Source organism: Cnephaeus nilssonii, assembly GCF_951640355.1.
Source record: "Cnephaeus nilssonii genome assembly, chromosome: 21".
Lineage (NCBI taxonomy): Eukaryota > Metazoa > Chordata > Mammalia > Chiroptera > Vespertilionidae > Cnephaeus > Cnephaeus nilssonii.
The window spans coordinates 33,812,745-33,948,971 of NC_137092.1; the positions used below are offsets into that span (position 1 = coordinate 33,812,745).

The 136,227-nt window shown below is 43.0% G+C and overlaps 6 protein-coding genes and 1 pseudogene across 17 annotated transcripts; 2 read left to right on the plus strand and 5 right to left on the minus strand.

Moving 5' to 3' along the window:
• Window positions 1-1,302: 1,302 nt before the first annotated feature.
• On the minus strand, window positions 1,303-13,050 carry LOC307093293 (C4b-binding protein alpha chain-like). The gene is made up of 5 exons (XM_079761272.1): window positions 12,920-13,050; window positions 9,708-9,902; window positions 3,279-3,446; window positions 2,109-2,284; window positions 1,303-1,597 (listed from the first exon to the last, which is right to left on the minus strand). Exons 1-5 carry the CDS (start codon window positions 13,002-13,004, stop codon window positions 1,424-1,426), a joined length of 798 nt encoding a protein of 265 aa, XP_079617398.1. The 5' UTR covers window positions 13,005-13,050; the 3' UTR covers window positions 1,303-1,423.
• A 5,183-nt stretch (window positions 13,051-18,233) lies between these two features.
• Window positions 18,234-44,551, minus strand: C4BPA (complement component 4 binding protein alpha). 2 transcript variants are annotated; one of them, XM_079761271.1, is made up of 12 exons: window positions 44,357-44,551; window positions 37,204-37,370; window positions 35,740-35,922; window positions 34,538-34,637; window positions 30,780-30,865; window positions 30,410-30,604; window positions 28,673-28,855; window positions 25,267-25,467; window positions 24,257-24,451; window positions 20,357-20,530; window positions 19,190-19,365; window positions 18,234-18,675 (listed from the first exon to the last, which is right to left on the minus strand). In XM_079761271.1, the coding sequence occupies exons 2-12, from the start codon at window positions 37,364-37,366 to the stop codon at window positions 18,502-18,504; spliced, it is 1,830 nt and encodes a 609-aa protein (XP_079617397.1). In that variant the 5' UTR covers window positions 37,367-37,370; window positions 44,357-44,551; the 3' UTR covers window positions 18,234-18,501. The 2 variants fall into 2 exon arrangements, with proteins under 2 accessions (XP_079617397.1, XP_079617396.1); XM_079761270.1 differs by having other exon boundaries at window positions 37,204-37,373.
• Window positions 44,552-49,403: 4,852 nt separating this feature from the next.
• On the minus strand, window positions 49,404-56,861 carry C4BPB (complement component 4 binding protein beta; the record flags this gene model as incomplete). Its single annotated transcript, XM_079762069.1, has 7 exons — window positions 56,618-56,861; window positions 55,977-56,163; window positions 55,256-55,429; window positions 53,894-54,070; window positions 51,305-51,398; window positions 50,226-50,352; window positions 49,404-49,547 (listed from the first exon to the last, which is right to left on the minus strand). The coding sequence occupies exons 2-7, from the start codon at window positions 56,032-56,034 to the stop codon at window positions 49,404-49,406; spliced, it is 774 nt and encodes a 257-aa protein (XP_079618195.1). The 5' UTR covers window positions 56,035-56,163; window positions 56,618-56,861.
• Window positions 56,862-64,784: 7,923 nt separating this feature from the next.
• Window positions 64,785-88,597, minus strand: PFKFB2 (6-phosphofructo-2-kinase/fructose-2,6-biphosphatase 2; the record flags this gene model as incomplete). 5 transcript variants are annotated; one of them, XR_013812913.1, is made up of 16 exons in its annotated part: window positions 70,619-71,272; window positions 71,494-72,410; window positions 73,040-73,104; window positions 73,348-73,410; window positions 74,138-74,267; window positions 75,247-75,351; window positions 76,114-76,260; window positions 76,672-76,879; window positions 78,975-79,099; window positions 79,942-79,998; window positions 80,363-80,437; window positions 80,584-80,650; window positions 81,076-81,172; window positions 81,682-81,807; window positions 87,121-87,228; window positions 88,285-88,413. XR_013812913.1 is itself a non-coding variant. In XM_079760564.1 (15 exons), 14 exons carry the CDS (start codon window positions 87,209-87,211, stop codon window positions 65,009-65,011), a joined length of 1,419 nt encoding a protein of 472 aa, XP_079616690.1. In that variant the 3' UTR covers window positions 64,785-65,008. The 5 variants fall into 5 exon arrangements, 4 of the variants coding, with proteins under 4 accessions (XP_079616690.1, XP_079616691.1, XP_079616689.1 ...); XM_079760564.1 differs by lacking the exons at window positions 70,619-71,272; window positions 71,494-72,410 and adding an exon at window positions 64,785-65,071; XM_079760565.1 differs by lacking the exon at window positions 88,285-88,413 and adding an exon at window positions 88,426-88,597 and having other exon boundaries at window positions 70,619-72,410; window positions 87,121-87,216.
• An 86-nt stretch (window positions 88,598-88,683) lies between these two features.
• On the plus strand, window positions 88,684-97,174 carry YOD1 (YOD1 deubiquitinase). Of its 2 annotated transcripts, XM_079760570.1 has the most exons (4): window positions 88,684-89,055; window positions 89,877-90,019; window positions 90,383-90,542; window positions 91,541-97,174. In XM_079760570.1, exons 2-4 carry the CDS (start codon window positions 89,933-89,935, stop codon window positions 92,242-92,244), a joined length of 951 nt encoding a protein of 316 aa, XP_079616696.1. In that variant the 5' UTR covers window positions 88,684-89,055; window positions 89,877-89,932; the 3' UTR covers window positions 92,245-97,174. The 2 variants fall into 2 exon arrangements, with proteins under 2 accessions (XP_079616696.1, XP_079616695.1); XM_079760569.1 differs by having other exon boundaries at window positions 88,685-90,542.
• An 11,197-nt stretch (window positions 97,175-108,371) lies between these two features.
• Window positions 108,372-121,063, plus strand: LOC307092961 (specifically androgen-regulated gene protein). 5 transcript variants are annotated; one of them, XM_079760561.1, is made up of 5 exons: window positions 108,472-108,573; window positions 109,531-109,604; window positions 113,837-114,022; window positions 116,605-116,779; window positions 117,984-121,063. In XM_079760561.1, exons 3-5 carry the CDS (start codon window positions 113,918-113,920, stop codon window positions 119,798-119,800), a joined length of 2,097 nt encoding a protein of 698 aa, XP_079616687.1. In that variant the 5' UTR covers window positions 108,472-108,573; window positions 109,531-109,604; window positions 113,837-113,917; the 3' UTR covers window positions 119,801-121,063. The 5 variants fall into 5 exon arrangements, with proteins under 5 accessions (XP_079616686.1, XP_079616683.1, XP_079616684.1 ...); XM_079760559.1 differs by lacking the exon at window positions 109,531-109,604 and adding an exon at window positions 111,262-111,369 and having other exon boundaries at window positions 108,476-108,573; XM_079760557.1 differs by lacking the exons at window positions 108,472-108,573; window positions 109,531-109,604 and adding an exon at window positions 108,382-108,448.
• Window positions 121,064-129,860: 8,797 nt separating this feature from the next.
• LOC307093787 (large ribosomal subunit protein uL22-like) lies at window positions 129,861-130,410 on the minus strand (annotated as a pseudogene). Its single transcript has one exon. The product of its transcript is annotated as a large ribosomal subunit protein uL22-like (transcript).
• Window positions 130,411-136,227: the final 5,817 nt, after the last annotated feature.

The window sequence follows — 136,227 nt, forward strand, 5'->3', positions numbered from 1 at the left end:
GTGGCCATCTTGTGTCCACATGGGGGCAGGATCTTTGACCACATGAGGGCAGCTATATTGTGTGTTGCAGTGATGATCAATCTGCATAGTACTCTTTTATTAGATAGGATAGAGGCCTGGTACAGGGGTGGGGGCCAGCTGGTTTGCCCTGAAGGGTGTCCCTGATCAGGGTGGGGTTCCCTTGGGGCATGGGGCGGCCTGAGCGAGGGGCCTGTGGTGGTTTGCAGGCTGGCCATGCCCCCTGGCAATGCAAGTGGAGGCCCTGGTATCTGGAATTTATTTTCCTTCTACAACTGAAACTTTGTAGCCTGGAGCAGAGCCAAGCCTGGGGCTCCCTCCGAGGCCCGAAGCCATTTGTGTTGGGGTTATAATTGAAACTTTGTTGCCTTAAGCGGGTGGGCCCGGCCAGGGTGTGCGGAAAGCTTTGCTTCCCCTGTTGCCGCCGGCAACCCTGGCCTGCTCTCTCAAGCTCCATTCTGCCGCCATTTGTTTGAATTTGTTTACCTTCTATAATTGAAACTTTGTAGCTTGAATGGAGGCTTAGGCCTGCAACGGCTGGCAGAAAGCTTGGCTTCCTCTGTTACCTAGGAAACCTTGCTCTCTGTGGCTGTAGCCATCTTGGTTTGGGCTAATTTGCATACTCGCTCTGATTGGATGGTGGGCATGGCTTGTGGGCGTGGCTTGTGGGTGTGTCGGAGGTATGGTCAATTTGCATGTTTGTCTATTATTAGATAGGATTAAAGAAAATGAGAACCAGATCAGATGAAGGACTTGCGAATGCACAGGGGGCTGCCATGTGGGCTTCACATTCATTGAGCTTTCAGAGTTTGTTCTTTGAGAAAGAAATAAGTGGGTCAGACACAACATACATGCCCTTCGTATAAGATGAAAGTTGAGAGGCAGCCGTAGCAAGTCAGAGACCAAGCACTTGGGGGTTGAGAAAGGGTGTAACTCTCTTCAAATAGGAGAGAATGGACAAGACTTTTGAGGCATGTTGACATTTAATGTAAATACTGAGGATCTGGTGATTTGCAGGTGGGAACATGGAGTAGAGGTAATCCAGGGAAATATAACTGCCATGAACCCAAGTCCACAAGCAAGACCCACAAAATACAATTAATGTAGTAACTTTATGTAAATACATTTTGATGTTTGTATATGGACCTCAATGACCACAAAGACAAAATTGTGCTCTATAAGTAAATTTTTAATGGAAAAATGTGCACTTTATGTTCAAAAAAGCAAAAATGTAAGCCATAAGATTATCAACAATTCTATCATCTCAAAGCACTAGCCAAAAAAAAGCAAATTATCATTTAGGGTATTTAATACAATGCAAAAGAATGGCAGAGTTGCTAAACTAAAGTCACCCCTATTCAATGGAAGGCAGCAGGGCACCTTTCCCTGCCTCTTCTGGGAAAAATCAGAGTGGTGACTCCAGAATGGATTTCTTCGCCTTGTCTCTCTGCACTTCCAAGAGTGCAATTTCCAAAGACAATTTATATAGCTCCAGGGCCATCTTCACATCCTCCGCACTAGGAAGACACTGCATGAGTTTTCTGCCTGCTAGCACTTCCTCACAGCCTGCAGGGACCACCTAAAAGAGACACAGGTGCTGAGTGGTTGGGAGGCTTCTCTGAGATCATGACAATGCAGGACAGAGGGTCAGGTCCAAGACCACCCCCAGGATTGATGGGAGAGCAGGAAGACCAGGAGACCACGGGCCCCACTGTAGTCTTCCCAGAGGGATATAGATCTTCCTGAGACACTTCCCACAAGGCCTCTGTTGGGACAGAGGCTATTTTGGCTACCCATCCAGACACAGAACACAGTGTATTATAGTCTAGAAAAGGAAATGTAGGAGTACTCCCAGGTCTCTGAGAGCCTCCACTCCTTAAGGGGCTCAGCTTTTCCTGTTCTAAGTGAGAGTAGGAAAACTTGACATCCTAAATGTGTGCTCCAAGGGAAAACAAGAGAGTTCTTTTGAATGACTGAGAAATGAGTCCTGGCAAGTCAGATCTCACCTTCGCTGGCTGGGACAGTGCTTTAGGGAGGCACCATTTTTAGGGTTTGAAAGCACAGGAAGTTCCTTGAATTGTGCCACTTACCCACTCACACTTGGGCACCTCAGGGTACCAGGTTCTGTCCTCTAAGCAGGTGATGTTTTGAGGACCGACCACAGCATAGCCAGAGTCACACTGCATGGTGACAATTTCAGTTTCAACAAACTGATCCTTATCCACAAGCAGATTCCCATGTTCTATCTCTGGTGTTGGACACACAGCTATAAGGAAAGCACAGTTAAGACATCTGTAAATCTAAGAAAAGAAGACTTATCACAGGCTGGGATGATTAAAATGAACTACATGTAGGTGCTGCTCATTGTCTTATCTTTTTTCTTTTGAGAGTAATAATATTAGTTCCCATGTTGATTGAGCATTGGCTCATATCATTCTTCAGGAATCACCATTTTATGTGATTATCTCATTGAAGTCTCACTCCTCTCTATAAAGTGAGCACTGTTATTATTCCCATTTAAATAAGAAAAAATGAGATAGAGAGAGGTTAAGAAACTTGTTGAAGACATAGCATCTTTAAATTACATGACAGGGTATAAAAAAGGCACAGGACCCCAGACTCAGCAACAATCAAAGCAACAATCCCTCATATTGTGATCCCTACAAAACACTGGGGATAAAATGTTCTCTCTTGTCCATTGTCCTCTTGTGAGCAAAAGAACCAATGGTGACAAATAATTCCTGGAGTTGTTGATGGCAAAGTGACACTAAACCTGTATGCATGCAAAAAGCAAACCTGATCTTCACACCGCCCATCCCCACATCAGTTTGCAAACTGGGAATGCCACACCACAGGCCTCCAGCATTTGCAGGTGGTGCCCTACACTGCACGAGGCTCATTCCTAGTGTTTGGAATCAGCCCCTGAGAGCCTACATTCATGCCAGAGCAAGTTTCCATGGAAATTTTGCTCCAGGCCACAAGAAAATGTACCACCTGTAGACTATTTCCAGAGATATGCAAGAAAGTGGGAACAGGGGCTGCCTCAAGGAGGCTGAATTTTGTAACTGGGAGAAAGAAATAGGGGAGATTAATGATTCTGCATACCCCTTGTACTTTTGTTTGCTTTGGGTACCATTTGGATATAGTAATTATTTAAAATAAATAAATCATATGTTTTTGTTCTGCCTCTGGCTGGAAAGAAACATTATTCTCAATCCCTGCATGACAGTTCCTCCCACTTAGCTGTGGGCTGGAGTTACCTGTGCATTGAGGAGGTGGACCAGACCAGCGAGAATAACTGCAGGAGAGTGTGGGATTTCCAACAAGAATGTATCCTTTGTCACATTCGTAGTTAGCCACATTTGGTCCAAATGTGTGTGTAGTTAGTTTAGGACGTCCATGATCAATGACAGGAGGATAATAGCAACCTTGATGGGAAGACATAAAGTGAGAGAGCTTGAGCTCAGAGGACATAAAAACAGCACATCCCAGAATCTGTGTGGTTTCTGTAGGCTCTGTCCTGTCCTGCCATCTTCTCTGCCCAAGGGGTCACTTAGCCCAACCCAAGTTCCTGGGCTGCCCTCCCCTAAGCCTCGTGCTGAAGAACCATGATGGCACCCTAATAGACCACATGGTGGTCATTTCTATAGTCTTCAAAAGTATAATCTGATAAACAAAATTGGGAGTTCTCCATCCTCCATATTGGGTCATTGACCTGTGTGGTAACAGCAATCACATGCAAGAAGGCCAAGTAGACCCCTCCTTCTTAAAGCAAGGAAAGCCAATTTAAAATATGTATCATATTAACCAATGTCACTCCACAAATTTACTTTAAAATACATAAGTATATGTGTAGAGGGGAAGGGAGAAATTAGTGCCACTCTTAAAGAACTAAAGATGCAGAAGTGGTCATTCTCATCATATCGCCATTTATTTCCCCAGTCTGTCTACTACAAAAATTAGAATTCTGGACAATTACAGTAGACTGCTGAACACTCAACATTTTAGCCCCTACTACGGACACTGTACCAGATATGGTAACTTGGTTTTAATATGTCTTCGGGGAAATGAGGCCACTGTTTTAGCAAAGTCCTTCTTTCCCACCCTATCAGAAAAGAAGATCAGAAACAATCTGCACACACAGGGTCAATATCATACATTTGAATTGTTAGCCTTGTCCAATGAAAACTCACCTGCCCCTCTCGGAATAGTCGGAAGGTATCATGAGCATCTGAACATACAAACAATATCATATTAATCCAGTATATCAGTGGCATCATATTAATTCTATTGAATGAGCAAGAAGACCCTAGCATGATATATATATATATATATATATATATATATATATATATATATATATATATATATATAACATCTTCTGTTATATATATATATATATATATATATATATATATATATATATATATATAATTTTTTTTCTGGGAACAGAGATCCTGAAACCCTTGCAATTCCTTTATGATAAGAGCACTAGGAGCATCTTTTATTCTAATGAGGTGACTCTGGGTGAGTTCCTGGCAGGGGCTAGTCACCAGAAGGACCAAACCATAATTAGAAGTTTGGAATCTTCCCCTCTTCCGGAGAGAGCCTGGAAACCTAATTAATACTTGATCATGCCTACATGAGGAAGCCTCCATCAAATTCCAAGAGTAGGGAGTTCATAGAGCTTCCAGATGCATGAACACATCCACCTACCAGGAGGGTGAAGAACCACAACTCCATGGGCACAGAAGCTCCATTTTTGGGACCCTCCCAGACTTTGCCCTATGTATTTCTTTATCTGGCTGTTCATTCATCTCCTTTATCATATCTGTTAATAAACTGGTAAATGTAAGTATTTCCCTGTGTTCTGTGAGCCACTTTAACAAATTAATCAAACCCAAGGAGGGGATCCAAAGAACCTCTGATTTGTAGCCTCTTTGGGGGTAATCCAGGAACCTACTCGTTGTGTCTGGCATTCAACATGGGGTGGAATCTGTTTTGTGGGAGTGAGCCCTTAACCTATGGGGTCTATAACTACCTCCAGGTATACAGTGTTATGAATGAATTAAATTGTGGGAACCCAGTTGGTGTCATGAGAATTGTGTGATGTGGGAAAACCACCTACAGAGTTGGTGACCAGAAGTGTTGTCAGTGTTCCATGTGAGTAGTAAAGAAGACATAGTGGGGAAACAAGATGAGAAACACTGGCTTTTTACAATTCATATGATGAACTTCCAGAGTATAGAGGTAACAATTCAGGTATTTGCCACATCGGTTAATTGTTAAGATTTCCAGGGTTCAGGGAATGCTAGGCTATCCCATCTAAACTAAAGTCGATATTGAGATCCCTCCCACTTTATTCTTCTTTCTCAGGATTGCTGTGGCTATTCGGGGTCTTTTTTTATTCCAGATGAATTTTTGGAGAGTTCTTTCAAGGTCTGTGAAATATGCCGTTGGTATTTTAATGGGGACTGCATTGAATCTATAGATTGCTTTGGGTAGTATGGACATTTTAATGATGTTGATTCTACCAATCCATGAACATGGTATGTTCTTCCATCTGTTTATGTCTTCCTCTATCTCTTTTTTCAGTGTCCTGTAGTTTTCCGTGTATAGGTCTTTTACCTCCTTAGTTAAGTTTATTCCTAGGTATCTTAATTTTTTTGGTGCGATGGTAAATGGGATTGCCTTTTACAAAGCCACTATTCTCAAAACAGCCTGGTACTGGCACAAGAACAGACATATTGATCAATGGAACAGAATAGAGAATCCAGATATTGACCCAAACCACTATGCTCAAATAACATTTGACAAAGGAGGCATGAACATACAATGGAATAAAGACAGTCTCTTCAATAAATGGTGTTGGGAAAATTGGACAGATACATGCAAAAAAATGAAGCTAGATCACAAACTTACGCCATACACAAAAATAAACTCAAAATGGATACAGGACTTAAACATAAGACGGGAAACCATAAAAATACTAGAGGAATCCACAGGCAGCAAAATCTCAGACATATGCCAAAAGAACTTCTTCACCGATACTGCCCCTAGGACAATGGAAGCTAAAGAGAAAATAAACAAATGGGACTACATCAAAATAAAAAGCTTTTTTACAGCAAAAGAAACTATCAACAAAACAAGAAAGCCCACTGCATGAGAGAACGTATTTGCAAATAGCATCACTGATAAAGGTTTAATCTCCAACATCTACAGGCAGCTTATACAACTTAATAAAAGGAAGATAAATGATCCAATAAAAAAATGGGCAACGGACCTAAATAGAATCTTTTCCAAAGAAGACAGAAGGAAGGCCAAGAGACACATGAAAACATGCTCAACGTCACTAATTATCCGAGAGATGCAAATCAAAACAACAATGCGGTACCATCTCACACCTGTCAGAATGGCTATCATCAACAAATCAACAAACGACAAGTGTTGGTGAGGATGCGGAGAAAAAGGAACCCTCGTGCACTGCTGGTGGGAATGCAGACTGGTGCAGCCACTGTGGAGAACAGTATGGAGTTTCCTCAAAAAAACTGAAAATGGAATTCCCATTTGACCCAGTAATCCCACTCCTAGGAATATATCCTAAGAAACTGGGAACACCAATAAGAAAGGATATATGCACCCCTATGTTCATAGCAGCACAATTTACAATAGCTAAGATCTGGAAACAGCCTAAGTGCCCATCAAGCAGATGACTGGATCAGAAAACTGTGGTACATCTACACAATGGAATATTATGCTGCCATAAAAAAGAAGAAATTCTTACCATTTGCAGCAACCTGGATGGAATTGGAGAACATTATGTTAAGTGAAATAAGCCAGTCAATGAAAGAAAAATACCACATGATCTCACTCATTTATGGATAATAAAGAACATTATAAACTTGAACAAAAAGATAGATACAGAGGCAGTAAAGCATCAAACAGTCTGTCAAATTACAGCAGGAAGGTTAGGGAGAGGTGGGGAAGATAAGAGATTAATCAAAGGACTTTTATGCATGCATATAAGCATAACCAATGGACGCAAAACTCTGGGGGGTGAGGGCATATATGGGAGTGGGGTGCAGGGGGCAATGGTAAGATATGTACACATATAATACCTTAATAAAAAAAATTGGAAAAAAAATAAACTAAAGTCAAATAATTTTAAATGGTACTTTGTGCCACAAGGAAGGAATCACAATGCCTAGCATGACTTTTAGATTCTAAAGGCAGCATATTCCATACTTGGGAATGCTAGTCCAACCCATATGCTAGGTGACAGAAAAGATTGTCAGGTTTGAATAGGTCCCAAGTTAGGAGAGGGCTCTGTGGCAAGTCCAGTCAGCAGTGAAATCCTCTCTGTTGCTTGGCCCTAAGACCCTGCAGAGCCTAGTGTACTGAGGTGGCTACAGTAGAAAAAGATGCAAATGTCAATGGGACAATCACATCATAGACCCTTGAAATACTAAAGCAGGGCCATGCACTGCAGTAGAGAATTGTGTACTTTTTGAAATAGAATTCCTGGCATGTTACTTAGTCTTGATAGTGACAGCTCTTGACCTTGGTCATCATGTGACCATGCAGCCCAAATCACTCATTATGAGCTGGGTCTTTCAGACCCATCAAGTTGTAAGGTCAGGCAGGCAAGCATCCATTATAAGATGAATGTGGTGCATCTGGGATTGAGCATGAGCAAGACCAGATGGCACAAGCAAGTTGAACAAACAAGGAGCCCACATCCCGCTTATACCTATTCACTGTGGCACTAGTGCCTCTCTTTTAGCTCGCACTTATAGCTATATGGGGTATCCATCACAAGCAAGCTTACCCAGCAGAGGAAAGCTTGACCCTGGTTCACAGCATAATATTTTTAATATGTGTGTACAAGCTAAATTGGATGGAAGATGTATTAGAGCCCAATCAGGGTGGCCTCAAAGGTCAGTAGTAAGGGGAAATATTTCTGATAAGCAAAGATTTAGGTGATATATCTGCTCATTCTATTTTTTTTAGAAAAGAAGTGGCATATGGGTAGACTAAATTGGGGTTTGTGGCCTGGAATGAATGGTTTGTCTGTCATAGCCGTTAAGTACAAAGATTGGAAGATAGGGCACAAGGAGATCTGGGGTAGAAGCAGGTGACTGGACATATGGGAGTGACCAGGAAATGTCAAGTTTTTATTTGCATGTTAACACCAGCCAAGCACCCCCAATTTAAGAGGCAGTAAACGAATAATTAAACAAAAATGCCTCAGCCAGCTGAAGTCAGCCATCCTCTATCATTGGCCTCAGCAGAGATGTCACAAGAAGAAAAGGATAAAGTGGTCAAGGCGACATGGATGAAGGTCAAGCATCAGCCCAACAGCATGAACTGCTACTTCCCAAGGTTGACTAGCAATTCCTGTCACTGAATATCCAACCTGCCAGCAACAATGCTAAGTCCCTGATGTGAGTCATCCCTTGAGACAACCAAAAAGTCACTTGGTTGATGACTACATTGGATCCCCTTCCACTTGGAAGGGACAGCTATTTATTCTGACAGAAAGAGACAACTATTCCAGGTATGGGCTTTCCTCTTCTGCCTACAGGATTTCAGTCAGCACTGTTATCTGAAGGATGACAGAGTGTTTAAACAATTGGCAGAGGATCCCACTACATGCCACCACAGCAAAAGAGGTATGGTATTGAGATGCGACTATGAAATGCACTCCTTATATTACAAACTGTGTCACCTAGAACCTACAGCCTGTTAAGACATTGGAATGGCCTGTTAAAGGCTTAGCTGAAGTGCCGGTTGAGAGGCAGTACTTGACAAAAATGGGACTTTACAATATTACTTACAGTAACTTTAAGAACACAGTATTCACTTTAAATCAAAGACGAACTTTCTATTAAAAAAAAAAAAAGTTCATGAGCCTAGAAACCAAGAGATGGAAGCATGAGTAATCCCATTTATATTCACTCTAAGTGAACTTTTGGGGGAAATATGCTTCTAATCTCTGAACTCTGTGACCTGCAGATAGAAAAGCGCTGGTAGGCAAAGTGAAACACTTCAACTAGGGGAGATAAGATTCTCATTGGCTTCTCAACTGTGACTTGATACCGGGTCACTTTGGAGCTCCTTTGGGCTTCTTTCAGAAGGCAAGGCAAAGAATCACTATTCAGGTAACAATGCTTATTCCTGGTCATCAACGGATAGGGTTATGGAAAAACAGTGGGAGACAAGAGGATTGTGGTTAGTACTTAAGTGCTCTTGGTGAGGGAGAGGTAGGCATTTCACACTGACAGGCTGAAGAAAGGCTGAGAGGCAGCAGAAGAAAGGAAGCAAGTCCAAATAGATTTGGGAGTCTTGTTCTGCAGGTTAAGGAATATGGACCAGAAACAATGGAAGAGAAGAGAATAAATACCAAAAATCAGAACACAATAATTCAGGAGTCTCGCTGCTCTATGAGATGTGACCTAACTTCACTGATTCAGGAAAGGAAACCAGGAAGGTCAAGAAAATGGGAGCAACCATTGGGTGGGAGGGAAGAAATTTGGACTGGAGACAGTGCTATTAAACAAATGTATCCATTCTAAGAATCATGCAGAGTATAGAAATTCTTTTTACCTAAATTGAACCCTTCCCTTAATAATCCCCAATACTTTGATATGAAGAAACTTTTAAGATAACATAATTCCATAAGCTCTTACTCTCTCCACATGTTGGTGTTTCAGGACTCCAGGTGCCATCTTCTTGGCATGAAGCTTCAGAGTTATGGCTCCCATCACATGAATATGAAATCGAGTCTCCATGGAAATATTCACACTTATTGGCCAAAGCTTTTCTCTGTTGTCTTTGCAGAATGATTTTGCCATACTTCAGCTCTGGTACTGGACAACAAACCTCTAAAAAATAAAAAGTGAGGCTAATAAAAAGTGAGGTTAGTAAAGTCACCATGAGGAGGCTCATCATGTTATTTCTATATTTAAAAGAGTTTGCCACACAAGAGAGATTGGGGAAACAGACAAGGGTACCTGAGACACCTTGAGTCCTCACTTCCTGTCCCTGATTTGCTAAAGTAGTTCAACCCAGTCATTTCCTTCCAATTAAATAATTGCATTAGGGTCCTCCAAAATGAGAAGTTAGATTAAACCTGGATGAAAATGTAATTTTCAATTTTATTCAAGAGCAATGACAAATAACATTTATCTCCTTATGACTTCACTAGGGTTACATCATTATTAAGCTCTCTAATAACTTATACTTCCAAAAATGCAGAAGAAAGAATGTTTTCAAAAGCTTATATTGGCTTCCAGTCAAGATGGTGGCATAAGTAAATGTAGTACTTGCCTCCTCACACAACCACATCAAAATTGCAACTAAACAGAACAACCATCATTCAAAACAACCAAAATCTGGCTGAATGGAAGTTTTACGCCTAGGAAATTAAAGAAGAAGCCACATTGATACTGGTAGGAGGGCAGAGATGTAAAATGGGCTGGTCCCACACCCACATGCGGCAAACAAAAATTGGGAGAGTCCCCTCAAATTCCAAGCCCTTTATGGTCTCTTCTGGCAATAACAGTCATCCTGTTGAATTAATATAATTATAAATTTAACTTGAGGAACACAATTATACTTGAGCAACAAGATGCTAACATGATGTGAGATAATAGAAAAAAATATATATATATAACTTTATATACTTTAAAATATATAACTTTAACAAATTAATCAAACCCAAGAAGGAGGTCCAAAGACCCTCTGATTTGCAGCCTAATTGGACAGAAGTTGGGGGTAATCTGGGAACCTACTCCTTGTGACTGGCATTCGAAGTGGGGTGGGACCAGTCTTGTGGGAGTGAGCCTTTAAGCTGTGGGACCTGACACTCCTCCAGGTAGACAGTGTTATGAATGCATTAAAATTGTAGGACATCCAGTTAGTGTCATGAGAATTGTGTGATAAAATTCTGTTTAATTCACCTGTGTATAACTCAACAGGTTCCATATAACCTCAGATTAAGTACCTTCTTAGAAATATAAAAAATAGCCTCTGCCCTGGCTGATGTGGTTCAGTGGGTTGGAGCATCATCCAAGACACTAAAATGTCACAGATTCGATTGCTGATCAGGGAACACACCCAGATTGTGAGTTTGATCCCTGGTTGGGGTGCATGCAGGAAGCAACAGGTCAATTTTTCCCTCTTTCTCTCCCTTCCTCTCTCTCTTAAATCAATTAAATCCAATCCTTAGGTGAGGTTTAAAAAATAGCTCTTAATTTCATGAATAACATATGTATGGAGTTCTGTACTAGGCTCTTCAGGTAATATTAAGAGCCATACTTGCAATATACTTAGATAAGATATAGCCATTTAAATCAGTGGTTCTCAACCTTTCTAATGTCGCAACCTTTTAATACAGTTCCTCATGTTTTGGTGACCCCCAACCATACAATTATTTTCGTTGCTACTTCAGAACTGCAATTTTGCTACTGTTATGAATCGTAATGTGAATACCTGTGTTTTTGATGGTCTTAGGCGACCCTGCTAGCGGTTCTCAACCTGTGGGTGGCAACCAACAGGTTAAGAACCGCTGCTATAGAGCCTAAGACCATCGGAAAACACAGATATTTACATTAAAATTCATTAACAGTAGCAAAATTATAGTTATGAAGTAGCAACGAAAATAATTGTATGGTTGGGGGTCACCACAACATGAGGAACTGTAGTAAAGGGTCCTGGCATTAGAAAGGTTGAGAACCACTGATTTAAATAGTTACACTACAACACCAGTCACAGAAGTGCTATAAGAATAGGACAACAAATGCGTTCTAAGGAAAATGTTGACAGAACTGAGGACTGGAGTATCGGGGGAAGATGTCCAGGAATGAGTTGGAGATACATCTTGACGGGTTGGGTAGAAGCGAGTAGCTGATAAGATAGTAGAGGCAGATCAATACTGAGGCAATGAGCAAAGTCTCTGACCTCAGAAGGTTGTTACTATAAAGAAAAGGGCAGGCAGAATCAGAAAGGGAGATTTCAGGTCAAAGTTGACAAACATTAAATGCCATTTCAAAGGGTTGAGGCCATAGATAATGGGAGATTTGAGGAAAGAGAAGAAACAGAGACAGGGAAACAGACACATGAAGAAATGATTGAAAGATGTTGACAAGTTTAATAAGGTTTTCTTCGGCTACCTCAGACTCTAAGAGAGGAGAACTCAGAGACAACTTGGAGGCCTGAACTTCCCCTGGGCAGAATGTTCTTCAGGCTGTGCTGACTCTCTGACCTAAAGGTAGTGCTCCTGCTCGGTGATGTCCAGGTGTTTGAGGAAAAAATCACCTCCCAGTTATGAATTCTTCCTTACAAACCCATGCTTTCCCCCTCACCTCTCTCAGTGATGAAGAAGGCATGGCTTCCACACTTTCAAATCAAGCTGCTAGCTCACATGAGATCATTCAACTATTATTTTAGATTCAGGATTTTCCCTCCCAGCTATCCCAAGTTCTACATTTTATATGCCATGATAGCCATTTTCAGGGAATATGCATAGAAATATCTTTATAATGAAGACGAATTCTCTCAAGTAAAAAAATGAATCCAGCACAAGAGAAAAATATTTTGCTTAAAGGACATTTCCATTTAGATAATATAACAACAAATTAATTTCAATAACAACAAATCCAGCCTCACAAGAATTTTTACATATAAACACAATTATTCTAGTCATAATAACAGCCTCTATCTAGAACAATGTCTTTTATATTTTAAAACTCTTCATTTTATTAATAACATAGTTCATTATACTCTTTCAAAAAGGTTATAAACTACCACCAATTGACTACATTTGATGAATTGTTGTTTGGTATTTTTCTTTATATCTTAGAGAAACTACCTCCTTTACCCCAATAACCACTGTACTCACCACACAGGCCTGAAGGGCACAGCAGTAGGGTCAAGACCCCAAGGAGGTACAGGGCTGGGAGAATGCTCTGCAACGTGGGGGGCATGGTGCAGAGTCTCAGAGGTGCCACACTGGGCTCAGCGTTCTTAGACACCTCGCCTCAAAATGAAGAAATGTTCTGTAAGTAACAGTCAAAATGGTGCCCAAACTAAGGAACTCAGCCTTGGCAAAGTCCCAGCACTGTGTCACTAAAGGGGAGGAGCAGGGGGAGTGACTAGGAGACCAGGTGCTGAGCTCAGATCTGTCAGGGAGAGCTGAAAAGTTTTGGGAAGAAGATTTTGGAACTTGATGCAAATGCCCTGTGGGGTGCTGTACGTATTTACTATGTAACCCCAAGACTTCATTGCTGTTCAGATTGTAAAGGTAATGAGTTTCTTTCTGGATATATGATTCCTCTCTAAGTAAATGAAGGCATGCAGGTCCTAATGCACAGGGTATGTGGTGGGCTCTCCAGGAATTACAAGGCATAGTATAAAAGAAAGGAAAATATCTGAGAAACAGTACTTGTCCAGCAAAGTGGTTTCTTCAATTTGGGGTTTGAACTTATCATAGAATAAAGTTATTTAATGTAGAAATTTAAATGTTCTAGCTAGCCTATGGTCTACCAAGAACACACTAATATGAGTCTGTGGGAAAATACTCAAGAATCCATTCTAAACAATAATTTATATATATAAAGCCCAGCAACCACTATGGCAGAACAGCCAGATGACCAGAAAGATCGGTCACTATGACACACACACTGACAACCAGGGGGCAGACCCTCAACGCAGGAGGTGCCCCTGGTGGTCAGTGAGTTCCCACAGTGGGAGTGCCTCTCAGTCAAAAGCCAGGCTCACAGCTGGTGAGTGTAGCCTAAGGAGCAGCACTAAGGAGCTATGAGTCAAGCTGAAAAGAGCTAGCATGGGGATAGGAAGGAGTGAGCAGGCAGGTGGTTAGGAGCAAGCAGGCGCGCAGTTAGGAATGAGGGGTCCTGGATTAGGAGAGGGCACAGGCTGGTCTGAGGGACACCCCCCACCCCAAACATAAATTTTGTGCATCAGGCCTCTAGTTACTCTCATAATACTTCAATGGGAGCCTCTTTACTTCCTGGGTGTGCTGATATAAAAGAAACCCCAGATGACTCACTCTGTGAAACTGTTCTGGTGTAGGAACTATCCTAGTCTGTATCGGCACCGGAGAAGCATGCACTGAAAGTGAAATGGATGGAGATGATCAACTAAAGAGAAAGGAAGGTTTAGTATGACTTTCAGCTATGTGGATGATGCTGGATGCGGAGGAAGCCCAACACTTTGTCTCTGAGCAGTAAGAGACAAGTGAATGGAAGGCGCATTTGTTATGCTTCGTGAATTGGTAACCCCAAGACTAAGGTTTCTCTTAACCATCCAAGACTGCCTGACTGTTCATCCAGATTATTTCCTAAATTGTCTCCTTAAGTGGGACAGGTGAAACTACCAACCTGGATTCTATATCTTGCCCACCAACTGTGGATATCTGTGTTTAGCTAGTTGCCTAAAACAAAAGAGTAAGCTCTGGAAATTGTCCTAAAGGAATCTTCACTACTCAGCTGAACTACATCCCCATAGTAACCAAAATGCTTACCTCTCAAAAATAAATGTGAAGAATAACCAAATACAACCCAGTGAAACTCTTTGGAATACTGAGGAAAGCGCAATTAAATGTGAACTTCCTAGAGATGAAGGAAAACAAAACCACCAAATGGTTACTTCCTTTAGAAAGAGGAATCACAAAAAAGAGAAGGGATTTAAATGATTAACCATTAACCTGCTTTTAATCTTTCACCATGTAGTGTACCAGAACTTTATATAAATTATCATAATTAACCTTCAAAAAAACTATGATATAGTTTTTACCTTCCTCATTGCATAAATGAGGAAACCAGTTTAGATAGAAAATATAACCTGCCCTCAAACCGCTTAGATAGTTAGTAGCTAAGTCAAATTCTGAGCCCAAGACTGATTTAAAATACAAGCTTTTTCTTCATACCAAAATAATTTCCACTTTTTGGCCAATTTTGGCTTCCTGTAAGGACAATGAATCAGCCATTTAAGAATAAATCAACACTGTTGTGCTTTCTTCAATGGTATGTCCACCACCAGATGCTATTGGTGGTGTAGTTAATGGCATAGATTTGTGACCTTCTCCAGAGAATGTGCTGAAATGACAGGAGCCTCCTCATCCTAATACTTTAGAAGTTATACCGCAGCCACAGAACCAACCAATGCCCAACTAATATTGGGATACAAAAGCCCAGATTCCTTGCCTTCAGTGTGGACAATTCTGTGTGCCAAGCCAGCATGACCATGGGTGAACCTGAGAGGGGGCGGTGAAGGATTAAGAAAAGACAGACAATAGAAAACAGCTGGGCACGAGATGGGATGGTGCTTCTCTGATGGAGAGACAGTGCCAGGGCCTGCAAGCCGAGTCTTTATTTTATAGCCAGATCCCATGAGGCAAAGGAAGGGCGTGGTCAAGATGTTTACAATGTTCTCCTGGGTTTCAAACCTACTCAATTACATGCGCCTGATCAAGCTTTGTTTACTTGCTGCACCTCCCACAGCCAATATCACTTAGCCAAGTGGGACCACAGGTTCAGACCATAAGGTCAAGCTTACAACCATAGCCTTTGGCTATAATTGTGCTGGGACTTGCACATGGCTTTGCCACTAGAGGATCCTGCCCTCTCAGTACTCCCAGGCTTGAACCTGTCTAAGTGCTGTAGCTGTTCTCTGCATCCTGTGAGGCAATTTATACTCTAGAGCTCACCATGGGTCAAGTGAAGGCTACGCTAGCTGAGAACACATCCTTGCTCAGCTCCTTTGCTCCCCTACCATGCTACTTCATTGCCATACAGTTTTGGTGTGTGTGTGTGTGTGTGTGTTTGAGAGAGAGAGAGAGAAAAAGAGAGAGAGAGGGAGAGAGAGAGAGAGAGAGAGAGAGAGAGAGAGAGAGAGAGAGAGAAAGTTTCCTGATGAGCACACCATCAAACATTTGGATACATCTAAATCCATTCTGGAGAAACTGACTGAACACAGTTTGTACCATAGGTGGACCTCAAAGGCAAACTCTAAGAATGGGATTCTAGAGTTGCATCACCCACCAGCCAACTGGCAATCACTGGTGATGGCTGAAGTATTGATAGTCCTGGCTTGCTGTAGGATTGCAACTATGAACATTTTCACCTGCTAAGTACCATGGGATGAAGATGGAAGGAGATGCATTGGCTTGTGCAATACCTCTGACATTTGAGAGGGACAGTAGAAATGGAATTAATGGTTGTGAAACTGGGTGACTGAGTACCATTAATACAGACTCAGTGTCCCTTAGCTGAAAAATGAAAGAACAAGGCAATCAATCACAATTCAAACCCAAGTGTGAAATCCAGAAGGCCTCCTTGTCAGTATTTAAAGAAACTTTTGTCTCAGGTAGCTGGGAGGCTAAACTAAAGGCCAAATTCTGGATATAATCATAAAAAAAATAATAGGACTTCAATAAAATACGATTTATTATATCTGGCAAGTTTTGTACTAAAAGGAAGGGCCCTTATGGAAGGAATGGTACCTCTAGACCCGGCATGAGAATATATAGATGGACCACAAAATCTTCAACCCCAGAATCACCTATACTCAAAGAGCCTGTATAACAGGCTCACTTTCCTTTGTTATAAGATAGTGCCCCCATTATTTGAAGACCATGCAAAGACATCAAATGTGTCATATATCTTATAAGCCCATAATTCCTCACCTCCAGATCTGTTCACACCTCACCTCCAGGCATCAGACCAATAGCTAGAGTCAAACCTCAGCATGAACTGACTAAGAATGTGCTGGACCTGCTAAGGGAGGAGAGGACTCATATGCAGATTCTGTGCTACCTTCCTAGCCTGTGTGAGGAGTTGGGAGAGTGTGCCTAGGAAGGGATCTTTAAGCCAGGTAACGGAGAGTTTTTCAGGTGGGGCACCCTCTCTCATAACACAGAATTTAACAGCCTAGCAAGTGACCTGGAAATCAGTTTGGATATTTCTCTGTGATGCTTTCAGAAATTTAAGGAAGACGATGGTTCATGTTACATGGTCTAGAGACTCCAGAACTGCAATGGAAGAAAATGGAAGTGATCCAAGTTTCAGTGAAGTAGGCAGAGTGATCCATTTTATAAACCAGAAGACCCACCTGCTTTTTTTCTTCAGGAGAACCCCGAGGATGGATGTACCATTTACCAAGGCAATAAGGAATGTACCAGTGACAGGGACCAATATTACAGCAAAATTAAATTGTGACTGGCTCTCTACATCTTGTGATAGGGGAGATGCCATTATCAAAGGTGTCTGCCCAGAAGTAGTGGGGCTCATAGAATCCCAGGAGAGCAGAGCTAAGTGACAGCACTTAACCTTCAGAATTATTGGAGACCCGGGATGAGGGTGACGCAAGTGATATGCCTAGGATGCATATTTACTGAAAGCCTGCTCCACACCAATCCCTCTTCAGAGTATGTTTGGGAAAATTAATCAAAAGAGGCCAATGTTAAGCATAAGGTACTGTGTACTAGGGAAAGACCGGAGAGTCAGTGGAGGTGAAATATGAGGGAGAACCCAAATCCACATGCAAGACCCACACGATACAATGAATCTAGTAACTTTATGTAAAAACATTGTTGGGTTTGTATAGGGACCTCATTGCAGAGGTTGCAAAGTTGGAGGAAGTGGTGAGTGGACGTGAATAGAGCCTCCAACATACCTCGAGCTATAAAAGTGATTGGTATGGGGTTTCTCCTTGTGTGTGGGATAGTTGCTCACAGCTTTTTATTTTTTTTTATTAAAGAAAAGGAGAACCAGATCAGATGGAGGACATGCGAATGCACAGGGCTCTGTGCATTCATCGAGCTTCACATTCATCGAGCTTTCGGAGTTTGTTCTCTGAGGATGAAATAAGTGGGTCAGACACCACATAAATGCCCGTCATAGAAGACGAAAGTCGAGAGGCAGCCTTAGCAAGTCAGAGACCAAGCACTTGGGGGTTTAGAAAGGATGCAACTCTCTTCAAATAGGAGAGAATCGACAAGACTTTTGGGGTTGTTGACATTTAATGTAAATACCGAGGACCTGGTGATTTGCAGGTGGAAACATGGAGTAGAGGTAACCCAGGGAAAAATAATTGACCTGAATCCAAGTCCACAAGCAGACCCATACAATGAAATTAATGTAGTAACTTCATGTAAATACATTTTGGGGTTTGTATATGGACCTCATTTCATTGAGTCTCAATGACCACAAAGACAAAATTATGCTCTATAACTAAATTTTTAATGGAAAAACTGTGCACTTTGTGTCCAAAAGGCAAAAATGTGAGTCACAAGATTATCAACAATTCTATAATCTCAAAGCACTAGCAAAGAAAAAAAAAAGCAAATTATCATATTTTAGGGTATTTATTACAATGCAAAAGAATGGCAGAGTTGCTAAACTAAAGTGACCCATATTCAATGGAAGGCAGCAGGGCACCTTTCCCTGCCTCTTCTGGGAAAAATCAGAGTGATGACTCCAGAATGGATTTCTTTGCCTTGTCTCTCTGCATTTCCAGGAGTTCAATTTCCAAAGACAATTTATATAGCTCCAGGGCCATCTTCACATCCTCCACGCTATGGAGACACTGCATGAGTGTTCTGCCTGCTAGCACTTGCTCACAGCCTGCAGGGACCACCTAAAAGAGACACAGGTGCTGAGTGGTTGGGAGGCTTCTCTGAGATCATGACAATGCAGGACAGAGGGTCAGGTCCAAAACCACCCCCAGGATTGATGGGAGAGCAGGAAGACCAGGAGACCACGGGCCCCACTGTAGTCTTCCCCAGAGGGATATAGATCTTCCTGAGACACTTCCCACAAGGCCTCTGTCGGGACGGAGGCTATTTCGGCTCCCCATCCAGACATGGAACACAGTGTATTATGCAATCTAGAAAAGGAAATGTAGGAGTACTCCCAGGTCTCTGAGAGCCTCCTCTCTTTAAGGGGCTCGGCTTTTCCTGTTCTAAGTGAGAGTAGGAAAACTTGACATCCTAAATGTGTGCTCCAAGGGAAAACAAGAGAGTTCTTTTGAATGAATCAGAAATGTGTCCTGGCAAGTCAGATCTCACCTTCGCTGGCTGGGACAGTGCTTTGGGGAGGCACCATTTTTAGAGTTTGAAAGCACAGGAAGTTCCTTGAATTGTGCCACTTACCCACTCACACTTGGGCACCTCTGGGTACCAGGTTCTGTCCTCTAAGCAGGTGATATTTTGAGGACCGACCACAGCATAGCCAGAGTCACACTGGATGGTGACATTTTCAGTTTCAACAAACTGATCCTTATCCACAAGCAGATTCCCATGTTCTATCTCTGGTGTCGGACACAGAGCTACAAGAAAAGCACAGGTAAGACATCTGTATATCTAAGAAAAGAAGACTTATCACAGGCTGGAATGATTAAAATGAACTACATGTAGGTGCTGCTCATTGTCTTATCTTTTTTCTTTTGAGAGCAATAATATTAGTTCCCATGTTGATTGAGCATTGGCTCATATCATTCTTCAGGGCTAACCTTTTTATGTGATTATCTCATTGAAGTCTCACTCCCCTCTATAAAGTGAGCACTGTTATTATTCCCATTTAAATAAGAAAAAATGAGATAGAGAGAGGTTAAGAAACTTGTTGAAGACATAGCATCTTTAAATTACATGACAGGGTATAAAAAAGGCACAGGACCCCAGACTCAGCCATCAAAGCAACAATCCTCATATTGTGATCCCTACAAAACACGGGGGATAAAATGTTCTCTCTTGCCCATTGTCCTCTTGTAAGCCAAAGAATCAATGGTGACAAATAATTCCTGGAGTTTTTGATGGCAAAGTGACACTAAACCTGTATGCATGCAAAAAGCAAACCTGATCTTCACACCGCCCATCCCCACATCAGTTTGCAAACTGGGAATGCCACACCACAGGTCACCAGCATTGGCAAGTGGTGCCCTACACTGCATGAGGCTCACTTCCTGGTGTTTGGAATCAGCCCCTGAGAGCCTACATTCATGCCAGAGCAAGTTTCCATGGAAATTTTGCTCCAGGCCACAAGAAAATGTACCACCTGTAGACTATTTCCAGAGATATGCAAGAAAGTGGGAACAGGGGCTGCCTCAAGGAGGCTGAATTTTGTAACTGGGAGAAAGAAATAGGGGAGATTAATGATTCTGCATACCCCTTGTACTTTTGTTTGCTTTGGATACCATTTGGATATAGTAATTATTTAAAATAAATAAATCATATCTTTTTGTTCTGCCTCTGGCTGGAAAGAAACATTATTCTCAATCCCTGCATGACAGTTCCTCCCACTTAGCCGTGGGCTGGAGTTACCTTTGCATTGAGGAGGTGGACCAGACCAGCGTGAAGAACTGCAGGAGAGTGTGGGATTTCCAACCAGAATGTATCCTTTGTCACATTCATATTTAACCTCATTTGGTGAGAATGAGAAAGTGTGTGTAGTTAGTTTATGACGTCCATGGTCAATGACAGGAGGATAATAGCAACCTTGTTGGGAAGACATAAAGTGAGAGAGCTTGAGTTGAGAGGACATAAAAAATAACACATCCCAGAATCTGTGTGGTTTCTGTAGGCTCTGCCCTGTCCTGCCATCTTCTCTGCCCAAGGATCACTTAGCCCAAACCAAGTTCCTGTGCTGCCCTCCCCTAAGCCTCGTGCTGAAGAACCATGATGGCACCCTAATAGACCACATGGTGGTCATTTCTATAGTCTTCAAAAGTATAATCTGATAAACAAAATTGGGAGTTCTCCATCCTCCATATTGGGTCATTGACCTGTGTGGTAACAGCAATCCCATGCAAGAAGGCCAAGTAGACCCCTCCCTCTTAAAACAAGGAAAGTCAATTTAAAATATGTATCATATTAACCAATGTCACTCCATAAATTTACTTTAAAATACATAAGTATATGTGTAGAGGGGAAGGGAGAAATTAGTGCCACTCTTAAAGAACTAAAGATGCAGAAGTGGTCATTCTCATCATATCGCCATTTATTTCCCCAGTCTGTCTCCTACAAAAATTAGAATTCTGGACAATTACAGTACACTGTTGAACACTCAACATTTTAGCCCCTACTACAGACACTGTACCAGATATGGTAACTTGGCTTTAATATGTCTTCAGGGAAATGAGGCCACTGTTTTAGCAAAGGCCTTCTTTCCCACCCTATCAGAAAAGAAGATCAGAAACAATCTGCACACACATAAAAGGGTCAAGATCATACATTTGCAATTTTAGCCTTGTCCAATGAAAACTCACCTGCCCCTCTCGTAATAGTCTGAAGGTATCATGAGCATCTGAACATACAAACAATATCATATTAATCCAGTATATCAGTGGCATCATATTAATTCTATTGAATGAGCAAGAAAATGCTAGTATGATGTGAGATAATAGAAAAAATATATATATATATATCTGCCCTCAGTTTCTGGGAACAGAGATCCTGAAACCCTCACAATTTCCTTTATGATAAGAGCACTAGGAGCATCTTTTATTCTAATGAGGTGACTCTCAGTGAGCTCCTGGCAGGGGCTAGTCACCAGAAGGACCAAACCATGATTAGAGGTTTGGAATCTTCCCCTCTTCCGGTGAGAGCCTGGAAACCTAATTAATACTTGATCATGCCCACATGAGGAAGCCTCCATCAAATTCCAAGAGTAGGGAGGTCAAAGAGCTTCCAGATGCATGAACACATCCACCTACTAGGAGGGTGAAGAACCACAACTCCATGGGCACAGAAGCTCCATGTTTGAGACCCTTCCAGACTTTGCCCTATGTATTTCTTCATCTGGCTGTTCATTCGTCTCCTTTATCATATCTGTTAATAAACTGGCAAATGTAAGTATTTCCCTGAGTTCTGTGAGCCACTTTAACAAATTAATCAAACCCAAGGAGGGGATCCAAAGAACCTCTGATTTGTAGCCTAGTTGGACAGAAGTTGGAGGTAATCCAGGGACCTACTCCTTGTGTCTGGCATTCAACATGGGGTGGAACCTGTCCTGTGGGAGTGAGCCCTTAACCTTTGGGATCTGACACTACCTGCAGGTAGACAGTGTAATGAATGAATTAAATTGTGCGAACCCAGTTGGTGTCAGGAGAATTGTGTGATGTGGGAAAACCACCTACAGAGTTGGTGACCAGAAGTGTTGTCAGTGTTCCATGTGAGTAGTAAAGAAAACATGGGGGAAACACAGATGAGAAACACTGGCTTTTTACAATTCATATGATGATCTTCCAGAGTATAGAGGTAACAATTCAGGTATTTGCCACATCGGTAAATTGTTAGATTTCCATGGTTCAGGGAATGCTAGGCTATCCCATCTAAACTAAAGTCGAATAATTTTAAATGGTACTTTGTGCCACAAGGAAGGAATCACAATGCCTAGCATGACTTTTAGATTCTAAAGGCAGCATATTCCATACATGGGAATGCTATTCCAACCCATATGCTAGGTGACAGAAAAGATTGTCAGGTTTGAAGAGGGCCCAAGTTAGGAGAGGGCTCTGTGGCAAGTCCAGTCAGCAGTGAAATCCTCTCTGCTGCTTGGCCCTAAGACCCTGCATAGCCTAGTGTACTGAGGTGGCTACAGTAGAAAAAGATGCAAATGTCAATGGCACAATCACACCATAGACCCTTGAAATACTGAAGCAAGGCCATGCACTGCAGCAGAGAATTTCACTGTCACTGACAATCCAACCTGCAAGCAAAAATGCTAAGCCCCTGATGTGATATCATCCTTTGACACAACCAAAAGCCACGTGGTTGATGACTATGTTGGATCCCCTTCCACTTGGAAAAAACAGTTATTTATTCTGACAGAAAGAGACAACTATTCCAGGTATGGGTTTTCCTTTCCTGCCTACAGGATTTCAGTCAGCACTGTTATCTGAAGGATTATAAAGTGTTTAAACAATTGGTAGAGGATCCCACTACATGCCACCACAGCAAAAGAGGTATGGTATTGGGATGCGACCATGAAATGCACTCCTTATATTACAAACTGTGTCGCCCAAAACGTGCAGACCTGTTAGGACAGTGGTCGGCAAACTCATTAGTCAACAGAGCCAAATAAATACAGTATAACGATTGAAATTTCTTTTGAGAGCCAAACTTTTTAAACTTAAACTTCTTCTAATGCCACTTCTTTAAAATAGACTCGCCCAGGCCGTGGTATTTTGTGGAAGAGCCACACTCTAGGGGCCAAAGAGCCGCATGTGGCTCGCGAGCTGCAGTTTGTCGACCACGGTGTTAGGACATTGGAATGGCCTGTTAAATGCTTAGCTGAAGTGCTGGTTGAGAGACAGTACCTTACAATAATGGGACTTTACAATATTACTTACAGTAACTTTAAGAACACAGTATTCACTTTAAATCAAAAATTGACCTTTATATGGTACTGGGTTCCCAATTAAAAAAATAAAGTCCATGAGCCTAGAAACCAAGAGAGATGGAAGCATGAGTAACCCCATTTATATTCACTCTAAGTGAACTTTTGGGGAAAATGTGCTTCTAATTTCTGGACTCTGTGATCTGTAGATAGAAAAGTGCTAGTAGGCAAAGTGAAACCACTTCAACTAGGGAGATAAGATTCCCATTGACTTCTCAACTGTAACTGATATCTGGTCACTTTGAAGCTCCTTTGGGCTCCTTCTTTCAGAAGGCAAGGCAAAGAATCACTATTGAGGTAGCAGTGATTATTCCTGGTCATCAACAGATAGGGTTATGGAAAAACAGTGGGAGACAAGAGGATTGTGGTTAGTACTTAAGTGCTCTTGGTGAGGGAGAGGTAGGCATTTCACACTGACAGGCTGAAGAAGGGCTGAGAGGCAGCAGAAGAAAGGAAGCAAGTCCAAATAGATTGGGAGTCTTGTTCTGCAGGTTAAGGAATATGGACCAGAAACACTGAAAGAGAAGAGAATAAATACCAAGAAACAGAATACAATAATTCAGGAGTCTCGCTGCTCTATGAGATGTGACCTAACTTCACTGATTCAGGAAAGGAAACCAGGAAGGTCAAGAAAATGGGAGCAACCATTGGGTGGGAGGGAAGAAATTTGGACTGGAGACAGTGCTATTAAACAAATGTATCCATCCTAAGAATCATGCAGAGTATAGAAATTCTTTTTACCTAAATTGAACCCTTCCCTTAATAATCCCCAATACTTTGATATGAAGAAACTTTTAAGATAACATAATTCCATAAGCTCTTACTCTCTCCACATGTTGGTGTTTCAGGACTCCAGGTGCCATCTCCTTGGCATGAAGCTTCAGAGTTGCGTCTCTCACCACATGAGTATGAAATCGAGTCTCCATAGAAAAATTCACACTTATTGGCCAAAGCTTTTCTCTGTTGTCCTCGCGAAGTGATTTTGCCATGCTTTAGGTCTGGTACTGGACAACAAACCTCTAAAAAATAAAAAGTGAGGCTAATAAAGAGTGAGGTTAGTAAAATCACCCTGAGGAGGCTCCTATGGCTAATCATCTCATTTCCACCTTTGGAAGAGTTCGCCACAGAAGAGAGATTGGGGAAACAGACAAGGGTACCCGAGACACCTTGAGTCCTCGCTCCCTGTCCCTGGTTTGCTAAAGTAGTTCAACCTCGTCATTTCTTTCCAATTAAATAATTGCATTAGGGACCTCCAAAATGAGAAGTTGGATTAAACCTGGATGAAAATGTAAATTTTCAAATTTATTCAAGAGCAATGACAAATAACATTTATCTCCTTATGGCCTCACTAGTGTTATATCGTTATTAAGCTTTCTAATAAATTATCCTTCCCACAATGCAGAAGGAAGAATGTTCTTAAGAGTTTATATTGGCTGCCAGTCAAGATGGTGGCATAAGTAAACATAGTACTTGCCTCCTCACACAACCACATCAAAATTGTAACTAAACAGAGCAACCATCATTCAAAACAACCAAAATCTGGCTGAATGGAAGTTCTACGACTAGGACATTAAAGAAGAAGCCACATTGATACTGGTAGGAGGGCAGAGATGTGAAATGGGCTGGTCCCACACCCACACGTGACAAATAAAAATTGGGAGAGTCCCTCAAACTCCAAGCCCTTTATGGTCTCTTCTGGCAATAACAGTCATCCTGTTGAATTAATATAATCATAAATTTAACTTGAGGAACACAATTATATTCATTTAAGGTAAAAATCCTAGAATATGCTGTACTTTTAACATACTAAAGTCTTTTAAAAATGGAAACTCACCCTCACATTCTGCATGGGGGGTCCACTCCAAATTTCTCTGACAAGTCACAGTCCTAGGCTTATTTCCAGCGATTTTATAGCCAGGATGACAGCGGTACCTCAACACAGTCCCAACGTCATACCGTTCTTCTTTTGTTGAGAGGCGTGGGTTATATGTGTCCCAGGAAGCGTGTGGGATATCTGGTAAGTTAGTACAACTATCTGTTCATAAAAGAGTAAGGGAAAAGAGCTCTGTTAGTAGGGATGCAGCATGATCAATGAGCCTGTTCTATCAAAGGGTGCCATGTGTTCATTCAGCCATTAACCAGCCTGCCATGACTGGTGAGTCTGCCACACCAAAATACACACATAGACATGTGCCCAAATAGACATGTGCACAACACCAGAGACGTTCTTACTAAACATATTACCAAATGGTTCCTGCGTGTCCATGCCAACCATCCAAATGTTAATTCTCCTTTCTCCTCATTGTGCTTCAGAAAGTTTAGTCTCTGAATTAAAGCATGAGGCTTGCTAGGTAGATATGGCTGGAAAACTGTCCCAGATTAATCTAAGTTTCTTATATCCTGACTTATTGGAAAAAAATAAACAATTCATTTCCCTCATCCAGTTGACGCCAGAAACTGATTCATTAAAGGGCTGATCAAGAGCAAAAATACTCCAAGCATCTTTTGAGCCGGGACTTGGTCTTGTCCTATTTTCTCTTTCCTGATTCTACTGGTTTATATCATACTAGAGGCCTGGTGCATGAAATTTGAGCACTCGGGGGAGCAGGGGAGTCCCACAGCCCGGCCTGTACCCTCTCACAGTTGGACATCCTTAGCACTGATGCAGAGGTAGGAGAGGCTCCCACCACCACCGCTGCGCTCACCAGCCATGATCCTGGTTTCTGGCTGAGTGGTGCACCCCCTGTGGGAGTGCACTGACCACCAGGGGGCAGCTTCTGCATTGAGCATCTGCTACTTGGTGGTCAGTGCGTGTCATAGCAACTGGTCGTTCTACTGTCAGGCCAAAACTGGCTCTCTGACATCCCCTGAGGGGTCCCAGATTGCGAGAGGGTGCAGGTCAGGCTGAGGGACCCCACTGCTGCACGATTGTGCCGGGAAGGGACGTGGGAGATTGGCCAGCCCGAGAGGGACCATGGGAGGGCTCCAGGGTGTGACCAGCCTGTCTCGCTCAATCCTGATTGGCTGGACACCAGCAGCAAGCTAACCTACCAGTCAGAGCATCTGCCCCCTGGTGGTCAGTGCATGTTATAGTGAGCAGTTGAGCAGCCTTAGTATATCACTAGCATATTATGCTTTGATTGGTTGAATGGCCAACTGGATGACCAGCCACTTAGCATATTAGGCTTTTATTATATAGGATGAAAATATAATACAAACATCTGCCAAGTTGGGTGTTTATTACATTTTATCTTCAGACATTTTAACTTATATGTAGGTTAAGGTTCTTTTCTAACATTTTTACTGAGATGTAAGTCATATGACATAAAATTCACCCATTTAAAATACACAATCCTGCCCTAGCTGGTTTGGCTCAGTGGATAGAGTGTCGGCCTGTGGACTGAAGGGTCCCTGGTTTGATTCCAGTCAAGGGCACATGCCTGGGTTGTGGGCTCAAACCCCAGTAGGGGGTGTGCAGGAGGCAGCCAATCAATGATTCTCTCTCATTACTGATGTTTCTATCTCTCTCTCCCTCTTCCTTCCTCTCTAAAATCAATAAAAATATATAAAAAAATAAAATGAAATACACAATCCAATGATTTCAGTATATTCACAGAGCTGTGCAACCATCATCACTATCCAACTTTAGGATATTCTGATTAACCCCAAAAGCAACTCTCTACTCATTAATAGTCTCTTCCTATTCCTACCTTCTGCCCCACCCACCAACCCTCGGTTTTGGTAGTCATTATTATACTTTCTTTATCCATGTATTTTCCTATTCTGGACTTTTCAAATAAATGGAATTATGTAATATGTAGGGTTTTTTGTAACTGGTTTCTTTCACTTAGCATAATATTTTTATGTTTCCTCTATGTTATGGTATATATCAGTACTTCATTTATTTCCATTGCCAAATGACATTCCACTACATAAATATAGCACTTTTTGATTATCCATTTTTCAGTTGACAGGCATTGGGGTGCTTAGCAATGATAAACAATGTTGATGTGAACATTTACATAAAATGTTTGTGTGGGCATCTGTTTCATTCCCCTTAGGTTAGATAAAAGGGCAATTGTTGGGTAACTGAAACTTTTGAGGGAACTGCAAAAACTCTGTTCCAAGACAGCTGCACCATTTTACATGCCCACCAGCAGTACATGAGGCTTCTAATGTTTTCACATCCTCACCAACATTTGTGACCGTTTATCTTTTTTATTATAGCAATACTGACAGGGGTAAAGTGTTATCTCACTGTTGCTAGATGACCACCTTACAAGACATATTAAAGGAACTTCTTCAGGCTGAAAGCAAGTGACATCAGTTAGTAATTTGAATCTTTGAACATATTTATAGTAACTGCTTTGAACTTCTTTTCTGCTAAGCCCAACATTTGGGCCCCCTTAAAGGCAATTTTCATCATCATCTTTCCTATCTCTTTGCATTTCTGATAACTTTTGTTGAAAACGGAATCCTCCTTATAATCCTATATAATAAAAGGCTAATATGCAAATCAACCGAATGACTGGTCACTATGACGCACACTGACCACCAGAGGGCAGACGCTCAATGCAGGAGCTGCCCCTGGTGGTCAGTGCACCAGAAGCCGGGCTCATGGCTGGCAAGCGCGCGGCAGTGGCAGGAGCCTCTCCTGCCTCTGTGGCAATGCTAAGGATGTCCGACTGCAGGCCATCAGTCGAACATCCCCCGAGGGCTCCCGGACTGTGAGAGGGTGCAGGACAGGCTGAGGGACCTCCTCCCCAACCCCGAGTGCACAAATTCTGTGCACCAGGCCTCTAGTTCTATATAATAAAAGGCTAATATGCAAATAGACTGAACGGCAGAACGACCGGTTGCTATGATGCTATAGGTGTGACCACCAGGGAGAAGACATTCAACACAAGAGCTGCCCCCTGGTGGTCAGTGTGCTCCCACAGGGGGAGTGCCACTCAGCCAGAAGCCTGATCCATAGCACAATGTCTGCAGTGTTAATGTCTCCCCTTAGGAGAGACATAACTGCATGTGGCAGTTTTTTGTGATGTTAAGTGATCTTGCACAGTGTACTGTCATACACCTTTTTTTTCCCATGAGAAAAAAAATAAAAAGAAAATCATTTATCTAAATTTTAAATTTTTACTGTGATTCAAGTGGGTTTGCGCATATGAATATGTCCTCACCAACATTTCTGGGTAACTTTAGATGCCAAACATTAAAGTTCTTTTTTGGTTCATACTCACAGATCTCACAGATGGGAGGAGGAGGATTCCAGTTGTTATCAGCCCCACAACGAATTGACTCGCTGCCGTTGAGGACAAAACCTTTATTGCACTCAAAAGTAACAGAGTCTTTGTAAGTATAGGTGTGTCCAAATCCAGAGACGATCCTTCCATGTTGAACATATGGCTGAGGACAGGTGACTCCTTAAAAAATATATCATAAGAAAGACAGTGGATTATAAAAAAGAAATGGCAATAAGAATATTACTGCTATTGCTAATCCAATTCCAAGTATAACACGAAAGCCTGATACAGTGCATATCAAGCAGCTACAAGGAAAACATTCTTAAAAGCATATACATGTATATCTTTTTTCAACTTTTAAAAACCTCTGGAAAATGAGGTCTCTGGATAACTTCACTTCCTTATCTATCTCAAGAAAAACTAGTCATATCTGACTCAGAGAAACACATTCTCAAAGTCCCCAAATCTTCCCCTTACAGTGACCTACCTTCCTGGATGATTTTGGGGGTGGGTCAGTGGCCAACGGTGATTATATGACGTGCATGATGGTGAGGCAGCCAAGGAAGGTATCAGACATCTGCACCCTCACAAGCAAAGAACAAACTGTCCCCCCACCACTTACCCTCCAGCTGTCAGTCAAGTCCTGCCACCTTATTTCCTCTACAATCCCTTAACTTCTTTCCAGACCCACTGCCATGGCTACAGTTGAAGCTATTTTCACTTCTTGGCTGGATGGTGCCTATGGGTTAGATTGTGTCCTACTACAAATTGTTGGCCATTCTGTAGCCAGTTACCTTCCTAATATGCAATACATTAAAATCCCCTGGTTAAAGCCTTTCAACGTTTCTCCATCACCTTTGTCCTGAACTCCTGAGAGAACCACCTCGTGTTCCACTCATAGCCTGGCCCTGCTAACTTTCCAGCCTCAGTATCTGTCATTATCGCCCCTGCAGTCTAGAGCCCAGGCATATTTGCAGTACTGTGCCCTCACATACCCTGGTTTGATTGTGTCCTGTGGGGAGTCAGAATAGTAAATGATATTGTATAGGCATTGAGTAGCAAAGGAAGATTAGCAGATGAGTAATACCCCAAGGTATCTTTCAGCTCAATTCCTGCTTACTTTGCCCTATTGACTTGCTGGGGGTTAGTAGGTTCAGCTTGCCCTGTAGGCATAGGTGTGGGTGGTTGACATTCAAAGTGCTAACCAAAATTTCCAGCTCGGATTCCTGAACAGACAAAAGATGACATTCTCAACTTCCCTCAGGTAGAGTCTACACAGTACTAGTTTTGGACAAAAGGCTGCAATGTCAAGGGATACGTGGTTACTTCCAGGCCAAAGCTCATAAAAGCCAGGTCCCAATTTGCTTTTCTCTCTTCCTCTACCGAAGACACTGTGAAAGAGCCTTTAGATATGGAGGTGCCACAAGATCCACCTGGAATGCGGAGCTGGTTGCTACCCTAGACACCTTGAGTGTCTCCTCAACATGCAGTAGACTCGGTATGCATGGGAAGCATCCTACTTTGCAAAGCCAATGAGCTATTGGTGCTGCTTGTTACTATGCAATGGTACAGCATGCATCAGGATCAGTTGACCAAATACCTGGCTTTCATCATGGCAAGAAGTAGTTTGTCTTTGAATCATTTCATTTCCCTCCAAACCATTTTTCTTCCTTGCTCTTTGAAACAAAAGAGAAAAGTTCAAAGGATAAGCCAAGCAATTCAACTGCGACTTACTTTTACAAGTGGGAGGGCTGGGGCTCCAGACACCTTTTGTTTTATTCTCCACCGTGCAGGAAATGGAAGCATCACCTACCATGGAGAAGCTGGGGTTACAACTGTAGGTGACAGAAGAGCCATATGGGTAGGCATCTTCATATCCAGCATTGTGCTTCCCATTGCTGATGGATGGAGGGGCCTTACAATGGGCAACTGGGATGAGTAAGAGAAGAAGAAGAAGAAATAATCAGGGGAGGTATCTTTCCAAATCACACATTCATGACGCAAATTCTCACGGGTAGTACAAAAAAGCAGCAAGCATGCACAGGAGTTTTATTACCTAACACAGTATCAATGTATAGTCAAATCAGAAAAAGTCTTTACTTACTTACACATTTTGGGAAATCATGACTCCAGCCAACTGTTCTATCTCGGATCTCACAATAACTAGTGGTTGGGCCTATTAAGACATATCTGAATAAAACAGGATAAAAGATTTTAATAGAATTGTCTCTACCCTAAATTAAATGGCATAAAAGCGTCCAAATGAATAGAATGGTTACTCCATATTAACAATGAAGAAACAAGGTTTTCTCAGAGAACCCTGTCCCACTGAGCACTCCATTCAGTAAAATTTCACCACTGTGGGGAGATGTGTGTTTCTCTTATTCTAAAATGTATTATTGAACATCAACTAGATGTCAGTCATGGAGTTCACCCAGAGTTCAAGCAGGACTATATCAGGCAAAAAAAAACCCCAACTCATTTGAGTGTGTTATGCAGCTTGGATGAGAGTACCAGCTAGATTACTGCTCCAAACTCTCCCCGTTTAGAGTTTCCTTTTGACTTCCAGATGCTTGCCCTCTCCCAAGTACCAAACACTTCATGTTCACATGCCCCATTTTTATGCTCTTGATAATTTCTAAGCTTCCTGCCCTCCATGCATTATAGTAACAGAAAAAAACAAAGGATTGTTAGTATGATTTCAAATTGTACTATTATGAAGGAATAGCCTACAATATGATTGAACACTACCATAGATGATATCTTCAACAATTTAAGAGCCCCTATAGTTTATTTAATAAGAACTTTAAAAAAATAAATAGTTCTTAAGAAAATGAATCTTTTAATAAGATTAAATATAGTGAGAATTAAGGATGTCTTTATTTTTTAATTTCTTTCAAATGCAATTTTTCCAACCTGATCAGGAACATAAATGAAAAGTACTGTTTCTGGTTATTTCAATAGGAACATATCAATGTTCCAACAGCACCATATTGTTGAATTTTTCCTTTTCCTTCTTTTTTTTTTAAATTATATTTTTACTGATTTCAGAGAGAAAAGGAAAGGGAGAGAGAAATAGAAACATCAATGATGAGAGAGAATCATTGATCGGCTGCCTCCTGCATGCCCCCTACTGGGGATCAAGCCTGCAACCTGGGCCTGTGCCCTACCAGAACTTGAACTGTGACCTCCTGGTTCATAGGTCGACACTCAACCACTGAGCCACACCAACTGGACTCCCTTTCTTTCTTAGCAGCTTTTTACAATACAGGAAATAGGATAAACATGAGAAAATCTAAGAAAATGAAACAATAATACAAAAAAAAAAAGATTAGAGAAAAAACTGTGAGATATAGATGACCAGCAAAGGAGAATCAACATATACTTAATTGGAGAACCTGAAGAAGAAGCAACCCCCCCCCAAAAAAAAAAACCCCACAAAATAGCTATTTTAAATGTGTTTCAAGTAAACATTACAAAAGTAGAATAATACTTTAATCCACATTTTAAAATTGTATATCACATGGCAACAAAAATTAAACACAATGGTTTGGATGAAAATAACTAAGAGTAGGATTATTAGATTTCAAAGATAAAAAGTAATATCTCTGGATGGCCAAACAAAGACCAAGTTACATTTAAGAATAAGAAATCCAGCTAGGGCCCTCGCTGGTTTGGCTCAGTGGATAGTGTCCGCCTGCAGACTGAAGGGTCCTGGGTTCGATTCCGATCAAAGGCACATGCTCAAGTTGCAGGCTCAGTCCCCAGTAGAGGGCATGCAGGATGCAACCAATCACTGATTCTCTCTCATCATTGGTATTTCTCTCTCTCTCTCCCTCTCCCTTCTTCTCTGAAATCAATAAAAATATATATTTGAAAAAGAAATATAGGTAGGCAGCAGAGTTCTCTTCATCAACATCCACTAAATATATATGGCAATATCTATAGAATAGTCAAGAATAGAAATTATCAGCCAAGGACTTTAAATTTTTTAAAAAAATATTTTATTGATTTCAGAGAGGAAGTGAGAATCATTGATTGGCTGACTCCTGCACATCCCTACTGGGGATCTAGCCTGCAAACCAGACATATGCCCTGGGAATCAAACTTTGATCTCTTGGGTTATAGGTCAACATTCAACCAGTGAGCCACAACAGTCAGTCTCAGCCAAGGACTTTATATCTGGCCATGTTATCTTTTAAGTACCAAGGCCTCAGACAGTATTGAACCTACAAGAACTTAATAATTTTCACGTGGAGCTTTTCTTTTAGGAAATCACCAGAAGACAAACTATAGCCAGCCACACTCTGACACAGGAAATTTCAGCTAAAGCAAAACTACAAAACAACTGGCAGTGAGCACTGAACATGCAGATCTAGAACAAAAACAAAAGTGGGGTGACTGAATGAAATATAAATGTTGTGTGCCCTGACAGTGCCGAAATAATGTAACAAATAACAGGAGATGGAAGAGAGAATGGAAAAGCTCACTTTCTTGTTTCCTCATCTGCAAGAGTTGGGAGTGAAATCAAGTTATAGACATATATGAGTATTTAACAGTAATGTTAACTATAAATGCTGAGATCACACAAATGACATAAATCTACTGGCAGAAAAGACATAGGGTGGGGGACAGGAGGAGAGAATACAGTGCCAAATAGTTTACGAATAAATACAACCATCTCTTAAGCATATAAAAATGTGCTCAACTTCACTCATAGTAAGAGAAATAGACATTGAAACTATAGTGAGATTTTACTTTTACCTCTTAAATTGGAAAAATTTCCAAAAATTGACAAGTTTTCAAAAGTTTGGCAACACACTTAGTTGGAAAGTTTAGGGAGAGACAGACATTAGCATACTCTGTAAAACCATGTAACCCCAAGAGAGAACAACTTGTAATACCTTTCAATTTTTCAAATATATGTATTCTTTGACCCAGAAATCCCACTCTGGAAATTTACCCTATAGATATGACTTCATATGTACAAGGTAAATGCAATGGAGTACTGCTCAGAATGGCAAAGGATTAAAAAGACCCCTGGATCCATCAAAGAGATTATTAATCCATCATATACCCCACAATAAAATTTTATGTAGTTGTAAAAAATTATTAACAAGGAACCTTTCTATGCACAAACATGGAAAAGCCTCCTGTATACACTGAGTGGCCAGATTATTATGATCTCTGAATGCATAATAATCTGGCCACTCAGTGTATATCCTATATAATAAAAGGCTAATATGCAAATTGTCCCCTCGACCAGGAGTTCGACCAGCAGGCAGGCCAGCCAACTGCCCATGTCCCCTCCCCCTGGCCAGGCTGGCCGGACCCCACCCATGCATGAATTCATGCACTGGGCCTTTAATATATATATACACACACATATATATATGTACACATATGTGTGTGTGTGTGTGTGTGTGTGTGTGTATAGATATAGATAGATAGATAGATAGATAGATAGATAGATAGATAGATAGATATAGATATATATATATACACACACTGAGTGGCCAGATTATTATGCATTCAGAGATCATAATAATCTGGCCACTCAGTGTGTATCGATAAAGAAAAATAATGCCGGATTTGAAAATTACATTCGTGATTGAAAAGGTACAAAATAAAAATATTTACTAATTTCTTAGCTTGTATTTGTAAAAGTAAACACTAGAAAGATGCATAGAAAACTCATCAAACTAGATGCCTGTTTAAGGACGGGAGGAACGGGTGGCTGGTGATAGAGTAAAAGCAAGAATTCTGTGTGTACCTTTTTACATCATTTTTACTTCTGAAATCTATAAGCACATCAGCTATTAATTGTTTTAAAGTGTTGTTTCTAGACGGCCTCACACTCACCCTTCTAAACAGTTGAATTCTATATGTGATCCAAAAGAGTAATCTGGCTTCAAGATCACTTCCCCATTACGTAATTCTCCTGGGTTGCTGCATTTTCTCCCTGAGAGAAAGAAGTTAAAATGAGGATTAGTGATGTCAAGTTCTCACAGATATGACATTAGAAAAGAAGGCTGATTGATTATCTTTGAACTCTGTTTCCAGAAAGACCAGAGATTCAGATTCACACTTATTTCAGATTCTGACTCACTGAATATTTACTTTGGAGGAAAAATAAAATTTAAAAAATTGATCTCATTCTTTTCTGGCATATTTTACCAATGGGGAAAATGGTCAGTTAAATCACTATGGTCATGGATTTAATACACTGACCAGAGAGCTATGTTGTGTTCCATGTCAGCGGCATATACTTTGCACTTAAGCCACTCAAAAATGCAAGTCCTTGATCACAAAAGGAGCCACAAAAAAGTAGAGATTGTACACCTTTATTCCTGGAAGAACATCACAGAATATATTCTCCACTAAGAGAGAATCACAGCATCTTTTTCCAAACACAGCAGCTATTTGGGATGAGGTTTCTTTGAAAACTGCATTACCACTGTCTAGCCATATAACTTTTTATAATTTTTGTAAAGAATGAATCTGGTTTTCTTTTTTGTTTTTTAAATATATCTTTATTGATTTCAGAGAGGAAGAGAGAGAGAGAGAGAGAGAGAGAGAGAGAGAGAGAGAGAACATCAATGATAAGAGAGAATCATTGATTGGCTGCCTTCTGCATGCCCCCTACTGGGGATGAAGCCCACAACCTGGGCATGTGCCCTGATCAGGAATCGAACCCGGACCTCCTGGTTCATAGGTTGATGCTCAACCACTGAACCCGGCTGGGCGAATCTGGTTTTCAATATATGAAAACTGAGTTTGTAGTTAACTTCTGAAAGAAGTGTTTACTGAATTATAGTGTAAAGAGCAGACTTATTTTTCAATGCAACTAGGTAGCTCCTAATTTTTCTGTTTTACTTATTTGTTTGTTGGCTTGTTTATGTTTTTCACAAAGTGGCAACGTGTATATTGAAATCAGCCACTGACAAACAGGATGGTTTCTCAGTGACCAAGCGTTCTTATTTGCATTCAGAAAGCTTAGTTCCTGAGACAACTTTGCAAAAAAAGGAAAAAGCACAAATAAGAAAATAAATGTTCATACTTACTGATACAGAAGTTATCGTACCGCCAACTGCCTCTTTCACAGCTAATATAATTATTTTTTGAACTGGTCTTAAAGAAGCCAGGGCGGCAGGTATATGGCAGACGAGTTTTTTCTTTGTAGCTTGTCTCATTCAACTCTTTCATTGAAAAGGCGAATTGTAAATTGGGTGGAGGACCACAATCACCTGGACACCAAAATGACAAAGAGCACCGAAAGTTATAGCTTGGGACACACAGCATCATGGCGTTTTCAGTAATATGATTTTTAGAGCAAGATCCATTCTTTTCTCTTCAAATCAAGAAAAATAATAAGTTTTGTTATCTCTGTTGCTCAATGAATCCAGTGCTGATCAGTAATACATGTATGTTGATGACCAATAATGATAAGAGGCAGAAATTTTTCATCCTTCCTCTATTACATATAAGAAAATTTATTTTTTTAAATGCAGATATGATTTCATCAGCCCATCAGATTTTTCATCTCTGCTGACTCAGATGCATCTGTGCAAAGTCAAAAAGTCCCTGCAATTTTCCTCAACAGAAACATAGTATTTCGTTAAAAGTAACTTTATATAACGTTGGTTGCCTCAGGGAAGAGAAACTGGGTGACTGGGAGATGAATAAGAATAGTATTTTTAATGTGTACTTTTTTTTTGTACCTTTTGGACTTTGAATGATACAAAGGCAGGGAAGAGAAACTGGGTGACTGGGAGATGAATAAGAATAGTATTTTTAATGTGTACTTTTTTTTGTACCTTTTGGACTTTGAATGATACAAAGGCAGAAACACGAAGCCCTTGAAATATAAAAATATTAATCTTGCTTTCCTAGCAAGAATCGAGTACAGACCTGATTTACCTTTTAGGACTCCTAGTAAGTCCTAGTGCAGTGGTCGGCAAACTCATTAGTCAACAGAGCCAAATTATCAACAGTACAACGATTGAAATTTCTTTTGAGAGCCAAATTTTTTAAACTTAAACTATATAGGTAGGTACATTGTTGTTAACTTAATTAGGGTACTCCTAAGCTGGCCTTCGCTAAAAACTCAAGGGTTCAAGAGCCACATGTGGCTCGCGAGCCGCAGTTTGCCGGCCACTGTCCTAGCAGTCCCCCTCTCCACTCTGGATAAACCCACTGGGAGTGAAAATTGTTCAGTCAAGCTGATACATCAGATAGATTTGTGTCAAGTCATGGGTGGGAGACAGATTTGGAAACTCCTGGAGGAGAAATCTAGCCAGAAGTGTCTAGAAAACTGCCTCTTTCATGGGTAAAGCAAATTCCCCTAAATTCCAAGTAATTCCAAATCCCCTTAAAATTCCAAATTTCAAATAAATCCAAAATCCTGGTCAACCCTTGGTTGTTGAAGATGGCTTTCTGGTGACGGTTTAGTCATCTCTTTGTTAGTCTTGTGAACAAGTGGATGATCTTAGATGCTTCTGGCCAATCCAAACTTGTCTATGACTCACCAAGAACAGTAGCCAAGAGAGCAGCCACCACGGTCATTTGGAACAGAGTTGAACCAGAGACTTTCCACAGCCTAGAGAAGGGCCAGGCTGTCATTTTCCCCTTTCTATCCAGGGTCTCATTCGGAGCTCTTGGAGGGTACGTGATCTCAGGCGTCTTCACCATTTTTCTGCTGAAAGAACTCAATTTAATAAAAAGTCATTGAACGCTTACTTGTTATAAAGCACTAGGGTAAATGCAGTGGGACCCATGTCTTCAAGAAAATTACAGCCTAGGCTGGAAGAGAAGACGTGTACAAATGTTACAAGACAGTGAGCATTAACTTCTGGGGTAGGGAGTGGTGGGGGGCTCTATTAAGAAGATAGATTAATTCCAAGGGGAGAGATAGGAGGTGGCTGTATCTGAGTTATGCTTTAACAATTACAGAATGGCCAAAACCGGTTTGGCTCAGTGGATAGAGTGTCAGCCTGCGGACTGAAGGGTACCGGGTTCGATTCCAGTCAAGGGCATGTACCTTGGTTGCAGGCACATCCCCAGTGGGGGGTGTGCAGGAGGCAGCTGATCGATGTTTCTCTCTCATTGATGTTTCTAGCTCTCTATCCCTCTCCCTTCCTCTCTGTAAAAAATCAATAAAATATATATATATTTTTAAAATTACAGAATGGATGCAGGGCAAATTGGGGACCAGCTGATAGTATTTCAATGTGGCTAAAAAATAGTGCCTGAGATGGGGAGATAGTCGTTAAGGAAGGGGGCGACTTAAAGGTGTGCCTGAAAGGGATAAAAAGGCCAAGTTAGGAGTTTATGGACGCTACTCTTTGAGGAATAAAGAGCCTTTTTGTTTGTTGGTTGGTTTGGGGTTTGTTTGCTTTAAAGCTAAGGAGTCACATCATTGTGCTTTAAGAAGATCGCTATGGCAGATGTGTACATAAGAGATTAAACAAAGAGAAGAAACAGGGAGGTTGATTGAGGGGGCAGCAGAGGTGAAAGAGGGTATATGGGTGATAAATGGTGATGGGGAAAAAATAATAAAATAAAATATTACATAATTTTAAAATGACATAAAAAAAGAAGGCTATTACAATTGACCAGGTGAGCCACAGAGATGATGTGACCGAGGAAATGACAGAGGATTTAGAGGAAAGGGAACAAATATAAAACAAAACAAAAAGGCTGGGAAATGACGAGATAGAGAAAAAGAGTTGGATGGCTATGTATAGTCTTGGAAATTCCTCATAACAGCTGTAACTGAAAAAATAGATCATCAAGCAATTTGCAGTTTTGAAAAAGTGGTTCTATATCTAGATATATCTATATCTAGATAGATAGATAGATAGATAGATAGATAGATAGATAGATGGATAGATATGGAGAGAGAGAGAGAGAGAGAGAGAGAGAGATCTATATATGTTGATACGTAGAGACATATGAAGACATGCGCTTTCATTATTTATTTAAAGACTTGTTTAAAGCAGAATCATGAAGGGTATTTTTGTCTCCACCACCATTTTCTTTCCCTTGGGAGAAAAAAAAAATATCTTAAATTTGCATTAAAAATAGTCTCTGTCCTTAAAGGAATATATAAAGTTCACTCCCAATGAAATATTAAATTTTTTGAACAGTCATTCTTTTTTAAATTGAATTCATTGAAGTGACCTTGGTTAATAAGCTTATATAGGTTTCAAGTGTACATTTCTATGACATATGATTGGTACATTGCACTGTGTATCCCGCACCCACAGTCAAATCATCTTCTGTCACCAGAAATGTTGAATTTTATCTTTTATTCTGACATTTCTGTTAGATCCAGATGAGTCTGCACTCCCATGTGTCCATAATTCATACTAAGTACATCTTCATTTTGATGAAGGGTATAACCTCAGTATTTCCCTTAAAGATGTTTCTGTCCCAGACTATGGGGGGTTGCTGGCGGGGGGAGTTTATAGTGGCCCTTCACACTTTGTGGAGGGGCCTAGCTTCATGGTAATGACCCACAGAATCTTGTCTTTTCAAAATTCAATTCTGATGAAACCATTCTTCCCCCAGTTCTCAGATGTGCGCAAATCTAGCCCATCTGTGCACATCCTATCCCATGAACTCTGTATATGGCTGGTAGGACAATTCTGCGCCAACTACCCCCCCCCCCTCAATTAAATTCAACCTAATGAACAATTTATCAAATGATTTTCTTACAAAAGGTGTGTTTATAGAATGTGTATTGAATGAATTGAGGTTTTCTTAAAAGGTTGGGAGGATCAGAACCCACATTTTGGGATTTCACACACCACCTTTCTATGGGTTTCCCTCCCCACCCCCCAGTTTTCCTAGTGCATCCCTTCCCATTTCAAGTCTCTCCTCTTTCTGTCCCAGCAACCCAATGAGACTGAGGTCAGTTGAGGTTCAGGCAAGTTCCACATAATAAAAACCAGTCCACTAAATTGTGAAATTTATAAAATATGGTAAATTTCTCCTGGGCAATAAAAAGTGTTATGAACTATAAAAATATATATATAGCAATAAGCTTCTTTAATTTTTGATAAGTCAATATATTTGGCATGTTTATGGACAACTGTGAAATTGAAAAGATTTAAAAATATCAATATGTTGACAAAATAGAATTTTACTATAAAAAATCAGGATAACAGAATAAAGTGAAAATTTCTCATATGAATTGTTATAGTTGTTATCATTGTATAGTCACAAGAAAAATATATACATTGAATATATTCATAAAAGCACACCCTAAGATTAAATACTTACCTTCAGAAAATTGAACAAAATTATATTTTAAATGCTGCTACAAAGAACATATGCATTAAATATTTTTAAAAGAGTATATGAATAGCCGAAACCGGTTTGGCTCAGTGGATAGAGCGTCGGCCTGCGGACTCAAGGGTCCCAGGTTCGATTCCGGTCAAGGGCATGTACCTTGGTTGCGGGCACATCCCCAGTAGGGGGTGTGCAAGAGGCAGCTGATCAATGTTCCTCTCTCATCGATGTTTCTAACTCTCTATCCCTCTCCCTTCCTCTCTGTAAAAAATCAATAAAATATATTAAAAAAAAGAGTATATGAATAATTATTGAATATATCCAAAATGAATGCTTTTAAAGACAATGTTAAGTAAATTGACCATTTGATAAGTTCAATATATTGACTTCAGTGAACTGATCCTTCAGGAATTGCCGTTCGGTTCATTGGCATCTGGTGACTAACTCCTCTGTAGTTTGGTGGGAGCCCCATGTTCCAACTGACGGGGACAACCTGGATCTAGCAGATGGCTGTGTCCCCAGGGGACTCTAAGCCCCAGCACAGAGGAAAGCCCGCTGGACTGGGCCAGAAGCCCTGGGTTGGGTTTTCACTGAGACCCAGTGCCGCTCTCAGAGCAGAAATGCCGGCTCTCACAGGGGCCTTCTTCCCTCACCCTTAACTGTTTTCCCTGGAGGGGCTCATCTACTCCCACGACTTTAAGCGTCATCCATGAATCACTCATAGTCCTCTGGGCCCAACTGTCTCCTGTAGGTACAAAACCTTGCATGCACCATAAACTCAATTGTTAATAAACATGTTATTCTACCCTATTACTTCCATGTCAATGTTGAGCCATTCAGGCCTGCCCCCCGCATTCTTGTTGCTAACTAGCGGAATTCCAGTGCTTAGCCTGAAAAAAGCAGTGAAGGGAATCTCAGCAAAATAAGGAGGAAGTCTTTTCTTTTCCCTGCAGCTGCAGAAAAGCAGATACCTGCCTCATAAAACTTATCTTGCAAACGGTTTTTTCTAACAAAGCGACTGTTACTGGACTTTAGAGATTGTAGCTTTGCCAATTGCACTTAACCTTTAACCCTGTAAACGTCTATAATGCTGACTGGTTATCTCAGCAAATTGTTTTTGGGATAATACTTAAAAATGAACATTTGTTTTTGAAAAGTGTAACCATTTGTCAGTTTTCTTTGCAAATCCAGAAATAAATCACTACACTTTTCCTCTTCACTTACAATTCTAAAAGCTAAATTTTTTGACTCTAGAATTTTTTAAATTTCAGCTTGATTGAGGTGTAAGGGACTAATTGTAAGTTATTTAAAGTGTACCTCATGATGAGTTGACATACAGATGCACTGCCAAGGGATCTCCCCCTCCCCACTACCTAGTTCATTAATACATGCATCACCTCTCATATTTATCTTTTACTTTTTTGGCAAGAGCATTTAAGTGCTACTCTCTTAGCAAATTTTAATTATACAGTACAATATTGTCCACTGTAGTCACCATGTTTTACATTAGAACCTCAAGCCATTTTCATCTTATAAGCCGAAAGTTAATACACTTTTACTAGCTTCTCCTTATTTCTCCCATTCCTATGCCCACACCCAGACCTAGCAACCACTTGTTAGATTTCATATTTAAGAAAAAAAAAAACTTTTAAAAATGTAAGTACTAATTTCCAAGGTTCAGATCAGTATCTCCAACTGCTTCATTTCTATCTCCCACGTACCTGGAATCCAACAGATCCCAAACTAAATGCACTTCCTTCCTGTGTTTTCTGTTTCACTAAAGTAATAAATACTCTCCACCTAGCCGCCCCCACCAGAAACCTGAGTCATCCTAGCCTCCTCTCTCGTGGCCCCTTTTCATGTTCAGTCACTCTCTTCTACACCCCACTTCCATAGTCCAGGGTGCGGTTCTCGTCATTTCCTTCACCCTACCCTACACCACTGCAAAAACCTCCAGACATGTGGAAGCCAGCTGCCTCGTTGGTGTGGTTAAAATCCTAAAAAGCAACTTACTTAAAAGCTCTCATGGTTCCCAATTCCTTAGGGCCCCATTCCTCTGCTTCGGCTCACTTCAAACACCATGTTCAAGTTCATGAAAGTGCTTACCTTTCCCAAAGCACACCCTGGGATTGATTCTTAAACAGCTTCAGTCATGTGTATAGAGTACTATCTCTTGTGCATGGATGCTCTTACCTCCAACCTTGAGATCATGTCACTTCCTTGATGGAGAAGTGCCCAACACCACCAGGAAATATCAGTCTCTTTTATGCTCCTCTAGTACATTCCTGATACCTTAATTGCAACACCACATTGTATTGTATCTATTCACTTCTGCCTCCTGAAATAGATTGCAAGTCTCTTCAAGACAAAGAAGTTATTTATTCAACTTTTCTTCTTGTTGTTGTTGTTAATCCTCACCCGAGGGTATTTTCCCATTGATTTTTAGAAAGAGTGGAAGGGAGGGGGAGAGATAAAGAGAGAGAAACATCAATGTGAGAAAGACACATTGACTGGTTGCCTCCCGCATGCGCCCCAACCAGGGCCAGGGAATCGAACCTGCAATCGAGGTGCATGCCCTTGACCAGAATCGAACCTGGGACCCTTCAGTCTGCATGCCAACGCTCTATCCACTGAGCCAAACAGGCTAGGGCTTCAGGTGTCTTTGTAAGGAGCCTAACCTACTATTGTATATGGCATATAATAGTGCGCCAATACATGTAAAATAAATAAAACTCAATTCAGTTTTATCTCCTTAAGAACGATTGACTGCCTTACGGAGGGTCAAATGAAATAATGAGTGAGAAGTGCTTTGTAGATTTTGAAGAGATCAGTGATCTGACTTCCCTGGCTAGTTCTCAGGATGTGTGGTAGCTCAGTTGGTCAGGTGCAGTATTTGTGGTTCACCATCCTGTTCTTTGTGGTGCCTCAGCAGAACCTGCACAGAACTCAGCAGTCCACAGAGTATGGAGGTAGAGGGTAGGGCTGAGCTTGAATCCCAGCAGTCCCATCATCTAATTTTGTGATCTTGTAGAGACTACAGCAGCTCCTTGAATCTGTTTCTCATCCCGAAAACAACGGCATTAAACTTAAAATCATTTGACATTAAATTTAAATCTATTGTCTACAAAGTGCAGACTTTTGTAAATGCCCACTGAAAAGCTAAAATTTCTCTAGCATATGCCCTCAAATTTCAATGGCATCATCACATTTTAAATTCTTACGGAAATGAAACCAACTCAAGAGCCATAGTCAACATGGTGGATCTCTTGCAAAAAAATCCTGTTGGCACTGGCCAATGCAGTACAATTTGAGAGGCACTGGGAAAATCCTCAGCCCCCAAATTTCTTCTGCCATTAAAGATTACTTTCAAGTTAATGTATTGATTGTATCTAAACTCCTCCTTTTAAAATTCAGATACCTTTGTAAAGAATGATATTTTCTACAGTCTCAATTGTTTTGTCTCCTTGCTTATGCCTGCATTTCTCAATCACATCACTTTGAGATTCCAGAAAGAACTTGTTTCCACATTTTCCCTCATATCGTAGAATTTCTATATCTATCAGTTCCTTCCTTCTGTGTGCATATTATATTCAAATGTATATCTACACTTATTATAAACTTTTTTTGATGCTTCTTTTTCTTCTGGATACTCTACTTTTTTATTCTCCTTGTACTACTATAGAAAGAGACAAAACAGGAGTTGACAAAAAGAAAAGTGGATGAAGAATTAAAATGAGGACCAGAATAGTACTATGTCATGCCCAAGCAGGAAGAGAATTTCAAGAAGAAATAATAATCAACATTGCAAGTGAGGGAGAGGAAGGAGGTGAGGATGACCACGGCTTCTAGCTTCAAAAACTAACTGGAAACTGACTAATATCCTCCTTGTTATCAGTTATAAAGGTCTTTACTGTCCATAGTGAAGGAGATATAGAAGGGCTAATAAAATCTCCAAAGGAAATTGCATTAATTTTCAGAATGCAGACTATGAAAACCAGGTCTTCTTTGAGCCCCTTTGGGAAGTCTGGCTTACCTCCTGCTTCAACTCTCCTACATATATGGTAAAAAAAATAAATAAATAAAAAATGTGACAAACCATCACACTCAACTTTAAGATACAATAACAAGAGCAACATCTTACTTCTTTTCTACTTCAGTTTATTTTGAGTATGTATCTATTATTTCCCCATTTATAATTAAAAATTGAGGCTCAGAAGAGATTAAAAGTACTCTTCAAGTCATGTAACACCCTAATGCATTACTCCTGAACAGATTTCTGCTAAAAACACCCCAAGTGTTTATCTCTGTCTCATGCTTCTAATCTTGCACTCCTCAACAGGCCAAACCACCAGCCTTTCCCCGAGGTACCCCAAGTAATCCACTGACCTGCAGGTAGCTGGGAAAGCAGTAGAAGACTCTATTATGGTGCCTTGGGTCGTTTCTTAAGGAAGAAAACTGTCTTGATCTCTAATGGTTCTAGTTCATCCTCAGATAAGAGTTTACCAGAATATCCTGAAGCTGTCTAGTCATTGGTCTACCAAAAGTCCCGGAATTACAGCCATGTGGTTGGCTGACTGGGGACGGCTGAATAGAAATAGATGAACAGATTCTTTTTTGGCCCAGTGAATGATTAACAGCAGAAACACAGCGCCAGTGTTTACCTAATCTCCTTCCTCTTTACTAGCCCTCATTCTTGATAACATGTTGCAATCATTTTTCTCCTTGCCAACCATTTCCCCTAAATGAAAATGTAATATAAATTTGATGCCAGAATTCTTTTTCTCTATTCATAAACACATGAGGTTATGAAAGATTCAAGTCAGCTAGCCTGGAATCCTTGGCTACAACAGGGTTCAGACTAAGTTCACAAACATGATGCACTTTCCATGAAGCTAGGTCCAGCAGGCTTTCCTGGGGCACCGTGACCTATAGATGACCTTGACCTGTGTTGGTCACCTCAAGAAAATAGAAAAAAGGTGGGGAGTTTCATACATTTATTGAGTTCCTGATTGGTGCCACATTGCTTGCAACATTATTAGTACTCCGTAAATGTTAACTACTACCAACCCCACTACTACTAAATGCTGGGCACTAAATGACCTCCAGAAGTTAGTCTATCATTGAGTGCTGTTCGGAAGAATGAAATGAACAGCCAGCCAAGTTTATTATCACATGATCTAGAACGAATCCCAAACTCTAACATTATCCAATCAAGTTACTAATCCTCAAGATTAAATTTTGTGTACTCAGGAGATTGCTATTAAAAAGCAATTCTTCCTGACAACTTTGCTTTTTCTATAATAAACACAAATGTCTCTTAAAATTTTCATAAAAGAAGGAATAGAACCACAGCAGGCGTTTTGACAGAAGATATGACATTTAGGTTGAGCTTTGAATGAAAAGTGGAAATTATTAGATTAAAATGAGGAAGATATTAGAGGTAAAAAGTGCCTGGGTCAAGTGACAAGGTAAAAACTATTTGATGGTTTGACAAGAATGAGCATAAAGGAGGATTCCGGATTGTATAGTTCTGAGAGCTAAATTAGAGGAAATATTACCTTAAAATTGGGTCTTGAAAATACCATTTTCCAATCTATTGGAGTTCTTCATGTTCCAGAGTTACTGTTTCAAATTCTCCTCTCCAGATCACTAAAGTGTCATTCTCAGCAGATGACCTGTGTCCTACTTCACTAAAAAAGAAAATCATTCTACAGTAACTTCTCCCCATCTCAAGTTTTCTCTTCTATTCACTCCTATTTCAGAAGATATTTGTTTGTTCTTTTCTCTGTTTTATTTAAATTCTTCATTGTTTAAAGTATTGCATACGTCTCCTTTTTCCCCCATTGACCTCTCCCCAGCCGCTCCCACGCCCCAGCACATGCCCTCACCCCCCTATGTCTGTGTCCTTTGGTTATGCTTATATGCATCCATATCCTTTGGTTGATCTCTTACTCCCCCCCTCTTTTCCCCTCTTTTCTTTACTTAAGAGAGAGAAAGAGAGTGATATATATCTATTTGTCGTTCTACTTATTTATACATTCATTGGTTGATTTTTGTATGTGCCCTGACTGGGGATCAAACCCAAAACCTTGGCGTATCAGGACAGGGCCTTCCAGCTACTGTCCTGAGCTACCAGCCAGGGCCTTCCTTATTTTCAGTGTGTCTTTCATCCTGAAATATTGCCTTAATCTTGCTGAAACCTTAAATTCTGTATTTCTTCTGTTGTGAAATGCTGAACTTCTCAAAAAAGGCTCCCACGTTTCCTCCCTACTCTTTCTCATAATCAGTCCACAGCCCTCCTTTTGTGGCCTCCCCATCTGACTTCTTCCCACCATTTCTGAAAGACCTCTTTGAGACATGACCTTTTCTCCAAACCCAAAATTTATTTAATTTATCTCCTTTGATTTCTTAACAGCCTGGAACACTGCTGATTATCTCCTTTCTGAAACTCTCTTCTCCCTGGGCTTCCATTCACCTAGAGTCCTACACTTTCCTGACGCTCCAATCTTACTAATTGTTCTTTCTTGATTATTGTTACCCATACTTTCTCCTTCTCATCTCTAAATATGGATACATCCCAGGTTCTTCTTTTAAATTCTTTTTTCTTCACATCTTTAATTACCTTACTTACTCTCATGGCTTTAACTATTCCCTATAAGAGAACTATCCTCTAACTACATCTTTATCTCTGATTACTCTCCTAAATGCAGACTCATATTGCCTATTGGATATCTAACAAGTACCTTATACTCAGCACATCCAAAGGGGAACTTCTCATTTCCTGCCCAGAGCCTTACCTCTGACCCAACATTAAGCCCGGCTCCCAGGAATACTATTTCAGACTTGCCTTCCAACTCTTCTCTCCCTCATCCTCCAACGTTCAATCAGTTGACATAGTATTTTTATTGGATTTTGCAATGTCTCTCTTATCTGCTGTTTCTTTTCTATTTCTACTGCCATCAAACCAGTTCAGGTCATCATTGTCGCTCATGGGGACTATTGTAGTGGGTTCTCTGTCTCAGTTCTTTTCCTACTTCCACCGATAGTACCTACAGTCTGTGTTCTGTCCTCATCACTTCCTTGCTTGAAAGTCTTCCATTTGTACTCGCTGCCTACCAAATAATTTTAAAATCTCCAACATACCCTTTAAAGCCCTCCATAAACTCACTGTAATGGATCTTTCCAGTTTTTTCTCTCATCACTTCCTATGCTTTATACAGGCCAATTCAGACAATGTGCTAGTCCCCAAACAGGCCCCATTTTTCCTGCCTCTGCAGAGCACCTCTTAAAAATTATTATTTAGCCCTGGCCAGTGCTTCTCAGTGGTTAGAGTGTCACCCAGCACACCAAAGGATCATGGGATTGATTCCTGGCTAAGGCCACATACCTGGGATGCAGGATCAATCCCCAGGCCAGTCAGGTGCATGTGGGAAGAGAGGCAACCAATGCCACATTGATGTTTCTTTCTCTCTCTTTCTCTCTCTCTCTCCCTCTCTCTTTCATCCCCCCTCCCTCCCTTCCACTCTCTCTAAAAATCAGTGGGAACAAATTATTATTTTAAAAGTTAACACCTGTAATTTCATCTTTTAAGACAACAGTTTTCATCTGTACCTATTATTGCCTGATCATTTTCTATAAGTTTAATAAATTCAGTCATAACAACTTGTCTTTCTGTATTTTATTTCAAGATTATATTTTACAATTTTCTGTTCATAAAATATATATATATATGTATATATATATATATATATATATATATATATATGTGTGTGTGTATATATATATATATATATATATATATATATATATATATGTCTAAGTGACCGTTACAACCAGTTGACTGGTCACTATGATGTGCATTGACCACCAGGGGGCAGACACTCAATGCAGGAGCTGCTCCCTGGTGGTCAGTGCGCTCCCACAGCCAATCTCCCACAGCCAGCCAACCTCCCGTGGGCCCTCTCCCTGGCCAGCAGGCCCAACTGGCCCCTATCAGGACTGGGCGAGACAGCCCCAATCACCGGCCAGGCCAAGGGACCCCACCCATGCAGGAATTCATGCACAGGCCTCTAGTTTTCACTATAAAAGGCTGCATTACATTTGATGTGTCCTAATTTACTTAACATTTCTCTAAGATGGGACATTTCAAAGGCTCACAAGTTCTTACTAGGGCAGACAATATAGGTAATAACATAATGAATAGCTTCAAATTAAAAAACCATTTTGCTCAAGTTAGATTAATTCTACAAGTGGACTTACTTGGTTAAAAAAGCTCAGGCTCTCTTATTACATTTCTCAAATTATTTTTTCACTCGAGGGAATGTCTCCTCCCTAATCTTTGTCTCTAACTTCTTCTCATTTTTAAAGGCTCAAATAACTATGACATCTTCCTTGACAATTTTCCTGCCTCTGACTCTTCCCAGATGGAAGTCATGCTCCTCACATGTGAGCTCCCATAGCACACAGTTCTGTGAAAGGTGCCTATTTCATCCTAACCATCCTAAATGAAGACATGTACATGCATGTCTTGTGTCTATTCAGAGACTGTGGGCTACTTGAGAGTCTATCTCTCCTCCTCCTCCTCCTCCTCCTCCTCCTCCTCCTACTCCTCCTCCTCCTTCTTAACTTCGCCTAGAGATTTTCCATTATTTCAAGCTCTCTTATGTATTTTGCTTGTATTTTACTCATATTTCCTATGTGTCTTAAACAGAGGGCAGAGTGGGGGATGGGAGAAGCTTGTGATATCAGCTCAGTATAACATCTTGACAGGAAACCCTTGGGATTATTGTGTCTTCTGGCCTCAAAAAAAAAAAAAAGAATATATTCTGCTTGTGTTGCACCATCTCAAATTTACCATGCAGGATGGGTTTCATCCAAAAAGCCATGAGCAATCTTACTTACTGCGGAAGATTTGGAAACCTGTTTTCATAAATAGGATATAGGGGCAAAACCCAGGAGAGAGTTTGGATCCTAATTCTACTTATTCCTCAATGGCCCATTTTAAGATATAACTGTTCTGAGCCTATTTCCCAAAATAAATGGTTAATTTTTACCTCATAATTTTGGTTCACTTGAGGCTAATTTTGGCTGCATCATTCCTGTCTCATATTAATATGAGGCACACTCCTAGTTATGATCTGAGCTTTTGATTTTCCTGGCATACAGGAAATCAAACCCTTTTCTCCCCATTAATGTGTTGCTAATTCTTATCTTAAATAGACAACCATCACACTTGGTCTTTCCACATTCAAACACACACACACACACACACACACACACACACACACACACACGGTCCATCATACAACTGCAGTTGATTACTATGAAGTTGCTTTATAGTCCAATGAGAGAAAATTCTGAAACCAATTTCAGAACCAAGAGGAAACTTTATTTATAGGTGTATTGACATTACCCAGTCAACTCAGCTACAATGTCAGCGCAATATTTTTGCCTCCAACTCCGCTTTCTTTGTTTCCAGAGAATGTTTTAGCTCTTCCATTGTTGAGCCGTTTTCCTTTAATCTTTGCATAAAGTTCTCTACGGCTTTGCAAAGTTCCTCACTCTCTTGAAAGGCAAGCTGAAAAAAGAAAACTTTTTGTAAATGACAACTTAAGAACGGAGAGCCAGCTTGATATTCTGAAGATAATGAGTAGTGCTTAGGTCTGTGAATGGGGCTCAGAACCAGGCTAACTTACATAGAGATGTGGATCTTAAACATGATGCTCAAATACACTTACTATTATCCCAGTAGTAAATATAAACTAAAAGAGGAGTCTCAATGAAAACTGATCTGTCACCTTAGCTCAGTGGATAGAGTGTTGGTCTGCAGACTGAAGGGTCCCAGGTTCAATTCCAGTTAAGGGCATATGCCTAAGTTGCTGGCTCAATCCCCAGTAAGGGGCGTGCAGAAGGCAGATGATCTATGATTTTTCTCTCATTATTGATGTTTCTCTCTCTCTCTCCCTTCCTCTCTGAAATCAATAAAAATATCATAGACATGAGTTTATGTGCCTTGCTCTATAAAGTACATGAGACAATGATGCCTACTAACAGCGCCTCGTCGGGTGGCAAATGGGAACTACCATAAATAAAAATGTGAGATAATAGTTTATGGGCCCCATTCCACAATCAGGTCAAGGCCAACCCATTCAAAAACATCCCAAATTGATCAGATATTTACTAAGCATGTACTAGGAGCAATGCCAGGCCCTGAAGATCCAGCTGTGAACAAGACAGACAAGAGCCTACTACTTACCAGTGCCTTCTCATGTGCAGTCTGTGGAGCTGGTTTGGGAGCTTCTGGGATCAATTCACAGACCGGAGGTGCACCATTCCATTCCCCATCGATGCACTGCTGCTCTTGTGTGCCCACCAAGCGGTATCTGAACAGAAATTAGAACGGCCACAACACTCAGCCTTTCACCTTCTGAACTGGGCAACTAAGGCAGGTTTTGTGTTGCTGTATTTCGGTATTTCTTATTGTGATAGAACCCACCTCTCTGCCCTGGATCCATAAGGCATGCTTAAGTGTTCTCTGTATTACAAGGTAGTACTAAAGTACAACCGCTCCCTGGGGTGTGGAGAGCCCAACAGATGAGTCAACCCGTAAAACGGGGAGAAGTGAGAAATTCTGAATATGTGCGTTTATACATGCAGTTTTTGGAAGGGGAGGTGAGGGGAAGAACTTTAAATAAGCACCTGTCATCTAGTCTCTAAAAAGGAGAAGAAAGCTAGAGACAGCCTTCAAATGCATCTTACTGAACTGGCTGAAAAAAAGCTGCAGCTTCTAATCAGAAAAAAAAAACGTGAGAGTTGACTGCAAAGTTTGCTGGAGGAACATAATGAGATTGAAATGCTAGTGAGGGCACATAACCCTGAGTCAATAAGAAGGAGGCAAGGGAAAGAAAAAGCGAGGCGATCTGTAAGGTGGGTGACCAGGCAGTCTAAATTAAGGCTAGACTTTAGGGTATTTTAAGGACCTATATTCTAAATCTTTCTATTTCTGCAGTTCCGTGTGTTCTGTATTTCCTTGAATTTTTTTGTTCTAAGGTTCCTTAGAAAAAAATATACATTTATAATATCTATTTTGCCTTACCTAACAGAAAAAAAAAAAAGATGATGCTTTAATTAGGATAAATAGGAAGGTTAGTCTGTCTTCTAGGGATTGGGTGGAGCTGGAGATGGACTAAGGCAGCTCTCAAAATTAGAATGAGCTCAAAATCATGAGCAGTAGGAAATCAGGGGACTAGTTTTGAGACAGACTGGGTCATTCCCGAAATGAATGCTACTAGTCAATGGGCGAGCTCTTGTATTTGTAAGGCTGCATCCTCTTACCTGTCTTCGCAGTGGTAAGTAATGGTAGATCCTGAGTTGAAATCTCCTCCTTCATAATAGCCATGAGCTGGGTTCTGAGGAGGGCCACAGTCTCCTGAGGGACAGGAGCAATAGGAGAGACAGTTTTGAAGTTCAGTTATGCTCAATTAACAACACCCGCTACGTGAAATTGTCTATGCCAGCACCTACCAACCATCATCATAGCAGCACGTGTGGCATCTAGGGACATGTATGTTCTCCATTCATTTCCTTCTGCTCAAAATCATACCTGTCCATGGGAAAGACCCCCTCCCTGGGCTCATCCTGAGTCATTAGCGATCTGAGAGGACTTTTCTGATTGGCAGGAGCTCAAGGAAAGGAGGTGAAGTGGTAGAGATGCTAATTGTCAGTATACAAGAAAAGAAAACTGAGCCCACAAACAGAAGTCGAAGAAGTAACTCTGAAACAGGAAATCAATAGCATGAGTTCAAATGGAGGCTGACATCCCCCAAGGGACAGAGTTATACAATATGAGAGCTTTGTCAAAAAGAGAGAGAGAGAGAGAGAGAGAGAGAGAGAGAGAGAGAGAACGAAGAAAGCTAGGATCATTGAGGATGGGAATTGTGGAAAGAGAGCTGGAGGAGGTACTAGATGTTGTGAGTTTTAGTTCTGGCTCTTCCAGTAACCACATGGCACTAAAGAAACCATTTCATCCCTCTTGGCTTTCTTCCTAACCTATACGATGAGCAGGTGAAATGATATTATGCTTTCAGCTCTGAGGTTAAGTCTAAACATGTTGATCAAGATTAAAGGCTAAATCAAGAATAATTACATAGGTGTATGTTTACTGAAACATAAAGGTCTTCAATATAAATAGCTGAGTAAGAACAGCAAGACATAAAAGAGTATGTATGTATAATACAATATAATTTTTATAAAACACCATCATATACAAACATCTATGAACAACAAGGTCTGAAAATTATATATCTAAGTACTCTGTGATCCCTGGGTGGTCAGTCTGTAGGTAATTATATTTTTCTCTTTTTATTTTCTGAAAAAAATTTTTACAACAGAGATGCATTACTTGAGCAGTTAATAAATAATTGTTAAAAGATCAAAAAACTGAGTTCAAAGGCTGTATAGAAAAAACAAAATATTTTTTCAATGACTTAAGAAATTCCAGTTTAGATAGGGTTTTCTGGTGACTTTTAAGAGTACAGTTTTGAACTGAAGGAGATGATTTGGATCTTGGACCTAAACAGAAAAGAATCTGTTTTATTCAGTGACTGAGGGAGCTTCCCTTAGAATTGGGCAATGAACTAAAACAAAAAGACAGAAATCCTGCATTTTGGAGCTAAGACAGGAACCACTGCATTTGTTTATTTACAATATCTGCACAAATAAAAGAAAAAGTCATGAAAGAAATACACCCAATTAATTGCCTTTGAGAGCTTCGAATTATAGTGATAGAGGAGGTACGTTCAACTCTTATTGTATACTAGGATCCCAGCGCGCGATTAAAAATTGCATGGTGTTGCCCACCCTTGAGTTGCTGGTCCGGCCCTGCCTCCCTCTCCAGCTCTTGAAGCAGCCGCAGCCGCTGCTAATCAGGCCCTCCCCCAGCACAGGCGTGTGGAGGCCCCTGCCACCCCGCCCCTGATGCTTCGCTCGCAACCTCCTCCTGTCCAGTAGACCCATTATGACATGCCGGTTAATTAGCATATTTCTCATATATATATATATATATATATATATATATATATATATATAATAAAATAATAATAAGAAGTACTTTCAACTCTTATTTTACTGTGAGTAATGGTCTTTTCCCCTGGTTTGTGTATTTTTTTAACAAAAACTTTCACTATCTTGAAATAAAAATTTAAAAAATAGTCAGATGGCCCAAACCGGTGTGGCTTAGTGGCTAGAGTGTCAGGCCTGCAGACTGAAGCATCCTGGGTTCGATTTTGATCAAGGGCACATGCCCAGGTTGCTGGCTTGATCCCCAGTAGGGGGCATTCAGGAGGCAGCTCATCGATGATTCTCTCTCATTATTGATGTTTCTATCACTCTCTCCCTCTCCCTTCCTCTCTGAAATCAATAAAATATATATTTTTAAAAAGTCAGATGTCCCAAGTTGCCCTGTGCTAGACCTAGTGGACGGGAATCCCACCTGAGAAAAGAAAAAAGCGTTGTTCACTGTCTGAATGCTGCTCATTTCACTGGAATATGCCCCTGGAGCTGAGGCCCTGCGCAGTGAGCTCCCCGTGTTTCTTTCTTTCTTTTTTTTAAATAAATTTTTATTGATTTTTACAGAGAGGAAGGGAAAGGGATAGAGCGTTAGAAACATCAATCAGCTGCCTCCTGCACACTCCGAGGTACATGCCCTTGACTGGAATCAAACCTGGGACCCTTGAGTCCACAGGCCGACGCTCTATCCACTGAGCCAAACCGGTTAGGGCCTCCCAGTGTTTCTTGGCTGTCTGTTAGATCCTAAATCCTCCCCGGATACACAAGAGAGGAAATCATCCAATGGATGTGGCGAATGCCTGGCTGCCAGTGTTGATCCACATCTTTGGGATTTGCATTTGTTTCTATTGAACTTACTGCTTTTGCAGATGGGAAAGGGAGGCACCCAGGTGTGGTCCTCTTGGCACTGGCTCCAATTGCCGCCCTTGAGGATGTAGTGCTCATTGCATCTAAACGTGATTCTGTCTCTCATTTTCACAGGCCACTGGAAATTAAACTTGCCATTCAGCAGCACAGGGTCAGGACAGTGGCCCACTGAGGAAGAAAACAGGCAGTGACCTGAGAAGGCTAGGATGAAACCCACCACAGCAAACACTAGACCTCCTGGCGCTTCATTGAGAAAACAAGAAGTTCGAGCTAAAACTGCACTCTCTTAATAGGGACTAGTACATGATACCAAATGGTATCAATCAGGGTGAGAAAAGACTGGCTTGGCCTGAGTGTCACTCTTGTCATTGTCACTCCTGTGCATGACCAAGAGTGAAAAGGTCTTGGTTGTGCACAAGAGCGACAATGGGCACTTGAACTTACTAAAAATAGTTAAGCATCGAACTGGAAATTGCCAATAGCAAGCTCATCATCCTGTTATGTAAAGCATTGCTCAAAATTCTTGAGTCTATGTTTGAGGCAAGTGTTTCCTTCTTGTTTATCCAGCCAAATATATACGTGTACTGACATTTTTTTACTTCATTTTGTTTTCTCGGGTGTAAAAACAGGAGAGAATGCAGAGAGATGTGAATTTGGTCATACGAGTAAAAGGTAAACATGCTGGTGTTCTTTACCCTGGGAATAAAGGAGAATCGATCCAACTATTCCTAAAAGTAGTAATAATAAAGAGAATACGGATGACTTTTTCTCCATCTCTACAGACACCACGAATGAGTTTTGTGAGCTTGAGCAAGTCACGTGGATCTGTTATCACATTTGTAAATTAACGTCACAAATTTTTCTCAGTTCAAAGTTATAGGATGAATGAGGTAAAATGATATAATAGATTTACCTCCAAGTAATAATAACGCAAAGCAGCATTGTAGGAGGAAAAAGGATCAGTCATGGGCTGATACTTGTTGAAGCTGGGTGATAAGTAACTATGCCTTCATTTTACTCACCCGTCTTTTGTATACGTTTAAAATCTTCATAATATAAAAACTGCAAATCAGTATGATATTAAACATATCACAGTCCCCCCACCCTACCCCCCAAAAAAGTCATTTTACTATTTGGTGGGCATTCTTTCCTTCTTGGAGGGGTGGTTGAGTCTATTCAGAGCTGATTATGAACCGTCTAAAAGAAGTCCCGCCATTAGAGTGCTTTAAAAATGGATTCCTAGAAGTTGGAATTCTTGCCTTCCAACGTTTTAACATGAGCTACTGGAGGTAGAATGTGAAAGAATACAGTGGGATGACAAGATGGACAAAGAAGCAGAAAGATCAAACTTACAGCGGCACCTGGGGGTAGGGGCATTCCACTCCTCAGAGGCGTTGCAAAACAAGGTGCTCTCTCCTACCAGGTGGTAGCCCTGGATGCAAATGTAGGTCCCCAGAACGTGTCCTTCCGCCTCCTTTGCAACAACTATGCTATTGTCCACTGAGGGAAGTTCTGGACAGCTCTCTGCTGGAGGGAAGAGGAAACAGATTCACTGGCACATCAGGTGCTGTGAGGAAGCCCTCCTTCGATGCCCCCATCTGACTCTCTTTTGGCTGGATTATTGATTCTGATTCCTTGTACTCTTCCATGTTCCTGTACATCCACGTCCCTCCCTACCCTGGGATTCCCAAAGTTTTGTTTTCGAAAGGTTAACCGGAATTTCACCCAAATTCAGCCGTAAGTTATCCACTCCCAAAGAAGCAATTCCCTTTCCAAAAGGCACTCCTGGAGTTTAGGTAAGACCACTGAAGGTTTTGAAACGGATACTGTTTTTGCTCCTAGAACAGAAGGGGAAAGCCAACAGGTAGCCACCCACTGACAGAGCAGACTCATAGTAAATATTTACTAAGCCCCTATGGAGTACAGAGAATACAGCCAAGCAACTGGAGATTTTTCAATACGACAGATGCATTTCATTGATTTAAATGTCATTAAAATCCTAGACAGAATGCCTCACAACCCACAAACTGATATCAAGTGCCTTGAAAACTGAGCTTAAGAAAAGCATACGTACCATCTGAGCCAGAAATCAGCCACACAACCACAAGATAGCACACAACCCGAAAAAACATCTTGTGATCAATTGCTTGACTCAGGCCTGGACACCTGGTTTGGATCAAAACAGGTCTTCTAACTCCGCTAAAGATCAGACCGACCAACCACCTCCCTCCTAGAGAACGGGTTGTATTGATTCCTCTTCCCTGGAAAGAATGCAAAAGAAGAGGGGGAAAAATTTGTAACAGGAAATTAAAAACAGCTGTATGAAGTTGCTACAGAGAGGACTTTGCAAGAACATAAAGGGGTGGGAAAAGAACTGCCAGTTTTAAAACTCCGTTTCAGAAGTTGCTTAGGTTCTGTTCATGCAAATCCAGCTGACCAGTCCCTTTGAAGTGCAGGCTTACCCTTCCATGACAGACGTGGGCGACAGGGTCTTGCCATGACCTTCACTTCTGTCAATATTTGCCCATGTTTAAAGTCCACCTTCTGCAACTCTCTCCAGCGTTGCTGGTGGAGAAAGGGGTGCCAATCTCTGATGCTTTTCCAGGTAAAACCCAACTCTGGGCACTACCTCATCCCCCTTTCTCAAATAACCAGCTCTCCCCAGGCTGTGAGCACACTGAAGACAGAATGCGCAGGGAAGTCAACTACCCTTACCTGTCTCCGATCTTCCCGATTTATGGCTTCCCAGCAAGGAGCTGGGCCTGATGGATGCCAAACCTGAGAAGAACTCCGAAGTCCTGCATGTAAACTAGCGCTGGGGCTCTCATAGCTCCTTGTTCAAGACTGTTACAGCAATTCGCTGGTTGTCCATGCTCCACGATAAAATAGGAGTAAAATTCCTACACAACTTTAGGTTTAAAAAATAGTACAAAAATTGTAATAAAGATAAAGTCTAAGGGACACGGTGAGGTCTCAAATTTCATTCTCTCCTCCACGGATTTGCATTACTTTGAAATGACTTGTGCTCATATCTTTCTCCCATGTTAACTGTTAACAACTCCAGGACACGGAATGTGCCTCGTTGGTGTGTTCCCTTCCTCTGCACTCCAGAATGCAAAGCAGAATTGCCTGCCAAGTGAATGGAAAGCAATGCGGAATCGATGAGAAGAAGAACAGTCATCCAGAAACTTGACCACTGCCTCGCAAATCCACACTGATCATTTATCATTTATCACTTAATGTATACTTAACTGCCTTTGTAGGTTTTCCACAGCTTATCTTTGGTCAATATGTGAGTTGCTAGAGAGCAAACACCTTTTAAAGTATAATCTTCCATGGTTAATAACATTCATAATGTGTATTAATGAACTAGTGGCCCAGTGCACGAAATTTGTGCATGGGGGGGGGTTCCCTCAGCCCAGCCTGCACCCTCTCACAATCTGGGACCGCCGGCTCCTACCCGCTTATCTGCCTGCCTGCCTGATCACCCCCAACTGCCCTCCCCTGCCAGTCTGATCCCCCTAACTGCCCTCCCCTGACAGCCTGATCTCCCTAATTGCTCTCCCCTGCTGGCCTGATTGCCCCTAACAACCTCTGCCTCATCCCCGCCACCATGGCTTTGTCCAGAATGACGTCCAGAAGGTCTCCGGAAGGTCTCCTGGTCTAATTAGCATATTGCTCTCTTATTAGTATAGATAAGCATTACAGGTTCTTCTAGACCAGTGGTCGGAAAACTCATTAGTCAACAGAGCCAAATATCAACAATACAACTATTGAAATTTCTTTTGAGAGCCAAATTTTTTAAACTTAAACTTCTTCTAACATCACTTCTTCAAAATAGACTTGCCCAGGCCATGGTATTTTGTGGAAGAGCCACACTCAAGGGGCCAAAGAGCTGCATGTGGCTACGAGCTGCAGTTTGCCGACCACATTCTAGACCTTTGAACATTAAGAACAATTTAATCTAATCTAGATTGTTTTATGGAAAACTAGGGCAATAGGTCAGGTGCAGAATTGTACTCAGACTGGTTTGATTGCTTTATAAAGAATAGGCAGGCAGTAATTAGTGGAAGAGATCAGGTGAATGGGGAAGGGTAGAGAAACAAAAGCCAGCCATGCCTAGGCTGGGGGAAGGGTTGTGGGGAGTTCAACAAGGGGCGTACATGCTCTGGTGCATGTGTGTAAGATTTTGAGAAATTGGGGGATGGTTTTAAGAAGTTCTACACTATGTTATGAATGCATTTACTTTGGCCTTTGTCAAATTAATTCAAAAAATATTCAATTTGCTTCTCCAATTAGTTTGTGTATATTGACTTGGTATGTAAATATAAAATGAGTATGTGTCAGAGATTTTACTCAAGTCAATTAATGAGAGACTGTTAAGATGCTATACCTAGTTCAAAGAAGAATTTGAGGAATAGAGATTAATGTAGTCAGTCAGGCAAAGGCATTCTGAAATCACTTTTCCAGTAGATGCAAAACTGGTTAATATTAGACAGGGCAACAAACTAATATTTGGGATCAGCTTTTCTAATTGATGAAAATGAATTTACTGGACAAAATTCATTTGCTTTGCTGTGATCAGCAAATAATAATAATTTGTATTATTCTCAGGAAAGAATCACTTGCATTCTTATCCATTTTCTACAAATTGACCTCTACTTTTTATAGTTGTAAAACAAAGGCCTAGTTAGTAGAAAATGAAACATAATTACACATCCCTGTGTAATTTCTGGGGAAATGATAATCCCCAGAGAAGGTCTGCTAGACCGTACTTAGTAATCCACTGAAAAATTTCTCCAGTGATCCCTGTTGCCTAGTTCCAAGTTCTGAGTAATTTTTCTTAACATACCACATGTTCAACTTCTTGAGGCATATGTATTTCACAGTACCTAATATATATTGTGTTTGAACAACAAATAATTTTAAAAAGTGGAAGTAAATTTTGTCTATTCTTACATAAATATGGGCATAAAATAGAGCATTGTCACAGGAAATAATTCTCCATCTCAATGGTTTACTTCAGATTCAGAATTATTAGGACTTCAGAAAGGTACTATATTGCTTATATTGTTTTACTAATATTTCTCCATGAAGTATAAAAATATTTATACTAAGTGGGATATAGAGACTATAAATGCCCTCACAAAGTTAAGGTCAGGTTTTGCTTGACGAATAAACTAGAAGAAATCTTTGTTTCTAAAGCTATTTAGATTTTGCAATTACATATAAGGGGTTATAGAATTATATGTTTTATTATGTGTCCAAGGTCAGATAAATTAATAAATAAGCATTACAGGCTCTTCTAGACCTTTGAACATTAAGAACAATTTAATCTAATCTAGATTGTTTTCTGGAAAACTAGGGCAATAGGTCAGGTGCAGAATTGTACTCAGACTGGTTTGATTGCTTTACAAAGAATGGGCAGGCAGTAATTAGTGGAAGAGATCAGGTGAATGGGGAAGGGTAGAGAAACAAAAGCCAGCCATACCTAGGCTAGGGGAAGGATTGTGGGGAGTTCAACAGGGGTGTACACACTGCGGTGTGTGTGTGTGTGTGTGTGTGTGTGTGTGTGTGTGTGTGTGTAAGATTTTGAGAGAATTGGGAGATGGTTTTAAGAAGTTCTACACTATGTTATGAATGCATTCACTTTGGCCTTTGTCAAATCAATTCACAAAGTATTCAAATTGCTTCTTCAATTAGTTTTTGTATATTGACTTGGTATTTCTTGAATGTCTCACCAAAAAAAATCTGGGCCAGAAAAGTTGCTTGTATGCAGATTATATGAGAATAAAACTAATATAAATTTTCAAAAGGTCTCATTGTTCATGAAATATTGTAGAGTTTGCTTTGGTTGTGAGTCAAGACAGCCATGCACTATGGAAAGATCAGACTTGATGAATGAAAACTACTCTCTCTTTTAAGTGATAGCAGCATAATTGCAAAGACTACTGCTCACCTTGTTATCCTTTTGGACTTGCTGAAAAGTCCCTACTACCAGATAGCTAACCCTTATCAATATCTATTTCAACCTTCTTCTTTAGTAATTAAACCTCATATTTACTGCTGACACAAGACCACTGGGAATTAAAAAAAAAATCCCAGCCTGTCTTGCCTTGGACAAAGCTTTGGCCAATGGGTGTGAGCATAAATGTTATATGCAACACCTAGAAAATATCCTTAACAGAAGTTGGTGTGACCTTTTTCTTCCTTCCTGACTACTGGAATATAGTATAGACCCAGTTCCCATAGTTTGAGTAGCTATATTGTACAGAGGTAGAATCTAACATGCTTTGAGGATGATGAGTTAACATGTCAGAAGGACCTGGGTCCTTGATGATTGAGGGACCTCCAGTTTAGTCTCAGACTGCTTATCTCCGAACTTCACTGTAGGTGCCAGTAACCTTCTGTCAGACAGAAGGTGCTAGTACTTTGGGTTTGCTGACACCTTACGCTGAAACCACCTTTCCTCTGAAACACTGATGAATTCAGAAAAATAAGGGTCAAACCATGGATTGATTAAAATGATCCAGAAATTTAAATATATTTTTATTGATTTTTTTACAGAGAGGAAGGGAGAGGGAGAGAGAGTTAGAAACATCGATGAGAGAGCAACATCGATCAGCTGCCTCCTGCACACCCCTTACTAGGGATGTGCCCACTACCAAGGTACATGCCTTTGACCATAATTGAACCTGGGATCTTTCAATCCACAGGCTGATGCTCTATCATCCGAGCCAAACCAGTTAGGGCCAGAAATTTAAATGTGGAAAAGAATGTTTAATAGACCTTATTAAATCATGCCTAGAGACTGTTTCCCATCCCATCCATAAATTCTAAAAAGGCAATGAAATGGATGAGAGAGGTGAGATCTTAGGAAGTGAAAACTGAATGTAAACAATAATGTAAGCAGATCACTAATGAAGAAAACTCAAGTGGATCAACAATTTACTTCCTGAAAGTGGGCAGGGTGGTCGGTGACGGGCGTTACACTGTTTGAGGCTAGGCCTCATTAGGTTTGGAATGCTGCTTCCCAAGGCCCCTCTGTTTCTGAAATTATTTCCCTTAATTGCAAGGATAAACTCACCTATAGAATCTGACCTGGTTTCATGGGTAAGGTATTGCATACAACCAAAAAGGATATTTAAATGCCTTTGGGAATTCAGGAGGGAGTTCTGCCCATAATGATTAAAGTAATATAGCTGGCATGGGCTTAACGAGAATCAAAGAAGACAGTGCCTTGAAGTTTTTAAGAAAAAGAAAGCATTGCCCTGGCTGGATGGCTCAGTTGTCTGAAGGCTAACCTTACACCAAAAAGTTGTGGGTTCGATTCCCAGTCAGGGCACATACCTAGGTTGCTGGTTCCATCCCTGTTGAGATGTGGTCTGGAGGCAACAATTGATGTTTCTCTGTCTCTCTCTCTGTCTCTCTCTCTGTCTCTCTCTGTCTCTCTCTCTCTCTCTGTCTGTCTTTATGTCTGTCTCTCTCTTTCTCTCACTCTAAAAATCAATAAAAATATATCGTGAGGTTTTTGTTAAAAAATATTACTCTCCATGATTACAACCCAAATTCTTAAATATTCCACAATGTCCAGTAAAAACAAAAAAGTGAGCATTTCCTAATTTCATATATTCTCCTCCTCTGCTTAAAAAAGTTAATATCAAATGGATGTCACGATTTTTTTCATATCAAAGAAAGGGAGATGGTGTGTGTGTGTGTGTGTGTGTGTGTGTGTGTGTGTGTGTGTGTGGTTGTTATCCCGCTCCTGGTTTCCTACCCTGATGCACAGGGATGGGTTTGAGGAGGTCCTGACCTCCATAAACAAATCTTACATGTGTCTACCTTTTTCTGGGGAGAGCCCTTGGCTTTTGTCAAATTTTCAAATGAGTTCAAGACAAAGAATGTAGATTGGATCCATTGAGACCATGGTAGTAAGTGATAGCCCAATTGCCACAGGAAGTGCCAGTAAGGTTGTCACCAACCAGGACAAGCTAATGAGCCTGAAGGTTGACTCTTCTCACAATGAGTCCTCAGTGAAGACCCTGGAGAGGTTTACGACATGATGTAATAATTAAGGCTACAGAAATCAAGCAAATAATGACCATCGTTGGGGCACTCGCTGAATAGTCATTTTCTAATCCTGATATATTTGTTAAGTGTCCAGCTACATTTAAAAGTAGTAGTGAGTATATTGTGTTTGTTGAGCCTTCACTGTTACAAATCTTATGGTTTACCTTGTTATGAGGTATGGGCTTTGACAAAAACTCAGTCAGTGTTGAGGTGAGCCACTCAAAAAGGGTGTTTACCTATTTGTACAACAGGGTTAATGAAGCCAGACCCTCCCAGCCTTCTACAAAGGATGGATTGGTTGGTGAATAAGAAAAAAACCTCCAAAGGTGCTTAGGGATCTAAGGAAATTACACCCTTGACACCCTCATTATTGTTACTCCTCCAGATATATTGCTAAAGCTCAGTACATTTAGCAATACTTATAACCACTGTCTCTCAATTGCACTTGGAGAACTGATAGTTATTCTATCAGATGCCTTGGACTATATTGTTATTACCAACATTTCATTGTATCTCCTTTGCTACTGACGCTAATGAGAGTGTTCAAAGTCCCTTTATCATAAACATTTACATAACTATTACCTAATAACGGTTTCGGTCAAGGTTATTTATGAGGGAAGGCATCCCCAGTAGGGAGGGATGAGTTACAGAACTGCTGTTCACTTTTTCCTTTCCAATCATAAACTCTAGAAAGAGGACAGGGACTTCTTGTTAGCCATTGCATGGCAACCAATAAGTGATCATTAAATATGTTAAATAAATTAATAAAGCTTTAGAATATCAATAATGCATGACTGTAATGATCCCACTGATATCATTTTGAAAAGCTAATGAACTTGATAAAGGCAGGAGTCACCAATTAAAACCATCAGTTGGAAATATATACACAATCTAATAATTTAAGGATAATTTTAAAGAAGCTAGTTTCAAACACATTTTGCACGATACTATTAATATTTTGTGTATATATAATGTATCCAATATTATCTCCTTTTGTGTGTGATTTCAAAAATTGCATTTTTAATTTAAAATAACTTTTATTGTATTTATTACAAAAGCAATACATATTACATATTTCAGCATGATTTTATTGATCGAGGAGATCAGCTTTTGTGCAGAGAAATGCATCTCTTGATTTATAGACAAAAATTGATGAGCAAAACAGTATTCAAAGAAATCCACTGTGCTTTAAAACAGTTATTAGCCTTTTACAGAAGACAGATATCTATATTCTGGAAATTTAACTTAAGGTAATACTATGAACAATAGACTTGAATGCTCCAAGGACCTCAATTTCTTAAAAAAAAAAAAAAATGACAACACAAATGACCGTACATTCTGATTAAATACATGCAAACACTACTATGGGGACTTAAAAAATACCTTACATGGATGAATAAATAACAAATTATCTGATCATCAAAAGACAGTGTATATAGATGCAGAAAGACACCTGCATCCCAAGAACACAACCAGTACAGTACAGCATGCTCCAAGCAGCGAGATGAAAATCACCTGCTACAGAGCAGAGTCAGGAGCCTCTCTGAAGGCAGCTTCGTGCGTATAAAAGCAGCTCCCAGGTGCTGGATGCTGAACTGCCTGCAGCCCAGCTCATCATATCTTCGGTAACAGCCCCATATCAACCACAGTATAAAAGAACCATTTGAAAAAAGCTACATTTCATTACTTTTCTTGCTACTCACCCTCTTGCCCAGCAAGTGGGCATCTGAGTCAAAAGAAAACAAAAATGTAAAAGCTTAAAAACGTATCATTCTTGAAAAAAAAAAAAGCAATGATTTTGAGTGTAAGATATAATAATATCCTTTGGAGCTGTCATCCTCCTTCAGGAAGTGACATTAATATCTACAGAGACATGTTTGCATATTTGATAATCACTGATCCAGGGGATAATTATCTGGCTGATCTTTAAGGGAAACCAACTGACTAAGGGCTCGGTTCCCCTGCACCTCCAGTGTTTTACATGAGACAGGTAGACCAAAATAGAGACAACTAGCTAAGAGGCAGGTGTCAGAAAACCAGCTGCTCTTAAAGTCACAGCCACAGCTTTCTTCAGAGACCATGTCATGGTGACAAACCCCAAAGAAGGGTACCTGTTTTGAAATCAAAAGAACTCCCGGGTAGAGTTGATTCCCAAGGAGTCTTCTTTACCTCTTCATGTGATAGAAATGGCACCCTGCTTTTCTCTTCAGCCCTCATTCCCAATCACCACGGAGAACATTAGCCTCTTCAGCCATGAGAGGCACGCAGCATCAGATAGAAAACACAGCAGCTACAGAGGAGAGCCTAGAAGACAGGCACCCGTTTGGGGGAGTCTTGCCGTCATCCTGCCCTCGAGGGGCCTGGAACCAGCAAAACTTCTCTAAAGGAAAAGGTTGCCGTAGACACCACTCTTCCATCACCACAGGAGAGACATTTCAGGGACTGCATTACTCACATACCCTCCATTCACCTGGTGAATTTGTCTGTTTCCAATGTGAAAAAAAAAAGTGAATGCTAACCTATGTAAATTGTACTCCAATCCTGCTCACCTGGAAAGGATGGGAGACCAGCTCATACAGCACAGAAAAGACTTACTGGGGTTCAGCCCTCTCACCTGGAAACAATGAAATCTGAGAGGTGTATTTGCACCTCAGACAAAAAGTAGCCAGCCAGAGACAGTCACAGGTAGGGTGCTAGATACCGAAACAGAGCGAGATTGGCCAACTTGGGCCAAACGCGGCAAAGAGATCATAAAAAAAAAAAAAAAAAAAAAAAAAAAAAAAAAAAAAAAAAAAAAAAACTAACCGGTTCAGGCTGTTAGTATTTGGAGGCACAAAGAAGTTAAGTTTTTCAGTGTAACTGATATTGCCATTGGGCATGAGGGGGAGAAAGGTGGTGATGCTTTTCCAGGCCCCATTTTGGGGGTGCCAAATGTCCAATCCCCGCTTCACTTCTTGATCAAGCCCTGGTGGTGCTGACATCCAAGTTTTCCAGCCGATCCCAATCCCCCAAGGAGGTCTGGCCTCGGCTTCCGGATCAGGAGAGCGCTGGGAGGGAGGCCGGCGAGGAGCGTCTAGGCACAGCCAGCGAGGTATTTGCCTAGGAGCCAGAGAGGAAGAGAAACAAAACAATTACACCACCAGCAAACTGGCAAGTCAAGAAAAGTAGAGCAGAATCCCTCCACCGCTTCCCCACCGCCCACACCCCATCTGCACACAGACATGCGCACGGACACTGGTGTGCTTGCACACCCCCCGCTACTCCTGGGAGTCAGCAGACTCCAGTGGCACAGTCACGGGCCTCTTTCCCAGAAAAACAGACACTCCTTGTGCCATGTTGGACCAGGCAGTCCTTTTACACCTGGACCATAAGCTACATACCCTGGAAATGAGGCAGAAGCTCTAGGGAGCCCTGTGGTAAAAGGAGAGTAGGTAGGCTCCACCAGCCAAGAGAGCATGCCAAGAGGGTGACATTGCAGTCGGGGGCTACTTGGCTTCTGAGGAGGGTCTCTACCATCGTAGTTATCCCGGCCCATTCTGAAATCGACTGATGACTTCAGAGCAGAAATCACCCTCTTCCCCTAAACTGGGATTTAACGTTTTGGGAGAAATTCTTCCCTTTAGAACAGTGTTTCGCAAATGTTACGTGTGCCTGTGAATCACTAGGTAATTCTGTTAAGAGGAAGATTCTGATTCGGTAACCCTGGGATGGGGCCCGAGAGTCTGCAGGTCTAATGAGCTCCCAGTCTCTGTTAGAGTAACAGGAGTAAGGCATGGCAATTGTGATACAATTCACCTGTATTTTCCCGTCCCAGAAGCTAAACACTGGTTTATCCCACTGGCTATAACCTCTTTAGAAACAGGCAGGTGATATTTTAGAAGGAACATCCCACTAAATTCTAAGAGATCTTTAAGGTTTTTCTTTACAATAAATAGTGAGTTACATGTTGTTAATGGAAGTCAAAGGTAACAGGTAATTCTTGTAGAGGTCATTCTCAAAAAGTACACACAACTCCTACAGAAGTTCTCATGCCTTTCATAATGTCCTTCCCATCTTCCCCAGAAGGTGGTGGAAGAGAGCCATGCCTACACCAAGGACTCCAGTCACTGGGAACTGGCTTTGGCTGGTCTGGGGTTCAATCGCTGGGCAGTGTGAGGCAAAGCTTGGGGTGGGGCAGTGGGGGAGAAGGGATGGAATGGGTAGAAAACACAACCCAAAATACAAAACAAAAAACCCAGGAGCCTTCTGATAGGTTCAAGTTACTCAACAATTTTATTTACCCATTCTGCACACACACACACACAAAACACATTTCAAATACAGTTATACACACCTTCTGTGGATCTGAGTGGCATATTTTGATATCAATGTCACCAGATTAAATCAGAATGCTGTTAAGGACTTACATTCCTTCTTTCAACAGAGCTGTGCCTAGGAAATCAGCAGGATAATTCTATTGCTTGGGTTCCCAATCCAGTCCATTCCCATTCAACCCAGTAGTGCTCAGTCCATTCCCAACCCGGGCACAGATGGTGATCAGTCCTTTGCTTTTGCCATAGAAAAACCATTACCATATCAGAATGAGTTGATCTAGTTACTTCAACACAATAAAAAAATGTACACAAGCAATTCAGAAACAAAATCATTGAATAGGTAAATATCAGTCATTGAGCCCCAATGAAAGGCTTACTAAAAAGAATACTTTGCCACCTCTTAAAATCAATTTTGAACGCAAAATTACCTTTGCATTTTTATTTATTAGGTCACGAATAAGTGCCAAATGCATGGCAGACTAAAATCACCACATTATCCAATGGAGTGCTACATTCTTTAACAGAGAAGCTGTGGACACAGAAGGTTTAGACACAGGGGGTAAAAGTGAAATCCGCCTAGAAATTGGGGAATGAACGGGATGACTTCAAGTAGAATAACCATTTCAGGCTTTGAGCAGACATTTCCTTAGCTGAGTTTACAAAATGTCATACAAGGGATACACAACCTTCATTTTCTAAAAATGATGAAACTTTGGCTGCTACTCTAAAAGCAATGTCTATTAGAAATCATAATTTACAGAACTCCCCCTTAAAGAACACATGTGGAGTGTTTACTTCCTTTCTTTTTAGGACACGTGCAATAGACAGAGAACTACAATAATATACTACCAACTGGTACAGTTACAAAACAGACTGTCAGCTTACATATCCTAGTACAGCCAGTCAGCACACAGACCCTACCAGAGTCAGTCAGTCAGCATACAGACCCTACTAGAGTCTGTCAGTCAGTCAGCATACAAACCCTACCAGAGTCAGTCAGTCAGTCAGCATACAGACCCTACTAGAGTCTGTCAGTCAGTCAGCATACAAACCCTACCAGAGTCAGTCAGTCAGCATACGGACCCTACTAGAGTCTGTCAGTCAGTCAGTCAGTCAGCATACAGACCCCACTAGAGTCTGTCAGTCAGCATACGGACCCCACTAGAGTCTGTCAGTCAGCATACGGACCCCACTAGAGTCTGTCAGTCAGCATACGGACTCCACTACAGTCTGTCAGTCAGCATATGGACCCCACTAGAGTCTGTCAGTCAGTCAGCCAGCATACGGACCCCACTAGAGTCTGTCAGTCAGTCAGTCAGCATACGGACCCCACTAGAGTCTGTCAGTCAGCATACAAATCCTTTCAGAGTCTGTCAGTGAGTCAGGACATAGCTACTGTTACATACAGTCTTCTGGACACTATGAATCTCAACTAAATTCCTGGACATACTTCTGATGTCTATGTCACCTTTATAGGAAGTAAGAGATCAATCCTGCTAAACCTGACTCAATTGTTATGTAACTTTTTAAATTAAAATATTTTAAAACACAAACATGTCTAAATGCACACTGGAACACCTGGCTAAATTTATCAAATCTCTTGAAAACAAACACAGCCTGGCTTCTGAGCTTAGCAGAAGACAATGAACTGTGCGTAAGATACAGTTCTCTCAATTTTTAGACACTTCCCCCCTTGTCCTTTCACTACCCCAGGCACCCATAGTTTCTCTGGAACTCAGAACTCCTAGCTCACAGAACTACCGTTTAAGATGGATTTATTTCCAAACAGCTATTTCATGTTCCTTCAAAATGCCAGTACCTCCGAAGATCAAGTAGGTTCCAAAGAGGAACAGCAAGAGTCTCACAGGAAACACTCAACTGTTCAGTCTAGGAAAACAAACACTGTATTACTAACTCTTAACTTCTTGGGGGAAAAGAAAAACCAAAACCAAAAACCAACAAAAATAAAACCCAGAGATAACGATGATAAGACCACCTGGCACAAAATGTTAAGAGTTTTAAAATATTTCCCTATTCTGCTTTCCAATTGAATGTAAAACAATCCCCTTACCAAAACAAAATCAAGACAATACAGATAAGTAATAGCTAAATTCAAATCTGAGAATTAAAGTCTGTCACAGAATTCCTCCTTCAGCTTTAAAGCAATGAAAGAAAATAGAACTGAATGGCAACTGCAACTGAAAAATGGGGGAGGGGGATAGAAAAATTGAATATAGTGATTTCCTTTCCCAATTTTCTACCAATAGATAGATGCTAAATCTTCACCTATTACTCCTATAACAAAATTGACAGGCTCGGCAAAAAAATGCTCCAGTCCACCCTTTCTTCATAGAATTTGTAATACAGACATAATCATAGTAATGTGCATATACTACCAATACACAATCAAATAACAAGAGAGGAGGACAAGAAAAAAAAAAAGATAGGAAGTAGGACTTCTCTGAAATTTGTAGCTCACCCCGCTGGCAAGGCTCAGTGGTTAAGTGTCGACCTATGAACCCGGAGATTATGGTTCGATTCCCAGTCAAGGCACATGCCTGGATTGTGGGCTCAATCCCCAGTGGGGGGCATGCAGGAAGCAGCCGATCAATGATTCTCATCATGGATATTTCTCTCTCTTTCCCTCTCCTTTCCTCTCTGAAATCAATAAAAAATATATATTTTTAAATGAAATAAATAAAATAAAATGAAATTCGTAGCTCTATTCCAGGGGTCCTCAAACTTTTTAAACAGGGGGCCAGTTCACTGTCCCTCAGACCATTGGAGGGCCGGACTATAGTGAACAAATTCCTATGCACACTGCACATATCTTATTTTGAAGTAAAAAAACAAAATGGCAAAAACACCCACATGTGTCCTACGGTCCGTAGTTTGAGGACGCCTGCCATCCTAAGTTCTCCTGGCTTCTTCCTGTTGAACCTTCTCTGGAGAAATCTTGCTCTAAAAATGGAAGCCCTTGAAGCCCTTGCTGTGGTCAAGTTCTAATTTCTTGTGTCCTATCTGAGAATACTAAGACCACCTCAGGATCCTCTTTTGGGACAAGCAAACTAGCACAGGGGGTAGTGCAGGGAAGTCATCCTCATGAACATCTCAGTGACCTATGGCTAATGCTGGGGCTCCTAACAAGATAACATAATGCTAGTTGTTAGACTTCTCCTCTCACTAGGAGTATGTATAGCCCAAATCCCAAGTCTTTGGAGCAAAATGCTCCTTCTCATTCATTAGCTGAATTACTCTCACGGCATAGTGGGAGAAAAGGTGGAATGAATGTTCATTTGGGCTAAAGATACCACCAGTCAAGCAAAGTAGATGAGGCAACCTCCTAAAAGTGCCACACATACCTCGTAGACCACACCTCATTCTCACAATGGGGCAGGGGCATTCCCACCTCCCAACTTGGTCAGGCTCATGGTCAAGGACAAGAGAAAGGTCAGAAGTAATCTGTACTCCACTTTAGTGTCCACACCTACAGACTCAGTGTTGCTGTTTCACAAATGCTCACTTATTATAAATTATATGCCCTGTCTCTAATATAACCTTCTTCAAGGCAAGCACCTTTTCTTCTACTTCTATGTATCCCTGCACCCCCACTCCACCCAGCCCAAAGCCCCACAAATGGAGAACTAAGTACACATTATGTAAATGGCTAAGCAGGAAGAGCAGGTAATTCCAAGCAGAATCTAGGCAAGCAGCCTTAGGAAACTCACTGTGATGTCCTATTCGAGATATAAGAATAAAGGACTCAAGGTCACAAGTCAGCTGCCTCTGATGATAACCTTTCTCAACCTACAGGTTTTATTTCAGTGCCTATCTCCAGGTGCTTAAAATCCCCAGCGATCAGCCAAGGACATTTATTTACATAGTGATTTGTTCCTGCAATGTAAATGGTGGTTAAAGATGGGAGTAGGACCTAGAATAACTCTAAAACACAGCAGCCTGCTTTTGAGGGCATTGCTTCACTTAGTACCGTGACCTGCGAAACATCTCGCTCCATGAGAGATTCAGAATCCCCAGGTTGCTGCTTTGTCTAAGGAACTACAGTCCCAGTATTCCTTTACCCAACTTCACAGAACGGAGCTCCAACCTGGAGAATGCACCAGGATTAACAGGGAAGCTGTTGGACCACAGACACGTGCAGACCCCAACCCTAGAGATTCTGAGTGAACACTGAGCCTAAAGCAGACCCAGGCATGTGTACATTTCAAAAGTGCTAACGGGGGTTCTAATGACGATTCCTGGATAAGAACCTTGACAAAAGGTCTTCTGTCACCAACTGCCCCCCACCCCCACCCCCGCCCATGGCAAACAGCTATTATGTTCTCGCTGGTTACTTCTAAAAGACAAACTGATAACTTTAAGATGGGGAGTCATCTCTCTCTTTTAAAAATCTCTTGTGAGAACTCTAGACTTGCTTCTTGGAAAAATGCCCATGTATTCATGTTTTACATACAAATTCGGGGGGAGAAGCATGCCATCGTAAGTCACCAAGGGGCTAAGAATCCCTGCTGTAAACATTTTCTGTTTAACCCTACAGAAAAAATAAAGTGACAGAACGGAATAGGGAAATAAATATAAGCAGCGAAGAGCTAGACCCCGCAGGGTCCCAAAGCCTCCTCGAGATGTTTTAATTAAAAAGGAGTATTTTGAAAATAATAAGCAGCTAGATGAACTCTTCTCTGCCTTTTGACTTGAGCAATTCAAACATCAGTGGTGACTCCTGAGTCAGTGGTTACTGTCCTTCTCAACAGCCCCAGAGGTCACTGGCTGGCAGAGGCTGGCAAAGAAGCTGGGAGCCACTGGGGAACAGATAGGACCTGCCCTGCGACAGCCCTGCAGCAGCAGGGGATCGCCCTCCTCTCCTAAACCTCACCCCACAGCTGCCAAAAGACCTATGCCTGGCTCCTGAGAAACGCAAACCAAGCTACTTCCCCCTTTCTCAGAGGCAGCTTTCCCAGGGCAGCAAAGCCTTAGGGCAGTGATGGGCAACCTTTTGAGCTTGGTGTGTCAAACTTCGCCAAAAAACTGAGCATAACTCGGGTAGTGTGTCACTTTGAGGAAAAAACATTATTTCGCGATATTTATAGTTTAAATAACATAAATGTTTCATCCTCGGCATGGGGCCGCTGAGGCGGCCGCGTGTCATCAGAAATGGCACTGACACGCGTGTCAGAGGTTCGCCATCACGGCCTTAGGGCTATTTCTCACGAAAGGAGGCAAGAGCTCTCACCCTACATCCACTTCCTAGCTCCAGAGCATCTGTGGATGTTCTAGCCTAGGCTGACCCTTGCAAGACCCGGCTTGAGAGAAAGGGAGAAGGAGAAAGAAAAAGAAAGGCTCCCCCGGTCCACATCCATCTGGGCCCCCTGCAGAGAGCATTTCTCTTGCTGACCCTCCCTTCCCCCCTAGTCAGACACTACAGTGACAATGACATGCATCACACTAGACAATCCAATGGGGAGATGAGGGAGGGGGAAGGAAGCAGGCAGGTAAGAACTGTGAGTAAAGCACACTTTGAAGAGACAAAGGTAAAGGGAAAATGGGCTTCAGTGTCCCCCTCCACCCCACCCTCAATTTACTAACATCAGTCACTTTAGGCACCAGAGACTGACAAGAACCAACGTACTGGCCCTGCGTAGCCTCGGTCCCCAGTAAGCTAATCAGCCCAGGGGCGATCATCCCTCTTCCTCCTCCTCCAGACCACCCAATGAGGACGTGTTCGGAAGCACCCAACTCGGCAACTTGCCCCAGGATGGGGAGAGGGTTCACACTGCAGGATAGCTAAGGTTGCTCTGCAACACACGGCCTCACGTTGGTGGTCGGGGGGTGGTGGGGATTGGAAGTTAAATGACTCCTTGGTGATTAGTGGCAAGGGCGGGAGGCCAGGACTGGAGGGAAACACACAGTTACACCACCGGAATGCTGACTTGGGTCTTCGGCTGGTCGGCCCCTTCTTGCATGTCCAGGGCACGGAGAGGGCTGAGGGGCTTGAGGGGCCGGCTCCCAACACTGTAATTTCTTGGACGCCTTATTGTATTCGAACTGGACAGAGGTGTAAAGCTGTTCCTTCTCATCCTTACAGGGGTTTGGTTCTTGGGAAAGTTGTTCTGATTAGAAACGGAGGGACACCACACAAATGAAAGCCAAGACAAAAAGCTCACTCGTGACGGTTAAATAATGCTTATAACCACAACAGCTCCCTCCATCCTGCTCCTGAGGCAGTCTCCTGAGCCCTGGGTGTGGCCTGGTCCCCTAGCCCCAGGAAGCTAAAGGGTTGTAGAGGGAGACACTCCTTACGCATCAAACTCCAAAGCAGGAAAGAGGGACACAGAAAGGAAAGGGCTTACTTAAGAGCAAACAGACTATCAGGACAGACCTAGGAACAAAACTGCACCTCTTCACCCCACCTTACAGGTTGGGTTCTGCTGGATCCTGCTTTCTAAAGGGGGGGAAGGGGGAAGGGAGGAGGGCATTGCACTTCACTTCAGCCAAACGCTTTGCATTTTTAACTGGATTTCCAGGAGGTTCCAAGGTCAAGACTCATGAAAGAGGTACTAATCTCTAAAAATAGTAATGCCAACATCTCTGCCTCTTGGAAGTGAGCAGACTCCCTAGGACGTGAGTTCTGGATCTGTTTTCCTTCTGTACATCAAAGCAACCCCAGTGTCTTGATGCCAAAGGTTCAAAGACTCAAGGTGGCAGGGCACCTGCATGCTCATCTGTGGGAAATACTTACAGCTGGCTTGTCACGGTGAGTGTTCACAGCCTCCACGTTGACCTTAATCGTTTCCACTTTGCACCCTGGGAACACGGAGGAAAGATAAGAGGCCTTTGGGGGGCAAAGCTCCGAGAAAGATTCCTCTGTTTCCGTACGGGAAAGCACACCAGAAAAGAATGCCTATGTTCCCCAATACCTACATACATTTAAAAATAGAGCTTTCCTGGCACACAGGGGTGATGAAGTTGAACTTCTACACAAACTTCAGAGAAACCATGACCTTCCTCAATCCCCACCTTCTGCCCAGCTCCTAAATGCATAGTTACCGTAGGCCACAGGAGTAAGTCTGAAGATGGTATGGAGAGGGCACCTCAAGTATGGTAGCTCATCTGAAAGCAGAAAGACCAGGCGAGGAAGACTCTTAGTATGGAGTAAGGCCAAGCTAGTGGCAGAAAGAGACTAAGGAGCTCATGAGTTCTCTTTACCTGGACCTGGAGTTAGACAACTCCTCCCTTAACCTTGACCTAGAGTTATACAGCTCCGCCCCTAAACCCCAGACAGTTATCAAGGCAGCCACCAAAGAAGCCACCCAAGCAACTGCGTGGCTAAGGAAGGAAGGAAGTCCATTTTAGATCCCTCCATGCAGACAAAACAGGATTAAGTGCTGCAGCCAGGACCCCATGGAAGGACAGAGTGTGGCCGGTCAGGTAGGTCGGGAAGGGACGTGTCAGAGAAGGCAACAGCACTTCCTTCCAGCTACACCCAGAAACTGTCCTACATCTAAGGATGAAGATGCTTCTAGGGTACCACCCTCCTAGTAGCCAAAGTAACAAGCTGGCAATGTTCAACCGCTTTTCTGATGCTGCCAGAAGGATTAGCTCGAGGCTGCCCTCTAGCCAAGCAGGACTGAGCAGCCCCCGCAGCAGCCCCTCCACTGGGGGCTTTGGGACCAGCAATCAATTCAGCAAATAGCTGGCTCGGTGGCTGCTGGGCACCCCGCACTGGTGCCTGAAGAATGTACTCCAATTTGAGTGAAAGAGGGGGGAGGTCCAGTTGCCAGGGATCCTGGTGCCACCCCCGAGTCCAGTCCCCTCCCAGCCCTTCCCTCAATGGCACCTGCGCCCTTATCCAAGAAGTAGGCCAGGAGGCAGCGCATGACAGCCTGGTGGGAGATGACGAGGACATTGCCCTGGCGCTCCAGCTCCATGATGACAGGCTCCAGCCGCTGCACCAGGTCCTGGTACGACTGTGGGGGGGAAGTGGGCAGGCTGCTAGGAGGCCGGGCGCAAGCTGGCAGCCGAGGCAGAGCTGTGTCCCGAGTAAAGAGGCCACCGCTCCTTCCTCCCCAGCTGGCTTTCCTCCTAGAGCTTCAGCGACTGCATGTCGCCTGCTAACTCCCCAGCCTTGGAAGCTCCTAAGAATATTCAGACCTTTCAAGGGCAACATTCAGCCTGAGGAAACTACAGGTCAAGAAGAGAAAATCTGTATTCGGCACGTGGGGTTTTTCTTCCCCAGATCAACGGGCAGAGCGTAAGGCAACAAGGGGCTCCCGGAGGCCTCCTGGGCCTCGGTCATACGTTGACTTACCTTCATCTCATACATCCCTAGACTGTGAAGCCACTTAGACCAGGAAACAGCCCAAAACACTGAAGATGTTAGGGATTTCATTCACAGCCCATCTATCTACTTGGTGCCCATATCTGGGCGTGGGGTGTAGTGAGTGGAATGAAAAATAAAGTGAAAAAGATCGAGTTGATTCTACAACACACTCAACACAGTTTGTCTTGCTACTCTTTCCCCTAGAGCAGTGGTCGGCAAACTGCGGCTCGTGAGCCACATGCGGCTCTTGGGCCCCTTGAGTTTTTAGCGAAGGCCAACTTAGGAGTACCCTAATTAAGTTAATAACAGTGTACCTACCTATATAGTTGAAGTTTAAAAAATTTGGCTCTCAAAAGAAATTTCAATCGTTGTACTGTTGATACTTGGCTCTGTTGACTAATGAGTTTGCCGACCACTGCCCTAGAGATCTTAACAAATGAATGAGGCATTTGACTGCCTAAGCTGAATTAAAAACAGTAGGACCCAAAGACAGGAGGATAAACTAAGTTCTGCCTTAAGTACCCTTTCTAGATCCCCGCCCCCAAATCACATTCCATCCTTCCCCCAAATTAACACTAAACTCCCAGCACAGGGCGGGGCAGTGGCTCCACATGAGGGGATCTCACCTCCCCGCTAGGATAGCGATACAGATATTTCTCTTGATCTCGAAGTGCGAACTCCTCTGGGTACTGCTTCTCAATCTCGGCATAGGTCATCTCCTCGCACACGCCCTGCAAGGAGCCACACTGGCTTACAGAGGCAGACTGGCCCACACAGCCCCACCCAACGAAGGCAGACGACACTGAGGAACACTAGTTTCTTACTACGTGCCAGGCACTGTGCCGGGTCCTTGCATGTCCTGCAACTGCCTGGCCAGGGTGTCTGGGACTGGCAGGGTGAGGGCCACTGCAGAGAGGAGGCGGCTTCTCTAGCGTAAGCTGCCACTTCCTCCTCCTACCGTGGGGAATTTAAAGGTCAAGAAAAGTCAGTGGGCTAAAAGGAACAGGAAGCAGGGAAGGAGAGGAAGTGGAAGGAAGTGGAAGAGGAATTCTTGCAGAAGGCATCAAAGGGTGCAGAGGAAGAAAAGAAAAAGAAATGCCTACTTTTGTGCTCAAGGACCGAGAAAGCCAAGGAAACTAATGGAAAGGACTTTTTTTTAGAATAGCTGGCCAAATGGTCTAAGTAGAAATTAAAGAAAAGAGCTGTTAGCTATTTCTTTTTCCCAGGAAGAAAACATACCGAGGTACCAAATGGAACTCCCAGGTGCCCCAAAATTGGTGGGCGTGCCATTACTGGCACAGGTGTTCAGGCAGGCAGGAAGCCCTAATCAGGGGCAGAACTGCTCCCACTTCCTCCCCACACCAGCCAGGTTTAGCTTCTTCAGTGTCTCTACTTGGTGGTTCTAGATGTTAGGTAAAACTGCCCCAATGGTGACGTCTGAGAGATCCTGCCTGAATAAGAGACTGTCCGGGGCACCAGAGCTTCCAACTTACAGCATCAATCTCATTCAGAATCTTCCACTGCTCATAGGTCACCCCCAGCGATTCCGCAGTCTGGATAGTCCTCTTCAACTGGCTCGTCCACACCTTGAGATCTGCTATCTTCTGTTCCTCCAGGAACTTCCTGAGAGCTTGGGCAAACTGGGGTTTGAAATAAAAGTTTCAAGAGAAGAAACACGGACACACACATACACCTGCTCATGCAGCCTCGGAGGGCACTGTGCATGACCGCAGTCAACATCTGAAAGCTGCTCCATGCAATAAACCCAAGAGGAAAACAGCTTCAGCTGAAACTCCCTGTGCTCTGCTAAGCACACAAGTTGTGCCCAATAACCAATGGCTGAACGGCCACAGCAGAAATGGTTCCAAGTCATCCGCACTTCAATACGGAGCTAGGATCAGTGAACAAGAAAAGCCTTTAGCCCTTGCTTGACCATCTGAGATCTAAGCCTCAGTGGGGTTTAGGAAGAAGTAAGGGGATAAGAGAGATGACCTCCACCACGCCCTCTAATTCTAAGCCTAGGAAATCCAGCTTGCTGGCCAACTACTCACCTGTTTGCCCCGCACCGAGAGGCCAGAGTCACCCCCAATCTTCCCCAGGAGATTGAACTCGCTCTCTCCGTGCCGGCAAAGGTAAATGGTGCGGGGATAGACGTGGATATTCATGAGGTAGTAGACTATCTTGCTCTGGATGTAGTCCTGGACTCTGTTCACTAGAAACCGCTGGCCCACATTGATCACCTTGATGAAAGAAAGATCCCTGGGACAGAAGGGGGAAAAAAATCCCCTGAGTATAAAAATCTGAGGATAACAGTAGCAGGGGAAAGGATGTCATTGTTCCTCACAGACTCACAGCAGCTTTCCTCCTCCCCTGTTACAGCCCCACGCAGCTGAATGGTAAGAGCTGGATTACTCCCCAGAACCGAGACGAAGTAAAATCTCCCGAACTCCTGGCCAGTCCCTCAGTGCCTACAATGTGCCATGAAATAAGTGTGACCAACAGAACTCAGGCTCCCATCAGGGGCAACACTAGATGACCTGAAGGTTTTGCTAACCTTGAATTTGGGTGAGAAGCACAACCCCCCATCTGAGGGGTCGAGACCTGGCCAGAGTACAGCATCACCAGCAGTGAAGGGGAGGCAGGAGAAGCAGAACCAGAGAAACCTCTGTGCATTCCCGGCATCTACCTACATCAATCCTCTCTCAAAGGCACTCCCGTGGACAGTTCGCTTTGTGGCCATCATGGAGTTGCCTCATTATAAAAATAATAATGCTTATTCCAAAAAAAATTTTTTTAAGGTACACTGATGCAAATAAAAATCACCCATAAGCCTACCACCAGAGGTAACATCTATAAGCACACACACACACATACTTCCAGAATGTTGTTCTATGTAGAGGACTTTGGGGGTAACTAAAGAATATACTATTAAGCCATATCTAGGGCAGTGGTTTGCAACCTCTTATGAAGAACACCTGCAAATACTAACATTCTGGGCAACCCCTTGAAGGAACTGAAAGACTCAAAAGCAGACACTGAAGTGATTCAACAGTGGCTATGCACACTTGTTTCATTTGCTGGGCTGCAGGGCTATATTCTTATTGGGATAGAACTGGAAACTGCATGCCTTTTCAAAGGCCACATTCTCACACGTTTCTTTTTTTTTAATTTACTGGGGTGACACTGGTTAATAAAATTATATAGATTTCAGGTTTACAATTCTATAATACATCATCTGTATATTCTATTGTGTGTTTAGCACTCCAAGTCCTCACGAGTTTCCATGCACACACATCTTTCTTCAACATGAACTTGACCTTTTGCTATGGCTCCTATAACTCACACACATCAAGTTAACATGTATTTACACCACTTTACTGATAGATGATGCCATAGTAGCGACAGCTAGCAGTGATCAGACATTTCATTAAGCCAGGCATGTTCCTGAGAACTTCATGTTTTATTTATATACATGTTACCTGTTATATATAACAAGATACATATTATATATACAGTACATGCATATAACATACACATTGTTTTATATTGTATGTGTTGTTATATATGTAATATATGCATGTATATGTATTAATATATATTATTTAACATATATATACACACACATACACTATACGCTTTTAAAATTGATCAAAAGCTGATGACACATCTCTAAGCGGGCGGTACCCTACAACCCTAGTTCAAAACTACTGATCTAAAGCAGTGCTTCTCAACCAAGGGTGATTTGATTCCCCTGGCAATGTCAGAAAACATTTTAGGTTGTCACAGGTTGGAAGTTATTACTGGTATCATGTGAGCAGAAGGCAGGGATGCTGCTAAATATCCTACAATGCACAAGACAACTACACAGAATTATCTAGTTCAAAATGTCAATCATGTGGAGGTTGAGAAATCTTGCTCTAGAGCAGGGGTGGGGAACGTCCAGCCCACAGGCTGTACAAGGCCCACAAAATCATTTGGTCTGGGCCTGCCAAAGCATCAGGGGTGAGTTAATTAAATGTTTGACCAAATACAGCAGACAATTTTTAAGTTGATAATTCTGTATGGCCACGAATTATGTTATAAATACCTAAATGGTCCTTGGCAGGAAAAAGGTTCCCCAACCCTGCTCTAGAGGAAAGAGAGGAAGAATTGTTGATCATAAAAACAAAACAAAACACGTCAGTGTTCAAGGGTAAGATGCAACCCACATAGAAGCCACAAATCCATACCTTGTTTCTCTGAAGAGATACAAGGGTCTGGAATGGCAGAGGAAGTTTGGGAACAGGGAGAGAAAGGCTCTTTCCTCCAATGAGATCTGTATTTTTGCCCTTTAAACCGTGGCCTCAAACCTTACTTGTCATAGTTGTCTGGGTCCAGGGGTTGATAGGTGACTTTGTAGCACTCAATTCTCTTTAGGAAGTCCTCCATCACATTCTCCCTGTTCCTTTCAGGGTAATCAGGGCTTGACACCTTTACTTCCTGGGATCACAGAAGAGCAGGACTAGTCAGAGGTCTGCCCGCACTACCCCTGCTACAAACAGCCACTGCTAAATAAAGAAAAGGAAGTCCACAGCAGTGGCCTTTCACTGCAGCTCTGGCAATCCCCATTCATTGAGCACCACCCCCACTCTGTCCTATGATCCTGGCAACCCAGAAGGGCAAGACAACTGGGGAGTCATGTGCTTGCCCTTGGCTGAAGGACAGCCGGCAGTCATGCAGCGGAAGCTGCTCCTGAGCCCTGAGCCCTTTATGTACCTCCTTGGGAAAACAGAATGGGTTTCCATTTCTCCCCACAACCACTTAGAATAAGATGCGTGAGTTGACGCATGCCTGACTTGGACCAGACACCTCTCCCTTAGATGATCCCAAGTTCCTACGTTGCTGGGAGAGCACCATGCATGGATGTCTACTTGGCATAGCACAACCCATCAAATGGGCACTGGTTTAGACTCTGACCATTAGACAAATGCTGGGCAGATGACCTTCCTAGAAAGTGGCCCTGACAGATCATGAGAGTTTGGTCTATTCTAAGAATACATCTAGGTCTCTAGCTAACATGGGGCCAGGAATCCTACAGTCTAAGTCTTGGTCTCCATTCAACAGCTAATTCTTATTTTATTCCTCAAAGCAGGTTTCCTTTCCCAAGAGTGTAGAAGTACAAAACGGTGCTCTGGCAGATCAAATAGATCAGTCAGTGATGTTAAATATGTCTATTTCTTTCTTTCATTACCCAGTTGACTCTTCCCTCCTAGGCCCCCCGCCCCCCATACACACCAGGAACAAAGGATAAAGAGGTAGTGGTATACGAGGGTGTCACCCACCAGGATGTTGGCAGCGATGACATCAGGATCATCACAGACAGATTCCACAAAGAACACCTGGCCAGAAAGAGAGGGCAGTGATAAATGAGTCAAAATTGGCCAGGCTGTTCATTAAGAGCACATGCTCATACCTACCTCACCCAGCCACCACATCTCCCAGGATTTTCTTTCATGAAAGTGCCTTCAAGGGCTTTTCATTTAAAAATAACTCTTACCACATCCCTAGGGCCTCAGACATACAGGCTAAGGGTCTGAGAAAGTACCTGCAAGAAAACACTCAAGGATTGTCGGCCTTCCCCAAGAGGATAGAATCATATATCCAGTCTTGGCCTCACTCACCGGAGCCAAACAGATCTCCATGTTCCTTCCAACTGCCCACTTCCACTCATCCCCTTTCCTCCAATGTGGAGTCAGATCCTACCTTGAAGGAATTCTCCTTGGCAAAGTTCAAAATCATGTCCCTCCTCTCCCTAGTTGTATTGGTGGCATCAAACACCTGGGAAGAGCGCCCACAAGGTAAATGAGTGGGGAACAAAAATGGAATCCCACCAAGGTGGACCCAAGGGGGAGGAGGGGGGTGGGCGGGCTATACAGCTTTGAAAGGGTAGACACCAAGACGGGGAAGAGGTAGGCAAGGCTTACCGCAATCTGCCCGCTGTCCTCGGTGAGATACGCCTTAACATCTTCCAGTGCCACCACAGCACACTGTCTGCCGTGAGAGCAGAGGAAATCAGCAGGGGTGTGCAGGAGACCGAGCTCAGGCATAGCCAGAGCCCGGAGCAGTTGGGTTGCTATAGGAGTCATGTCCCTTCCTGCTTAGTTTTCTCACTGGTCAAAAACTTCCCTTAGACCTTTCAACTCCCCACTGAGATGTTTCTATCAGCCTACATCTTTCCCTTTCCCCCACCCCATGCATCTATCTTATCCCTCTGTAGGCTTAATGCGCAAGCATACATACATCTCCCTAAGCCCTGTTCTTCTACCCACACAAGCCCAAAGGGACCTGTCCAGAAGATAACTCCCACTTCAAATCCCCACAAAATATTTACTGAGAGGAAAACTAAGCCCCATCACACCCTCTCTTAGGATGGCCGAGAAAGAGCTGGCCCAGAGGTCAGGCCTCAGAAGACTCACTTGCGAATCTTCATGGCCTCCTCGTTGTCGTGCCGGAAGAAGTCATAGGACTTATAGGACTTGACTGCTTCACGCCGATATACCCCAAGATTAAACACTGCAGAAGACACCAACACCCTTAAGCACTGAGACCATACAATGGCCCCACCAAAGGGGACATCCTGGTCTAATGTCACAATGGCCAAGGGGATAAAAAAAAAAAAAAAGGCACCAAGGTATGTAGGAAACAATATCAGATTAAGAATCAAATTATGCTGGAGTTCAGACTTATTAGACCTTGGGCAAGTCTTAAACTGTCTCAGTTTCAATTTCCTCAGCCGCTTCTGCTATTTCACTGGGGTACTGCTAGGACTAAACAAGATGACCTATAGGTAAGGGCTTTAAAAATGTAAAGTGTGTGCCGTCAAAGGCACTGAGGATAGAATCATATATTCAGGAGGAACTAAGTCTGTGAACAAGAATAAATTCAGCAAATCCAGAAGCAACAACTACTTCTGCCAGAAGCACCCTGTAACCTCGATGCCAGGAAGACTAAATCCCGCAGAGGCCTGTGAGATGGAGGAAGTGATCATTTCCCTTCCCAAAGAAGGAACGACCCACACCTACCTTTGGTGGGCACTCCAATCCAGTTGAGGTAACGTGTGAGCTTCTTGGACACATAGGTCTTGCCCCGGGCTGGCAAGCCAATCATAACAATGAGAGTCGGGGAGTTGGTCATGTAGGATGCCCATGCTAGAGAGAAATGAGACAGAATAGAGCTAAATGACTAGGGGCCACGTAAGGTTCGTGCACAGGGCTAGCAACTTCATAGCTAGAGTCTTGTTTAAGCCTCAAACACCTCAGTGAGACAAGGGTCCAGGAAGACAGGGAAGGCAAACTGAAGATCTATCAGGCAAACCCTCCTGAAGAGTTGAAGAGTCATGTAGATTTTCAGAAAGTCCCCAGAACATGAAGACATGTTTTCCCCACATGTCCAAGGTCTCACAGAGGTACCCAAGGTGGAAAGAGATAGAAAGACAGTAAGGATGGCACCCTGCCTAACACAGGAATGATCTAGCTTCGAAGGAGGGTCTTATGTCTGGAGATCCTACCAGTTTAGAACTGAGCAGGCTCCTATAATAGGTTCAACAGAGTGTCTAGGCTGAGTATCTCATCTATCCCTTCAGAGCCATGGGCAAGAATTAGCTTGCCCACCACCAAAAGAGCCTGGCTTCAAGTTGTTTTGGCCTTGCACTCGGGACATGAGCTTAAGCCAGAATTTCTAAACCACAGTGAGATTAGACTGCAGAAAAGCCTACTTGACACAGGTTCCGACTGCACCTCAGGAAACTTCAGTAAAGCTTAGCCCACAAGGGCATCACGGCCAGCCTGCCTCAATGGCCCACAAGAAAGCAAGACAATTTAGAAGCAAGATCAGTCATTGGTCCAGGCTTCCTTAGGAAACTTATTTATGAATACTCATTTACATACTCACTGGACAGGGGTGGGGGCGGGGGGGGGGGGCAAACCAGATATTCAAAGTCAGCCAGGTGACTTGCCTACGGACACACAATAAGACAGGGAAGAGCTGGTACTAGAGTCCAGATTTTCGTGTTTCCTCGGTGACTTTTCTCCTCAAAAAGAGCCTGTGATTTCTCATCAGCTTGCCCATAGGATCTGGCTCCTCTCTGCCCATCCTGCTGTGAGAGGAGTGATGGGTAAGGGCCACGCACAGCTGCCAACCACTTTCCTAGGGCCAAGACCCGCAGGAGGTCATCTGGGCTCCTCTAAGGGCACAGGGACGGGAGAGGGAAAGCACCAACTGCCTTCACTTCCCAGCACTGCTTTCCAGAGGGTGCCCTGCAAGTGGTTGCAGCTGCTCTACCCCGGGACAAGGGGGCCCCATAAGGCTAAGAAACAGTTCTGTAAAGTTGGGGTACGTGGGTGGAAAAGTCATCTTTTTTTCTTTGGGGAAAGTCATGTCAAAAGAGCTCAATGAAGAAGTGGGCAGAAGGGCCCGGGTAGAGAACAGACCTCGGAAGGAAGAGTTTCCTAGGGGTGTTTGGCAAGAAGTACACGGAAGCCAAAGAGTGGCCCAAGTGGTGAGGGAGGGGTAGGCTCAGGGTCAGAGGGCCTGGCACACAGACAATTCCTGGCCCTGGGCACCAGAAGTGATTTTCATCTCTCATCACATCTGCAGCAGCCGATATTCATCCCTGACCTCTGACCCCCGACAGGCAAATCTATCTTCCTGGGATCAGCTGCCCCGGGGTTTCAGTATTTAAATCCTCCTGAGTCTTCACTTTCTCCAGCTCAGCGCCTCGCTCTTCTCCATCCCCCGGGATCTGGCTCATTACCTGCACTTCCAGGCCTGCTTTGTCCACACCTTCCAGCCCATTAGGCACTTCCCGAAAGGCCCTGTTACCCGCCTAATGCGGAAAATAAACTGATACTTGGGAGCTGCTCTGAAACCAATGAAGGAACCAGCTGCTCTGTGTAAACCAAACTGGACAGAGGGCTCGGAACAACAGAAAATATAGGTCACTAATGTCTCCCCACAGCGGCCCCCAGAACCACACCACCTGCCTCCGCCCACAATCCACCCACAAACATCTGCCGCAACCAGGGCTTCTCGTTTTCCACACTTCCTGTCTCAAACTGCCACATTAGCAGAACCAGGAACAGATTGTCCTGCCTGTTAAAAAGCACCACCACCACCTTAATCTCAGTAGTAGACACTTCGTGCTGATTAATTTCAGAGACAATGTAACACGCCCATTGGCGTATCATGGAAAGCTGTTTCAATCTTGACTCTTCTATCTTCTTTACACAAGGTTTAACTCACTTTCTCGATCTTAAACTTACTTTCCTTTCATGAACACACTCATGGAAAAGAGGAAATGAGGGCTTGGTGACTTCCCTCCTATAGACAGAAAAACTCAAGCTCAGCATGGCCCACAGTAGAGAGTCAAGGTCAGGGCTCTGACCAGACTCCTGGTTTCATGACCACACATTCAGTCCCAGCCTCCAGCTCTGGTCATCACCTGACCAAGGAGCCATGTGGTAAGCACAACTAAGCTTTCTAATCCAATCCTGAAGGGTGGCCCGGAAGGCCAATGGTTCCCAGCCTTTTCATGATCAAGGTCTTATTCACTATTTGCCCTAAGTAGATCCAACATTTTTGAACTATGCTGCCCATTAAAGTGGGTTTCATTAGTAATATCTTCTTTTTACTCATCAGAAGTCATAAAACTGACAATTATCTCCTTCTACTATTTGACTAATAGGCATGAAAGACCTAAACTGCTAAGAAAGTTGTTTTATTAATCAGTGCAACTATAGTTAATAATGCCCAATTACCACCAATTACTTTGAAATATTAAAACAGTTTACAGTACAGAACTTTGTAGGACAGTCGTGCTGATCAACAGTTTAAATGTATCTATCTTTTCTTCTCTTATTTCTATAGAAAAGTTGCTAGCACAAACATGCAAAGGTGTGTGTGTGTGTGTGCAAGGATGCTCACTGCAGTATTGTTTGTGATAGTGGAAAATTGGAAACGGAAATATCCATCAGGCGGAGACTGACATATCCATACAATGCAATCCTGTGCAGAATGAGGTAAATCTGGATTTACTGACATGGAAGGAAATGTCCAAGATATAACAAGCTTAAAAGGAGAATTGTGGGAGTTTTTTTACTTTTCACTTTCTTTCTGTACTGTTTCAATATTTCATGAACATGTGCTGCTTCTGTCATTAGGGAAAGGTATACATGGGAATTTGTCTGTTCCAGACCTACTCAAAATAGTCAAGAATAGATGAAACGAAGACAGAAAAGCATGTAGACCTCTCCCCCACACACTACTGCTTTCACAGAGCCCTGGCAGCAGTCCTCTGAGCACCTTAAAGGCACCCCCCCGCCATCAGCACTCTCCTTCACCCCACCCCTGGGGCTTTGGTTCCCTAGAGTAATCCTTCAATCCCCAGCTCAGTCACTTCACAGAGTCCAAGTCAGCCAACACAGGTGTAATTAGCACCACGGGGATAATGGTTGAGCTATTAATAAAGGAACCGCTGGGTATGAACACTGAGCAGCCAGCGGAGCCTGTTCCAAGATGCAGGCAAATAACAGAGAAAAAGGAAATGAATTAACACATATTCTCATGACTGTATTTCTCCTTTGACCGTAACAGTTTCATAGTCCAACGGAAGGGAGAAGAGATGGGGCAAATGAAGGACAGTGGCTTTAGGACAACCCAAATGCTTCCCGTGGGGCAGAGGGTGGAGCTGCGAGGATCGAGGATTGGAGCCCAAACCAGGAATTAAGAGCCCAGAGGGCTAGAAACCTGGAAGTGCTGTTTCTTGGCTAATCAGAAGCCTTCAGGGCAGAAAACTGCCAGGAGTCAGGAAGGCAGGTAGGAGATTCCTTTGGAGAATAAAGCAGAGCGGGGACTGTCACTGGGCATTGTGCAGGGTCAGAGGCTCCCACGATTATCAACTCCTCCCCACACATGTACGGCCTCTCTGTTCCCTTGTGAATCACATGCACCTCTCTTTAAAATGTGCATCCAAACCCCAAAATCTGGGCTACAATATTGTCGAGTAAGAGGAGAAAATATTCTTTACGGAAAATTCACCGGGTTCTTTTAAATAGAGAGCTCCCATCACAGCATTTAGACCACAATTCAATTTATATGTCTCAAGAATAAACACAACATGCGAACAGAACCGCCAGTGAAAATAATACACCTAGCTATGTGCCCGACACTCTTCTAAGTGCTTTCCTATATTTACTCATTTACTTCTCGCATCACTCTGGGGGGACATGCTATTAGTATCCTAATTTTACAAAGGGGATAAGCAACTTGTTCAAGTGCACACAGCCACGAAGCATTAAATCCCAGATTCAAACATAAGAGATTCTTACCCTAGAGGCTGCCCTAAAAAACATCGCACTTACGCTGGTTATCTCCCATGGGGTATTTGCCCGCGGCACCTAAGTTTCTGCCCCGGCAGAGAAAGGCGACCCTAATCGTAGAAGTCTGCCAACCCCAGTATCACATCCAAACCACCTGCCCCGGCTACAACCCCAAACCCAGCAAGCCTCATCGGCGCTGGGTGAAGAGATTATCATCATTCATCATGAGACCGAAGAGGGCATGACATCAAGGTCGAGACTCTGGGGAAAGCTTTGAACATGAGATGATTCCAGGTCTCATGCTGCTCGGCTGCTTCCACCTGCCAATACATGTAACCACTGAAACGAGAAGACTGACTGATGGGAAAATGCAATCTGGACGCAGCGGGGAGAAGGATTGGCATTCCTTTAGGTTCCCCAAGACATCCGAGGCCCAGTGGCCCAGGACCTTCTGAACCCACTGACCCTCTGCACTGCTGAGGTCTATAGTAATGCTTAGGACCGCAACGGCGTCATCCCTCTGCAATCCCACCTGCCATCTCTGTCTAAATAACTAGCATTTAAAAACTCCTGTGAAACCTGTCCCCAAAGGAATGAATCTGTCAGGAACATAATCTGCAAAGTTCAAAGGCTCAACTCGTGAGAAAGTAAGGTGCCCAAGACACAGTGAAAAGTCTGATGTCAGGGCTGATCCCACGGAGGGCTGTAGAAATCGGTTCCTACTTGCAATGGCTCCAATGAGCAGCCCCCTCACAAAATGTAGCCCAAGAAAAACAAAGGGAAACTGTTAACAAGGTCAGCCCCAAGTGATTCCTGCGCAGGGTCCCTCTGCCTTCCTCCCAGGGTGTACTACTAATGCTTGCCCTAACTTTTAGCATCCAGTGCGCAGACACCCCCAGGAGACAGAGATTCGGGTAGAGAAAGCAGTAAGAAAAGGCTGGGCTCCCCCCGCAGGCTAGCCCCAAGGACAGACGTTTCCCTGAGTCTACTTTTTCACACAGGAACTCCCCCTCGTAGACTTTGTTTTCAATTCCCCTGTCAAAGAATTACTTCTCACTCCCACCAAGCAGCAAAGTCTAGGGTTACAACTATATTCCCAAGATAAAATTCTGGGAGAGCGCAACCCTCCCTCTGGCCAGAACTTACAACATTTCTTCTCGGACATTCGAAGATTTGAGGCTTTGGTTTGATGGCTGCTATCGTTCTGTTCTGAGGAAGATGCAGAATCCTCAGCCATGGCGGCTCTTCAGATGTCTGGAAGGGACAACGGGGAATGTAAGGGAGGGAAGGAAGAAGACGTCCTTCAAAACACTCAGTGAAGAGGATCCGGGTGGTGTAAGTGAAAAAGTGAAGCCCAGTTAATAGCTACAGGCCCTAGGATAAGGCGTGAACCCAGAGCCCGAAGTTTCCTCATCTACATATAAATACAGCACTAGAATCTTGCATTTATAATGCTGATTTAGGAGTAACATTCACAGAAGTTATCTCCTTCACTCTTTCCAATATTCCTGTAATAAGGTAGGTTTTACTACCATTATTACTCCTTCCCATTTTACAGATTGAAAAACTGAGGTCAATCAAATTATGTGGCTTATCCAAGTCCTTTCTGACCTCAAATTCTAGTTTAAGAATCTGGGGAGAGTAGTGGCAGCAGTTGGGCGGGTGGGGTGGTTGCGAACAGATAAAGTTCATTATCACAAACTAACAGCAGTCCAATGGTAGGATTCAGTCCTGGAAAAAAAAATAAATGAGAAAGTGGGAAAATATCAAAGATGTTTCCTTAAGGAAAAACTGTAACTGGACAGACACCCCGTTTTCAGCACGTCACCATTTCTCCTCTGGTGTTCTTATTCTCAAGCCCTTGCTCTGCACCGTCTGCCCATCTATCCCCGGGACAAGGTCTACAGAAGGAACACTGGGGCACAAAAGAGCTGGTAAATGACTTCCTCAAGGTCATCTACAGAATAAGGGTATGCAAACACCCTAAGGTGTCATCAGATCAGTTCAGACTGGGGTTGGGAGAGCCCCCGAGCTCACCCCCCAAACCCAGACAAGGCATTCGTGAGGAAGGAAGGTCCTATGGCTTTAAGAATCTGGCACTGGTTGTTCTCCCACTGACCAAGCAAATCCTCCAACCCAAACACCTGCTGCGATCCAAGTCCCCGGAGGTCCGCACTCCGGGCTACGTCTCGGGGCCGGCACTTCCCCGACACGGCAGGGCACCTTCGCCTCGCACCTCATCCGGGTGTACGCAGTCCCCCTCCTCCCGCCCTCCCAGGCTCTTCCAGGCGCAGTGCAGCTGTCGCTCACCCTGTGATCCCCACGATCCCTCCCGGCAGTGACCCCGGCAGCTCCCCGGTAACGCAGCAGACACTAGCCTACACACTGTGGCCTGGGGCCCCGGTACACCAGTCATTCGCAATTCAAGTGCCCCCGCCTGGCTCCACCCACCCCCACGTTGGTCCTCACCTGGAGAGAATCTTCGACCAATCGGCGCCCGCAGACTCCGGGGGGCGGGGCTCCAGTAGGACTCGCTGACGCAGGCTCCCCGAGGAGGACGGCGCTGTGAAGGGGAAAGAGAGCAAGTTCCCAAGTTTCCCCGCACCGTGGAGGTTGGTTGCATCGTTGCTTGGCAACTAATAAGGCTGGGGGCGGGGCTTGTTAAAAGCGGTCTCTTTTTTTTTTGCCTACCCTCGCGAGAGTGGACGAAGCCGTCTTGAGAGGGTGTGACTGTAAAGACAAAAAACTTTGGGGAGGTTAACCCTTTCCTCCTTGAGTCTCCGTGCCTGAGCTGATGACAGCTTAGGGTGTTTGCATATCTTTCTCCTAGGTCAGACTTTCCAAATTAAGAAAACCGACTTAATGGCTGAACCGCGAGCTTCTCTGGACCCATCCACATATTCCGTGGACGTCTACCACCTTTATTACCCCCTCCTACCTCCCACACGATACCTTCTGTTATGGTCATCTTGTAGAACCAAAGAGGAAAACGGCTCCAGCAGGAAAATGGGTCACGAAAGGCGTGAAAAGATTCAAAGGTTACATATAACTTATTCAGAGGTAGAGGTTTTTACAGTGGAGGTGAGTTTGCACATCTCAAACAAACTTTTCACGTGCGCTTGATTCTGTTGATAACCCCACCACCACCACCACCCTCTACGCAGGTTTGGGCTTACTGCTCTATGGAGATGGAAAAAGAACAGTGAGTATGGATTTCTTGCAAGAGTGGTAAATTCAGAGATGTCTTGATTCCTCCTTCAGCTGGGGGTTAAAATCTTCCTTCAAACAGCTCTAATGGTATTTCCCTTTGAAGCCCTATTACAACGCCCAGTCTATTATAGTTGCCCTCTGTGACTATATATCCATTCGGCAAGTACTGACACAGCCATTGGTTCTAGGGATACAGGGTTGAAAGGGGGGGTCACATAATCTAGCATTATCACGTTGCTGTGAAATTCAGGGGTTATGGGTCCTTTACACCCCACCCTCTCTTCCGATTACAGTACTCGCTATACTGAAGGCAGGGATGGAATCATCTTCATCGTTGTATACTCGGGGCCTGAACTGGAATGTGGGTGACACACATTAAGTCCTCTTCGTTCCTTCTCCGCATGCTGCCACCCCCTCCCTGGATGTAGCAATTGCCCTGGGGCCGAGGGCAATGGCACAGTAGGAGTCTGACCTCATACTGAGCTTTCTGAGGTGGCAAATGGACGTTTTCAGGTTACAGTCTCCTGCAGGTGGAAAGGCCAGTCATCCCTTTAACCTCAATGAGTCAATGTTTGCTGCAGCCATGAGTCTATTCCTGAGTCTCTGGTTATTTTTGGCAGGTCCTTTGACTCACTGACCATTCTTGGCATTCATTTGCGTTCTGAACCATGATTCTCTTTCTGCCGGTGTAGTTTGGAAGCCCCAATTTAATCACCTCCGACCTCAGTAAGTGCAAGATCACATTCCAATGTACTGGATTCAGGAACTCCTTCCCCGCCCTCTCGCCTTGAGCATATATGCGGCCGATTGGGATGGCACCTCACTGGATCTGCAGGTAGCAAGACCTTCAGTTCTTTAGAAATACTGATACATCTTCACCCTCCGGCGGCTGAAGGGAGGGGTGGGGTGGGGGAATTCGTTGTCGCTTTAAGAGAACCCGCTCTTCTTCGAGTGCTGAAACGCAGCTGCACCAAAATATCGCGAAAACTGTAGCCGCCAGCGAGTTCTCGCGATGTTTGGCCCGGCGAAGGGTAGCCATTTTGGAGTCCGCTCGGAGGCTGATTGCCCCGGCGGCGGCGGCTGCCATCCTGCTGCCGGGACCAAGGCTGGCCCCACGGCTGTCAGGCCCATGGGTGGCCGGACCGACACGATGTGGCGGCTCCGCTGCAAAGCCAAGGATGGCACCTATGTTTTGCAGGAGCTGTCCAGCCGGACCCGGGTGCGGGAACTCCAGGGCCAAATTGCTGCCATCACGGGGATCGCCCCCGACTGTCAGCGAATCCTCGTTGGATACCCACCCGAGTGCCTGGACCTCAGCAATGGGGATACCATGCTGGGGGATTTGCCCATCCAGTCAGGTAAGGGAATCGAGGCTGGGGCCTGGGGGGAGCCCTGGGAGGATTGCAAGGGGCGAGAGGGAGAACAGCCAGTAAAGGCGAGGTGGCTGTGGGTCGGCCATGGGGCTTTGAGGACCAGGCTAAGGGTAATGGAAGCCCAGAGAACTCGGACGGAAGCCGGGACACGCTGAAAGAGACAGGGAGGTCCCAGCCCCTGCGAGGAGCTCAAAGCCTTGGAGTCCCCCCTTCCTCAAACTGCTTCCTAGTCTTGTCTTGAAAACGTCTCATTCATTTTGTTTTCCCTCGGCATCCACAAAAGCATACATTAAGTAGGACCTGTTTTTCTCTGGTCCTGATGCTTCTTCCGCCCTCTATCCCTGAAAGAAGATAGCAGGTCTGAAGGATGCAGATGCTTTTCTTGCTTGCTTCCCTGGTTTGTTTTTGCCGTCACCTTCATACATACCGCCTTCGGCAGGTGTCCTCACTGTAGCGTTCGCTTTGACACATCCACCAGAGGCCCTGTCAAGTGCTAAGCAGCAGCAGCTATTTCTGCCCAGCATTAAACCTGGGGTAGCAGCAATATTGATCATGAAAAGCTTTCCGCTGTTCTATCTGGGATCTTGTAAACAGCTAACAGGCTGGCTAACTTTCAGGAGGCGGAGAACCCCCTAGCGGTCTAGACTGCGATAAACAGCTTGTGGAAGATGTGTGCTTTTTAAAATACAGAGAGCAAGCATAAGGACATTTTGTTCTTGAAATGTACCTTTTCAAGAAACTATGAAGGTGCTTAACCCCTTCACAGAACTGGGATGCAACCTAAGATGTTTGGTCTTTGTTTGTCTTGAACTTTTATGAAGATTCAGTGAACAAACAGGCTTAGCTGGTGGTCACTTGTTTGCAAAGCTGTATTCTCCCTAGTTACCCTCAGCTTATACTTTTAACTCCTTCTGTTTGTAATTAACAGACTTGGCTTCATCTGTAATTTCTTGGCAGTTCTGGATTTGTTTTCCTTTTAACAGGCGACATGCTGATCGTTGAAGAAGACCAAGCCAGGCCCCACGCCTCACCTGCATTTACCAGACATGGTGCTCCTTGTTATGGCAGGGAAACTGTGCCTGTGCTTACCAGAACCGTGGTCCCAGCAGACAACTCTTGCCTCTTTACCAGTGTGTACTATGTTGTTGAAGGAGGGGTCTTGAATCCAGCTTGTGCCCCTGAGATGAGACGCCTCATAGCACGAATTGTAGCAAGTGATCCAGATTTCTATAGCGAAGCGATACTGGGAAAAACAAATCAAGAGTACTGTGAATGGATCAAAAGGGATGACACTTGGGGAGGAGCTATTGAAATATCGATTTTGTCTAAATTTTATCAATGTGAAATATGTGTGGTGGATACACAGACATTAAGAATTGACCGTTTTGGGGAAGACGCAGGATATTCCAAAAGGGTCCTGCTTATTTATGATGGTGTCCACTATGATCCGCTTCAACGTAACTTTCCTGACCCAGACACCCCTCCTCTGACCATTTTCTCCTCTAATGATGATATTGTTCTTGTACAAGCACTGGAATTAGCAGATGAAGCTAAAAGAAAGAGACAGTTTACTGATGTAAACCGCTTCACCCTGAGATGCATGATATGTCAAAAGGGATTAACTGGACAAGCAGAAGCAAGAGAACATGCCAGGGAGACAGGCCATACCAACTTCGGAGAAGTGTGATCTATGCATGATGAGGATTGAAGCCTACTACCTCACAGATCCAGAAGGTTCTGGGTTTTCCAATAAGCTATTCGTAACCTTAAAGAACAAAGGATACAATGCTTGAATCATCCTTTTAACTTAAAACCACGAAGGCACTGAAATTCCTTGTTAAGATTAAAATTAGTGTGCAAGTTTACAGATGTGTCTACAGCGGTGATACATGCCCTCTTCCTGCTGGGGTAACAGAATAGGTGGTCCTTTCTACCGACTGACACTAACCTGAAGATTGAGTTTTCATGTTGTAAATTAGCACCCAGCAGCATTAACTTGTAGAAGAAAACAGCTGCCTGTTTGGGGTAAAGCGGAAGGCTTCATGTGAGGCCACTGGACATAAACCACAGTGTCTCCAGTAATGTGTCCTTTTAAAAACTCTTGAGTTAATAGTGTCTAAATTATGAATTGATTCCTCAAAAGAAGATACACAGACTTGTCAAAACTGATTTTATATTGCAATTTGGTAGACTTGATAAATGTGTACTTAACCAGTTACAAGTACATTGCAAGCAGTTTTTATAGGGATGAGTCTTTCCCTGAGAATGTTACCTAAAAACAGAAGCTGCTGGTGCCCATTTTAGGATTTTTAGTGCAGAGAAGTAGAATGTATGAGGGAAAAGGTGCCTGAGCAGCTTACTGAAGCTTTAAAAGACCATTGGCCTCGTGTTTTAATGCAACTTATTTATTAATCTTTGTCACATTGGATAAATGTTTAGTTAAGCAGGGTATTTTTTTAACTGAAGTACCATGAAATTTGAATGCTTGAATTTTGCCTTTTTACATAAAGATTTGAAGGGATTTAATTTCCTCAGCTTTTTGTTAAGAGCACTTCCTCCAACTCCTAAAAAAAATCTTGATCTAAAGTGCTAATGATTATGCTTTGGTTTGGTTTTTGGTAGATTTTTGCTTATCTAAACATTATGTTTTTATCTTAGCCTTATCCTGCCACTAATGCTCTTTTAATAATTTCGTCTTTCTGCAAAATATAACTTTGCTTATCCACGATCTTGATCTTTTACTTGGACTTTTGATGAGTTTTAAAGTAATTGGGATAATAATGTGAATGAGTTAGTTTCATTTCCAAAATATGACAGTTTTAAAACTGTTGCCTTACCTGAATAAGCTTCTTCCTAATATTAGATGGATAGCCATTTGCTTGGTGGGCTAATCCTTAAAGCAAACCCTCTAAAACTTAGCTTCACTATGAGATCTTCCAGATAAAAAATTTTCTACCTCTTTTCGTGAATCTTCTGACGATCAGGGATGCTAAATTTTAATTTGTTGTGTATTAGGTCACATAATGTGAAGAGGCTTAATGTTGTGAAGTTTTGTTAGTTTGGTCTCATTTTTATTAAGTATCTCACTTAGAAAACTAATGGTATACTTGCAAGCACTAAAAATCTTTTTCACCATATCTTGTTGACAAATGTTACACAATTGAGATTTACTTTTAGCACTTTCACTTGGTGGAGGTAGCCATATTAAATTAGGGAACATATAAGCAATGTAGGGGAAAAGTACCTTTAAGGAACAAGTCACAAAATATACAGGAAATCATTAGATGACCTTTTTTTAGTACTTTTTATGTGAATAGCCTCTTTAGGCAAAAGTTGCTATGGTCAGTATAACTTAAAAGTGTTTAATTTTCTATTTTACTGAGCCTTAAAAATAGCACTTGTAAGTTTGTGATAATTAATGTTTGGCAATCATAATGTGTACAAATGAATATGATTGAAAATCTCTTGGTACCTGTCTGTCCTCCAGTCTAAAGGTTTTTGTATCTCTTACTTTTCCCAGAAAATACTAAATTGAAAATTCTAAGTGAAGAGTATACTACTGGGTAACACCTATCAAATTGTTTTCCTTCCTTTCTTAGGTACTTCAGGAACCAAACTTGACATTTACTAACTGGAATTTTAGAGAAGTATATTCATGCAACAAATATTTATTGAGTAACTTATAATGTACCGGGCATCTATTGATGTGTTTCCCAACATAAACTTCTGTCACTTTAAAATTGAGTATACTCTGTCTACATTGAGTTACGTTAGCAAATAGAAAAAGAACCTGATATTTTATAAAAAATTTTTTGGTATAGTTAAGCTTATGCTTTGATAGCAAGTGTCAAGTGTTTGTTCAGGGGATCTTATTTTTTCTAGTTTACTGTTGTCTAAGTTGTCCATTCACCAATGGGAAACTGACATTGCTCTCATTAATGGCTTTTTAAAATTGATCAGCTGCTGAAATTCAGCACTAGGACTTTAATGTTCTGATCATGGAAAATTCAAGATGGCAGCATTTGACTTAATTGTTGAGGATTAAAAATCTAATCTTGTACTCATTCTAAACTCAAGTTTATGAGCCTCACAGAATTTATAGTTTGTTACTGTACTTATTAAACTCTTGAAATTACTTTATTAATGTGTAAATTCTAATCTTGAGAATTTAAAAACCTATGGGTTTAGTACTTGCAGTGGAAAGAAACTTTTTCTTAAATTTGTGCTTGAGCAGAATGAAACCATTCTTCCTAGTCATTGTTTTTGACTGCCATACAAGCATATTTTTTTAATTAAAATGAAAATAGTTTACATTAGTGGCTGAATGAAGATTGTGCTTTCCCATCCCCCACTCCTTTCCATTATTCTTCTTTCCCTTACTCTTTGGATTTAAAAATTAGGTGTAGGGCTATAAAGATGCACTTCTAGAGAGAGTGATTTCAGAAGCTAAAATTATATCCTTGGTAATTTGTTGATGTGATAGCCACTTAAGACACCATCTTCTGTTAATGTCTGTGGTTGATTTTTTAAATTATTTCCCATGCATGAAAAATGGGTAAAGTCAAGTGGTACCCTTGAGAGTTTGGCTGCTGGTCAGCTTGACCCTATTGGAAAAAACTAACCTAGTCATGCCACTTGATTATTACATGAAGTTCACGTGCCCACAAAATCAATCAGGAATGAATTATCTATACATGCCCCTAAGTGCCCATGCCTAATCTGCTTATCAAGCCTATTCTTTTTATCCTATGAAGGCTTTATAATATAGATGTTGCAGGCTACCCTAGCTAAACATAGTTTTCTCTGTCTTTTTTGAAAAAAAAAATTAGAATGAGGAATATGCAAGATTAGTGGCAGAGTGATTTTTTTTCTTTACGAATTAGATGGCCTTCCTAAACTTCCATGTATTAAGATTTATGTTCTATCATGTGTTGAAATAGGCATTTGTTATTATTTGCAGCACTTTAAAAAATATGAAATAAAAGTTTACATGTTAGCCCTCTCCAGGGATCTTAAAGACATTAAAATATAATTCTTGAGCTGCTTGCAATCAGCTATTCACAATTAACAATTACCATCAGTGTATAGTGTATCCAGTGGTACAACATTCTGGTGTTTTGATAACATTAGCACACAATTTCAGTAACTATTAGGAGCATGCTCTGTGCCCTAGCATTCAAAATGTTAATTCTGTAATGTGATTGTTCTTTTATCATTCATTGTACAGTGCAGTATTCAAATTTGTCCTTATAGCACAAAGATGACTGTAACAACTTTGAAAAGATTAGATTCTTAAAACTCATCTTTTGTTTCTAGGCAAACTTATTTTAAGGGAGCTGATTTTTGAGTCAGAGGCCTTAAAAGTATCATACGTAATAAGCAACATTTTTAAGAGTACAGTGAAACACTTGATTTGAATAAGCTATTTACTAACTAAAGATGTTTTCTTAACTAAAAGTTACAATATTTCAGCACATTTCATCCAATTTAGAATGTAAAACTTTCCTGGTTGTAGGAAAGGGTTTTATATTTTTTTCTTCTGCAAAAATTGGCTGGTATTGTGTTTATAGTGCTTAGCATATTTGACTTTGAAGAAATTATTACATTGATAATTGAATTGTGGGGTGCTGATTTCGGTCTTGGTTCATATGACTCTTAAAGAGATTGATAGCCCTCCCATGCTGTTTTAGAGTGAAGGGACAAAGGGGTGGGAGGATAAACTACCACTTAAACAGAAGAGACCCTCAAATGGCTGCTTTCCTAGTCATGAATTATGCTTTTTGGGAAAATTTTCAAGCAATGCCTTTGTGTGACCTTAAGCCTTCTCCCCTGGCATAGAATGTAGCAGGGTCATAACTGAAAAGCTAGTCATTAAAATATAAAACCATGAATATAAGCATTTTGGTATGATGCCTTTTTATACTTGTTTTTAAAAATACACACCTGCAACTAGAGTGTAGGGATGATTTGGTGAAGTTGTAGGTCAAAAAAAAGAAGATTAACCTAAGAAAGCTTTAGAATGTCTACTAAGATAACATAAGCCTGACTTTATAACTGATATGGGATATGTAGCTGTTTGTAGCCCATAAGTTACTGAAAAGGACCAGGGCACCCAGTTCTCGTCAGTTTTCCAGTTCACCTTGGTGCCATTCAGGATTCAAGTTGTTTACAGGAAATGCAATTTCCATAGCAAAATAATTCTTCCTTTTAAAAAGTATTGAATTCAGCTTAAGATACAAAATAAATATGGATAGCTTGTCAAGCAGGATATATTTTCTGCATTAATGCAGTAGAAGAGGAACACCTGAAGCAGGAAGAAAACCACAAAGACTGTCAGACCAAGAGCTTTAGACCGTAGCTTGGAAAAGTAGTAGGGAAGAGCAAACCAGAACAAAGTTCTGTTTTTCTTATTAAAAAGATTTTTCTTAAGGAAAATGGACAGTGCTTTGTGGTTTTAACAATGTTCTTTGGTCTGTTTGTCAGTATTTTTTTTTTCCAGTTAGTGCACTGCTGCTACCTGGGAGATGTCCAATTTTATTTTGTACAATTCTTATGAGATATTGCCATTGTCATTAAGATGCATTGATTTTATTTATGAAGTGTATGATTTTAAATATGCAAATGCTGTATGAAATGACTTGTTTTAAAGGAATAAATGAAGTGAAAATACTGTTGTCTGAGCCTATTTTGGGGTGAGGCAAGAGGGCCAGTGAATAGCTGCTATATTCAAGTTGCATAGTATTCATTATCAAAAGCTAATAGACTACTGCTTTGTCTTGTGTACCAGAACCTGTCAAATCTTACTCTGTGGGTGGAGTCTTAATGACTTCAGCAGGAGAAACTACATTTCTTCTTTGTAACACCAGAGGGCATTTGAAATTTCCCTTCCTAACTCCATCTTTTCTGTTGTGCAGTCAGCTCCTGAGAGTTGGATTTCAACATCTGTTGCTGACAAATTGTCCAGTTGTGAAGGCTGAATATTCCCTTAGTTTATAAAGGAGAGCTGTGTGAACTTAGATCTATTTGCAACCTCCAACAGCTCTCCTGGAGAATTTACTTAATCTTTGACAATATTGACATTTAAACATTTATTTGAAACAACACTGGAGTTACTAGACTTGGCCAGTTTAGACTCTCATTGAAAGCTTTAAAATTATGGAAATGGAACCATAATGTAATTAATTAATTTTCGCACCAGGACGAAATATATCTTTGGAGTCAGTATAACTCCAGCGTAAGAATAATAAGTCAGGCCAAACCTCATATATAAAGGTCTGTAAGAAATCTCATAGTGTGTGCAATGGCAGTTGGTTGAACAATAACAGTACCCAAAATGTATTCATCACATTACCGGGAACTTGTTAGAAATTCAGATTCTCTGAAAGAAAAGAGGTCAGCAACCTGAGGTTCTAGAAGAAAGAACACGGACCAATAAGGGGTGAATATTGCAAAATAAAATTTACCTAAAACAAATGAAAAGAAATGCTTTAATATTAAAGCTCAAGTATGATATAGCCTCCTACATTATAAGAAACAAATCTAGCCCTGACCGGTTTGGCTCAGTGGATAGAGCATCGGCCTGTGGACTCAAGGGTCCCAGGTTTGATTCCGGTCAAGGGCATGTACCTTGGTTGCGGGCACATCCCCAGTAGGGGGTGTGCAGGAGGCAGCTGATCGATGTTTCTCTCTCATCAATGTTTCTAACTCTCCCTCTCCCTCTCTGTAAAAAATCAATAAAATTGAAAAAAAAATCTAGAAATTATTAAGACCCTGACATATTGAAAATTTTGTGTCAAATGCTAGTTATGGAATGAATGGATATTACAAAAAGAACTTCCCTGGGAGAAGGGGAAGCTCTTTTTTCCCCTTTTTCTCCTCTTTACCATCCCATTAGTGTTTGGAAAGGAGTACAGTAGAGGCTGCAAATCAGGACTCCTATAGTTGGTAGTAGTATATACTATGCTTATTTATATCTAAGCCTATAATGAGAGATTCAAGAATAGAAAAGCAGGCATCTCAAATACTTTTTTCTACTTTAAAAATTTGTTTTGACTTGAATTGTCTTTGTCTCTTGTTTATAGATTTTGAGGGTCGTTATCAGATGAAATAATTGCCAGCTTATTATGAACATATTTCCCTAAGCTTCCTAAAACTTTCCTAATTTCTCTGTGTGTGTGGTTTTTTTGAATCAAGAATTCCCTCTTTGCTTTAGTAACCGCCTCTCTCTTAACTGCTTCTCTACCTCTCTGTACTTCTGAAATTCCTTCTGTACACCAAGAAGAGTTTTCTGATCTTACTCCCATGGCATTTCTTGTATTCAAATGAAGGGCTTCATTACTGAATCTTAAGATAGTAGAGCAGATGTCACGGTGACTTGGCCATGTTCTAAAACCCTAAAGATGGCCCTCTTAAATAATTGCAGTTAGGCTGAGAGTTGTTCATTTGAAGTTAAAGCTTACCCAGCTGTCAAGTTCAAAACAAATGCTGATGTTAAGTACAAAATATAGACAAAATTATTCCTGATAACCCCTTAATCGGCTCATAGAACAGAGTAGATAGGCATTACCATAACTTAGTAAGTCCAACACAGCTAGTCCCCTCCCCAGTTTTGGAAGAGTTCATGCTCACTCCTGGAGTGCAACTCTTTAAGGTACCAATTTACAGGGAGTGTGGTTCTCTAGGAACCACATTGGTGGAACCGGGAATTCAATCCCTGATCCCCTGCTTCTGTGAAGCTGCCAGAAGCACCTTTCAGTATCTCAGCCACCGATTCTGGAATAGAAGAATGACTACAGGGAAAAAGTGGCCCCAAATGTTCATCCGACCTCTGTCCTCCTTCTGATCCAAGCCTGGCAGGTGTTCAAACTCTTCACTGTATTTCCAGCTCTCCATTGCTTCAGGAGAAGAGTGTGTCACAAGTCCTAGTCGAGAATGACCAGAAATGGAAGTCCTTGTTTCTTATGATAATCAATAAACAACTACCATAACATTTGTTTAAAAAGATATAATCTTAGGCATGGAAATAATAGGTATGAAGCAAATTATTTAATAACACACTTTTTCTATCAACAGTGGGGGGGGGGAGGGATAGTAAGAATTAGTGTTTTTTTAGAACTGTCCAGATGGAAGAAGCACTTTATCAAATAACCACGAAAATTTATAGCACAGTTTATTTCAATCCTGTTGAATATTTATATCGAATTAAATAGAAAATGTGTCATTTATCTTGGAATAAGTATAATTTTTTAGAGTCTATTATTTGGGGTATTTCACAAAATTATCCATCCCTAATTGATTCATCTTTCTCTTAATAATTTTATTGGAAGAGTTAATTTTCCCAAAACTTTATTATGGCGTAAACTAAATCAAGTTTTAAACCTACAAAACCAATGAACAGACTGAATTATGTTGACTTTCTGCCAAAATAATCCTTTCCATTAGGTCCATCTTTTAATATTCAGCCTTATATTCTTACTCTTACTCTCTAATATTGAAGACTTAGAAAATGATCTTGGATTTGGCTAGAAACAGCTAAAGTCATACTATATCTCAGATAAACTGTTAAGCAGTTTTCTTTAACAAACCCTTATTGAGCTTCTGCTTCTTGTAAGAAATGGTATAAAAATACTTCAGGATTACAAGGTTAGTTGCTCAATAAGCATTTTTGAATATTAATGTTTCAGGAACTGCATTACGTCCTGGGTATACATTGTGGTGTTAAGGGTGGGGGGGGGGGGGAGAAACATAAGTAATGCTATAAAAATAGAAATACAAGTGCCATGAAGAGAATAATGGGATCGGATAGTCTATAAAAGTGGTGAATCTTGGAAAGCCTTTTTGAGAAAGTGATATTTAAGCTGAAACCTGAAGCATAAATAGAAGTTAGTTGAAGAGTAAGAAGGGCATTTTAAGTAGGGAGTATAGCATTTGAAGACACTATATTGCAAGGGAAAATGAAATATTTTGCAGGCCAGTCAGGCCATACTGTGGTAACAGGGAAAGAGGGATGTGAGATGAAGTTTTAGAAGCAATCAAGGGTCCAGATTTGCAACATCTATAGGCTATATTAAGCATTTACTGTAATTCATATTTATCACATTCTATTTGCTTATTTACTTTATATTTGTGTCCCTACATAGTTTGTTCATAAGAGCAGGGACTATTTTTCTCTCAGAACCATTTTACTCCCAACACTGAACAAAGTACTGGACACATAGTAGATGTTCAATATATATTTGAATGAATGAACATTTAAACAAATGAAGTCAATGTGTCATTTAAGAATAAAGTTGTCCTAAGAGCATTGGGAGGATATTAAAGCATTTTAAGGAAAGCATTAGACTTACCTTTCTCCAAGTTGTTTTAACTGCTCTATGGGGAAAGAATTGAAGGGGACAAGAGTAAAAGTGGATTACTAGTTAGGAGGAGGCTCCTGCAGTAATCTGTAAGTGATGGTGGTAATAATTATAATAGCATTTGTTGAGTGCTTACAAGGTACTGAACATTTTTCATGCGTTATATAATCTTCACAGTAACTTTATGAGACATACTATTATCATCTCTATTTTGTAGATACAGTTACTGAGGATTAGAGAAGTTTGATAACTTCCTCAAGGATGAAGAGCCAATAAATGGATGATGGCTTGGACTAGGTAAATCTCAAAAGAAGATGATTTTAATATATTTTGGAGATAGGATCTCCAGGACTTAATGACACTGGGGAGTAATAGAGAGGGAAGCATCTAGAGTGTTTCTCAGGGTTTTTACTCAAACAATTGGTGGAGGAAAGTGACCCTTATTGACCCACGGAAAATGAAAGGAGAGACTATTTGGGAGGAATAAAGAAAATAATAATTTGAACATACTACGTTTGAGATATTTGTGACTCGCCTAAAAGAAGATGGCAACTATAGGTTTAAAGTTTAAAATGTCTAAACATAAAGATCTACATTTGGACTTGTTGACCTACAAATAGTTAAAAGTTATGTGGATGGAAGAGGTCAACTAGAGAGACTGTATTATGAGAGGAAGGCTCAGAACCCAACTCCCAACATTTGGAAGTCAGATAAAGGAAAAAGAGAGCATTTTTAAGGCAGTTAAAAAAGGAAAAGCCACCAAAGAAGAGTTTAGAGATGCATAAACATTACATGTTATGAATCCAAGAGAAAATAGTTGCTTAAGAAACAGAATGTGGCCAACTGTTCTGTTGGATGTTATGAAAAGAATCAAGTTAGAGAAGGATTGGAAGAGTCTGTAGAATTTGGTAACTTGGAGTTGATGGATGAACTTAAGCTATTTCAGGCAGTAGTGGGAAAAGAAGCCAGATGGATGTAGGTTGGAGTAAATAGGGTGTCTGGTTAAAGATATAGCAGGCTAAACATATTCATTGATCTGCACTCTCCCAAATCTGCAATGGGATTTTGAAATGCATAAACTCTACAGGACAAACAGATAGTGAGGTAAATAATACCTACAAAATTTTGGAAGCTAGCCAGCAGTAGATGAATGGTAGCTAACCTAACAGATTTCAAAAAAAAAACCTGAATCCTAAGCCAGCAACCCTATTTTTTCCAGGGATTCTCCCCAAAACTCAAGAATTGGTGATATTAGCGCCTCTGGAAACAGGGGTGGGAAAAATCAGGAGGATGGGTAGAGAGTCTGGTTAAAGAAGTTAGCCTCTCAGGTTTCCTCTTCCACTCTGAGCAGCTAAAAGATTGCTACATTTCCTCGCAGGAGAGTGTGAAACAGAGGCTCTCTGTCTAAAACTAAGGAATGAAGTGCTATTTTACATACCAGATGTTGGGACCAACAACCTTCTCATACAAAGCTCTGAAAATGCTAGTGGCGAGAATTATGTCCTTCAGGCAGAATTTTGAAATACTCTTCTCTGAGAAATCTTCTCTGAGGATTCCAACCAGGCCAAAAAAACAAACAAACAAACAACAACAACAAAAACCTAAAGATATTGACATAAAAAATTTTCCAACCAAATGGCCCCAAAAAAATCACTCTACAGTGAAATCCACAGTCAACTAGCCCCATTATTTTAACATCAAGGCCCAATAATGATGTAAAAGAGAGGATTGCAGGGATAGAGTTCATGAGATAGATCCAGAGCACATGTAGATGGTGGGGTTATAGGAAAGACATTTTCTTTGTTGTGCCAAAAGAAAAGAAGAAAATGGGTTCAAAGGAAGGTATGTCTGTAAATTTGGTGATTGGAAGATGGAATTACTGCCTCTGAGCTGCTGTTTTTCTTACCAAATTTTTCAAATTCTGTGGTAAAATTGTTATCTGAAAATGAAGGGAGCAAAAAGGGTGCAAGGTTATTATTGGAGGTTGTTATTCATGAATTCATAGTAGTGCCAATCTGCTTGTTGTATGATTAACAAGAAATGTTAGTGGTTTGAAGGAACCCAATGATAACCAATCTAAAGGAAGAGTAGGGAATACTGGTATGTGGAGTAGAAGGTGAAAGCTGACATCCTGGGAGGTTGGGCATTTACAGCGAGGAGAGAGGTGGTAACAGTCTAATCAATTTCTTGCTTATAACTATTGTCACAAGTGTGTATTTCATGGCAATGTCTATTGCTAACAATGAATAAATATTAATAAATTATAGTATATTTAATGCAAATTCTATGAAGAATGTTCCAAGAAATAAGTTTGAGAAGCAAAATTCTTAAATTTGCAGTTTCAACAAAAGTTCTGTGTAGAGCTGGTAGGAGCTTGGTAGGAGATCTAAATATTATTCAGTAATGTTCACTGGAATTTTCCAGTATTGAATATTTGCTACATGTACAGTTCTTTGTAAATACTATTAAACCTAATATTTCTTATTTATTAAATAACTTGAGATATCCATAATTATAAGTAAATAACATAAAGAATGTTAGAAGCATTTTAAGAAAAAGAAAATAGGTCAACCCATTGCTGGGTGTTTTAAATCATTGTAATATAAACCATCATCATCTGGGGCCTTCATAGTACCTCAGACGCAGGTATATTCATGACATCAAAAGGTCAAAAACTTCTGAAAACAATCCTGATTGTTCTCAGAGCCAGTGCCTACTACTTCTAAGAGCGATTTACAGTTTAATAGTATGTCAAAAGACAAAATTAAGGGAAAAAGCAGTAAGCAAAATTGTAGCAGTAGATAATTACTAACATGATCTAAAATATGAATTTTTAGGGCAATTTTCTTAAAGGACTTCAATTGCTAAAAAGTTCCTCATCAGTCTTGTCATTAATATATCCTATAAAATAAAAGGCTAATACGCAAATCAACCGAACGATGGAACAACCGGTTGCTATGATGCACACTGAACACCAGGGGCAGACACTCAATGCAGGAGCTGCCCCCTGGTGGTCCATGCACTCCCACAGGGGGAGCGCTGCTCAGCCAGAAGCTGGGCTTACAGCTGGTGAGCTGCCTCCGTGGCAGCGCTAAGGATGTCCAACTGCTGGCTTAGGCCCACTCCCCTGACATCTAAGGGCTCCAAGACTGTGAGAGGGCGCAGGCTGGGCTGAGGGACACCCCTCTCCCCTACCCCCCCCTGCCCTGAGTGCATGAATTTCATGCACCAGGCCACTAGTAATATCGTAATAGAATAGAAGAGTTATTCACAGAAAAATCTCATGCCCTTTGCAAATTTAAATTTTACAAGGAGAGAAAACAGTTACATTCTAGTGAATTAAATATATATATATATATGTAGTGTTAAGAGATTATAGTGTAGCATGCCCCATACCATCCTATTCCAAAAGAAAGTGGTACTTACTAGTAAGCTGAACCTTGAAGTAAGTATAAGACTAATCCTGGAGAATAGGGTGGGAACAGGTCCAAGGAAAGGTCACAGCATGTGAAAAGGCCCAAAAGCATGAAAACATGGCAGTTTCATAAATATAAATATGACTATAGTAAAGAATATACTAGATGAATATGTGATAGGAGATGCCAGCTCATGAAGGTCTTTTTATGTCATATGGGGACTTAGAATTTCATCTTGAATGCTATGAAAATATATCAAAGCATTTTGAGAGGAATGAAACTCAGATGTGCATCTATAAAATGGAAGATATAAAACAAGGAATTTCTGTAGTTTCTTTTACATTTAATAACCTATGATTCTACATGTAGTAAAATCCTGAGTCAGAGTAGGGAGGATGAGGAGCTAAAAAGAGATATGAGCACAATCTCATGGCAACATGGGAGGATTGCTGGGAGGTGTTAAGTCTGAGAGAGATTAGGTATAGTGATGCTGTTAGTTGGCATTCGGAAACAGGTTTGAGGGGCAGGGGTCAGATGAGTTAAATTTTGAACACATTAAGATTTGGTGTTTCTTACAAACTCTCTGATGCTAATAGATGACCTCAGCCCTCAAACTTTCATTAACACTTGGAGGAAAAGAACTACTGAATCCTCTAAATGTCCATGATAGATGGGCCCAAGTAACACTGCTCCCAAAAAAGAAAAAAGAAAAAAAGCTGCTCCCAGGAACTACTTAATGGTTAAGCAATTTCAGAACTCCTTAATCCAAATCCAGTTAATACACCCTTTAATTTCCATCTAATTATATTAGGATTAACACTGATATCACTTTGGTGAGAACTTAGTGATCTAATTCATCTTAATCTGGCCTATCAATTCCAAATTCTGATCACCTTTATCCAAATCCTTCCCTAGCTGTTTTATCTTTAAAGAAAGCCCTTTTTAATATTTTTATTGATTTCAGAGAGGAAAGGAGAAGGAGAAGTAGAAACATCAATGATGAGAGAGAATCATTGATCAGCTGCCTCCTGCACACCCCCTACTGGGAATCCAGCCCACAACCTGGGCATGTGTCCTGACCAGGACTTGAACTGTGACCTCCTGGTTCATAGGTTGATGCTCAACCACTGAGCCACACTGGCTGGGCTAAAGCAAGCTCTTGAGGAATAAAACCTTTCCTCCTCTGAACATGTTAGAAATATGTTCAGAAATATACTCAGCACACTGTAGCCTGCCCAATACCATGAACATAGTGGGCACCCAGCATTTCTTAGGGATGGTGATAATATATGTTCAAAGTAACTTCCTTTTTTCTTTAAAGAAGAAAGAGACACTGGTAGAATGTGACTATAATGTGAGTGAACAAGTATCGTGAATGGTTAGAATGGAGGCCCACGAATATTTTTCAGAGTTTGCCAGTAAAAGGTGTCCCAAGAGGAAAGATTACCCAATGACTGTCTATGGTATATTTCAATTTTGAAGGTGTGTGTGTGTGTGTGTGTGTGTGTGTGTGTGTGTATAGAAGTGTGCTTGAGTGAGGAAGTGAGATGCCTCGCTGGGAGGCTGTACTGAGAAAGGAAATAGTAAACTAGCCTCTGACAGTCAAGGAGATGACTGCCCCACAACAGCATGCCAGGATGGAGGAGTGAGGACACAGATGAGTCAGGTGAGCTGGACTGTAATCAGTCTGCATGGAGTCAAGTCACCAAACAGGAATTCATACACAAAGAGCAATGACACACATGCCACACGCCTCCTCCAAAGATGACCTGCATCAATCAGGGAGCCCAGTCTCTCCGATATGTCTGGGTTTTGGAGTCCTCTCTTCCCTCTAGACCAGGCCTCCTTCCCAATTCTCTCGGAACCTTAGAGACTTGGTATTTTTCCAAGAGAGCAGAGAAAAACAAAAAAAAGATTCCAGGGTAAAACATTTAAAGACATAGAGGATAAAAAAACATGACATGCATGATGGTGATTTATTTCAGCCTGGGTGTATGTATGTTTTGAGGAGGCAGGAGAGGAGGGAGGGGCGACGCTTGTAAGTAACTTCAACTGTAATGTTCCTGTTCCGGTTCTTGAACTGGGCGATAGGTACATTTCAATTAGCTGAAATAGTTCATACTTTTCCAAAAGATGTCTAAAAGGAAAGAGGAACAGAAAGATCTCGTTGTCTATGTCCCTGTGTCTACCTGGTAAAAGGAGCTCTTCTTCACTATTTCGATTTTATTATAAACTGAAAAACACGGTCAATTCACAAACAAGACTGTGCCTGCTATCCCTTTGAGGTTAATCCTCACAAGCCAATTCATTTTTTATTTTTACTTTTTTAGCAAATGTTCACATTACACACCTATGAAGCTGGATCAACTTCAGTGACTTCATCCATGGGTGTAACTCGGGTTAATTGAACTCCTGAGTAGGAGGTGCCCTTCCTCTTTCATTAGTATTGTGACATCATACATGTTTGAATGACACATCATGAAGAGAGGTCATTGCCCTTAAATGCTCAATCAGCTCTGCCATCCATATCCTGCTGACAGGGTACTGGATTTCTCCAGGGTTCCTCAAGTCTCCTTCCTCCTCGCCAGTCCTGCCCCACCGCTTCTCTACCTTGGCTCCAGGATCATTGCACTTCTCAATTCCTACCCAACTATGATCATAGAAAGAGAAACGATGAAAGCCATGTGTCACCTTGTTATGAAAGATATGCATAGTGACAAGACAGAAATGAGATGGGAAAGGATGAATCTAATGGCTAGAATTAGACCTGCCAATTATCTGAGTGTTTCATGTTTCCCACTTAGGATTTTCTCCGAAGTAGAGGCTGACTGGCATCATACTGGTACGTGGCAAGTTTGCCGTCATGGCGCCTAAATGGAAATCTCTGCTCTGCCACCTTCTAGCTACATGATCTTGGACAAGTTACTTAACCTCCTGTAAAATTTGGATATTAACAGCATCTACCTTTTGAAGTTGAAATGAAGATGAAATGACATGGTGGATGAACATGCTTAGCACAGCACAATACCTAATGCACAGCAACAGCTTAATAAATGTGGGCAATTATTATGTGCATTGATTTTAATTTTTCTTCCTGCCCTTTTGACATCAAGGAAAACCTATATCCAGGAAAGATCAGCCTCCAGGCAAAAATCACAAGTGGTAAAAGTCACCTCCATACTTGGAAGGAGGTTTCTTCCTGAAAGCATCAGATTCTTCCACCTACTCTCTTCTCCCTGCTTCTTCTGGTTACCTACAGGTGCCAAAAATCCGCCATGGGAGGATTCAGGAGTTGCTACCCTGGAGGGAACTTATTTTGTTTTTATTTATTAATATTTATTGCTACCTTCCATGAACAGCTAAGAGACCAGAGACCCAATGACAACGAGCATGTTCTCTCCGTTGAGGTTGTCCAGGCACTTTTGCAGCAGGGAACTCTCCGGGGAGAAAATTGTTTCATTTCCTGCAGAAATAAATGAGGCCAAGAAGGCCCTTGGCAATCTGGGGGTGGGGGATGGGAGAGGGGGGGCGGTAAGGGTGTGTCAGGTCGGCATCCCTAGTCTTAGACATCTTCTTTGTGGTCAGGAGTGGAGTTTGAAACACTATGAGCTGCTAGGCAAAGGCTTGGGGATGAAAGTGATTCTGAAAGATTAGAAAAGCCTTGAACAAAATTGGCCACAGAGGATTTTAATTTGGAGAATTCAGTGGGAAACTTAGTTCCAAGTGGAAGAAGGCAGCTCTAGAGAGAAAACTAAGTTTCAGAGAGACACGTAAAAGAGCATACTGCCCAGTGGACTTATATGAAGATGTAATTTTTTAAAAAAAATTTTTTTGCCTACACCCCTCACTGCCAACTCTCCTTTTCCAGTCTCAGCCCAAACCAGTCCCTCTTCCTTCCAGCCCTCCGTTTTTTAAAAGGGCTCTTTATTGGCTCTTAATGGGGGAAGGAATGGCAAGAGATGATTGGCTAAGTGAGAGCAGCACCGCCCTGCCCACTCCCCTCCCACACCTTCCCTGGAGAAACAGCTGGAATGAGAGGTAGGGAGAGAATGCTGTGATTGGCTGAGAGTCAGTGGCGGGGTGGGGCGAACCAGCACCGATGAAGCATTTACCTGTCCAGGTAAGTCAGGAAGAGGTCAAAAGAAGAAAACAGCAGGAGGCAGGGGAGGCAGGCTCTGTCTGTGTCTCTGCCCTTTGAAATAGAAGGGTATTTCTTCCCTCTCTTCAGCCCCCCATCCAGGAAAGGTGAGTTAATCGCTAACCAACTATTGCTTATACTGTAGCAAGGTGTGTGTGTGTGTGTGTGTGTGTGTGTGTATGTGTGTGTGTGTGTGAGTGTGTGTGTGTGTGTGTGTGTGTGAGGGGGTGGGGGGCTATGTGGGAATTCAGAGCTAGAGGGTTGTGGGGAGCCCTATACACCCCAGCTAGGGGGCTTTCCTCTTTGTTCCTCAACTCCCAGAGGCCAGTCGGGGATCCAAGAAGATTGGATTAAAGTGCTTTGGTGGAGACCAGGGCTGGAATGCGCTCCCCCCACCCCCGCCCCAACCTGCTTATTTAGGTTGGTTAAGCATACAAGGGGGGGGAATAGGTTTGTTTTGGAAATTTCCATCTCTGAGCAATTCCAATTGAGTTGTGACTTTGGAAGAGAATAGTGGGAGTAGAGAAGTCAAAATGCAGGAAGGCCCAGGGAATGAGAGTGGTTTTCCATTGCATTTCTACCGGAAACTCTCCCGTGGCTTTATCAACCCACCGACTATCTTTATTTAAGTAAAGGGTGCAGTGTGTGTGTGTGTGTGTGTGTGTGTGTGTGTGTGTGTGTGTGTGTTTAATAATGGCGATGTGATAATGGAGCTTTCTGCGGACAGGTGTGGAAGGCATGAGCTCTGCTGGGCTGTTTGTGAGGGGAGGCGAGGTTTGGTTACCTTGGAAAAACTCCAGCTCAGGCTACCAGCTCATCTCTGGAAACCCCGTGGACAATCTAGTTGCAGAATCCCCTTTGTTTGAGTTCAACTCAATTAATTTCCTGACTTTACCTGTTAACAGACATGGAGACTGGCAAGCAGAAAGCTACTTGGCTGCGCTGGGGCCTCACCCACATTTTTATGACTCTTTCACGGTAGCATGCCGACTCTGGTGGGAGTTCCGCGTGGGGCTCAGGCCACAGTCGTGTGATGTGCTTTCCCCGGGTGTGCTTTCCTTCAGGGCTCCCAGTTAGCAGCTTGTTTGACAGGTTTACCTGCATAAGGAAGTTGAATGGAGAAGTCAAAGTCAGAATAGTAAGTCAGCTCTCCATTATCCACCTCTGGGTGGTGGAGGGGGGTACACTCTGGCCTGGAACTTTGCCCTTTGCCTCCTTTCTCCTGCTGCAGGAAAGAGGGAAGCGGGAAGACCCGGTGTCTGAGACACAAGCTGAGTGAATATACAGGGGTGGGCAAAAGTAGGTTAACAGTTGGGAACTCTCAAACAGAGTTTATTCTTGGTGTGTTTTTTTTTAATGAATGAACAACTATAAACCTACTTTTGCCCCCCCTTCTATTGGATCTCCAGTCCTGGCAACTGGCGCTTTAGCCACACCCCAGAACCGGCCCACCAAACTCACTGACTGAGGGCTGCCATGGATGGTGAACTTGTCAGCAATAAAGACAACCCCCAGTCTCCAACAAAGCTCTTTTGTGCAGAGAATATGTATGCCAACCCCTTCCCTCAAACGCAGTGGTGAAAAGGGGGATTAGAGCGAGGCCGTAACACACGCAGAAACTTGCCCACGTGCTCACAGAGAGGACTGCACACGCAGTGCAATGCAAGTCGTCCTGGTGGTTTCCTTGGGATCTTCTCCAACCTGGGATGCATTTCTGGGTAGAAGAGCAGAGACACCTGGTCTAAAGGAAATAGGTGACCTCCTTGACTTCTGGGGAGGGAGGCCAAGCCCTTGGAGGATATGGGGTGGCTCATGGGAGGAGTCTATTTAGAAGGCACAGAGAAAACTGAAATGGGGCCGAAGCCTTCTCCCCACCCCACCCTCTTCAGATGCCAGAATTCCACATGCTATTTATTTACTCTCCTCCAAGGCTTGGCTGGCTTTAGTGGAGTGGTTAATATTTAATGTGCCTTTGCATGGCCAGCCCTAACCATACACATTTCTTAACCCATTCCCTCCTCCCCTCAAGTCCTCCAGAGGTCAAGGGTTAAAAGATACCAACCTCTCACCTGAGTGCTTGTACTCAGGCTTTTTATCAGGTTGAAATATCTCAGGTTTCAACGGTTGCCCAGAAATAGTCCCCAAGTTTCAAGGTTGTAAAGTTGGTGGAAGGAAATGCAGCAGCCTCTAGATCAGGCCAAACTGGTGAGGGAGGGAGGGAGGGGAAGTGGGAGTGGGGAGAGAAGACCTTTTCACGGGTCAGACGCTGCGTCAGAAAGCAAGGTGAGGAGACGAGGTTGGAGCACTTCAGGACTCCTTGAACTTTGGTTTCAGGTTGGGATTTGTCTCTGCGGTGGTTATGTAGCATCTGATGATACGATCTCCAATGGCACTTGGTGTAATGTCTTTAGTATGGAGATAGCTGTTGTTGGGGCCAAACCTGGTCTTGGAGCATGAAGCTGGAGTAGGTAATGTACAGGGTTCAAGGTGTGAGTTAGAAGAAGGGGGACTGGAGGGCTTCTGTGCTGTCAGGGGCGGCCAATGACCTTCTTTAGGTGCATGGCCCTCTTGCATCTGGGCAGTCTGAGATGCCCTCTGGAAGGGCAGGGGCCACCGGCTGTCCTGGATGTACACTTAGAGGTCATTCCTTGCTTTCCTTAGGGAGGGGCAGATAACATCCTGCCTAAGTTATCAGGCTATTTTAAAGATCTCATTAGCATATTTAAAGTACTTTGTAAGCTATATATTTTTTTTTTTTGAAGCAGTGCTATTCAGATTGTTTCCATCTCTTCCAGCCGCTTCAGGCCATCCTGGTTCGGAAGTGAGAGTGTGACAGGCACCCCAGGAGGAAGGAAAGCCTAGGAAACCACCCTAAGCACTGAAGTGTGCTTGGAAGAACCCGGGTAGTAATTTTCTCTGAAAGGAAGAGGGAGCATCCTCTCACCCATTCACAGAGACTATTATATTAATTACAGTGAGCCACTTCCAATATTTACTGCCCCGATTTTTCAGAGAAAAAAAAATGGAGGCAAAAACTATGTTTCTGCGTGTGTTACGGCAACGCTATAGTCCCCCCCATGGTTCTACACTCACTTCTCAGAAACAGTGCATGCTCCATGCCTGTTAGTTTAACTGAAAGCATTGACCAGATTCCATTGCGCCTAATAGTAATAGGGTAGAAGCCAAAAAAGGTGGTCTTCCCATAGTTCAACTCAACAGACACTAAAATGGATGTCAAATTCATTCATCTAGCATTTCTTGAGCGCCTTCTGTGTGTCTTGTTTTATGAGAGATGGTTCCCCTTTTCTGTAATGGCATCAATCTCATTGAATGTCAAGAATGAGTTAGTACTATCTGAACCTAGACAGTCATCAATGGAGTGGATATATGAGGTGACTGAACTCCATGCACATGACTTCTCATGTTCCTGTTTCTTTGGGGTTCTAGATATTGGGCAACTAACCTCATGAAGGAACTCTAAGAACTGTCTTACCCAATGATGACTTATCCTTGGGCATCTTTGGCATTTCTGGTCCTTCCCGTTCCCTCCCTATCTCCTGAGAGGCGCTGGACCATCATAAACTACATGTGTCATTAGGGATCTTCCCTCTTCATTCCCCATTGTCCTGCTCCTCCCTACCTGCTTCCCCTGAGGACTTTCTCCCAAGTAGGAGGGGAGCTCTCTGAGGCCTTGTGCTTGTCAGCTCTGTGGAGCTGGCAGGCTGACACACCCAGCACAGCCCGAACCTGACTGGGGCATTGGGAGCAGTTATTGGTGAAGGAACAATGAGCCCTGAAATCCAAACCCCAAGTCCCAAGATCTCAAATCGGACACATTTTTTTTTCTCTAGGACATTTTACCTAGTATTGGAAGGGTAGGAAAGATGGTAGAAAACAAAGTATGGTGTCATGGGAAGAATAGGGATTCAGAATCAGACTGTATTCTATATTTTGTATTCTACCTCTCCCTCAACTTTCCATTTGGTCTGTCTATTAATCTTTATTTTTTTTAGAATTTCATTTTCACAAAGGAGAGTCACCCTGGCCTTCCCAACTGTGCTGGAGTGTTTCCCACAAACAGGCATGTGAAAATCCTTGTGATTTTCAGAGGGAAGACGGCCTTCCTTTGCTATTACTATTAGCACAATGAACTTGAAACGTTTTCCCCTGGGAGTTGGAGTTGGGAGGAAGCTATATAGGACATTTTTCTTGTTTATTTGACACAGGTTAGGAAACCTCCTTGGGATAAGTTCAACCATAGAGGGGGTGATGCACAAGAGGAAAACTGGGTTTGTGCCAACCACTGTAGGTGCTATGCATATGTGTCCAAGGCTAGGAGGATAATGGTGGCTTGCTGGTGGCTGCTGTGATGATGGTGCTGTTGACTATAACAGCAGCTAACAATCGGGCCATGCACTGTGCAAGTGTTTTACAGGGACTATTTTGTTGTATCTTTAAGACAACCCTATGAAGTAGGTACTATCTAGGGCCTTGTTCCTTCTTTCAAGCCTATAGTCTCCCATTTAAACCTGAACCCTTCTGTTCTAACCTCTTGTTTCCCTTCATTCAATTTACTTTGATCCCAGATGGATTTTGTCCGTTTCTTGTTATAAGAACAGTAGTAGTTAGTTATTCATTGTTTAATATTTACTACCAGCTAAATCAGTGGTCAGCAAACTGCGGCTCGCGAGCCACATGTGGCTCTTTGGCCCCTTGAGTGTGGCTCTTCCACAAAATACCACGTGCGGGCGCGCACGTACAGTGCAATTGAAACTTCGTGGCCCATGCGCACAAGTCGGTTTTTGGCTCTCAAAAGAAATTTCAGTCGTTGTCCTGTTGATCTTTGGCTCTGTTGACTAATGAGTTTGCCGACCACTGAGCTAAATGATGCTAACTGTTCTCATTTGATCCTTACATTAACCCTGTTTAACGAGGAAAACAAACTGAAAGAGTCATTTGCTTCAAGTCACATAACTGTAAATGGCTAAACTGTGATTTAAACCCAGATCCAACAACCTCCAGAATCCAAGCTATTAACCCCTATAATATTTATTGTTTATAGTAATGAGGGTGTAGGGTAAGCTCCCTAGTTCAGAGGAAAAGGTGACTAAAGGAAGTGATGGAATTTCCTTTCTGACTACATGCTTCTCCACCACCTAAGTCCGTCCTTCTGCATGTATGTGAGCCAGCTTGTGTGTCCTTCCCTGCAGGCTAGGGGGGGGGGGTTGGGTTTGGGTAATGGCTGTCCACGGCCCCTTCCAGCACTTTGCTTGCTTGATGTCCCTGCTGCCACGCTGCTCCAGGGCCTGGGCAGAGCCTTGCCGGAGCCCAGGCTTGGCTCACACATGGCTTTGATTCTTTTCTTTTCAGGCCCAGCTTGGGACATTCTTCGCTTCTCTTCGCTTCCCCTCTGGGAGCCCCTTTCGCCGTCCCTGCACCTTGCTTCTGGCAATGCCCGAGAGGGAGCTGTGGCCAGAGGGGCCTGGCTCGGAACCCGTGACCCGCATCGGCAGCTGGGACAGCATGACGAGCACCACCTCCACCCGCTCTGGATCTGTACGTACTCTCTGTCCTGCAACCTGGCCCGCTCTCTGCACACCTGCCCTGCCCTGCCCCGCCCTGCCCACCACCGACCTGGCTCACTGCTCCTTCTCTTTCATCTTCCTTGTCAGGGAGTGAATCACACCAGTTGATGCTTTCTGCCTCTGAGTCACCCAGGGCTCTATAGGGTGGGACAACCCCAGAGCGCAGTTGGACCAGTGAGACTTTCTCTAGTTTTCATTAGGTTGGGGTCTGAGTGGAGATGAGAGAGCAGGCCGGTGATCAGAGGTTGTGGTGGAAACTAGAATGCAGATCCTTGTAGCACATGGGTTCCTGAGGTTCTCTGCAATTAGCAGCATTATTTCAGCCTTTAAAAAGATCAAAGAGGCCAGAGTAATTAAAGCCTGGGTTCTGGAGCCGAACAGATCTGGGTTCCTTAGTATGAGCTGTATGACCTTGGGCAAATTACTCCATTTCTTTAAGCTTCAGTCTCCTTAGTTTTAAAATGGGGATAATATTAAAACTGAATTCATAGTGTTCTTGTGGGGAGGTAAATGAAATGTGTATATATAGCACTTAGCGCATTGTCTCCCTATAGAAAATAATTTATGTATGAGCAGAGATTGAGACTCTTCCAAAGTCACTATGTTTAATTATTTGTGAATGGCACATAATAAATCGTCATTTTTCTGGGCATGAATTTAAATCTTAATTGTTGTATGGCTAGTGTGAAAGAGTAAATCTGCCCTATGTCCAAATGTAAGCTTTCCTTTCTTGTGAAAATTCATCATATACATAATAACACCTGAGAATTTATAGTTTGTGGCTTTAGAGGTATTTGAAAATGTAAGGATTATAAGGGTGTCTACTGTGTGTCAAGGATGTTAATATAGTCAGTGAGCCCTGGTCAGTGTGGCTCAGTTGGTTGGAGCTTCATCCTGTACAACAAAAGGTGGCGTGTTCGATTCCCGGTCAGGGCACATACTTAGGTTGTGGTTTGATTCCTGGTGAGGGCACGTATGGGAGGCAACCTGGCGATATTTCTCTCTCTCTCCCTCTCTCTTAAATTGGTGAAAACATATCCTCAGGTGAGTTTTGATATGTAAAAATGGATTAGGAAAAGCAGCACAAACACAAAATCCAAAGTGCAGGCAATCTGTATATAATTTCTTTTTGACTTTCGATAATGGGGCCACAGAGACATCTTTCTGTTTCTGTTAGGCTGAGGCCAAGATGCATAGTTACATACCACTAGACTCCGTATGACTGGGATTAAAGATATTCAAAAAGAAACATCCACGAAGGGTAAACCCAGAGCTGGCTTATCTTTGTCAAGGCAGTAAAGAAGATCTTCATTCAGAGAACCTCTGGAGTTGGCTTCAGGGCTTCCAAGGGTTATGTTTAGGGCTCCCCTTGAAATGTAAGTGCCATCTGTCAGTTGTCACTCAGTCAGCTGACAGATGGCACTTTAAGGAGTCTGGGACTGGAAGGGTTATTCCAACAGCTCTCTTCCCTCCTCCCAGGATATTTTTAGGGCTATCCCAAAATCTTTCCTGGCCATCTGAGTGGGTCTGGAGAATATATAACTCTGAAGCATCTCAAATATTAGGAAGCAGGACAAAGATGCCAGGAATGGACTTGGGCCAAATTTCATATATTCCTATTTGCCCTTTTAGTTTTCCCTTCAACCTCTTGTTTGGAGAGCAACTGTTCCATGGATCTTCCTGGCCTGTAGAACATGGTCAGTAACCATCAGAAATGACCATAGCATTTTTTTCTAGATATTCCTATGGGCTTTCCCATAATTCAAATCAGTTACTTAAGATCTACCTAATATTTAATACTAAATAGCTTTCTCCCCTCTTCCTCTGTACTCATCCAGTTTCTTCACCCTCCCTCCTTAAGTTACTATTTGCTTAAGAAATGCACACTCATTTGAATGTTAGCAGAGCCAAATACTATCAAGAAGGTAAATACACACGGGGGAAAAAAATCCTGTATGGAATGCATTTCAGAGTCAAGCATAAATTATTTAGTAGATGTATCTGTGGCTAGTCATACCACTGTTCCCACTGGCCTGGCAGCCAGCAGTTGGCTGCGTTTCCTGTTTGTCCTCATCCTGTCCTTGACATGCCAGGTCAAGTATGCAGAAGTACTTAGAAAAGTTGAAAGCAATACCTTTAAGTTGAAGGTCAAATCTTTATGTCGCTCGTATAATTTAGAGCTAAATCGGAGACACACAAAGTGACATGTTTGAGCAAAGAAGCAACAAATAATTCCAGAGAAATCGGAACGAGAACCTGGGACTGCTTCTGATCTGTGCTCCCAAGCATTTCCCCCAGGACTGAGCAAAAGCAAGGCCTCTTGCCATTTGCCTCCCCAGCCACCTGGTGGGACAGCAGCCCGCCAATCTCTGCCCTCCCTGGTGCCTACAGTTTCAGGAAGCAACTCCAGCAGGTTTGCAGAGTAGCACCGCAGAAAGGTTTCCAGCTCTTCAGCATTCCTTCCCCAACACAGGGTGGTTCTCAGGCCCCGCCAGTTTCTGCCGAGCTTTCTCTCACAGCTCCCTTCTCTCCTTCCTCCTGTCCTCACTCTAGACTGACAGCTACGACTTCCTGTCCGCTGAAGAGAAGGAGTGTTTGCTCTTCCTGGAGGAGACCATTGGTTCATTGGACACTGAGGCTGACAGCGGACTGTCCACTGAGGAGTCTGAGCAAGCCACAACTCCCCAAAGTCCCCGAGCACTGCCCCTGCTCCAGCCTGCTCCCCAGGGTAAGAGACTGTCTGGGGTAGCACCTCTAGCGAAACGCAGAAAATCTGAACGTCCTTCTGGCCACTTTCTACTTAGTTTGCTCTTGGCTCTAAGGGTCACAGGCAGCAGAAGGAGTGACCACACTCCCCTCCACTCTCCTGGCCAGAATAAAGCTTTGTCCCTGGAGGGAGGGAGGGTGTGCTGACCAGCCAGCTTCCTGTGCCTGTCTACATGTGTCAGAGGCCTGGGAGGGAGAGGGTTTGACCAGCTGCCACCCACTCATGGAGGAATTCTAAATAGATAGAACGACAGAGGTGAGGGAGGGGTGGGTGGTTGGCTCTGTAGAGTCTGAGTCAGTCTGGGGAGCTAATCTGGATGACCCAGAGGCGGAGGCTGCAGGAGATAAGAAGAGGGAGGGGCCCCTTAGCCTGAGTGGGTGGCACATTAAGGCCCTGGGGAGAGTGTGTGGAGAGCCAGTGGTGTTGAGGCTCAGTAGAAGGGGGACAGTGTGGCCGTGAGTGTGGGGTCATATGTCCCAGGGTGGGGTCCCACTGGAATCAAGGTTGCAATCATTCATTCAGCAAATATTCATTGATAATGTGTTAGAATGTCCCTGAAGCTAGAGCAGTAAATGGGAACACGGGGCTTCACTGCCACCTCGGACTCACTCCCTGGCCCAGTGGGCCCGGTGCACCTGACTAGCTCACTGGAAGGAAAGAGCCCATGTCGCTCTCTGGTGTGGGGACAGCTTTGGCCATTACCCAGAATCATCCGGGTACTTACCAGTATGGGACGTGAAGGAAGAAGGTGGAGCCCAACAAGGGCAAATCACCTGTTCATGCTGTTCGAGTTCAATGCTTCCATTGGACTCAGTTACCGGGGAGCCCCAAGGTACCTAAGGGACTGTCCTGGGTCTCTCCCACCCTGGTGCTTCTGTAGAGGGTTAGAAAGAGCCTGATTTAAGGACAGGGAGCCATCTGGGGCTGCCCTTTCCCCAGTTGTTGTGAAAAATTAATCCCTGATGGAAAGCAATCTACTAGTATCGATCTGCTCATCTAAATGATATCCAGGCAAGAGTGCTTCCCCTTTAAGAGCAAAGAAACAACAAAAACAAAACCCATCCATGCAAATTAGAGATCAGAGTTCAAGGAATATTTGCTTTTCCCTTGGCAGCAGGGTTCTCACCTCTGTCCTCTCTTTGCCTGTTCTCCCGGCCCCTCACAGGACATCTAGAGGAGACCGTTGCTCAGCAAAGACTAGAGCCAAGGAGAGCAACCCAGTCCAGCTTCCCCCCTCTGCCTGAACCCCAAGGCCTGGGCTTCAGATCCGGCTCCTACAGCCTCCCCCGCAATATCCACATCGGTAGGAACCAGAACCTCAGGAAAAGCACCACCCAGACGAATAGCCACCTGCCGGGGGAACCCAAGAGGGTCATCCCAGACCCCAGGGAAGAGCAGCTCAGCCAGAGCAGGGAGCCCAGTCAGGCTCCAGTCCAGAGGGTCATCCCAGACCCCAAGGAAGATCAGCTCAGCCAGAGCAGGGAGCCCAGCCAGGCTCCAGTCCAGAGGGTCATCCCAGACCCCAGGGAAGAGCAGCTCAGCCAGAGCAGGGAGCCCAGCCAGGCTCCAGTCCAGAGGGTCATCCCAGACCCCAGGGAAGAGCAGCTCAGCCAGAGCAGGGAGCCCAGCCAGGCTCCAGTCCAGAGGGTCATCCCAGACCCCAGGGAAGAGCAGCTCAGCCAGAGCAGGGAGCCCAGCCAGGCTCCGGCGGGGCTCCAGGAGGCCGCCTTGGATTTGGACACAGCTCTCATCCCCCCACCAGAGGCTTTCCGGGACTCCCAGCCCGAGCAGCGTGGGGAAGACAGCCTGCCCACAGGGCCAGGGGAGAAGACCCCCGCGCCCCAGCTCCTCACGTCACTCAGCCCCCAGAAGAGAAAGGAGACTTCATCAGAGGCTATGTCCCAAAACGCCAATGAGAAAAGCTCAACAGGGCCACCAGGTCAACCTCGGCCTCTTCCTGCCATGTCGTCTCAGAACGCCAGAGCGGCAGATGCTTCCGTCCCACCTGGGCGGGATCCAAATGCCCAAGTGGCTCCCCTCACAGGGCCTAAGCCCCGGAAGCTGCCCCCGAATATTGTTCTCAAGAGCAGCCGAAGCAGTTTCCACAGCGACCCCCAGCACTGGCTGTCCCGCCACTCGGAGGCTGCCCCCGGCGATTCCGGCCTTGTCTCCTCCTCCCTGCAGGAGCAGAGGAAAGCACGCAAGGAGGCTCTAGAGAAGCTGGGGCTGCCCCAGGACCAAGAGAAGCCCAGCCCCCACTTAAGTAAGCCCACCAGCTCCATCAGACTCAAGGGGACTGGCGCTCAGGCCCCTTCCCCAGCCCCAGCTTCAGCTCCTGCCCTGGCTCAGCCTGCACCTCAGGTCTCAGCAGCTGTGCCTGCTGCAGGGAAGGCATTCGCTCCTGCTCCAACCCGGGGACCTTCTCCAATGAAAGCCCTGGCTCCCGCTCTAGCTCAGGGGTCTACTCCAGGCAAGGTTTTCATTCCCGCCCAGGAACCCACTGCAGGGAAGGTTCCAGCTGCCAAATCCATGCCAATTCCCATCTCTAGGGCCCCCGGGGTAAGTAGTCCCCTGACTCTGCAGGAGAGCAGCATCCCTGGGCTGAGACAGATGAACTTCAAGTCCAACACTCTGGAGCGGTCAGGTGTGGGGCTGAGCAGCTACCTCTCAGCTGGGAAAGACCCCAGCTCCAAGACCAGCACCTCTCTGGGCAAAGACCCCTTCTTGAGCAAAATCTCACCCAATGACTTGCGTAATTCCCGGCCCCGCCCTGCCTCCTTGGGCACTGGGAAGGACTTTGCAGGGATTCAGGTGAGCAAGCTGGCTGACCACGAGCAGAGCTCCAAGCGCCTGTCTTACCAAGGACAGAGCCGCGACAAGCTGCCTCGCCCCTCTTGTGTCAGTGTCAAGATTTCCCCCAAAGGCATCCCTGATGAGCACCGAAGGGAGGCTCTGAAGAAGCTGGGACTGTGGAAGGAGTAAAGTAGGCCCTGGCCACCAGCACTGCCCGCACAACCTCGTCCCTGCCTCCTGTCATACAAGACGACTCTCAGGGCTCCACCTAGGAGCCTTGGCCACCTCACTGCTCAGGGGCTGGGCAGGGGTAGGCTTCTTTCCGACGCTCTGCTCTCTGAAGCGAAGAGGAGGGAGAGATCGGAGTCCAAGCCTACGCTCAGATTCAGGGTGGTTGTGCCCATGAGTACCCGATGAATCATCCTGAAGATGATTTCCACAGGAGTGTGTGTGTGTGTGTGTGTGTGTGTGTGTGTGTGTGTGTGTGTTAAGCTGTATATATCACTGAAATTATTTATAAGACACAAGGAGTCGTTAAGAATCCTGCTCATGTTGGAGATTTTTGTACGTTGGGTAGCATTCGGCCTCACCAGAACTGAGTGGAGAGGGGTGGCCAAGCCTGATAAAAAAAAAAAAAAAAAAAAAAAAAAAAAAGTCAAAGGAGACCATGGGTGTGCCAGTGCCACAAATGCAGCGTCACCTGAAATGCGGGTCTTCCAGAATTCCTGCGATAGATGGAGACTGGCTCATACTTTGCTCGATCCTTCTCTCAGTTCTGGCCTTCTGGACAGGAGCCAAGAGGAGTTGGCCTGTTATCTCTTCACCTGCTACCTTCTCACTGTCCCCTGTCCCAAGGATAGGACATGTTCCTGCAACTAAAAACTCTTGGTTGATTGAGAGCAGCAGAGCCCTTGTTGGTCTGAGAAGGCAGGATCAGTGGCCAAAGCGCACACCTCTGCTGGGGAGGGTCCTTGTCCGTGGACTTGGTAAATTCCCTAATAAACTGTGCAGTGGTCCCTGATTCTGTGATTTCTGCTCCTATCTCAGTCTGCTCATGACTGACCCCAGGCTAGGCCAACACTGAGATGGGAGCCTGAGCCCAGAGGCTTCGGTACTTACAGTAGAACTGTTTCAGGCCTTGCCTACACTATTGCAAGTCGTTTTTACCTTCCTCAGTACCTATGGAAAATCAACACAATACATTCTCTGCTAGTTAGGCATAGAATATCAGAGCTGGGAGGGGCCTTAGAGATGCTCAAACCCAACCCTGTTGGAGAAGGGAAATGACCCATCCACAGTCAATGCCGCTTAGTAGCCGAGCCGGGGCCAGAGCTGGGCTCCTGATCCCAGTCCAGGCTGCATGCTGCCTCCCCTCCCGCAGTACTTGTATGCATCTACACAGCACCCCACGGGACCTTCACATCCTAAAGCGTCTTCTGAAATATCAGAGATTAAATGCTGTTCATGTCATATTTAGTGTTGTGGCTTCTTATTTTATCTTTGAGAAACAACAGTAGAGTAAGTCGTTATTAACCCCAAACTTCCTGACCAAGTTATGCAACTTGAGAAAATGCCAAAAGAAGGTAATCTGGGTGGGTGGTGTGAGCTTGTGAATACAAGCTTGGGGATCAGACATGGCGAGACATGACTCCTACTTCCCCTTAGGAAATAAATGGGACCCGTGGCTGTGACCTGGTTGGAGTCTAGGATCCCCAGATGTGAGGGGCAGATAAAGGAAGGAAGCTCTTATTGGAAAGGTGCCCTTTAGGTTGGCTGAGCATTTTGGGGCTGCATCCTTAGGAGCCCAGCACTGTCAAAGCTCAGCATTTCTGAAAACGATGAGAAGGTTAAGGTAAGGACAAGTGGCTCGCTCCACCCTGTTGTGGTATGTGGGGTGTGGGTGTGATGGTTTCTGTGTACTCTCTCACACACACACCCAAAAGTCTGGTGCCATACTGTTGGCCCTGGCTGAGGACTTGGTCTGTCACAGCTCACAGGAACTCCCACAGTTGGTCAAGCCAAGTCTTATTACAGACTCCCCAAAAGAGAGAAGTCAGTCCCCCTCCCGGAGGGCTGAGTGGACACGATGTATTTGGTTGATCTGCTTCATGTGTATATTTCAAGACACAACCTGAGGAGCAATCACTTTGTTTTTTGTTAATTGCCCTGATAAATAGGGAAACTTAGGGTAAGAATCTGAGGCCCTGACACCAACTCAAGGCTGACCGACACAGGTTGGTCAGGAGTATCTCCTACTAAATCCCCACTCCCTGATGGAGGTCATTTCTCTCCAGACCAAACAGAGTTACGTACAGCTTGCCTTCCAGCCCTGCAGCCTCACCCTAGTGGCATGCCCACTTCCCCAATTCTCTTAATTTGAGCGCCTTCCTTCCCTTGTTATTTAAAGATGCCATGTGCCCCATGTCCTTATCCTTCAAAGAGCATGTTTCTCTCTATAGATGGTCTTTGGGATTCAAAAATAGACTATTTGTCCTCACTTTGAAGATGGGCAATGGGATCCCAATGAGGACATCTGCCATCCTGAAGGTGATGTCAGAACCACCTGTGGAATTTCTCTCCCTCTTATATCCATATAGGATTGCTCCTCATTCAGTTTGAACAGATTGGGTGGGAGGTGAGTGTCTTCAGTGTTGTTGTTATCTCTTTTTGAAGGATTTTGGATGATAGTGTATAAAAGTCAGTCATTTGACTTAAAAAACCAAAGTGACAACTCTACTTCCACTTGACCTTGTATCTCTGTTATACTTTGCTGCAGTCTTGCTACTGCTGGGAACAAACCACCTGCCAAAACAGGCCTCTCAGCCTGGCACGTGGGGTCTGTGCCCTCAGACATACTGGCAGCTGCTCCTCTGAATCACCACTCAGGTGCTACTCTGGGAGTTCTGCCCTGTGACTCGGTGGGGCAGGCCTACGTGCAGTCCTGCACAGAGGTCAGGGGATGGGCCCAGGCATGTCTTAGATGCCTTTCTTCACAGTGTGAAGTATGGTCTGGCGGAGGCCTCCCTGTAACCCAGGGGTAGGCAGGTATGCAAAAGTTGGTGTTTATTCCATGGAAGGAAGGACGGGTAGGGGACTGGAGAACAGGCTCTATTTGATATGAGTTAGAGCTGGAGGTGAAGATTTCAGAGTCTACAATATGTGTATGTGAGATGAACCATCCTTTGATCCATGTTCATACATGTAGGAAGGAAAGGATCATACTATCATAATATGAAGCTGTAGGCTCATAGACGAGAGGAGGTAGAGACCTAAGGCATGGACAAGAGAATTCGTGTTCATCTCAGTCAGAATCCAAGAAGGAATTCAGGTAAAATGCTCCCATGCCCTTTCCCTCATGTGAGTGACTATGTATGGGCTCAGTTCAACCTCCATCCCTTACCAATCAGGGAACCCTGGGACTTTCTGGACCTTAAAGTTCTCAGTCTGTAACATGGGGATAATGCCATTCTTTTTAAAATTGTGGGGATGAATAAAGTGCTATAAACTGTGTAAAGTTCAGTGCTTGACACTGTGTAGATACTCCATAAATGATAGTATTGTCTTCTGGATCTTATTCCTTCCTTCTCTCAGGGAGCAAATGTAGGAAGGGTAGGAAACCAAGAGCACACTTGATCCAGCACTGAGGAAATGGGAGAGATCTTTCTGCAAATGGAAGTCCAAAGTAACAACCAGGCATTGGCACACCTTCCAGGTGACTCAACTTCAACCACACCATGATTCCTGGAATTTGAAAAGAAAGAGATCAGCATCAATATGGTGTTTGTGTTTCCATGAAGGCTGAACCATTTATTTCCAGCTTCTCTATCCTCAAACTTGACCTCCTCTTTTTCATCAATCTCTTGTGACCCATGACCATATAGTTTGATTCTTTTTGCTTCCTTTAATTTTCTTTCACTGTGTAGTTCAAAGAACTATATGCTATTTAATAATTATGTTTTCTTATTTATTTATTATTTATTTATGGTTTCAATCATTTTTTAAATGAAGGGGAAGAATAAACGTATAGCAGGAGGAAACTCTGGCCAAAGTCAGGAAGAGGTGGGGCTAGAAAAGGTTTCAAGATTCTTGGGGCCATTTTTAAAAATAGGGTTAGGCATATTTCAGGAATGAATCAGGCATTAGTTAATAGGAGGCAAGAAGGTCAAGTGGATGACCTCTCTAAATCCCCTCTGCTCTAAGGGCCATATGATTTACTGAACTTATCATTATCATTGCGATCACCACCATCACTTCCATCATTACCATCACCACCATCATTGTCATCATTGACGTAGCATACAAGTGAGATAAAACCAGGTGATGATCTAATTCCAGGCCGTCCTTCCCTCTTGCTCATTGCCTGTCTGAATGGTTGTTCTTATTCACCACGTGCCACATATTTCGAGTTCAAAATAATCTGAGTCAAAATGATATCCTGACAAAGCTCTGGACTAGGTGAGCTTCAGGAAAAATGTATGTTTCAAGGAAACCAAACAACTTAATTAGAAAGACCAACGCCCTGCCAAAAATAATCATAATATAACCTAAGGTGAAAGATACCTCATATAACCTAAGGGCTTGGAAGGAAATGTTTAGGTTATCTAATCCAATCTCCTACCAAAAGGGGAATTATACCTATAAGTGGATATAAATATAGTCAGAAAAATGAATGGATAAATGGGTGGGTGAGTGGATGGATGGGTGGATGGATAGATGAGTGGATGGGTGGATGGATGGGAGAGAGGAGGGGAGAGGAGGAACTGAAAACAGACAGTGGCCAAGGGTTAGGTCAAATATGGCATCATGATCATTTTGAAATCTGGTACAATTCTAGCTCCAATCTTCTGCCATCCTGCTTCCACTTTGAGAGGCAGGGACTACCCCGTGCCTCTGACTTCACCCTCCACTGAAAAAGCACATCCTCTGTGGCTGCCCTGCCCTGAGCAGCCAGCCTCCTTCAAGAAGAGGTTGGGTGATGACCAATTTTTTTTTCTTCTGCATGAGATTGAAATTGTGATTTTTAATATGAAATATATATTTGGTCTTCATCTCCATTTCTGGCTCAGAGTTCCTAAAACCTTTGGAATTTCTTGTGAGGAGACGGATAAAGGTGTGTTTTGTTATGTCAATGAGTGACTTTTGAAAAACCCCAAGGTAGCCTGAGGATGGAGGCTGACCACCTGGGAACTTTTAGTCCCACCCTCCACCCACCCCACTTCTGGGGAAAGCAGAGGGGCTGAAGATGGAGTTTAATTGCCAAAGGCCAGTGATTTCATCAATCATGCCCATGTAATGAAGCCTCCCTAAAAACCCAAGAGTTTGGAGAGCTTCCAGGTTGGTGAACCAGAACAGTTCCCGCCCCGAGCTCCCAGGAACAGAGCTCCTTTGTTCCAGACCTGGCTCTGTGTATCTCTTCATCTGGCTGTTCATTAGTTTCCTTTAATATATTTTGTAATAAACCAGTAATCCAGTGAGTAAACCGGTTTCCTGAATTCTTTGAGTTGTTTCTGCAAATTAATCAAACCCAATGAGGGGATCATGAGAACCTCCGATTTAGTCTGTTGGCCAGAAGCACAGGTAACAATCCTGACTTGCAATTGGCATCGGAAGGGATGGGGATGCCGTTTTGTGGGACTGAGGCCTCAACTTGTGGGATCTGACACTATCTCCAGGTAGACAGTGTCAGAACTGAGTCGAATTGTAAGACACCCAGCTGGTGTTGAGACCTGCTTGGTGGTGTGGGGGGCTCCATGCTCACTGGAACTGAGCAGAGGATCCTACTCTCCATGCTGCTGCTCTCCCTTTTCCTGACCTGTGTGTGCAGAAGACCAGGCCAGAATTCACAGCTTTATAAAATTTCTATTGAGACCTCCCCTCAGTGCTGTATGCCTAAGCTGCCTACATCATTTCCACTTCAAACCCAATATGTCCAAACACAGACCCATATGGGGCCCCTCCCATATCTGGCCCTTTTACAGTGTTCTTTATCTCAGTTGAGCAAGACTAGCACTCACCCAGTAAGTAAAGCCAGAAATCAAAATACTATCTATGACACTGTCCTCTGTAAACAATTATAAATCATGGCAATATCACCTCCAAACATCACTCAAAACAGTTTTTTCTTCTTTTCTGGCACCACCACAGCCACACTTGGGGTCCCGCTATCTCTCCTGGACCAGAGCAGCAGCTAAGTGTTCTCTTTACATCCACTCTAGCCCCTTCTACCCAGCAACCAAAATTATCTTTGCATCTGTAGTATACTACCTTTCATGGAAGAATAAAAGAACCTAAGAAAATACACATGTATTAGTGCATTTGTGCAAAAAATATATAGGTAGGGTCAACCAAAAACTAATATGATTGATTAGCTACAAAGGGTGGGCGAAGAAACTGGAAGGAAAGGAGGGAATGGAAATAGCATGGAAGGGAGGGGGAGGATGGCACTTCTCTGAACATATCTTTTTGTAGCGCTCATATTTTAGAGCCATGGTAATGTTTTGCATATCCACAGAATTAATATATAAATAATAAATAAATAACAGCCAGGGTGTGTGTTTGTGTGTGTAAAGGGTGTGTGTGAGTTTAGAGGAGGAGGGTGGAAGGATCCAAAAATGGAATACCAAAGAGTAAAAAACAAACCCACTGTATTAAAAAATAAATAAAAGGATGACATAACTATACTGAGGGGAATGAGGAAGAAAAGACCTAAACTAAGTAAGTTTGAAAAAAAATTTATTTTTGCTTTATGCTGTCAAAGGCTAAAAACAGATTCTAGATATTGAATGTGTTTTTCATACTTATACGTTAACATTCTTAATTTACTATATGTGTGTTACTAGATTAAACAAATAAGTAACTATCTCTGGATAGAAGAACCAGATTTCTCACTGTTAGAGAAGGGAGATGAAATACTTTAAGGCTACACAAATATTCTATTTCTTCTCATACTTTCTTCCACTAATTTTGGTATCCATTAATGATTCTGGCCTGAAACAATGATCACAACAGTGTTTGCCAAATTGTGATTTTTCTACTTCCATTGTTTCTTCTACATTTATTGTTTGGAATTCTACTGTAATGAAGGAGTGTTTCTTAACCCCCATTTAAAAATTTTATTATTATTTTTTAAATCCTCACCCGAGGATATACTTAGAGAGAGGGAGGAAGAGAGAGAGAGAGAGAGAGAGAGAGAGAGAGAGAGAGAGAGAGAGAGAGAGAGAAACATCGATGTGAGAATCATCTATTGGTTGCTTCCTGCTTGTGCCCTGACCAGGGATCACACCTGCAACCCAGGTATGTGCCCTGACCAGGAATCAAAGCCACAGCCTTTCTGGTGCATGGGATGATGCTCCAACCAACTGAGCCACCCAACCAGGGCCTTAATACCCATTTAATTATATATATTCAAATAGTTATTTATATCAATATGGAAGAATGTGTATTTATGGGTTAGTGTCCATGGCTATCATTTATCTTGCTGCTCCAGAAAAGGACATCCCCATTTGGTTTTAATAAGTGTGCTATGTAAGACGCTAACATTTGGGGGACATGTGGGAACACTTTGTACTATTTTAGAAACTTTTTAAAGTAAAAAATTATTTTAAAATAAAAAGTTTTAAGAAAGATTTTTTTAAATAGAAAGTTGAAGTGGTCATGACCTGGCTGGTTTCCTCACTGCTCTTAGGATACAGACCAAAACCTTAAACGTGGACTCCAAGCTCTTCAAGTCCCATCACAAACAACCTTGGTCCATCCCTCCAGCCTCCCCTGCACCGTCTCTGAGCTTGTCTCTCCATCAGCTAATGGAATTTGTCACTCTCTTCCCCAAAGAGCACTTGCTCGTACCTATTACATTAATGTCTGCTCCTCCATTAGACTAAGTTCCACAAGATCAAAGACCCCACATCCTTGTGCTCATCTTGTATGCCCTGCATATTGCACAGTTCCCAGCAAGCAGTAAGCACTCAATGAATATTTGTTAATTAAATGAAGAAAAAATGGTGAAAATGAGTGCAGGATGCCACAAGGGCTCATCTTTCCTACAGCTCAAACAAAGAGTGAGATAAGTCTGATGCACCAAGTCTCAGGTGACTCTTCTTAATTTTCTATTCATATTGGGACCCGGTGTTAGATAATCAGGTGACCCTTGTAGTTCTCTTAGTAGTCAGGCTCTACAAGCAAATGTGTGGACATTGTCTCTACCCATGGCCTTGAATTACACTGGGGAACCTTTTTTTTTTATTAATATATTTTATTGATTTTGTACAGAGAAGAAGGGAGAGGGAGAGAGAGTTATAAACATCGATGAGTGAGAAACATCAATAAGCTGCCTCCTGCACACCCCCTACTGGGGATGTGCCTGCAATCAAGGTACATGCCCTTGACCAGAATCGAACCTGGGACCCTTGAGTCCACAGGTTGACGCTCGCCAAACCGGTTAGGGCACACTGGGGAACCTTTTAAACAGAGAGAGAGAGAACCTCACCCCAAGACCATGTTGATGTGCCTTGAGGGGCATCAGAGAACTGATTAGGCAGACTCTGAGGTCAGGTCCTGAGGCCCAACCTATAAATAACAATGCAAGGCAACATGACTGCAGTTAATATATACAAGACACAGATACTTTACCCACATTATCCCGTTTAGTCCTCACAACAACTCCAGTATTATGCCATTTTGTAGGAGAGAAACTGAGGCATAAAGAGGGTAAAAGACTTGTCTTAAGTTTCACAGCTAACAAGTGGTATCAGGTCTTCAACTCTGTTCTACAAACTTTCTAAAATGGTTCTTTCTCAATCATTCTCTGAAAGAGGTGAAAACTGTCCTACTTGGTTGATGTCCCAGGGGTCAGAGACCACCCTGTGTTCTCTGGGAAAGTGTCAATGTGCGGAGAAAGGAAGGAGTGGTGTGGGTCACTTCCAGTTTGAGAGACTGCAGGCTTACTTCCCTCCCCTGAGAAGCAAGAGGAAAAGAATCCTATTAACAGGCTTGATTTTATAAGGGAGGAAGGCAAAGCCGTAAGAATCCTTTGTTCTGGAGGAAGGTAAGTGTGTCGACTGGTCCATTAACCTGTCATCACTGGACAGGAGGCCCTGAGCGGAGGCATCCCATCAGCCTGTCCCAGGATCCCTCTCTGCAGAGTCAGGCCAGCCTCCTCCTCCTGCACCACTGCATTCAGAGCCACACACCGAAACTGGAGGCTCTGAGTGGCCTCCCACCTCTGGAGGGTCCAGGCAGGAAAGCAATAATGAGTCAATGTTTAGCTCAGGAGACAAAAGGCCCTTTGATAGGACCCTGGCCTTAGTAACCTCGTCCCTCTGCAAACAAGCTGGGATTCCATTCAGGGAAAGCAGGAGCAGGAAGTGCATACGTGAGGAAGTCCTTGTCCTCCAGACGCATGTGGCTGTACCTAGCGTGGGGCTGACTTTGGACCCTGGCCTGCATATCAACCTTCTGTTGCTCCCCTCTGATAAGGCCCTCCTCACACCCAGGAATGTTGCACCTGCCCTGAAAGAGATAGGATCGGGGCCAGGTAACCATGTGGAGAGAGAACAAGGGCTTGTATCCACGCTACTCTGGGACTAAGACCTGTCCTCTCCAGCATTTCTAGGGGCCTGGCTTCCTCTGTGAAGGGCCAATTTCTTGCTTCATCTCAATTATTTCAGCTGATCGCCTTTCCAAGGCAAAATCTAAAAGGGAAAACTCAGCAGGTGCTGTGGCTCCTCAGGAAAGCAGAGGTGCCTAGCAAGCACAGCTGGCTTGAGAGGTGGACACAGTGAGCTTCAAGGAAGTGAGGGGCCATCCACCCAGGGACAGGTCCGGGAGAGTCCTGGGCCAGCTAGGGTACCTGCTAGGCCCACCTTCACTATTCTAGAATCGTCCTCCCTGGCACACTCTTTCAAATCCCTCCACAAACTGTAGAATGATCTTTCTTTCCTCTCTTCCCCCAGGAGATGTTTCTTGGGATAAATAGAAGACCCTCTCCCGGACTGGTCCATTTTATCACAAGGAGTGCATGGTGAAGGAGCATCCCCAGAGCCCCATGAGCATAGCCTTGATTCCCTCCTAACTTGGGGAAGGAGAGAGGAATGTTTTCAGGGCTTTGGAGGAAGGGTCAGGTGACGTTCAGCCAGTTTCAGGACTAGGTGATCCAGAATGACTCTTGGGAGGAGGGCCTGTGCTCACAGATTAGAGCCATTGTTTGGACTATTTGGAGATAGATATAGTTAGCATTTATTTTATGCTGAATTTACTCCCAGGCCGTAAGTTTTTGTTTCTTCAGTTTCTTCTGGGGTATCTTTTTCTTCTGTGAGACCTCCTCTTCTGGTTTAGGAACAATCTGCTCTTTTTCAGGAAGGATCCTCTCAGTATGGCAGGGAGAGCTCTTGTGGGGGTCAATCCGCCCATGAGCTCTGTAACTTCTACGCCACATCTTGGGAGCTTTGCTTACCCGGATGTGCTCAGTGACCAGAGAATCTGCATGTAAACCCTTCAGGTCAGCATTACACTCTGCATTTTCAAGCACGTGCTGCAAAAATTCAACACTCTTTCTGGGCCACCAATCTTATGTCCAGCCCCACTGTTTGGCCTGGGCACACTTACCAACTCCATTATTGTTACGGCAAAATGGCACATTGCTTCTATAAAGTGACACCCTTCAGATACTTGGTGGCTTTGCAAAGATGCATACCCTTGATGGCTTGGGCAGTTTCATGAGTGTTGTTAAAATGAACATACAGCTTCGAACCTTCTGATTTGCATGATTTTGTGGGGTTTTCTGGGGCAAGTGGATAGCGAATGATTTTCAGAGGTCACCTCTGGCCACTTTCGGGAAGAGAAAAGCCATTTGGATTTTATCAGGAAGGGTGGGAGAAATGGCTAGGGTCTTGTGATATTGTAATTTATAATAAGATATATATTTGGTCTTCCACCTGCTCCTGGCACAGAGCTCCTATAACCCTTGGAATTTCCTAAGTGGTAGAGGTGATAAAGGTGTCCTTGTTATGTTAATGGGGTGACTTTTAGAATGCCTTTAGATCACCTAGAGTGGGGGACTAGTTGCCAGGTGACTCTACCAAGTGATCAGAGGGTTGGAGCTTCAGTGCCACCGAACTAACTTCCAGGAAGAGGAGAAGGGATGGGGGTTGAATCAATCACCAATGGCCAATGATTTATTAATTAACCATGTCTGTGTAATAAAGCTGTCTTTTACAACAACATAAGAATGGGATTTTGAGAGTTTCCCAGTTGGTGAACACATGGAGGTAAGGAGAGTGGTGTGCCTGGAGAGGGTATGGAAGCTCTACACTCTTCCCACAGACCTTGCCCAATACATCACCCCCATCTGGCTGTTCCTGAGTTATACCCTTTTATAATAAACCTGTGTCCTGTGAGCTGCTCCAGAAAATGAATCAAACCTATGCAGGGGGTCGGGGGAACCTGCAGTCTCTAGCTGGTTGCTCAGAGCACAGGTAACAACCTGAGCTTGTGACTGGTATCTGGAGGCAGCAGGGGCGTGACAGTCTTGTAGAACTGAGCCCTTAACCTGTGGAATCTGACGCTATCTCCAAGTAGAACTGAGTTAAATTTTGGAACACCCAGCTGGTGTCTGAGAATTACTTGCTGGTGTGGGACCCTCCTCCCTCCACACACACACACACACACACACACACACACACACACACACACGCACACACACACACTGGAATTAAGTGCAGAAAAACGGGACTAAAGTCATGTGCCTGAAAGAGATGCTGGAAAGAAATAGCTACTGGGAACAAAGACATGAGAGGGCCCACTGTAGGAATCTCTCAGTCCACTAAAAGAGAAGTAGTATATCAACAAGTCAATGTGCCCCCCTCTCTGCCCCTTTAGCATCATTGCCAGTCCCTTTCATTTGCTCCAGCCCTGCCCTGTGCCCCAGCTCCCTGGATACAGAGGAACCAGGACTCAACCAGACCTGCTACTTTAGTCTGGGCAATGAAAGAGGGCCCATGAGACCTGAGCTCTGGGGAGGGGAGAAAACAGTAGAAGAATCAGCTGAACTAGAAGGAAGGACTCTTGTCATTCTCTCCAAGGCTGCGGAGGGAAGGAAATGGGAGAGCAGGTGAGGTGAACTGTGGTGGGATAAGAAGGGACCTCTAACAGTCGGCCGCTCCCTCATCAAGAGCCACAAGTGAGTGCCGCTTTGTTTTCTCCATGCATCCAGCAGTATTTGAAGAAGGCAGGTTGCTGACGGGACCCATCTTGTAGGGCTATGCGTGAGAAGGGGGCGTGTAACCTATTCAAGGTTTGTGTGCCCTACATTTCAAAATGTCAATATCCAAAACATCAGAGTTTGGAGTAAGGAAAGGTTTATTGATCTAGAAGGCACCAGCTTGAGAAGACAGAGGGACTTAAAGCTTCTACTAATCCATCTTAAGACAGCCTAGAATTCAGGCTTCTTTTATGTCAAGAAAAGGGAGAATGGCAGGGCAAGAGGTGTGTGACATCTGGGCACCAACAGAAATCCAAGGAAGAGTTCGAAATCTCTAAATCTTTTTGTTCCCATTTACCCCTGCTGATCCTAGTCTGTCTTGAGGTTCCTGCTGATCTTCACCAAAAGCTCAAGCCTCCAGTAGAATTCTTCTAATAATGATCTATAGCAGGAAGCTACTTGCCTAAAGCCCATGGAAGAAATGCAGGCTAGAATTAAGATAGAGTTAGAGAGTGAGTATTTCATTCTGTTACAGGCATGGTGGCAGCCCAAAGGAGAATGTAATCTGATGCGGAGAAGAGAAGCAGGGCAGTAGACAGATTGAGCTGGGTTCTATGCAAAGCCTCAAAGATCCTAGACACAAGATGGGGAGACCTTGAGGCTGGTGTTGCCTCCTGGTAGGATGGCCTCACTGACCGATAAGAGGGCCTGAGGGTCCTTGACGACCATACAGCATTCTCTTGTTCCAGGTCCAACTCTCTGGGCTGCTCTCAGCCATTGGACAAAGCATCCTCCAGACAGGAGGTGTGGAGAAAGGCAGACCCCAACAGAATCAGTGGTCCTAGCTGCTCACGTGACTCTGTACTGATCTGATCAAGTGGCCACCACACCCCCAGGCCTGGCCTTTGTCTTCCAGTCCTCCAGGGGCCCTTGGCCAGGTGTAGGCTAGCTTTATTTTCTTCTTGGTTTAGCTGAGTTAAAGCTGGAATTATTTTCAAAGGATTTTACGGAAAAGTACAAAAAAGACAAAAATCCCTAAATAAGGAAGTATAAGAACCATGAAATAGAAGAGTCTGCAGAGTTCAGATTCTTTATTCAAGTCCAGCCACAGACTGACGAGGCTGGCAGGAGTCTTAGTTCTGTGGCTTCCTCACAGAAAAAAATAATAATTAAAAGAATAAAATGGTAATAAATGCATACCTATCAATAATCACTTTAAATGTAAATGGATTAAATGCTCCAATCAAAAGACATAGGATTGCTGAATGAATAAGAAAATAAGACCCATATATATGTTGTCTGCAAGAGACCTACCTCAAAATGACAGACGCACACAGGCTGAAAATAAAGAGATGGGAAAATTTATTTCATACAAATGGAAACACACACACACAAAAATGCTGGGGGTAGCAATACTTATATCAGACAAAACAGACTTTAAAACAAAGGCTATAAGGGACAAAGAAGGACATTACATAATGGTAAAGGGATCAACCTTATAAGAGGATATAAACCTTGTAAACACCCAGCATAAGAACACCTAAAGCAAATATTGATAGACATGAAGGGAGAGATCAATAATAATACAAGTCATAATAAGAAACTGTAACACCCCATTGACATCAATGGATAAATCTTCCAGACAGAAAATCAACAAGAAAATAGCAACCTTAAATAACACACTAACTAAACCAGATGGATTTAATTGATATTTTCAGAGCATTTCAGCCCAAAGCAGCAGAATACACATTCATTTCAAGTGCACATGGAACATTTTCCAGGATAAATTATATGATAAAACACAAAACAAGTCTCAATAAATTTAAGAAGATTGAAATCATTTCAAGAATTTTCTCTAACTACAATGGTACAAAACTAGAAATCAATTACAAGACAAAACTAAAAAGCACACAAACACATCGAGGCTAAATAACATTTTACTAAACAATTAATGGGTTAACAATGACCACCTTCTTACACCATATACAAGAATAAACCCCATGCCCTAACCGGTTTGGCTCGGTGGATAGAGCGTCGGCCTGCGGACTCAAGGGTCCCAGGTTCGATTCTGGTCAAGGGCATGTACCTTGGTTGCGGGCACATCCCCAGTAGGGAATGTGCAAGAGGCAGCTGAATCGATGTTTCTCTCTCATCTATGTTTCTAACTCTCTATCCCTCTCCTTTCCTCTCTGTAAAAAATCAATAAAATATATTTCAAATAAAAAGAATAAACCCCTAATGGATTGGAGATTTACTAGTAAGTGTAAGACTCAAAACCATAAAACTCCTAGAAGAAAACATAGACAGTAACTCTGACATTTATCTTAGCAAATGTTTGTGTGTGTTTTTTCCTGATATATCTTCTAATGTTGGGGTAGACTTTTCCGAAGAAAATACAGAGCTCACATATGAAGGATCTAAAGACAATGGGCATTCCAGGCAGTGAAAATAGCAGGTGCAAAGGTCCTGAGGCAGGAAAGCACAGAACCCTTTCCAAGGAATGTGAGTTTAGCTTGGGGAGCTGTGAGGACAGTGGGGCAAGCTGAGGCTGATGTGGGCTGCTGTAGAGCACGCAGAGCCTGACAGGCCATGCTGAGGGACTGGACTTGATGCATAGCAGGTGACCACTGGGAGTCTTAGGCCTGGGGAATGACATGATCAGAGTTGTGTTTTTGAAAGCTCACTCGGATTGCTATGTGAGGAATGAATGAAAGGGAGAAAGAGAAAATTCAGGAGAGGGAAACTGAGTTTAAAAAGCACTGATGCCTTGAACACTCGGGATAAAGACCCAAGGTGCCTGGGCCTGAGAGCTGACTCCAGGGGCGGTGCTTGGAGAGCAGAGGCAGCTTCCAGTCCTGAGCGCCCTCTCCTTCCTAAAGCACATTTATTTGTCCGACCTACCGCCTCCTGTGTCGTCCACGCTTCCTTTTCAATGGACAGCCTGGGTTAGGGCGCAGATGGGAAAAAAAATGCAACCACCACCCCATTCTGAAGTGCAGGCTAAGCCACAAACTGGTTTGAGCCCGTCGGTTCAGAGCTGGCTGCAAGGCAAGACCCACCTGGCCTGGCTCAGAGTGGCCTCTCCGCATTCCTGTGCCCACACTCCCCCGGGGAGGCCAGGGCAGAGGCAAGGCCCTTCTCCACCCCCTCCTACCCAGGCAGGTGGCAGCGGCCCAGCCTCCACTTACATAACCTGAGCCCGGGGCATGGCTCCAGTCTCTTGTTTGGGGCTGGGTGGCTTCTGGAGGTGAGATTAATTGGTAGGTTCTGGATCGGAGATGGAAATAACCAGTTTCTAGTCCTGGTAGCCCACTAAGCCCCAGTGGTCTATGTACACTTTGAGCATATCCACCACTCAACACTCCAGGCTCAGGTGGATCCCTCAACACTCACTGTTCAATAGTCTTTTCTCCTGCTGTGAGAAACTGGAGTGACGATTGCCTGGGACCAAGGGACTTTGATTTGATTTGATTTTTTTAAATTATATTTTATTGATTTTTTTACAGAGAGGAAGGGAGAGGGATAGAGAGTCAGAAACATCGGTGGGAGAGAAACATCGATCAGCTGCCTCCTGCACACCCCCTAATGGGGATGTGTCCGCAACCAAGGTACATGCCCTTGACCGGAATCGAACCTGGGACCTTTCAGTCCACAGGCCGGCGCTCTATCCACTGAGCCAAACCGGTTAGGGCGGGACTTTGATTTTAGACCTCTGCTCTGTCACCAACACAGGCAAGTAACACAACTTCTCTGGGCTTCGTTTTCTTCAACTAGAAAATAAGAGAATGCTCACTTGTGTGGTGTATACCTCACCGAGGAGAAAGAAGATCGGAGTGAAGGTACTTAGAAAAGTTTGAATCACAACACCGTGTAGAAGTCTTAAGAACAACATGAATTGGAGGAGGGCCTTGCCTCTGCCCTGGCCTCCCCGGGGGAGTGTGGGCAAGAACAGTAATAATAACTTAGTCTGTCCTCATCTGTGGCTGCCAAAGCACTGAGAATCCTTTAATAAAACTCCAACCAAAGGCCGCGGCTGCCCTCCGGGCCCTCACGCGCCACACTCACACTGATGCTGCGCTAGGTCAGGGCAGCTTCCCCATGGCACTGAGCATGAGGGCCAGACCACCTCTCTCTTGGCTGAGACACCATTATCCTGAAGCCCCGTCTGGCTAAAGTAAGTGACAAAAGGTGGCAGGTTCCCTCTTGGTCGGGGCACATACCCAGCTTGCGGGCTTGTTCCCCTGCCAGGGCCTGTGAGAGACAACCAATGGATGTTTCTCTCTCTCTCTCTCTCTCTCTCTCTTTTTCTCAAAAGTTTAAAAATAAAATAAAAATAAGTACAATGGTCGGGAGGGCAAGGCGGTGGAGATCGTTATCAGTTCACAAATGGCAGTTGCACTGCCCCGGGCAGGATTGAAAC

Bases quoted from the DNA above. Each gene is read 5' to 3' on its own strand.
- YOD1 (XM_079760569.1), top strand. From the start codon at position 90,197: ATGTTTGGCCCGGCGAAGGGTAGCCATTTTGGAGTCCGCTCGGAGGCT. The intron at 90,543-91,540 runs GTAAGGGAATCG...TCCTTTTAACAG, and splicing joins GGATTTGCCCATCCAGTCAG to GCGACATGCTGATCGTTGAA.
- LOC307092961 (XM_079760557.1), top strand. From the start codon at position 108,428: ATGAAGCATTTACCTGTCCAG. The intron at 108,449-113,836 runs GTAAGTCAGGAA...TTTTCTTTTCAG, and splicing joins TGAAGCATTTACCTGTCCAG to GCCCAGCTTGGGACATTCTT. The intron at 116,780-117,983 runs GTAAGAGACTGT...GGCCCCTCACAG, and splicing joins GCTCCAGCCTGCTCCCCAGG to GACATCTAGAGGAGACCGTT.
- LOC307093293 (XM_079761272.1), bottom strand. From the start codon at position 13,004: ATGCCCCCCACGTTGCAGAGCATTCTCCCAGCCCTGTACCTCCTTGGG. The intron at 9,903-12,919 runs GTGAGTACAGTG...TTTATTTTTTAG, and splicing joins GTGCCCTTCAGGCCTGTGTG to AGGTTTGTTGTCCAGTACCA. The intron at 3,447-9,707 runs GTAAGAGCTTAT...CTTCCCATCAAG, and splicing joins AACACCAACATGTGGAGAGA to GTTGCTATTATCCTCCTGTC.
- C4BPA (XM_079761271.1), bottom strand. From the start codon at position 37,366: ATGGTGAAGACGCCTGAGATCACGTACCCTCCAAGAGCTCCGAATGAG. The intron at 34,638-35,739 runs GTAAGTATGAAC...TCTTTCTCTCAG, and splicing joins GTACGATAACTTCTGTATCA to GGAGAAAATGCAGCAACCCA. The intron at 20,531-24,256 runs GTAAGAGCTTAT...CTTCCCAACAAG, and splicing joins AACACCAACATGTGGAGAGA to GTTGCTATTATCCTCCTGTC.